We start from the raw sequence: 114,599 nt of genomic DNA on the forward strand, positions 1-114,599 counted from the left end.
TTCACACTGAGGGCTTGGCGTTCGTTCACCCCAGGGTTCATGGCTGTACATAACCACTACCCCAGCCTAGCTCTTGCCACTACCCCAGCCTAGCTGCTGCCACTACCCCAGCCTAGCTCCTGTCGCTACCCCCACCATTGGTCAGGTTAGGTAAGTATTGAGTCACGTCCTTAAACAAAATTAAGTTTACGCTACAGTTCGTGATCTGTTACTAACTTACTAAAACTGAAAGTCTCGCATAAAAATTAATTATGGCGGCTCGTAGATGTCCAGGACACTTAAACTATCCATCAGTTAGTGCACACACATACATTAAACTAACCTGTGCTGTAATGGGGAGAAGAAAATTTCATGTAACTACACAGATGATACAAGAAAAAAGGGCTGTAAATACAGGTACAGCACTTTCTTCACACAAATACTTACTATAGCGTAATTTAGACATAAGACTGCCTAGAAGTAACTTAAAAAAATATGTCTAAAACCTTAACTTAATGGAAAAGAAATATGATGAAATCCTGCTAAGCCTAGTTGTTAATACGGTATGGTATGGTCACTGTAAACAAACTCGACTCAAAATTAGCGGTTCTAACGCAAGACGATTTAATTCAGCACAGATGGGATTCCGTTCACAGGTGGTTAAGTCTTGTTATGAAATTCTCTTTCACTTTAATGTGCTTGTAGTTAATGAATTCGACCTCGGAAAATCGAGAAAAAATCGAGTGAATTATCGCCTAACTGGTGTTAAGTGAATGTACTGGTTAAAGTGGTTTTAGTAAAAATTTTAGGTTTTTTCTCAAATATAGTTAATCAGTTATGCGTATCCGTACAACATTTACGAGGAATAGTTTTCTTTTAAAGGGTTGTGAATCCACCACAAGAGTTAACGCTGCAGGTGATTTGATACTTGTGGATTGCATGGAGGGGAAACGGGGCGCAGCTGGGGGGGGGGGTGAAGGGTGGGAGGAGCATAAGAGGTGAAGGAGGGGGAAGAATGTGGGTTAAGGGAGGAGGAGGAGGAAGGCTAAGGGTGTGTGGTAGAGAGGGGAGCCAAGTTTGTACCTTTATCAGCTCCACCTAAGTTGTGACTCAGAGACGGAGTTGAAATTGCGCTGGGAACTCTGCCATAACTGGATGGCTCTTGAAGCCCAATTTAGAAGAAAATCAGCCCACGAATCGTTGAGGATTTCACAAACACTAATGGAAGTAATTTCGTTTATTTATCTGCATACAGAAATAAAAGTTGCATATGTTTGACGATGAGAGGAGTAAGTGTTGCCAGCCTGGGCGAGTCACCCCCCTGTATTTACATTTGTGTGGGTTGGGGAGTATTTCCTGGGGTGTGGCTCATCCAATGAGCTGGTAATACAACATATACTGCTATCTTCAGTAAGTCTCTCTCTCTCTCTCTCTCTCTCTCTCTCTCAAGTCAAATCTTTCCGGTAAATGAGGAATCGAAGAAATTACCAAGCTCCGTTGCGTCTATGTGCAATTTCAGCGCCATTATACCCGTGGCAAAGCTTAAGTGAAGGAGTCAGATACGCCACCATCATAGTGGAAGAACGTACAGTACACATTTTTGAGTTTCTTACCCAGGATTTAGATTATCTGAGGCTCCTCCTGATAAATTTTCCTTTTAACTGGAGATGTAGGATTGCACTTAACGGTGTGACCAAAGTTAAAGTCACAAATAACGTCTATCATGACATTTAAGTTCCATTGAGCTTTTTATCATAACTAGGTTTTTTACTTAACTTCAACTGGGAGACAAAAAATACCGAACCTAACCTTTGTGGCTACCGACCGATTGTAGACTTTCACTCACGAAATAACAGCTCAGCGAAACAATGGTACCTCCTCACCCCCTCACCTCCTTAACCCCTCACCTCCTCACCCCCTCACCTCCTTAACCCCTCCTCACCCCCCACCTCCTTAACCTCACCTCCTCCCACCCCTCACCTCCTTAACCCCTCACCTCCTCACCCCCCACCTCCTTAACCCCTCAACCTCCTCACCCCTCACCTCCTTAACCCCTCACCTCCTCACCCTCACCTCCTCACCTCACCTCCTCACCCCTCACCCCTCACCTCCTCACCCCTCCTCCTTAACCTCACCTCCTTAACCCTCACCTCACCCCCTCACCTCCCAACCCTCACCTCCTAACCTCACCTCACCCTCACCTCCCCTCACCTCCCCTCACCCCCCTCCTCACCTCCTTAACCTCACCTCAACACCTCACCTCCTCCTCACCCCTCACCTCTCCCCCCCACCTCCACCTCACCTCCTTCACCCTCACCTCCTAACCCCTCACCTCCTCACCCCCTCACCTCCCTTCTCACCCCTCCACCTCCTCAACCTCACCCCCTCAACCCCTCACCTCCTCACCCCCTCACCTCCTCAACCCCTCACCTCCTCCGCCTCCTTACTCTTCATCATTCCTAGATTGGGAGAGGCAGGTACGCATTGAGTTATTTGGGTAGGTTAGGTTAGTCTAGGCTAAATTAGGTTGTGTTAGCCTAGGGTAGGTTTGATTAGGTTTATTAACTAGGGCTAGCTAGAATAGGATACGTTAGTTGGAAAATTAGGATACAAAGGTTAGATTACAATGGTTAAGTTAGCCTGAGATTGATTAAATTAAGCTAGATTAGGTTTGTGGAGTTAGACTGGATTACATTCGATAAGTTACGGTAGGATAGAAGGATTTGGTTAGGTTAGGGTTATGCTAAGCCATGTTTGAATAGGTTAGAGTAAGATGAAGATAGGTTATGTAATAGTCTGGCTAGAAGCTTCATGTAGAGATGATGTCTTTATGAGCCCAGCGGGAGGGTGTTGACAGTACACACGCACACTCTCTGATATTGAAATTGAAACAGTTTATTTAACCAGAAAACGGACAGAGTCGATAATAATAACAATATTAACATGGCTGAGCCAGTTGAGAGTCTGAGCTCTCTTGAAGGCACCTGATATTTACTGTACATTTATCTCAAGGAATAATTATATAACATTTAGTATCATATGGAATAGTACGCGTAACATGGTGGTAGTATGAACATGTCAGAATGTTACCACGGTTATCACTTAGTTATTTATCTTTCTTTTTTTTACATTATGTTGTAAGTATATGCATATTTTACAGTGGAGTTGATATCGGGGTTGTATTAAGGTGGATCAAGAGGACAGAAGCTGTCAGTATCACGTTTTGTCGGCAAATATAATGATTACAATGGTAATTTCTATCTATCTACATGATAATTTAGGATATAGTGGTTTTGGTGGTACAATAAGAGTAGGCATATAAAATATGTATTACAAAAAAATTAATACTTAGACAATAGATATTTTTTAAGATATGATTTAAAGGAAGGGAGCGTAGTCTTTGCTCGGATGGGTGGGGGTAAGTTGTTCCACACCTTCACACCATGATATTTTATGGCGGTCTGGGACTGTATTGAGAGAAGCGCATAGGAGGTGGTCTTAGTTTTCAATTTAGCAAATCGTGCGATAATTTTTTTCACAGGTAGTTGGTTTCTCCAGCTAAGTTTATCATTAACAACAACCCCAAGGAATTTTGTATTTTGTTCATGTTTGAGGACTGCATTACCAAGGTACATGGGGTCCAAATCTGGGGGTAAGTTTTTCCTTCTGTGAAAGATTGTGTAGTGGGTTTTGTCGAGGTTTAAAGTCAGTTTATTACGTATTACCTAAGTCAACTCTCTCTCTCTCTCTCTCTCTCTCTCTCTCTCTCTCTCTCTCTCTCTCTCATTACTGCTTTTACCACTCTTCCGTCAATCCACGCAAATTCCTCTTATGTATTTCTTAACCATAACCTAACTTAACCTAACCATAATTCGACACACATGTTCACCTGTCGATTGTTAGGTCGAATATGAACCACGTAGGTTGTTGTGTCGATTATTACGTCGGATATTTATATGAGATTCTGGGTACTCATAAGGGATTCTGGGTACTCATAGGAGATTTTAGGTACTCATAGGAGATTCTGGGTACTCAGGAGATTCTGGGTACTCATAGGAGATTCTGGGTATTCATAGGAGATTCTGGGTACCCAGGAGAATCTGGATACTCATAGGAGATTCTGGATACTCATTGGAGAATTTGGATGCCCATAGGAAATTCTGGGTACTCATAGGAGAATTTGGGTACTCATAGGAGATTCTGGGTATTCATAGGAGATTCTGGGTACCCAGGAGAATCTGGATACTCATAGGAGATTCTAGGTACTTATAGGAAATTCTAGGTACGGATAAAAGGTTCAAAGTACTTACCTTTGGCGGGAAGGTTCTTGTGTCTGGCCACTAGACCGGAGAAGTGCTTCCAGGCGAAGGTGTATATGTCGTAGGGCTCCGTGCACTGTGTCTTGATGACCTCCTTGGCGAGGCCCTCCACCACCTCCTCCAGCCCGTCAGGGAGTGTCAGCCGGGTAAACAAGGACGTTGACATACTGACACAGTATTCCAGCAAGGTACAGGACCTGGGGAAGATACAGGTAATGTCAGCCGAGTGAATAAGGGCGCTGACATTCTGACACAGCAACCCAACACGCCATAGGACCTGGATGGAGATGCTGACACTCTGACACACACGCCATCCAGCCTTCCCGGACACCTGTGGGAGATACAGGGACAATGTGAAGTTTATTACGGAAAAATGTTTGGTGTTATCGTCACGAAATCAAACGATGAGCTCTAATAGAAATAACGGCGATAGTAATAACAACAACACCAGTAGTAGGAAAGTCACGAGAGCGGGTAGTAAAGCTAAATCATCATCATCATCATTAGTTAAGGGTGGAGGGCGGAGGTAAGGGTAGTAAGGCACAAAGTTTGGAATGTTGGTAGTAATCAATGGTTGGAGTATGTGGCCCTCTGACGCACACACACACACGCGCGCACACACACACACACACACACACACACACACACACACACACACACGAAACTGAATACTTAAAAGGAAATTCCTTCCATACTTAAGCAAATCTATACCGAAAATATTTATCTCTCTCTCTGGGTAAAATCATTCCACGAAAATAAGAAAATGGAAAAAAAATGGTGATACGTGTATATATACATTTTAATAGCATCTATCTTCTTTTTCCAGAGAGTGGTGGTCAAGAGGATACAGCGCTTGCCTTCTGCCATAAAGGTCTCTGGTTCGATCCGGGGGAACTCACATTCCATCCAGCAATAATTTTACAATTGAGGAAGTAAAGGCTATCAAGCGCAGTGCCGGCCACGCTGTGACCTTGTGTACTGATAATTTACTATACAGTGTGACGTATCCAGTATCTGAAGGACACTCAGGCGTATGGAACCCGCTTCCATTCTGTGTTTAGTAAGCCAAGATGAATTGATTCGACCACAGTTAGGTTTAAGTTAGGTTAGGTTAGATTAGAGTGAGTAGGGTCATGTTAGGGTAAGCCAGGAGAGTTGATTTGTTCATGCTGTGTTAACTTAGTTCAGGTTAGGTAAGGTTAACTTAATTTAGGTTAGGTTAACTTAATTCAGGTTAGGTTAGTTTATCTAAGTTCAGGTTAGGTAAACTTAGTTCACATCAGGTTAGGTTAATGTAAGTCATGTTAAGTTTGGTAAAGTTAAGCCAGGTCAGGTTAAGGTAATTTAAGTGAGGTAGGAAGCTTTGTGCAACAGAAGAGAGTGACAGTCTATCACCACTCAGCAGGACCAGAGACTCGCCCGTCAGCCAACAGCGTGAGTCAGGTACAGGTTGTGCTGGTGTGTGGTATGTGTGTGTTTCCAGGTACACGGTGTAGCGGGGCGAGACGAGGGGCAGCTCCAACAAGTATTCGCGCCTGTGGTCACCTTAGCTATGTGGTTATTGATTTTTAGAATCCAGTAGAACAACCTTGGTGATATCTTTACACACACACACACACACACACACACACACACACACACACACACACACACACACATACACACACACACACACACACACACACACACACACACATCACACACACACACACACACACACACACACACACACACACACACACACACACACACACACACACACACACACACACACACACACTACCCTGCCAGTGCCACGGAACACCTTCATGGGCAGTTAGTAGGATAGGAATTACGGTCTGTAAACCCAGTTCGACAACAGTCACTGAGATGTTAATCGCCTTGAACAGTTTTCATGCCGGTGAACACTATCACACACACCCACAGTGAACACAGCCAGTGACAGCCACAACTACCACAACACTCCCACCTTTACTAACAACTCTTTCATTATACAACACTGGTGGTTATCTTTTGCCGTGCATATTATTAACTTAGTCTTACTTTATTGTTCTTCAGGGGTGATATCAAAGGATTAGAAATGGCGGCACAACACACACACACACACACACACACACACACACACACGTTATAATAGCAGTAGCGAGTCAACACTGAAACTCTGGTGTGACACTTTAATGAATTTGTAGTGTTTATATTTTTTAAAACTCGGTGTTTATACCTCGAAAAACTATGCGGAAATAACATGAGTCCCGTGTGTGTGTGTGTGTGTGTGTGTGTGTGTGTGTGTGTGTGTGGAGGAAATGATAAATTAAAGAATTCTGAAATCCAGAGTTTTAGAATATCATGATCCGTTTTTCCCCCGTGGCGAGGAAGGAGCCTGGCCCCTTGTGGTTAACTTGTTATTACGGTGTTATAACGTCTCAAGAGAACGCCTGTCATGATACAGCTGACGTCGTTGCCCCCACCCTCAGCGTCACGACTTAGAGAGTGTCGTAAAATAGTGTTCAACTGGCTGGCTTTATCTTCACTGCCGTTGAAAAAAAATTGCTTAGAGATGAGAGATAGATAGAGAGACACGAGAGATTTACTGAGATATAGATTAATTAAAGGATAAACAGTGAATCACGAAATGTATGTGTGAGAGAGTAGGTAATGGTTCTCTCACATCCCACTAAGGGGGAAAATTCACGTAGGAACCTTAAAGAATGTGGCTACTTAATGATCATTATTTTACTGTGCGTTATAAACCTGGTGTGTGTGTGTGTGTGTGTGTCAGCACAAACACACCCTCACACATATACACACACTCTCAGCAGATGTATGCGTCAGCTCATAGTTCGTGTTGAATATAACTTAAAAAGTAACTCTGGGACTAAAGGTCAAAGTAACAAGGGTTAATATTTTACCGAATACTTGGATGATGACAGTAGTTATTCGCTCACACATTCAATTGAATAGTACATGTACTTAGTGTGTCCCCAACAGGAGATTATCAATATGTGAGCGTTCAAAGTACTTATTTTATTACGTCAGTTTATCATTATTTGTTATAGTTTAATTATAAGGAAAATACTTTAGGGTTAGAATTTTGGTTTACAGCTCTGAAACTCACTTAACAAATCATGCCAGCCTTACTATCTTATTGGTGTGTATAAGGAACCGTTTTCCTTGTACTGTAGCTTAACTAAAACCGACAATATGTTGTACGTGTACAAGCGGTGGGATGCTCCTCTCAAGTGCCTGAGACGGAGAACTTTGACCATGAAAGCTGAAAACAATATGGTTGATGAGAGAGCATTGTGATATGTGACTTGGAAATCCACCAAGTTTAGTATTATCTACGGCTCTATGTTATACAGTAAATGACGTAGATCTTTCTATCTCTCTCTCTCTCTCTCTCTCTCTCTCTCTCTCTCTCTCTCTCTCTCTCTCTCTCTCTCTCTCTCTCTCTCTCTCTCTCTCCCGAAAAGATGGCTATCAGTAATAATAATTCTTGCGTGAGGGGTCGAGTCTCACTTCTCAAGGACACAATCGATCCGTTCGAGTCACGTATACCTGGGGATACCTGGCTGTGTTATCTGGTGATACCTGGCTGTGTTACCTGATAATACTTGTCTGTGTTACCTGGTGATACCTGATTATTACCTGGTGATACCTGTGTCACCTAGTAATACCCGGTAATGCCTGACTGTTACCTGGTAATAAAAAGGTCGTGTTATGTTCACTATCCATTAAGCATATAAAGATGGCCTTTACTGTTTTGGCGCCATAATAACGAGTACTGTGAGAGGGCCAAGTTCGGGCTGCCAGTGAGCTGACCTTCATGCCCAGAACCCCAAGCCAATGTACAGTCATGGGGCCTCTATATTGGCGTTGGGTCAACTGTTAGGATGAATAAACTATATAACTTAGGCTATGCACTATAATGAAATTACCTATGGGAGTTGGATCAATGCATCAGGGTCTCTGTACCATTATATCCTTTAAGGTGTTGGATCAATATTTATGGATCCCTGCAGTATTATAACATCTGTAGTGGTGCTGGATCAATATATCTTTGCCTCGTAATGTAAAGGACATTTCCAGATATTAACGACTCTCTTAGGTTACACTTACAGTATACGTTTTCAACCATTATATGACTTATGTATTTTATCTCCCCTCAAAAATAAAAACCGTCCCATTCTTCAAAATTTATTACATATTAAAGCTAAATTTCACCAACCATTTCGTGAGCCACGCGTGACGTCACCAAAGGAAAAGACGTCTGGCATACTGTACCTTAACTTTTCCACTCCTTTAAGATAATTGTTATTACCCAAATTTTGAGCAAATATTTGAATAGTGATTATAAATTATTGAAACTTTATTCATTATTTGTTTTAAACACGTTACTTTTCACTTTCCAGATACAATTTAAAGTCTTTTTGTTCTTAAAAAAACCCCACACGTTTCAGTTCGTGGTCAACATATATATTTGCTTTGATTTCATAAAAAAAACGTACTAGTACACAGGCTGGCTAAAGATATGAGTTCAAAATCGTTAAATTTAAGTAATTGATATTATTTAATGACCATTTCAATTAATTACACCACATTTAGAGTATTTGTAGCGCTATTAACACTCCCTGTAGATTCTAAATCACGTTTCTATACGTTTTACCATGAATAAAGACTGGCTTTACCTTCTAGATAAAGGTCCCTTTGGCCATATATATATATATATATATAATGTGGGTGGGTGGTCAATATTACTTAAACAATGCATCTCCAAGTGAATAACATTTCCCTTTTAGAGACGCAGATTACGTCGAAAGAACTCGAGGGAGTGACATTTATGGAACGGGAATAATTCGTGAATTAATATGTTATGTATTATGATTATATATTATTATGTCATTAGCTATGGTAAAGATGTTGAGTGTATTGCTATATAGTCATTTCTTTTAATTCTCTTATGTCAAAGCCATACCTTAATGTATTTTTAAGTTCATATTCATTTTTAGGCATAGAGATCACCCGAAGATCAGACTCCAGCTTACTTCGCCTGATGATTAAACACCTTTACACTACCTGCGGAGTTAGGTTAGATAGGTTACCGCTGAGATGGTTAAACTTAAAGGTATTATAGTTCTGGGACTAATCTTCACGTGACCCCAGACAAGAACCATCAATGTCCTTAAAGAATGGGAGCTGGAATTGAAGTTCAACTGAATATCAGTATACGGCAGGTGATATCCATTTTATACTAACCAGTGGTAATCAGACTTGGGAACTGAGGAACATGATTGTGTGTTTTCTCCTTTGAGAGAGAGAGAGAGAGAGAGAGAGAGAGAGAGAGAGAGAGAGAGAGAGAGAGAGAGAGATTGACTGGTCACCACCCTCTCTGATTCTATTCTTGGCTCTGGCCGGCAACCTCGTCCTGTTGCAGAGTCCTCCTGCCTTATATAGCTCATTGTATGTTAATAAGCTAGATGAAAACTATATATATATATATATATATATATATATATATATATATATATATATATATATATATATATATATATATATATATATATATATATATATATATATATATATATATATATATATATATATATATATATATATATATATATATATATATATATATATATATATATATATATATATATATATATATATATATATATATATATATATATATATATATATATATATATATATATATATATATATATATATATATATATACATACATACATATATTTCATGTAGATCCACAATGGAAACGTGGATAATATAAATCTTGATAAAATCACACAGGGAAAAGGGAAACAATGGAGAACCTTAGCTTTCGTCTTTATTCAAGACGTCAAGATGCCTGGGGGGGTGGGGGGCGAAAATATAATAATAATAATAATAATAATAATAATAATAATAATAATAATAATAATAATAATAATAATAATAATAATAATAATAATAATAATAACAATAATAATAATAATAATAATAATAATAATAATAATAATAATAATAATAATAATAATAATATTAACACTAAAAATAAAAAAAATAAAAATGATAATAAAAATTATTACCGGTATTCATAATAAATGAAATTTATAATATAATAAAAACAAAATTGAAAATAAAATAATAATAATAATAATAATAATAATAATAATAATAATAATAATAATAATAATAATAATAAAATAATAAAGAAATACAAAAAATCAAAAGTGAGAAACAACATATGCATGTTGTGTTGTCAATAGTAAGAGAAACAATTGAGACCCTCCAATTGTGTGTAAATGAGGCAGAAAATCCTATCAGCAACCTGAGACTTGGTCACAATTTTCGTGATGCCATACGGCAGATAAGACCAGCAGGGAGCCATAATACAATGTTCTAATCACCGAGCTCTTCTCATCGTCTGCGATTTGGTATGGGTAAGACCCATTGCAATGTATTCAAATTATTGTGTGCTCAACTTCAATACACTCGCATTGACAGGCAAGTACCTAAGGGCCTACCACATGTGGTTCGTGAGGATGACTAGATGTGAGGGACTATATATCACTCACACCTTGAGGAGGGGAATAAATCACTCGGTTGTCTCGAAGAATCCAGGTGCAAACTCCTTGCATATGACTGCCTAAGTGCTACTTGACTGCCTCTTGAGATGCAGGAGTGCCAACCAACCACTGGTCATTTACTGTATTAACTAAACGACGTGAGGCAACAGGGCAAAAAGTTAGGCAATATTAAGGTAACACGTTGAGCAACAGATGGGTAAAAAATACGGCAACATGTAACATAACAAGGACCAAAAAACTTAGGGAAAAAATGGTAACAATAAATGTGACAAATGGGATAACAATAAAAGTAACAAGTAAGGCAGACATTGGAATCGTCGAGAATCTAGGTTGGTGAGCATACTTGTGTTGGTCGATAATGTTGTCAATTATGGCCTCCCTCCCTCTCTCACCGTCACATCTCCCAAGTCTTACTAAATTATTGAAAAACAAAACTCTGGTTGTACAGTATTAATAAAAAAATATACTCCATTATTTCTGTACGTTTGACCCCTCCCCCCCCCCAAAAAATGTGCATTGTATATAAATGATTGAAATAATTATATTCGCCGAGATAACCTTCCGAACTTAGAAAAATCTTCATCTTCGCAGTTATCTTGAATGTACAGTATTTTTTTTCTTTACTCCACAGGCAAGAGTTCACACATTTATATACTTGCTATACGTGTATATATGTAGGTATCGTCTTAGGCTTCTGTTTATAATTGTTTCTGTAGTTATGAGTGAGAGTTGGTATGTACGCATCTGTCCATGTTTTGAGGCCAGCCGAAGTCCCCAGCTTCACCTTTAACATTTAACTATGGCGAAACTCTTATTTTCAGAGTTAAATTTAAACTTTACTGCTGAATTACGCAGCAGTAGGATAAATACTGCATTATCTATAAATCCTTACTAAACCTAGCCATAGATATCCGCCTATGTTCTGCATAACCTAGTCTAACCTTTTTAACATGGCCTATTGTCTCAAAAATCTTATTTAACCTGGCCTACATAACGTAGCCTAATCTTTTTTATCTAGCCTATTTTATCTTACCCTAACGTTATTATTCCAAACCTAATCTAACATACTCCAACAGATATAACATGACGATACTCTCCTAGAGTATCGTCATGTTATATCAGGGCAGTGCAGTGCCGGCCAAGCTGCCTCCTTGAGTCTACTGTAGGAGGCAGCGTGGCCGGTACTGCATTGTAGCACCTTCATTTCCCCCAACCGTCAAGTCAGGTACCCATTTCCAACTAGCTGACTAGGGTTGTCTAGGGCGAGAACCAGCTACCCATAAGACAGGAGGCGGGAGATGTATCCACTTAGCCTCCGCACCCCAACAGAGTACAGTATTAGCTAATTTAGAATGTACAGAATGCACATCCCAGGTTGAGTGGCGTGACTGTTATTTTTCACTTTCAGTATCTGCACTCTCAACGTCCCCTTAGCGATAGAGCATCACCGGACACAGGATAAACGGATAATTTTTAATAGAACAATATTTCACCACTCAGTGAAACGGATAACACCTCATCACTTTGGCATCGTGCTTGTTAAGTTAAGGTAGGCTAGTCTAAGCACGGGTATGTACGATAGCGGTTAAGTGAGGTCAGGTTAAGCACATGGTGTGTGAGATAGCGGTTAGTCTAGGCAGACTAATTATTAGTAAGTTACACTAATAGTTGAGCAAGGTAGGTACAGTGCGTCTACAGTAAAGTAAAATAAATAATTTAGGCGAGACAAAAGTAGATAGGGAGGTTAGAACCAGGGTACATAGGTAAGACAAGATAAACTAAAATAGGCTAAGATAGATAGCTAGGTTAGGCTAGACTAGGTAGGAAATACTATTTAAACCCAAGGGTTGTACGAGAACTGACCTTGCCGGGAGTGTCGGGGTGTGTAATGTAGTAGTGGCGGTATACACAGGCTACGCAGGTCAGACTCCACACACAACTGATGATATCCCAGACTGGAATGCACCCCTGGAACCTTGTGCTGGGCCTCACCCCCCCTCACCCTGGGAATCGATCCCGCTCTCCCCCCCTTCCTCCCTCTCTTTTTCTGGATGCCAATCACCCCTAAATCTTTCTTAGATCAATCTTTATCCGGATTACACCACAAGTGACTATCTTTGAATAATTGATTCAGTTATTCAATTGTATGAGTATTTAGAGGTTTGTAAATGTGCGCTATCGTATACTGGGTATATACAGTATAGTGTGTGTGTAAAATAATAATAATAATAATAATAATAATAATAATAATAATAATAATAATAATAATAATAATAATAATAATAATAATAATAATAATAATAAACGGTTAATTAATAGAGTTGCAGCCGGTGGCTGAAAATATACAGACTTACATTTGATTTAGACATAATGATATAATAGGCATTGAATATATTTACAGGGCTGTACAGTACATAAATCAGGAGTTGTTTATTATTTTAACAATAGATGGGATGGTGCTGTTCTTATATCTATTGGTGCGGGCTCTTATGGGCTGAATTTTGATGTAGTGGCGGACTGCGCGAGTTGGGTGGGGGGGGGGGCTGCAGGAGGTGGACGAGGGTGGTGCAGTAGACCACTGCCAAACCTTTCCAGTACTTGGTGGTGGAGATCACTGAGGGATGGCATTTCCAGGGTGGAGAGAGCGTTGGTGTAGCCGGAGTATTCTGCGCCGAGCATGATTCTGCAGGCCCTTTTCTGTACCTTCTCTAGCTGACGTTGCTGGGTGGAGTTGAGAGAAGACGACCAGGCTGGTGACGCATACGTTTAGTTTGTGTGTGTGTGTGTGTGATACGTTTTAAGGATAATTGTGAAATAATAATAATTTCTGAATAGTTCTGATTTTTGTTTTTGGAATATCCAAGCTGATAGATACGACCATGTAAATAATCATAATACCGACTATAGATAAATAACTAATGAAACTAATTTAACGTAATTAGTGATAATTTGGCTATGTTGTCGAAGAAACGAAGTCTTAAATGAAACCAAACTGTATCATATAAGAACTAATTTCTATTAGTTTGAACAATAAAAACACAGTTAACTCTAGCATGAAGAAGGCTATACATTCATTTTCCATTGTTAATAGCTTGATCTTACCAAGAAATAGATCATTGTAGACTATTAAAGTAGCTTCAAAATGTTTCTCTCACATTCTTTGCAGATGAATTTGAAGCATTTTTTATTCTAGATGGTGCTGTGTTATTCCCAACTATATATTTTTTAATTGCATATGACTTTGCGTTCAGACCCTGTGTCAATGATGACATCATGAAAGTGTAGCACACTTTACGGTGTCAACAGCAGTATCTACCTTTTTTTAATAGCTTTATTTAAAATTATCCACTTACTAGTACAAATTCCGAATGCACACTCTTACAACACGCCTGGCATGTGACAAATCTGTAATTGAAACTTATATATTCTTTGTTCAGAGGATTCCTAGGATAGGGTTTCAACAAATATACACAGAGTGGGTAGGCCTCGTCTCCAATCAGAATACATTCTGGTGTACTCGTGAAACTTCCTTGGATCTTGGCCTACCCTCTGGTATATGGGATATCTTTTCTTGGGTACTTCTGCATGTACCACACGTATTGAAAAGCATTATTTTCTTAAAGTATCGGCAAACGTGTGCGCTGCGTCGACGGCATGTTTACGCTGGCAGGTGGGACACAGGTCACTTTGGAAAGTAGGTCACGTATGTATACGCCCTAGTTGCTCGATGCTGACGGAAACTCGCACGTGAGACATAGCCAAAGCTATTTTTTTAAATAAATACGCGAAATGCTGTCAGCATATGACGTGAAAACCAACACTATCACTTTCCCAGTAACTAGTGGAGTTCCGTAGGGCTCAGTACTTGGACCATTAGTATTTATTAAATACATAAACGACATAGGTATCGGCGTAGACAGCAACATAAGTAAATTTGCTGATGACACTAAATTAGGGCGTGTAATTAAATCTGACGAGGACTCCGCAAAACTACAGGAAGATCTAAAAAAAATTTCGAATGGTGTGAAAAATGGCAGATGAAATTCAATGTGGACAAATGTAAAGTACTCAGTATAGGAGATGTAAACAGGGAAACCAGATACCAGATGAACAACGACGTTATTAAGAAATCCGACTGCGAGAGAGATTTAGGAGTAATGATAAGTAGGAATCTTAAGCCATGTAAACAATGTGTATTTGCTCGAAACAAAGCTAATAAAGGACTTGGGTTCATACAAAGGAGTGTTAGTTACAAGACGAGCGAGGTCATCTTAAAACTATATCTTTCCCTTGTGAGACCTCACTTGGATGCGCAGTTCAATTCTGGTCACCGTATTACTGAATGGATATAGAATCCTTGGAAAGAATTCAGAGGAGAATGACAAGACTAATCCCATCCCGGGCATTAGCAACCTTGAGTACAGAGACAGGTTAAAGCATCTTAATTTGCACTCCTTCGAGAGACGTAGAGTGAGGGGCGACATGATCGAGGTGTATAAATGGAAGTCATGGCTAAATAAAGGGGACATTACAAAGGTACTCAAACTATCCAACCAGGAGCGAACTCGTAACAATGGTTTTAAATTAGACAAATTTAGATTTTGGCGCGAGATAGGTAAACATTGGTTTGGAAATACTGTATAGTGGACGACTGGAACAAGTTACCCAATATCATCATTAACTCGAATACGCTGGATAGCTTCAAACATAGGTTGGATGGATTTATGAGCAATAGGGGCTGGGTGTAAATGGGACTGCCCAGTAGGCGCCAATAGGCCCGCTGCAGGTTCCTCCATTCTAATGTTCTTTCTAATGTTCTTATGTAAGAGGGTCAGGGTCCCAAACTGATATTTTTTTGTAGGATTGGCAAAAACAGCCCAAAAACGTTTATAGGAATTTAATTCACCATTTATCAGCTTAATAGCTGTTCAGGCGGTTGGTCCTTTTTGTTTATTACTTTGTCATGAACTTCATTATCCAGTGATAATACTGGAGGAAACCTGTAATTGGTAATGTCACAGTGGATAACACCTCCCCACGTGTGTCTAGTACTGGGACTCGAACCCAGGAGTGTTTTGAGAGATGCACACTTTATTACTGATCGGTGATCACCATTTATACCACTAACACCCATTTACATTTCTAACATGGATATATAACATATGACTAGTTTAAATATATTTGAGGCTATCAGAAGTAATTTATTAAAATATAAAAGCTATTAGCTTAATATATTAACATTAACAAGTCTACTGTTTAAGCAGCGCCTGTCGTCAGTCAGTGTCAGAGTGACGTCAGACCCAAATATTTGTCAACAATATCTCTTCATAATTATGGACAATTGGCACGTTATTTGTGATTAGAAAATAGCAGGTATGTCTGTTTATTATAATATATATATATATATATATATATATATATATATATATATATATATATATATATATATATATATATTTAGTAAAGGTGTAGATAACGGCTACCACCAGAAGTTGTTTGTTGATTTTCTTTATTTTTTGTTGAAATTATTGTTTAGATGATTTTAAGTATATTAAAAGAAATTACAACATTCGATTATGATTTTAAGTATTTTTATTTTATTTTTTATTTACTCTATCCCGCTTCACCTTTCTCCCGGCGCCATTTTTGTTGTTTACCTCGCTGTTCAAGAGACGTTTCCTGTAAGTGACGGTGAACGCTTCCACGAATTCCTTCTCGCCATTGCTGATATATATCAACCTCAGTATTAAGGTAAGTTGTTTAACTCATAAATTAACACGTTAATGCATAGAACTGACCTAATCTATGCATTGTCGTTTCAATTTCTGTGTTTAATATGATATTAAGTGTGTAGAAAAAAATTGTGAAGCGGGGTAGAGTAAATAAAAAAGTACTTAAAATCATAATAGAAAGTTGTCGTTTCTTGTATTATACTTAAAATCACCAAAACAATAAGTACAGCAAAAATTAAGAAAATCTACATCAACTTCTGGTGGTAGCCGTTATCTACACCTTTACAATAAGAACATTTATTGTGGAAATTGTTAGTTTCATAGATAATTAGGTGCCTAGCCTCGCACTTGGGTACATTTTTACTTAAGTACATGAGTCTCTTGGGGTTGACCAATATGTTTTTCCAGTGTATTTTGGGTGTGTTTTAAACGAATCTGACCTTCATTTTTGGCGAAAATGAATCGGTTTTTACACCCCCCTTTCCCCAACCCCCCATCGATAATGGGGGAGAGCCTGGGAAATCGTGGTTTTGGGTTGGGGAAAACACGAAAACGAGTCGTCTAAACTAACCAAACCTAACCTAACCCTTAGCCTGGGGCTCTGCCCCTGGACCCCTGTTAGGCTTAGCTTAAACTAACCCAACCTATCCCATTTTTCCAACTAATATAAATGGGGTTCAAAAGACTCAAAATAATGAGATCTAAATGTTCATTAGTTTTAAAGGTAAATTTGCATTGTCACACCGTTCTCTGTTAGAAAGTCAAAAATATATTTTTCTAGTGTATTTGTGTGTGTTTAGACCGAATATGACCTTCATTTCTGGGGGAAATTAGCAAGGTTTTTTTTCGAATTTTTTTCGTTCGACGTTTTCCGAAAAAAAATCATGACAAAATACACCAAAAAACACTAGAAAACCAAAAACCAAACCTAACCTAACCTAACCTAACTGACTCACCATATGATGGAATCACCTATTTCTTACCTTATTGGCCTGGTTCTTGTTCACCGTTGCATTCTGAGATTCTTACACAACACCACATATGTTGGTCTTTGCAATATTTACATTCAGTCTTGCTCTTAGTACACTTCACTGAGGTTGGAAGAACACTATGCGATCGAAAAAATGCTATAGTTTCTTCGTCTTTTTCCCAAAAACTCGCGATCAGCTCCATATACCTTAAGTGACACCCATCGCAGACTGCCATGGTCGGAACTGAAGTTACTGAACTTGAATTTCGAAATATGAGAAACCCAAAGTAAAACACGGATTTGATTGGGCCAAATATACCACGATGTAAACCCCAAGTCATTTTAATTGGTTTAAAAAACAAAAACGCTTTTGATTGGCCGCGTGACTTGTACAGGAACGCATGCGCGTGATGATTTATGAAGGAGACGCAGGAGACACGCAGTGTTGGAGGAGAGGCAGACGATAATGGCGGAAGATAAATGGAAGAAAATAGAGAAAATTTTGGTTAAGCTATCTCCGTTATTATACATTTCCCCCGGTAATGTAATAGATGAAATTTATCTTATAATTAGACGTCTTATTCGAATATGATAATAGATTAGTGGTAGGAATGAATGGTGTGTAAACGCAATAATACTGTTTTAAACTTTGGGGCGCCCCTTGTCTGAAAGTACAATACAGTACCTTAGAAGTGGAAGTACCAGGGATAGGTTCAGGATCAACCTCTGATGCTTGTTCTTTCTAAATTTACAAGGCAGTTTGCAGTGCGGGCACTCAACAGACGTCGGGAGAACACCTTGAATACGTAGGAATTGGATAGCTTGATCGTTTTTCTCGTAAACTTTAAATAATCGTAGGAGCATGATTCACACCTAACCTCTACCACGGCTATTGTCACACTGGTCATTGAAATTGAAATCCTTCAAATCCGTACCTTGGCTCCTCCCTTTGAAAAAATTAAATTTTGATTGATAAAAAAAAAATCGCGTGGTGAGATCGAGTCACAACTGGAAGATTTCACGCATGTGTGATGTAAACACGCTCATAATTAGCTCACTTTCACGACGATAACATCTTGCATTTAGACGAAGACTGAAAAATACATAAAATCAATATTAGGATTGCTTCACTATTGTTCTGATAAACTCGCTGAATAACAGCTAGATAAGGGAGAGAACACTTCGCACACCATCACAGGCCTTCAAAATGGCTGCTTCAAAATGATTGGCCATCCAAGTCACATGACACGATACTTGAAGATCATTGGTTGTCATGTCCCAAAGAGGAGGAGGAGAGGACGAGAAAAGTGACTCTGGCAACATGGTGTGTACAGAAATTTATGCCTAGAAATTTGTGAGATACTCAGTTAATATTGATTTGCACCAGAAATGATATGAAGTTGTATGGACAAACATTAACCAAAGCAACTTTTACTAGAACCTAATAGAGCCCAACCAAAAAAACCTAATTTTCAAGTCGGGGGCTCTGCCCCCTGGCCCCCCCCCCTTGTAAGATGCTAACTTTTGATGTTTGGCTGTTTACTTTTACTTTTATCCTCTTCGCCACTGATCGGCTTGTTAGCCGCTTGGGCAGTTGGTCACGTCTCTGATATGCACTGTTGGCAAGTACTGGGCATGTCCTGGCTCCTGAATATATTGGAACCTGCTCCAGTGTTGGTCAAGTCTGGCTTTGAATGAGCTCACACTCGGTGCCGTCATAATGCTCTCTGGCATATTTTCCAAGAGTTCACAATTCTCACTCCGAAAAAATTTGCCCTCACATCTTTCTGGACTTTTGGCTTTCTTCACCCTTTATGTGACCCCTTGTGTGGCGGGATTCCCCCTGCTCTAGGTATGTACAGTCGGCCAAAGATCCAGCGACCCTACCCTGGGTCTCGAACTGGCAATTTTACCTGGCAATACTTGGTAAAGTAAGGCTGTATGTAAAGGTAATTGTGATTAGTGGATCTATTTGTGGCTGAATTACTGTCAGGATAAATATTAAACAACCCAAAGGTAGAATTTTTATAATAATAAACTATTCATTGTTATTTAAGATCATGAGAAATTTCCAAGTGTAGATACAGTATTAGGCACCTAAGGCACACACTACTTTGTCTTCTCAGCCATAATGCTGCAATTTTACGTTAAAGTTAGGTTAGGTTAAGGCTGGGTTGGGTTAAAAAAAAACATTTGCACAAACTACAACAGTGTCCTCTTTAAAACACAGTGAAAATGCGGCATTTTTATAATCGTTTACTATTCTAATTTGCCGCCAGGTAAGTCATCAGTAATTACTATTTTTAATTCTATAGTTTTCTTGGTTATATCTTTTATTTTCTTTGATATTACTGTATTGCATTAGTGGGCCCAACTCAGTTTCTTAATTAGAAACACGTTTTTCACATATTTCGGACTATTCTAAGACACTTTTCTTCTGTGGCATTTCCGTCGGAAAGGAACGGTTCCTGAAATATTGCGCGATTTTGGTTGGAATGGGGACTGTCATTTATCTTTTTAAGAATATGTACAAAAGATTCATTATTGTTTATTACTGAATATGTATTTGATTGAATTAATCTTTATAACACTACTATCACTTGCTCTCTTGCTCATGTTGAATAGGGATGCAAAAATGCTGTAAAAAACCTGAGAAAGTTTTTCTCCTTTTCCTGTTCAGATGCGTGAAAACAAAGGGCCCGCCAGCTGCAATTATTTATACTAGTGATGCTGGCGTCACCTATCATGTGGAAGTCTTTGTAACATGGAATGCACAAGGCAACTCCACACTCCTTGCACCGAGTCACCAAACCTTTGCACTCTTGCGCCATAGTTCACAGTGGCTGGCAGGGTGGGAAGGGTCTGTAGGCCTAACACTGCCCTCACTGCCTCAGCAAATTTGACATCATCTGGGCTCTGTTTCCTCCCTATCATTGTCTTCATCACCCAATGCCATTCAAATCAAGCAAAGCAACTCTTGATAAACAACACTATTGTCAAGCAAATTCCTTCGCTTGCACTTGAGTGTGTTGAAGTGAGGTGGGTCATAAAAGAGGTCTAAGGACGTGCATCCCTAACGATATTTGGCGGATAACTGACCATAAGGCACGAGTGTTGAGACAAATGTACACAAGTTGAGTTGCCAATTACACAAATATCCCCTACAAAGTTTTGTCTCACCTGGACATTTAAAACATGCCACAGAAATTAAGAACATTCAGGAATATCACTTGGGGTCACCTAGGCAAACATTCAGTAACATCACCCAGGGTTTAAGGGTTAATTAAAGACATGAATAATGAAAATGTCATTTTACCCTTTAAACATGTTAGTTTTGACTTTACAGAAAGAAAGCTGTATTGTTAAGAAAATGATACCTGACATATCTTGCATTTCTGCATGTTAGGCCAAAACTTACATCTTCGGCAATACATGTACTGTACTGTATTGCATTAATTGGCTACCAAAATTTTGACCTCAAGTGACAAGGGCGTGTAAATGTCAGTGGAAGAACTTGAGTCATATTCAGTCTCTTGTAATTTACTGACTCATGAATGAAAATAACTTCTGTTCATTAACTAGGGTTCCTTTCTGTGTTAGAAGTATTTTATTCTTCCTGTGATGATCACTGGTTCATGGAGTCATGAAGACAAAATATCCTACAGCGTACTGAGGGTAATACGTATTGTTTACTTACTGTAGGAATTTTGCTTGTAATTTGTAATTTATTTTTTGTACTTTCAGGCTAAGGATGAGGATGATTACATGGTAAAAGAAAAGAAAAGAAAAAAAAGGTATGTCCAGGTGTAATTTGTCTTGCCTTGTAGTGTGTATACTTGTATATAATGAAATTGTTGTATTTGTTTAGTTTACTGATTCATTGATGCGAACTAGGGTGAACTGAATTGCATAACATACACAATATTTTTAGTTATATGTTGGCGTTTGTTTACCTCACTGTATTTTACAGATTAATGATGGCTGGCCCTCAGAAAAGTTCTATACTGGGGAATATATATTCTGTATACTGTATATGAATCGCAAATTCATAATTCTGACCACATCGTTGCGGGATATGTTCGATAAGAGTTAATTGATTTCAAGGCAAGTACTATCTAAGGTTAATCAAGGAAATAATGAAAAAAATTAATAATGATGAAAGACTGATCGGGATACCCTGTATATGAAAAAAGTGATTGTTTATGTTTTGGGAATTTGAAGAATAAACAAATATGAATACTATATACTATGTTTTAGCCAGTGTTATTGAAAATTGTCTCTTTCAGATAAACTGGTGTGGTTAACAGTGGTGCTTTGGATGTGTATGTCAGGTATGTACTAAATCACATTAGAGTATTACAGTATTGTATTTGCATATTTGAGGAGGGGTTCTGTATATAGCAAGTTCAGTATAGAGGGGTAATACTGTATACATACACATTATCCATCACAGAGTACATACATCCCCTCCATATACACTACAACATAATACTTTATATGTGTTAGGGATTGCTGCTTTGTTATGGTGATCAATGGTTCACCGAGTCATGAAGACAAAATATTCTACAGCGCACTGTGGCTGTCATTGACGAGTTTATAATATTGTTTGAAATTTAGCGTTTAATGGTGTTATTGTATTTGCAGATGAGGATGCAGAAAGTTCAAGTAAAAAGAGGTATGTCCAGATGTAATTTGTCTTGCCTTGTATCTTTAGTACTGTATGTTGATGATATAGTGCATGTTATTATTATTTCTTTTTTTCTGTAATCTGAAGTATATTTTACAGACATACTATGAAGTGGGTTCTAGGAAAATTACTTTTTAGATAACTTTAGGTAGCTAAATGAATAATGATGAAAAAATTATTGGGACAAATGAAAAGTGATTACAGTATTTCTTTTGGGAATCTCTGAAGTATGAATGGATACGAATTCTGTACTCTGTTGTTTAAGGGAATGTTATTGAGAATATTCCTCTTTCAGATCAGCTGGTATGGTTAACAGTGGATCTCTGGATGTCTTTGCCAGGTATGTTTGTGCTGAAATAGTTTCATTGGTTATTCATTAAATAGAATTAAAACTTGCTAGTCTTTTTAATGGTCTCCTCCAACTCTTGGTATATAGAATTAAAACTTGCTAGTCTTTTTAATGGTCTCCTCCAACTCTTGGTATACTGCCCATTCTGGGGTCACTAATCCTAAGGGGATAACTTACATCTACTCTTAACTTTAAGGTCGCTGCCACCAGACCTCCTGGACAGTATGTAGCTTGAGTAGGTAGCTGGCAGAGCAAGCCAGGCACTGGGTGTGTTTTTGATTGATCAAATCGAGAGTGGAAAGAAGGATGAAACATCATTCATGACTTAACTAATTTATTTCCTAATAAAAAAAATATTGCATTCAGTCACAATACAAAAATAGCTGACCTTTATCAAAATAAATACTATTAGGGTCATTACACTTCACCCCAATACACGACCTTCTCCAAATGAACTAATTAAAATCTTCATTCTTCATAACAAATCTCCTTACCTTGGTCATTATTTCTTACCATATCACCCAAAAACATCAGATAGCACCAACATTTACATAGCACCATACTCTGTATATCAGGTACACTCCACACCTACAAGTATGGAACCCCTTGGTATTATCCAGGTGCACATGATAAGTACCCCGCTCACACTCTACTCTTGCTAGGAAGATGGGATACTTCCCAGGTAATCATACCAGGACTATTCCAGCGTCCGGTATCATGGGGTAAGCTTAAGTGGCAACCGAGAAGCATCTCATATAAGACAATGCTTGTCTTCTGTCCTGGATGTTGATATGTGGGATGTGGGGAGGTTGCGTGGTGGCCAGCAGCGTTCCCCACAGTAACACGTGGGTGCCTCAAGTTAGGTCGGTGATGGCTGGGCCGAGCATTCCTCCAACTTCACTGGGGACTCTACCTACGCTCTCGGCGTACACCTGCTGGAGACAGCGCCAGGACTGATACTATGGCGTGGCGTCTCACCCTCCCTAGGCCTATAGGTGCTCTGCTCCATTGATGATGGAGCAGAGGGGTTTAGCTAGCTCTGGGGAGAACTCCTTGAAGAGTTTAATTTGTAAGTCAATGGGGGTGGTGGAGTGTTTTAACGTTAGTTTGTCCAGACATTTTGCTGCTTCAAATTCTTCTACTAAGTCAGTGCGAAAGGGGGCTGGCAGTAAAGCAGGGAGATTGGTTGTGTCAAGCTGAGGGAGCATCTGGCATATAGTAGCGAAATGGTTATTTGATGGCCAAGGAAGGGGAGGGGTGTGTCTTATTAAACTGTTTAGTCCAGAGTTCTTTAAGCTTACCATACCACGGACTGATTTGGTCTGCTTCAGGTGTTGCAATTTAGTTGGGTAGTGAGACTTCTTTGCAGTGCGTATTTCGCGGATGACTCGATTTGCGAAGGGACCTGTAGCGGTTGTGGTCATTCAGATAAAAGGCTCTGTCTCTCTGTTGCACAAGTCTTTTGATCCGAGGTGTGATACAGAGCAAGTCAGCTGGGCGAGATCTGACAGACTTCTCGGGGAAGAAGTGGTGGTGATGGTATAATTTATCCATTAGGTGTCCATGTCATCCACACTAAGTACTTCAGTCCAGGGATGGTGAACTAGACTGCCCAAAGAGACACACTGCAGAGTCAGTAATCGGCTTGTAGGTCTTGATGTCGGGTCTCTACTCGAGTGGAAGTGGAAGCTGGGGACCAGAGCACTGATAGGTGTATGCTACACCCGGTAGGAGGCATTGGTTGAGGTGGTTGGTACTGGTCCGCTAAGTCGGTGAAGATAGGTCAAGGGTATTTTGACCGTGTGTGGGGAAGTTCACAACTTGTGATAGTGACAGCTGGTCCTGGATATCAGTGGTGTCAATATTATAATCCCCGCATAATACTAACTTGGCACATAGGTACCTAACTCGGGGTGGTTGATATATCACTAAGATTTGTGTTTATCAGATAATATTACTGAGGATTTATTATTAAACTAACTTCACTTTCATAGTTTTATTATAAAAAGTTTACAAGTAAAACAGGATAATGGTTTCATCTGCAACTATAATAAGTATCATGTTTTCCTCTTTATATGCAATGCAACTTTCCCTATCTTAAAAAAAAAAATAAAAAAATATACTACAGTACTTATAAGATCAGATTCCTCATTAATATTATATCTGAAACTGATCAGTCATAAAGACAATCCAAAGCAGTGACACAGCCAAATGTTACACATATACCACTAGTACTTTCAGCAAACAAATTCTTAGTGAGCAAAACAAAAACCCAGTTTATTAGTAACACAAAATATTGCATGTTCCTGCAGGGCCACATATCAAAAAAAGTTGGAGAGGAAAGCTAAAAAAAAATATATATATATATATATATATATATATATATAACATATATATATATATATATATATATATACATACATATATATATACATATATATATATACATATATATATATATATATATATACATATATATATATATGTATAATATATATATAATATATATATATATAATATATATAATAATACATATATATATAATAATAATAATAATAAATAATAATAATATGCGTAGATAATAATATATATATATGTATAATAATAATAATATCATGTAATAATATATATATCATTATTATGTATAATATAATAATATATTAATAATAATAATAATATAATAATACATCATCTATTATATAATAATACGCTCTATACAATAATATTAATGTATATACAATATTAATATTATAATAATAATAATAATAATAATACGTAATATTATTAATAATAATAATAATAATATATGCATTTAATAATAATAATATTATGTATGTATATATAATAATAATATCATGTATAATATATATATAATATATATATATATATTATATATATAATATGTATATATTAATACATATATATATATATTAATAATAATATATATATATGCATACATATAATAATATATATATAATAATAATAATAATAATAATAATAATAATAATAATATATATCTTCCAAATATATATTTATATATTATATATATATAATATATATAATATATATATATATGCATATTATATATATATACATCATACTACATATATATATATATATATATATATATACATACATATATATAATATATACATATATATATATATATATATATATATACATATATATATATATATATACATATATATATATAATATATATATATATATATACATACATATATATATATATATATACATATATATATACATACATATATATATATATATATAATATATATACATATATATATATATATATATATATATATATATATACATATACATAATATATATATATATATATATAATATATATATATATATATATATATATATATGTAATATATATTATATAAATGATATATATGTAATATATAATAATTAATATGTATATTATATAATAATATGTAATATGTATTAAATTATTAATGAATATGTATGTAATATAATAGTAATATGTAATAATAATAATAATAATATAATATGTAATATAATATGTAATATGTAATAAAAAATAATAATAATATTAATAATAATAATATATAATAATATTATTAATATGTAATATATATAATAATAATATATGTATATAATAATAATAATACATTACATAATATATAATATATTAATAATATAATAATATATATATATATATATATATAAATACACACAAACGTATATATATGTATGTATATATATATATATATTAATAATATATACATAAATATATATATATATATATATATATAAATAATATATATATATATATATATATATATATATATATATATATATATATATATATATATATATATATATGGGTTATCAGAAATGAGTAAATTTTCATATGCCCATCAATGTTATGCATGTAATGTATGTTAACAAATCTTACATACTCTTGTATTAAAAGTTACTGAAGTCCACATTTAAACTGTCTTAAGCTTGGATTCCATTTACGCGGTAGTGGAAGCGTTAGCGCCAAAAATACATCATATTGAAATGTACCCAGTGGTTTCCATTGACACGCTTGCATTAGCGTAATGCAATGGCAGTATATTTCAATCGGTCCTTGCAACGATTGAAAATGTAACTGCACGGAAACAGGAGAGACTACCACACTGTGACGTCACTATCCCTGTGTTTGCTCACCTCACTCAGCAAAATGCCTCGAGGAAAAAAAGTTTTGTCAAGGATATTCAATCTCCCTGTATCAGGTTCTCCACACACAAATTCGACAATTTAAACTGTGATATGAGCATAAAGGCAGCAGTGAAATTAAGAGATAATAGCGAGGACTAATAGGTCACACTTTATAGCCTAACAAGTGATAGATGTAGTATTATACACTTTCAGACCTCCCCCTTCACAAGGTTCTCCCATACATCAGACAATGTATTTAGTAATCCAATAATAACCAAACATTATTATTTCTTATCACCAGAGTATTGTAGGCTCCATATATGGTCCGTTTCAGCAGCAATCTGTGATCCCACCATCTACGTTTCCTTTTGATTTACGCATGATATACCGTAATACAAACCCAGGATGTTTAATAGCAAATCGTCTTGTTCATATAATGCTTGTAACTTCAATGAACTAGGAGCCATCTTCCCTGTCTTGTTTCCGCTAACAGAAAGACAACTGCATGCAAATGGAAACAGGTGTCCACATTTCAGGGTAATTTCATGCAAACGCATATATGGAATCATAGCTGTACAGTAAATGTTTATCCACTCTTGCTATAAATAATTTATTCATACACAATACATGCCCACACACACACATCAAAGACCATTTTAATCAAAATGCAGTATATGCATGAGCATGCACTCGCTCATTCCTACACAAACAAAAATGACAGACACAATATACACAGGACGTCAGTGGTCACATATAAGAATCACTGTTGCATTTCATCACAAAGCATATTTATATAACAACTTCAAAAAATGAGTGTAACCACCATCATATTCTCTTTAGTAGTGTAGGTAATAAAGGGTGAGTATAGTAATAAGCTATGGGGGAAAAAATTCTACCTTATTGTATTTTGGATATTCTCTTTTCATACTATAAAAAAATTCATGGCTGAGGTAAATTTCTGGCTGTCTGATCACCCTTCAGCAATCAACAAAGTATGAAGTTGCAGATCAAGAGCTACCATATTTCAGCTATGAGGACTAAGAATATACTTCAAATGACTGGCTGAGAGCAATGTTAAAAACACTGAGATCTTGCTTGGTTTATGTGTTGCAGCAAAAGATGGCACTGACAAATGCCTTGCACGTGCATTGCAATGATTCGTAACTTGACATACCCCAAGCCTGGTAAGCATCAACAGAAAATAAGTATAATATATAGTTCAGATCATAGACAACATATGCTAGTTGATCTTCTTCCCTTGATGATATTAGCTAGCTACCATGTATTTCTAATTACTATTAACAGTAATACCTCTGTTAGGCAGAACTCTTCAAAACCCAGAATTGAAATTTGCCTGAAAATTTTACAGAAAAAATTCTCTAAATTCCGGGTCTATGAACGAGTTTCTTAAGTTGAAAATCAGGCGCATTTTCTTTCTGGAAACTCCTTTTTTTCTGGGTCTGGGAGCAAATTCTGAGGCTGAAAATCAGGTGCATTTTCTGAAATTTCTGGAAACTGATTTTCTTCCCAGTTCTGGGAGCAAATTCAGATGATGAAATACAGTAATGCACAATTTCCGGAAAATTCTGAGAAACTTTCCCAGTACCCAGAAAAACTTTGGGGATGTGGGATTTTTCCTGGTTTGAGTGCTGCCATGTCTGGTCAGTTATTTGGTATAGATATACAGTAGTGCACTAAGGTGGTAAAATTTGTTATTCGTGGTTTTGCCAATTCGCGCCATTTCTTGGTACCTATCCCTCACTAATGGCAAGGGTCTACTGTATTTACATTGCCAGCTTCACAAGTACAGTACTATAATATTATTATTAATGCATTATTATTATGTACTTATACTTCAAGAAAAGATCTGTTGGATTCTGAATACTGTTCTGTGAACAGGTTAGTTTTGTGGTTGCTAAATATCCTGTGCATATATGACCATCTTGTGAGGTATGAAGGCAGCATAAAGGGAGTTTTTTTTTCTTGTGGGAAGTTGGAACTTCGAAGGGTGCTAATATTAACAGAAACCAGATTAACAAGGCAAGTTATTCTGTAAATTTGGGAAATCTTGGAAAGGCAAATTATGTTAAAAAATACGTACACCCAATTTCAGTCTGAAGTAATGACACTCGTATTGGTAGTGTGGTAGATATAATCAAGATTCTCTACAACCAATTTTAATGTTGAGGTTTGTTAAATAAAAGGCACCTGACCACAAAATTCAAAGGCATACTAATATTTATATACTGGTAATGCAATTTATATGCGCCATGTCTGTTCAAAAAGTATTATTTCTGAAGCCTCTGTACTATGGCTGGAAAGCATAATGTATACATCATGCTCCAGAACCCAGGCTGCAATACAAGGCCAAGTTACTCTTATCTTATCAACCCTGCATCTATGCTTTTACGATATTTTACATAATTTTCTTTCCTGTAAAGATATGTCACAAGTAGCACTAATTTTGGTAATGCCTCAGATTATGTGACCACTGGAATGAATCTGTCAGCAATTAGGCACACACATGCACACTCGTTAACATTAACTTACACATACACACTATAATAATAGTAGTAGTAATTAAAATAATAATTTATGAGTCTTGGAGTTTGCTTCAAGCATGATTGCACAGTAAAAATGTTGTGTACGACATGTGAATATCCCTGGTGTTGCTGGTACATGAGAGATAAAACATGGTTTCTGTGCTGAAAATGGCTAACATATATTATAACTTACCCTGTATTAAATTAACATGATTGATGTTGGCCAAAGCTTTTTCAGTTTATAAAGGCCACAAGAAAATTTATATATTGCATTACAAATAATCAGTAGTTGTTGCTACTTACTAATTGCTCGGTTTTAATTTAAATTATTCTGTTGGAAGCCAAAATATGTTTATAGCATATATTTAAGACACTCGGGAAACCCTTCATGGGTGTGCTTAACCTCAATATGATCAATTGCGTGCTTAATGTGGCATATTAAATGCTGCAAACTGTCTTCAATTAAGCTGTTTCAAACTGACTAGCTGACTGTGAACTACAGCAATAAATATCCTAAGTACCTCCTGGGAAACATCTGAGTCACTTAAGTTTTACATTGTTTCAATGTGCATGTCATTTCATATACTGTATCTTCCAAGAGCTTTAAAATTTTACCACTACATTGGCTGTTACCTCCAGGTGATTTACAGTGGTGAAAAATTTGCTTGTAGCAAGTACTTGATGGTATTGCATTTGTCATTCCTTCATAAAGCCAAGCTTGAGATGAATCCAAATTACTGTATTCAGAAATATAAATAGGGAGGGGCACCATTTTTTTTTTCTTTGGAACTTGAGTCCATAGAAACCTGTTTAATACATACTGTACTTGATATTGTTCATTTTGTCAAATATGATTCCACTCATCAGCAACACTTTATAGATATTCCTAGATAAAAAAGATGTTAGATTAAACATACCTTAAATATTTTACTGTCAGTCCCATAATACAACTGCAGCAAATACTGGCATAAACTTTTCTATTATACCAAAAGATCAAACTCCAATTGCAGGATATACAGTACAGTATACTAAAGTGCTGCAACTAACAAGAATCATTTTTAATCAAGGATCTATTAACACTGGTTATGGGAGATACTTAGAGAACACATGGATCAGTGTACTCTTAATTAAAACAAACATTTACTCATAAGCTGAAAGTTTAATACTAGTTAACTTTGCTGTTGTTCCAAGATTCCTGTTGTCACTGATGAAAATCTAATGATTCATCTCTATCTTCTGAGGAGTTTGTAGTATTGAAAGTATAATTTATAATATCTTAACTTTTAAGTGTTCAGTGGATTCTAGTGAGCTCCTCCACAGTTTTAATAAGATCATCTGGAGTAGCTTCAGTCTTCATACCTGAACCATCATTGATCTGTAGAATGACAATATCATAAAAAATACAAAACAAAGCATTTCTAGGAAGGCAGTATGAATACTTATTAAACTTAAACATCCTTAATTGACAGTATTAAAAAGTGCTAAGTGCAGGTTATAATATTCAATAGTTTGTCATAACCAACTTATGTAATTTAAAAAAAATGCAGTAAAACATCACATATATGCAGTAATTATCTTTGTTGAAATTTTTTTTAGATTGTTCATGAATATGCACTTTGATTTTTTGGAAGGTATGTGAGAGTGAGATTCTGTACCTAATGACTTAACAGCATTCACATACTGTATATTCTTTCAAAAGTATGCACTGACTCAATTAATTGAAATAGAGACCGGGCCGACCCCCAAACTCCACTTTTTCAGACACAATACCTACGTTGTAGTAAAAATAACTTCTTAATTTTATGATGGCATGCACACACAATTAATAATTAAGAGAAATATCAATAATATTAGTTTTTTTTAACACTTACATTAGTAGAAAAGATGGCTGGGCACACGGGGATGGGGGGTTGGTTCCGAGGCAGAGGGCAGATTATTGGCCCTCACTTACATCAATTGTATCACTATCCACCACAGAGGCTTGCAAGGCCTCTTTGTCAAACCCCTCAAAGTCCATACAAGTCCATATCCTCACTATCATTATCACTATCACTGACTTGGGCCGGCTGTGGCGGATGAAGAACTAGGTAATGTTTTGATGACTGGGCGACCTTGTGCGCACCCTGCTCGCACCGCTCTCCGCGTAAAAGGGTACACACACCGCGGAAAGTGAGCATTCCGTGTTCGGCAGGGTACCGTAAACGTGGAAACGCGTAAAGTGGGACCGCGTAAAGCGAGGGTTGACTGTATATATATATATACATATATATCTTACAATTTATTGGACCTTATATTTTAAATATTTCATAACTACATGAACAACCTTGAAAACCTGCTTCCATTGGGACTGAGAGCCTATCAAATTTTATTCTTATTTTTTTGCCCCCTAGGCCCCGGTGTGGGGGTGATGACCTGTGACCGGGTGGGCTGTTCCCCATAAAAAAAATAAAAATAATAATTTTGAAATATTTGTTTAACAAAGCTGCACATAATGATACAAACAGGTAAAGAAAATTACATCATGGTGTACAGTACATATGCTATCTGTTATAAATGTTAAAGGTTTGCCTCCACTTACCATCAGTCCCTGGGCCACTTCCTTCATCTTTTCTGGGTTAAGGTCTAAGAAACTCTCAATCAGGTCCCCATCAATGAACCCTTCACACCGGTCAGTTTTACGCTCAGTGCTGTGAAAAACAAATCTTTCAGTAGGTACCGTAGAAAATTTTATTTGTATCCTATTCACATTATACTGTACTGTACTGTGTTTTCCACAACATTTATTTAGGCTTAACCAAATGTTAAAAACAAAAACAGAAAAGCTAACATGCTTTAAGCCTTTTCATGTAGTTTATAACGTGGAAAACCTCTTAGGGAGTTAAGTTTCTTTAGTCCCAGATCCTGATATGAGGAGTAGCTAGCAGAGTATAAACCAGGCCATTGTTACCCACAACCATTTTTGGTCATGAACAGCACAACACCTATTTACCACTAATTGAACCAGCGCTAAAAGGAGTCATTATACCATTATATATACGAAGATATGTTCCTACACTCATTACACTTACCTTACCTAAGAACAGCATATCTGGGTACAAGTAAACACATTATTATACATGTACACCTTTTAAAATATCCCATTCAACCAGGCACCAGCCGGTAAAGTAACACTGTCCTAGACTCCCAGGTAGGTGTTGATGGTAGGGTGGAGGCTACTTGGTAAGAGGTAGAGGAAAGGTTTTGTTACTGAATTCGGTAGCGTGACTGTTTCTCCATTGATAGAGGTAGAAGGGGAAACCTATAATGAGTGAGTTTGTGATAAAGAGTTGAGAGAGATTATGTGCTGGTTGCTCATGGTAATTGCTGCACTGCCAGGTCCGAGTGACCAGCTGATGTCTACAACCTCAATTTATACTTAACTGTATTTTTTTCTTTCAGCATTACTAAATAAATTTTCAGTACATCTACATCATAATAATACTTACTATAAAATGATTAAACAATGACAAATATGTGGCAGTCAGACAGCCTGGCACCAGCCATGCCACCACCTACCTTCATGGCTCACATGCATATACAGTACTGTACTGTACACACATATACTTGTACACAAACTTAGGCCTTCCATCTTCACTATATTTTTTTTTCTTACACCTGCCATAATTAAATGTATCTATAACATTATGGATTCATGTTATTATAAAAATGATAGCATGCTGTAAGAAAGAAATGCATCTGTCACTGGCCACCAGACAGATCACTGCTGACACAGCCCAGCAGACAATGTGTCTCCTTGTGCAGCCATCTCTTGAGATAGGGAAAACTACCGGTACAGTTTCATCAGCTGATTGATTGTCTTCATTAACATTTATTTATTAAAACTTTAAAAACTTATTTACTGAAACATACAGTAATAAAAATATATAAGGCTTTTTAAGAAGTGAAAAATTAGACATATTTCATGTTATTACACCAAAGGTGATGAAGATATGCTCTAATACCACAGGTATATCAGAAAAACAACCAGTGAGGAATCAAATAAAGTTATCAATTTTCAAGACACCACTTTTTCTCACTTCAACACTAATTCTAACATTTCTGAATACTTTAACAAATTATATACTCACTATGCATAAGGTATGCAAAGAAGAGCTGTGCAATGCACATTTTTTTCCATCTTTATATTTCTAGAATATTCTCTCAAGATCGAGATGCTGCCCTTAGACCAACCTTATGAGTACAGTACTTGGAATCACGGATAACAAGGACTTGGTATAGATAATGGCAAATAGATCCCTATCAACCCCTAGCTAAATCCAGAGACTTGACGTGACAAGTAATCATAACTCGGTACTGTATAAAGTACAGTATATCATAGAAAATAAAAATCTCATCTCTGTGTGGTTATTGGACCGAAATTGTAACTTTAGGGTTGTGAATCTATGGTGTTACCAACTGATCTAACTAAATGTATATTCTTTTCATTCAAAACTTTTTCCCCAACACTGCAATAGGAAAAGGTCTGAATGTTGGTGTTATTAGATTTTAATTTACAAAGAAGGTTTATGAGCAGATAAGAGAACTGAACAGTGCATCCTGATCCAAAATCGTGACTTACCTAAAACTTCTGTAGAAATCATGATCAATCTTTCCAACCGATTTGATAATACGAGCAAGTCGCTTCTGCATTTCCAAAAGCTGATTGTACAGTTCTAAATGCAGACTTGTTACCAGTCCTGCAAAAATTAAAAATAATTTTACTTCATTAGTTCACAGTTACAAGATTTTTAAGTTTGTAAATTAAACCCACATTAAAAGATGGGAACAAATATTTCAATAATACAATTTTGATGTTCATTCACATCATCTACAGCTGTAAGATAAAATGAGATGGCAAAGTATAACCTGAGATTATCTTGAATGACAATAATTTTGAGTTTTCTTCTAAACCTTGTATAATTGGATCTGGGTTGCAGGCACCTCGCTAACATTGAAATTTTGATATTTCTGAACCCTTAAATCCTGGGTGATGTTCCTGAACATTCACCTAGGTGACCCTGGGAGACGTTACTGAATGTTATTAATTTTTGTGGCATATTTTGAATGTTCTGGTTGGAGGAAATACTTTTTATGGGATATCTGTCTAATTGGCAACTACAATCGCATGTAATCTTTGTCTTGAGACTAGTGTCCCATGGTCAGTTACCTGCCAGTTATCGTGAGGGATGCTGGCCTTAGACATCTTGTGACCCACTTCACTCCTAAGCTCAAGCGAAGGTGTTCGCTTGACATTATGTACATTCAGGAGATTGGACAGTACCGTATACTCCTACTCTAGGTGTCGCTTACTCTCAGGGAAAACTCCCCAGTGTAGGGTGGAAAAATCCATTGTGACACAGATCCATTCACGAGGCACCTCACACACCCATATCATCTACATTTTGTTTTTTAAATACAGTATGCAACTCAAATTCGCAGATTTTTACTTCATGGATCTCGGTTATTCACGTATGACACCCCGGATGTACCCAAGAATGTCTGTGGGTAGTTTTAAAGTTGCCGGCATTTTTGTGGCTACGACAGGGAGCCATTCATTCTAGAGACAGTAATTTCCTTTACCTGTATTGAATATATGTGTGTGTGTGTACACACACACACATAAATAAGAATTGGAAAATCCTCTCACAAATAATCAGAAACAAATTTATTAAAAATGTAACAGACTACCCTCAAGTCATGCTTTATTACTTTACTAAGAGAGCAGACTTGAGGGTAGACTGTCACATTGTCAATAAATTTGTTTCTGATTATTTGTGAGAGGATTTCCCAATTATTACACACACACACAGACACACAATACTACAGGTAAAAGAAATAATTATCCTAAGGGCAAACATATTGTACTCCCCCCCCACGCACACGCACGCACGCACGCACGCACGCACACACACACACAACTGCCACTGCCGTTGGTAGCCGATCGCGTGACAAGTTTCTCTGACAAGCCTAGCCGTCTGGACTGTGCAGCGGGTCGGCCAACAGTGACGCTTACTTCCGGTGGACTCGTATATAAGCTCACAAGCCCCTCGTCCACGCCTTCGCTTCAGCCTCCCAGACACATACACTTCGCGTTCTTTGCCACTTGGCTTACATCTCAGAGTTCACCAGCCACAACGAGATCGCCGACACCTTCTCTCGTTGTATATCCAGCATTCTTCCCTCACCTCCACCCATGGATTACAGACAGCTCGCCGTAGCTCAAGAGAATGACAAAGACCTTACAGCATATAAGACATCTCCCTCAGGTCTCGCCCTCCAAAAACTTCCCGTTCCCGGCACAAACATCAAGTTGTGGTGCGACATGTCCGGTGGGCAGCCCAGCTCTTTTGTGCCTCACATCCACCGCCGCGCTATCTTCGACCGCATCCATGGTCTCAGCCACCCAGGTGTAGGGGCCTCCCAGCGCCTTCTCACGCAACGTGTCACCTGGCCCAGTATCAAGGCTGATACTTGGAAATGGGCTGCCCAGTGCCTGGCCTGCCAGTCCTCTAAGATACATCGACACACGTGCTCCCTTAGAAACCTTCCAGGTAGTGCAACTCAACATTGTGGGACCTCTTCCTCCATCCTGCGGCAACACCTACATCTTCACCTGCATTGACTGTTTCACCAGGTGGACAGAAGCCATTCCCATGTCTAATGCTACAGCAGTCAGCCATCCGCGCCTTCCTGTCTGGTTGGGTCTCCCGTTTCGGTCCTCCCACAACTGTCATCACTGACCGAGGAGTCCAGTGTGAGTCTCACCTCTGGCATAGTCTCCTGCAGTTCCTCGGCACTTCCAGACACCGCACTACTTCTTACCACCCTCAATCCAACGGCATGGTATAGTGGTTTCATCGTCAGCTGAAGGACGCCATCAAGGCACAGCACGGCCCCTACAGCTGGACGGATGTTCTACCCATAATGCTCCTTGGCATCCGCGTATCACACAAAGAAGACATGGACTGCAGCCCAGCGGATCTCGCCCTAGGCGAACCCCTTCGCCTACCCGAGGACTTCTCACCTACTCCTGACCTCGACCACTTCACTCCTGCTGCCCGTCACTACTTGCTGCAAACACTACAACAAGCAGTTTCTGCATTCAAAGCTCCTGCCCCATGCCAGCCTTCCCATCTCCCTGAACACATCCCTCCTCCACTACTCAACGCCGAGTATGTCTTTGTCAGGTGCGATGCTCACCGCAACCCACTTCAACGCCCCTACATTGGTGACCCCCGGAGTAACGCACTCACACAGGATGGATGACAAGCGGATCACTCTTCCAGTCTTCAGTCACAACATCGAAGACTGGCTAATCCACACAGAAACAAATACATATTCAGTAATAAACAATAATGAATCTTTTGTACATATTCTTAAAATAAATGACTACCGTATGTTTCCTTGAGTGCGCATGTATACATTGGCGTTTCACTATCAGTCTCACTTTTTCTTTAATATCAGTGGTTACTTCTACTGTACATTAAATAACATTAATTAAAACATACATATTTTTTACATTAATTTTACTACAACAACCAGGGTCTTACTTTCTTCAGTTTCAGATGGATAACTGAAATTATGGGTGTAAACACCGACAACAATGCTGTCTCTTATCCTCTTGTGTGTTTTAATATTCTATGTATTATTAATGAATTGTATTGTTCATTTCGATATAAAGATTAATTCAATCAAATACATATTCAGTAAAAACAATAATGAATCTTTTGTACACATTCTTAAAGATAAATGACGCAGTATCCTTAAATGCGCACGTATATGGTGGCGTTCCCAATCCATCTCTTTTTTTTGCCATTAGTGGTTAGCCAGGAATGTTTCCAGATGCTGGCAAAAGTTTTTCCCGAGTCTAAACAACACATCTAACATGGACGGACATAGAGCTGTACTGTATTGTATATTTACGCAAACACCACTGTACTCGTACACATAAAAGATATTGTAAATAAACAAAATATTGTATACCTGTACCACTACTGTACTGCATATACTACTGTACTCACCAGCAGATTGTCATTTATGAGATTGTGATGAAGGATGGCCAATCTTTATCCTGTATCATCTACAGCACTGTAGCAGGTGTTAATAACTGTCACTCTCCTTGCCCTCCATGAAGGAGATTGTACATGCATTTTATATGAATACATACACCTCTACACACTAGCCTACAGTTAGGGCAAACACTGTCCACTCTGCTGAATGTACAATACAGTAAATGTAACTGTAATCATTTTTTACATCTTAACAATGCTTTAACACTGTATTCTTGGCTGACTGTGTACTGTCACAGTAATGTACAGTACTGCACAATACAACTTGTACACAAAAGCAGTAGCAAGCAAGGGATCATCCTTGTACAATGGCAGCAGAATATGAAGTAAGTGCGTGAGCCTATGGCCTAAGTTACCCAAGCAGCTAACCCACCCGGGACCAGGGTAGCCAGATGGCCGTTTCCACGGCCAAATTTCTCTAATTAGGCCGTAAAAAACTTCGCCTGGCCGTGGAAAAAATGGATGGTTCACGGCCAAACTATTTGGCCGAATTTTGTAAAACACGTATTAATTCCTCATCTAGTGGATTTTGAAGAAAAGTCTGGCAGATTTTCAAATTTCACAATGAAAATGCTGGCTCAGTGACCTCACCTCTTCACATGTTTACGTGACCTACTGAGCTGACTGATCTTTCTAGTTACTACCTTAGTTGTTAGTTCTCATATTTGAGTTGTTCAGGCTGAACACATCCAGCATATGGGTTAAGCTTCAGAGCTTACAAAGCCATCTGAGTTACTTTCTGAAATTCCGAGTGCTAGTTTTCAAAATGTCCACTAGTAAATGGAAAGGGTCTTACGACAGTGGTAGAAAATATAACAAACCAGGGGACGATGACGAACTAGACGTTTTTGCTTACGCCAACTAGTGTTATCAAGTTCTCCACCACCATTTCAGATTAAGGTAAATCTTCACTGTAGATTATAGATATTATGTCTATGTAATTCTTGGGCTCTCAATTCTAATTGAAAATTTGGTTTTATTACGACATTTTAAGTGGATATTGTAGGGGATACTTTTATTTTGTGTGGATTGCAAAAATAGCCTTGTGCTTCCCATCCAAAAAGCTTTGGCCGAATTTTGGGCAATTTGGCCGTGAGATGGCGTGGAGTTGGCCGTGAAGCTTGTCGTACATCTGGCAACCCTGCCCGGGACGTGGGGAGATGCTGGAGTATGATGACATCTCTCAGACTGCCCAAAACAGAAAGGTTTGGAGAGATTTTCTCATAAAACGTGTATGATTTCATCTTCAGAAACTCGTTCCCATGCTGGGAATGGCGAGTTTTGCCTGAATTTCCCTGAAGGCTCAAAATCCACTCTGGGTACTGGAAAGTTCCAGGGACAGGGGATTTCAACTAATGGGAAGATTACTTGTATATTTACTTCCAATATATGAGTTTAATTTCAAAAGTTTAGACTGACATATAAGAATTCGAACATCTAGTAAAACAAACACCTTAAAAAGGTTCCTGATATTTGTAACTGAAGTACAGATGTGCAATGGCAACGTGTTTACACAATGGAAGAAAGGAATGGTTTGAGTAAGTTGGTTAGTATGATACAATTCTAGTCAGTATCAAATCCTGAAAAAAATTAAACCCCTTAGCAGATATTTAAAAAACTGACAAACACACTGAGGTCCTAAAAAACAGGTAAGGAGGATGCATGGAAGCCTCTTGTAATAAAGCATTCAAGATCCAGATACCTGTACATATTAAAGAATATGATTGTTTATAAATTGGAGCATTTAACTTTTGTAGTTTTTTCATGGGACATAGTAAGGCCCAGTACCTAGTGCTGGAATGTACATGATGATTTAAAGTCCAGTAATAATCAATTTTCATAAGGATCCTCAAAATTTTTATAGTGCTGGGTTACATGGGTGGATATAATGTACTGTATAACATGAGTTGTGGTATGAATTGCACTGAAAATATGAGAAATACTGACATCAGTTTTATATAAGTAAAGGAATATGGAGGGAAGGAACTTATTTAAATTGGCAAACCAAATTATGATGCAGCAGCAGTACCTGAGTACAAAGCCAGAGATTTTACAGTAAAACATTACTTTAAAAAAAGTGAATAAGTAATGCCAATTTTAGTGGAAATTCTACCTGTGCCATTTAAAAAATTTCTACAGACAAATTATCAATTCATTACCGAGGTGTGATCAAAAGAATCAACTGCTGTACAGGAAAAATTTTACAGCAGAAATTTTATGTGAACCATCTATATATTGAGTAACTAACTCAAGAACTTTCAAGTTTTCACATTGCAAGAAAAATTGACTATCAATGAGATTAAGAGTAGGCAAGCTTGATACTTCCAGTTTCCAGTCTTTATACCTACTAAATATTTTTAACCAGTTTACTTACCAAGAGCACCATGTACTGTGCCATAAAGAACACATCCCTGGGTGACGGTGGATGCCTCGGGAACTCCTTGCATTACTAAAGTGCCGTGACGGAACACATTCACAAAATCTCCCAGGTGGAACCTCCCAACCTCTTGCATCTGCTGCCGTTCTTCATCAGATGTGGCCGCACTAAGGGGAAGGCCAATGTTAATTCAGTAGTAACTCACTCTAACAGAATAACACCATATATTCATATACAGGTATATAACAAAGCTTTGCCACAGGAGTACAGTCCCCATATCCCAGCATGGTATAATTTTGTATAGGGTACTGAACTATGATTTATTCACTTCTAAGATTTTTTTTAGAAAGCAATTTTATATCTGTATTAATAACTGACTGAATAACTTTATTATTTAATTTACATGAAATTAATTCCTGTACTGAGATTAATATCTGTTTCAGGGGTTTAAAGTGTTGCTGTATTTTTGTTCAAAGAAGTTCCAAATATTTATTTGAATATCTAGTTAGAATATGATCACTAGATTGCAGCAAGCTGGAACATTATGATTCTTTAATTAGCGAGAAAAGTTCACCAGTGACGTAGTGAATTTACAAGTAACAGTTTTTAATGTGTTATATGTCAAGTGAAAAGCTATAATCAGACTTATAAGAATTTAATTTGTATTGTACTCTCATATTACTGTACTTTTATATAGTGTCTGGAATTCTTATTTTTGCATGTTACTAATGTGTTCTTTTAAATATTGAATCTGAGTACTGTATGGTATCAATATCCATCATATTCTTTTTAAGGGAATTCTTAATTGGTGATCTTTTTCTTTTGGACTTAGATAAGGTAACAAAGATTGATGACATTGTTCCCAAATTCATAAACTACATCATAATGAAACCAAGTTAAGTGAAGCTACATCAGTTGTGGGATGTCTGTACAGTTTATGTATGAAATGCTTACAGAGGATGTGTTGAATAAAAATCTGTCTGAGAATTCTTACCTGTCTTTGTGACAAACAAAGAGATTATGAGAATGTTCTGCTCCAAGGAAGAGTTCATCATCTAGAATCTCAATTGCTGTCATCCAGTTTGGATCATAATCCCTGGCAATCTGCAATATCATATTTTTGTGTATAAAAGTTTTGAGAGTGAAGGGGAGAATTTTATCTAATTTCTGGATCAACACAATTTTTACTTCACATGGTTCCCTTCACCATTAGTAGTTGTACTCTACATAATCAAACATCCTCACCTCTTCAAAGCTGCCTTCCAATGTCTTATACTGTAGAAGCGTCATAGATCGCATGAGGTCACCCACAAGGATGAAGTCACCTTTTGTCTTTAGGCACAGAGCAGCAACATTGTTGAAGTGTGAACACTCAAGTCGCAATTCTCGTTCATTCGTCCATTCAAACAGTCTTACCTGAAAAGGTTAGTTAAAATTTGTATGTCTAATGCTGAAGGTTCAATTTCCTTTATACTGTACTACCTTTAACTCGACATTATTGTAATATTAAAGGCTATTAAACTTTGAACTTTGACCAAAATATCCTAAAATTAAAAGAAAATGTCCTCTCCGTCAAGGCAAAGTAACTATATATACAATATCAAGTGCTTGAAACTCTAAGTCATGCAACACACAACACAGGTTCAAGTGTCCCCACAGAGCAAGAGGCAATTTAACCCACTAAATATTACTCACAGTACTTGAGATAGAAGCCAGGAGCTTGCCCTGAAACTCGCATAAAGAATAACATGCTCCCTTGATCTCCTTCTCTGCCACCTGAAATGACAAGTATATCTTTAACTTATTATGTTTAACACTTACAATAATATTATGGTATTTACAAAACCCATAAATGCACTGCTATAAACCAGTACATGTGAGCATGTGTGTTTTATCTCACTAAGTTTTTCCTGCATATTGTATAGTGACCAGAAAAGAAGAACAGATACACTCTTTTATTTACCCCCTCATTACTTTTGTTATATTATTATTCTCTCTCCCTACTAGAAAAGATGTATTCGATTATGGTTCACCCCTTCCACAATGAGGGCTCAATCTGGTTTATTCCTCCCCTCACATAAGCCAGGAACACCCATCAGCAGTATGTTCTTTTTCTTTCTTAAAAATCACTCGACACCAAGCTCTCTGGTCATTCACTAACACTACTGCTTCCTGGATGCTGATTACCATACCATCTGGTTCCTTCCTCATCTTATCCTTCTATTTCCTTCACATCATCAAAATCTATAAATAACAACCACTCCACACTGAAATTACTGTACTCCTATATACAACTAGAAATATTTCCTAAACATATGCATAATGCTTAATTCTGAAGTAATTATTCATGTAAATATACATACCTGTTGCAGTTTACCCTCGGCAAATGAGAATAAAATGATCCGTCCTTGTTTCGACTCAGACTCCTCAGGATTGACAAGTGCTGTCCCCACAACATAATACACAGTTGGATCTTCCTTCAGTCGTGTAGAACATATGCTGAGTGCATACTCCCCAGGGTGAAAACTGTGGCAGTGAAGCACTACACACAAATATACAACAATCAATACAGTAGTAATAAAAATAATGATAATAATAATAACAATGCCAAAGCAAAGACTACCGACTGCAGCTGTTTTGAGAGAAATAATAGCACGACATGATTATTTTAATTGGTTTAGGGTTATTAAGATTCCCATCATGCTCATAGAAACACTGGAATATCAAACTTACTGGTAAAGGCATAGACATATGTGACAGTGGGTATGGCAAAGAAAGCAAGAGTAATTGAAAACAACAATAGGTTTTCTCTTGGCTGGCATATTTTCTATACATATTTTGTTTTAACTGGCCAAATTTTTCCCACCAATCCTGTCTTCTCATACACAACCAGTCTTAGTTTTATTTTCATTCATGTTTGATTAGATTTTCTTCACCATTATAATCCTTTTGCCCATTTAAAATCATCATTGCATTGTCTACACACACACAGTAGCTTCCCCATTTTTTTTTAACAACTTAACATTCCTATGCAAGTTTGCTTTCTTTTTTTGACTCTTGCAAGTCTTTTCCTACAATGGTACATGATGGCTAGAATCAAGAACAACATAAACTTAGTCTCATTTGCTGTCATTCATTCTCTTTTAAATGCCTTAATATATATGTTTTACTCCATTATTTCACTTAACAATGACAAGGACCCCAAAAATATCTACTAGGTGTTTAACGGTTATTTAACCCTCTCGCACACGCAATAAGTTTTTAAGTTTCTGTGACCACGACAAAAGTCAGAATGGGATCTGTCATCGCCACTCATGTGCTGTCTGAGCATCTTCGTTCTGTGGCCAATTTATCCCACAAGAATTTTTTATTTTTTTCATAATTTATACATCACTGACTTTGTTATTGTTTTGGCACAGTGGTACAGCAGTAACGTGCATAAATCTAAAAAATATGTCAAGGGTTCGAGCCTCAGCCCGGACATCACAGGTTTCCCAGTCCCTGGTTTCCTCCTGTACTAACACTGGATAGACCGCCCAAACGGTTAGTAAGATGATAAGTGGCGAAAATTATATAGAAAAAAATAATAATAAAATAAATAAAATAAAATACATAAATAAGATGAAAAAAAAAAGGACATTTTTAAACTCCTAATAAACATTAATTTTTTCCCAACATCATATCTCGGATATTTTCTCCCAAACCTCTTAGTACAGTACAGGGGCTCCTCTACTTAGTTCCTGAGGTCTGTTCTTAAGTCCATTTGTTCGTAAGCCCAACATTACTCGTCAATACTGAATACTGTATACAGCATTGTAAAAAAAAAGTTGTACAAACAGCTATACCCCAATAATACTCGACAGTATTTCATACCAGCCTTAAACAGTATTTTAATGTATGAACAGCATGTATAGTAATAATAAATAAACACTCACCATGTTTAGCCTTTTCATTTTCAAAGAGACTTATGGCCTTCCGCTGAATTAAGTTAAGGCTTATAGGCATGCAGTGCTGATGCTGGTCTTCCAGCCACACACTCAAAAGTTTTTCCATCTCTGCGATCACTGAGCCTCTTTTCTTACTAATGATCGTAGAATGCATTGGCACAGAACCTTTCACATGTTGCATAATGCGCTCTTTGTCCTTCAAAATTGTCACAACAGTCGAACGATTCATCCAAAGAGCATTTGCTATGCTTATCATTTTCTCACCTCTTTCACAACGCTTTATAATGTCCACCTTAGTTTTCAACGTAGTAGTGCGAAGCTTCTTACTACCACCATCACCACTGGGGTCAATAATATTCGTCAAAACCACAAATAACCACGAATAACACCGTGAGGCAGCAAAGGATCACAACAACAACAATGGCGCTGGGGATACAGGGTGACGCTGAACAGCCAGCGCCATCTATTGCACGGAGGTTGAACGTACGACCCGGCGCGGTTTTCAAACAGGCAATTGGACATATGGACAGGTTTGTTCGTATCTCTGAAAGTTTGTAACTTGAATGTTTGTAAGTAGGGGAACTCCTGTACATCATATTTATAGAAGCAGAATTTTTTGAGCTATCCAACGGTGGCTTTTAAATCTTTATACATCTAATATTATTAAATTATAGCACATTGTATAGCTTGTAATGTTAGGAAGAAAAGGGTGGTCTTAAATGTCCTGTAGCACTTGTAGTTATCATATAATCAATTTTTTAATTTGGTGGGCTTGCATTTTTCCAAGAGTCATGCTCCTACGTAATGTTGAAGGGATACAACTTTGCTCATTTATACTTACACTTAACACAATCTCCCTCAAAATACTTTAGGTTTTGTGTTTATTCAAGACATCTTCAGGTCATGAGACCCACTAATGACTAATCCCACCCAAAAAAGGGTGACCTGCCATTATATGAGACCACTAATCCTCCACCCTACCTCCATCTGATATTACATCAGGTCAGGTCAGTTACACGAGACCCACTAATCACCCACAGCTCCATTGAAGTGGAAAATATCAGTCTTTGCTGCAACACACAGCTTCATTCACGCCCATATCATATAGATTATTTATTTTTAAATACAATAAGTTCTCGCTCAACGTCGGCCCACTTAACATTGTTTCGGTACTACGATGCTAAACTTTAGAGACTAAAAATTCGTTTAACGGATGACTCGGTACAACGTCGTTTGAGTCGTCGCGGACTACTTTTTACCTTTTTCACAATATGTATTTAGGATGGTGTGTGCATGTAAATGATTAAAACTAAATGAAGAAAGTTACTATATCTACTGAAAAATAAGTTGAAAAAACATGTACAGTACTTAATGTACTTAAGGGACTAAAAAAATTATCTTGTGCAAAATATATACCGGGTAATGTTTATATTTGTATTATTTGCTGTCTTGCAAGGATTCTAGCAATGCAATTTATATTCTGCTAACTTCAGTCTGTGCCATTTTATAAGATAAAAAATTTAAGCCTAAACCACCTTCAATCTTGCCAGCCGTCCAACCAAGGTTACCTAGTGGTATTTAGGTATCTGTCACATAGAGGAGTCTTAAGTTTTCCTCTTATAAATCTCAATGAATGTGACTTTATCTCTTAGGCCCCAGGTGACATTCCAGAACGTCCGACTAGCGCGCCCCGGGTGACGTTCCAGAAAGTCCGCCTATTTTCCCGCCATTTTTTATTATTATTATTATTTTTGGAAAAGTTTATTTTTTTTTCCTCGATTTATCCCCACTGCAGGGAAAGGGGGGGTTGTTACTGCTAGCAGCACCCTAACCCGGGACTTAAGGGTTAAAGTAATGCATACAAGCACCTCACCAGACATCACACAAGGAGTTTTGAATTTATGTATATGCAATGTATTTCATGGGGCAAAGGGAGGCTCAGGAACAAAACTCTCATATTTTATCTATTTCTTATGGGGAACATTGATCAGCTTAACGTTGTTTCGTATAACGTCCCATTTTCAAGAACGTAACCCCGATGTTAAGCGAGGAATTACTGTACATATCTTTATTTAACCAAACATTTAGAGAAACTATTCTGGATTATTATAGTAAAGAAATTGAGTTTCTAACTTAATTAGAACTACATTTACGGACTCCGGTGGTTCAGACTCAAGGAAAACATCCCCAGCACCCAGAAACATTCTGGGGAAGTGGGATAGTGTCTGTCTGTGCAAGATGTCTAGTTTAAACACTCAGAAACTTTCCCCAGTAACCAGAAAAGATTCCGGGGATAAGGAACTCTTCAAGGTTTGAGAAAGTCGTCTGGTTAGCCGAAAATCTCTCATCCCCGAATGTGCTCTGCACTAATTGTTCTGGCTAACGGGAATATCACTGTATATGGTGGAGGCGGTGGCAGCGACAAACTGCTTATCATTCTTCCTCGGTCTTCCTAATTTTGTTTCCTTGCCACCATCACTTTAACTATCTCTTTCTCTATCACTTTCACTATAACTGCTTGATAATCCTTTGAGGTAGAGAGCAGTTCCTTGTCTCCCAGATATTTCCCATGATAATTAACCTTGTGGTGGATGTTCCATTATTGTTTGAATGGATTTATAAAATTTCAAATATTTTCACTGTGAATATAACAAAAAACACATTACAGACACTTGAAATCGCTTGAAAAAGTGTTTCACTATAAAACATCACAGTATTCCTAACTTGTACAGCAGGTGTAGTGGAGACAGAGATGTAACATACCAGCTTGGCTGATGGGAGAAAACTGGCAAACAATTGACCCGCACTTATCTCCACCTGATTTTTTGGAGGGGTGGATTTCTAAGTTTTATGAAGCGATTCGTGTCACCAATGCAGTTAGTGCTACCCAATAATATGACACGATTCGTGTCATGGTGCGCGAGAGGGTTAAAACAACTCAGCATCAAACATCAATTCCCATAGACAACTCAACACCATGCTCTCTAACCTAAACTTGAACACATTTACTAATTCAAAAAGCACCTGGGCTTTTGCTGGAGCCTGCTACTTATTCACCTTCCAAAATTTTTAGCTGTTTTTTAACACTTCAACACTCATCACTATACCTTCAAAAGTATTTTGAGATATGATAAGGAGGCTGTGAGTTTCAACTTCTTGTCCAGGTTCTGGAGGTGGTTGTACTGGTGGCTTTAATAAGCTGGAAGTGGTTGAGGCAGCAGAAGTAGAGTGGGCACCCAAGGAGGCACACGCGCCACCACTACGCAGACTATTATTATCCATCACATCTACACGCATTGTTATCACCCCAAAGGTCTGAAAGCATTAAAAGACATTAATTAGCAAACAAAATTTGTCAACTTCATACAGTAGAATGTCAGCTAATAAAAACATTAATATGCCATGATAAAAACTGAAGGCTTTTGTGAAATGTAAGGGGATATGACAATTTTAACTCATAAGGAAATGTAACAAGTACCTGTATTTTTTGGGGGGTGAGGGAGCATCTGTTAAGTTATTAAATAACTTCAGTGTTTTCCAGCTAGATAAGGAGGATCAGGTGTACAGTATTATATATCAAAACTGACCATAAAAAAAAATCCTATAAGCCTGTGTGATATACAGTGAACCACAATTTCCAATGTTTGAATGTTCTAGTGATGGCTCACTAAATAGTCAAGCACCATTTAGCAATACCTGAAGGACTTAGACCCCTCATGTAATTCCCAGCATAAGGCAACATTGCACATATGCATCTTTCAACTTAAATAGTAAAGTGTGTGTGTGTGTGAATGAGGGTTAAAGTGCTCAGCCAACTAAGACAAGACATTATTTTTTCTGCGCTACTATCTCACCAGATACATGCTGGACAATTTACTTGTACTTTTTAGGTGATACATATACCACAATACCTGACAGCACTGCTCCTTAATAAAAAATATTTCCTTACTGTGTCTTTAAAATATTCACCTCTGTCTCTTCCTGATAAGCAATGCGTCTTGGTGTTTCTCCCAGTGGAACTGTGCGGATGTGTAATTTTTGTATTTCATCGATGGTTCCAATGGTGATGCCCTCACTAGTGGCTAGGGCCAGGCTGAAAAGTATATAACAATAAGTTGCAAGAGTACCGGGGTCATTTGATACTTTGTAAAGATAAATAGTCAACTGTATTACTTTTTTTAGTCAGAAATGGATGAAGAATAAGTCTCAAAATTTAATGAAAACTTCTGTGTTATGTACTATGGCATGAGTAATGTACAACTGACAAATGCAAATGAGTTAAAAGTACTGGTAACTTCATATTAAGTAATATAGTAATATGGGAGCTGCAAAGAAAGTATGAAAGTATGGAAGCTATGAAAAGTACAAAAAAATTAAAAGTGACACAGTAAAAAGGATTAAGAAGAAATATGCTTCTACAATACAGTAAAGCCTCGAACAACAACGTTAATGTGTCCTCCAATACTGAAGTGTAAGGTGAATCGTCTTATCGTGAATCATTAATTACCATTAAAATAAAGCAATAATAATGAGATGCGTTCCCATGTGTGACCTTTTCATATCTTTTCTGTGGCTTCTTACCATCTTTTCCCCCCAAAACAATACAATTAATGAAAATTGCAAACTATATTCTTTAAATAATGTTTCTGAATGCACTTCATACAATATATGTGAATAATAATAATATGGTCACACAAGAGGAGATGGGACACCATTGTTTTCGTTTGTTTACAGCCGGGATTCCGGGACGATAGTTCTACACGAGAAAATGAAGAAAATAAGACCTTGGTTGTAGCTGTAGTAAAAATAATGTAAAAAAAAATGAATATACTATATGTTTTAAGTAACGTTATTTACCGGTTAATGTTAATAAATGGAACAATCGAAGTAGCTAACCACTAATGGCAAAGAAAAAAAAAAGAGATGGACTGGGAACGCCAACATATACGTGCACATTTAAGGATACTGCGTCATATATCTTAAGAATATGTACAAAAGATTCATTATTGTTTATTAATAAATATGTATTTGATTTAATTAATCTTTATATTGTATATGCGAAAATACAATTCATTAATAATACGTAGAATATTAAAACACACAAGAGGATAAGAGACGACATTTTTGTCAGTGTTTACACCCAATGTCAGTTATCCACCTGAAACTGAAGAAAATTAGACCCTGGTTGTTGTTGTAGTCAAATTAATGTAAAAAATATGCATGTTTTAATTAATGTTATTTAATGTACAGTAGAAGTAACCATTGATATTAAAGAAAAGGTGACTGCTAGTGGAACGCCAATGTATACGTGCACACTCAAGGAAACATAGTCATATATCTTAAGAATACGTACAAAAGATTCATTATTGTTTATTACTGAATATGTATTTGATTGAATTAATGTTTATATATGTGAAATGAACAAAGTAATCCATGAATAATACGTAGACTATTAAAACACACAAGAGGAGACAAGACGGCATTGTTTTCGTGAGTGACGATGGTTCTACATAAGAAACTGAAGAAAATAAGACCCTGGTTGTAGCTGCAGTGAACTTAATTTAAAAAAAATTGAATACCTGTATATATGTTTTAAGTAATGCTATTTAATGTTAATAAATGGAACACTAGAAGTAGCTAACCACTAATGGTAAAGAAATAAAGTAAGACGATTTCGAATGCCATCGTATGAACAGTAAATGCGTACATGTGAAAACATATCGTCACTTTTCTACATATGAATATGAAAGCAACACTTATTTACTGTGTTCATTTATGTTTTAAATAATATTTACGAATGTAAAACTAAAATTCTATTCACCAATGGTGGTGAAGTCTAAAACTTTAGGACAGCCAATGAATATTGTGTGAGTTTTTACTGGCTGAAGTTGTAGCTTTCCATAAAGCTGTTGTTGAGACTGTTACTGAACCGGAAGTTGATTTTGAAGCTGCTTTTGGTGCTGAATTTGATGGTGTAGCTGAAGTTGATGGTTTAGGCCTTCGAATAATAAAGCTGTCGAAAGAACCTTGCACAGCTGCTTTCTTTTCTCATTATACATCTTTATGTAGAGGTCATTTACATTTATTTAAATGTTAATGCTTTGTTCTGTTAATGGATCCACTTCAGAAAATATGTTCATTGATTGCTCCATAAGTATAATATCCACAGACCTCTCACCTTTTTTCATATCATTTTAACACATCTAGTTCCTCGGATAAGCTTAGACACTTTCTATTAGCTTTTGAAACAACACTACCATCACTTGCTCTCTTGCTCATGTTGAATAGGGATGCAAAAATGCTGTAAGAAACCTGAGAAAGTTTTTCTCCTGTTCCTGTTCCAGATGCGTGAAAACAAAAGGCCCGCCAAGCTCCGACTGTTGTTTACCACTCATTAGCAAGGCAGCTTCTTTGCGCAAGGCGCTCTTCATTTTTTTTACACTATTTTTTTTATAATGCATATTGGGATTTAGTTATTATTTATATGAAAATGTAATTTGATTTGATTTTTATTATAATTTGGTCGTACTTACGAATGAAATATGGACGTAAATTGAATTGGGTCCTAAATTAACTAGGGTTTTAAATATGAAAAGTTTTTGGTCGATCTGTTATTATCGGAGGCTTTACTGCACAAATAGCTAACAAATTTTCTTACCTACTGGGATATGCTTCTGCATTAAGTGGACACATATGTGTTACTTCCCTCAGGTTGACTTTGGAGAAGACTAGCTTATGGTTAGATGAGTAGATAACAGTGGGTCGATCTGAACAAGCAAAGACATTGGTGGATGAAAGGGAACGGAATCTCCTCAGTGTTGTTGGTTGGGTTCCCAGAACAACCTGCAAAATAATATTTTTTACAATAACATACAAATAACAAAGGGTTAACAAGAAAACTATGTAAAAAAAAAAAGAGTGAGAGTTAGAGAGGGTAAAGATAGAGAAAATGGAATAGACAAGAGAAATGCACAACAAAGGAAAGAGGAATGAATAGGGAACCATGAGAAATAATGAAGAGGGGGAGTTGATGGAGAAAGAAGAATAAGGAAAAAGGAATGACAATTTTATGGACATACAGAAGGACAAAAACATAAGAGAGACAAGGAAGAGAGAGTAGGATTTAACTCAAATGTTCATAAGTTACCTTTTTTTTATCAGAGAGGTAGCCGGTCGCAGGAGCATAACTGAAGTAGAAGAGTTGACCATCACCCATGGCACATAGCAGGTAATGATGGCCTTCAAATGTGGTCATCAATATAGAACGAGGGATGATGTCTGGCAATGGGTTAAGAATTCATAAATTCATGTTGTAAGCATCAGCTGATCGTCTAGTCTGCCAATACAGTAATCGGTTCTAAGTTTACATTCATTTCCAGTGGAGTAAATATCAAGAAGGTTGTGCTCTTTAATATTTTTGCATTTTTTATATTAAAATTATTTGTCATTCTAAAATTTAGTTAACATATTGATAATATAGACAGTACAGGGAACAGTTTTTGTGTGCCCATCAGCTGATTGAATCAACCACCAACGCTTCTCAGTTTAAACTGTTTACAGTGGAGTGAACATCGAGTTTGTTCTCTTGAATATTTTTGCATTTTTACATTAAAATTATTGGTCATTCTGAAATTTAGTTAACATATTGATAATATACAGTGCAGAAATTATTATGAAACACGAAGAAGGCATTAAAACCAATGCACTCTGTAAAGAATAAGGCATGCCATCATCGACTGCCTCTAGAATCAGCTGTTTGATATGTAAACAAAGCTGCCAGGAATACAACACACACCTCAAAGTAAGTTAAAATACAGTATTCTATTGTTTTTTGTTTTTCATTGTACAGTACACAGTACAGTACTGTATTTAGTTTATATTTAATGTTTTGTTAATTCTATTACTGGTATGTATACTTTTTCTGTGAGTTGAAACTAATTACCCAATATCCCATTGAAATAACAGATTCGGTTAACGAACGACCCTGTGGAACGAATTGTGTTCGTTAACCGAGGGACCACTGTATATATATATATATACACAGGCCCTGATCCATATAAGTGTATAAAATACTCAATGACTTAGTTATATACAGTATCTTCCATACAAATGTATTATGTAATGGTTACCATTTTTCATTCAATTTGCAGAAGCTTTTAGGTACTATGTGAATATAACGTACCTATTACGCAAATATATATTCTATAATATCATGAAACTTGGATATGGGATAATGGTCCCCTCTGGTTGGTTTTTTGAAGGGTATCAGTGAGAGGGATAACCTAGTTCAATGAAGAGTACAAGCACTGGTTTATATAAAACAAAATCAAGGTTACACACATTTTTGGTTCATGTATAAAAGTAAAACATGTTTTCTTCTCCCAAAGCAACCATACAACTCCAAGGAATGTATTATAATTATACTATAAGCTTTATTACCTCCTCCAAGGAACTCTTTGGCATTTTCATCCAGTGAGGGAAGGGCAAGAACTCGGGCAGATATGTCTGTCCAAAGACCAACAGCCACCACAGAAGCCATTTCTTCCTCCCAGAGTGGTGAGACATCCAGGCAGGCAACTTCATGCTCCACAGTGGTTGATCTGAAAGACAAAGACTTGATAATTCTTTGATGCTGTCATGGGTTGCATTAGGCTTACCCACACCCCCAACTCCAAAGTTTGTTTTACTAGAGATAAGGCACCCGGCGAGCCATGACTATGACATATCTTTTCCATTAGTGGTATGTTAGCCAGTCTATAGGGGGAGGCCATTGAGACAGTATTGTACTGCTCATCACTTCACGCCCTAAACCACATTTTGAGTAGTATCCCCTAGGCCATGGATTAGTTAAGACGTCGCCCCCACCCTCTCCCTCCTGAAAGGAACGGGACACCACACAGAGTCCTCCACTGCCACCCTGTCCCGTGGACCGTCAGTGACACGAGACTAAGTGTGCTAACCTAGGTTGCTATCCCTGTGGAAAAATCACGTGTGGATGCCTGGTTGCAACAAGAGCAATCCAGGCTGGCCTATCAAACCTACAGTAAATGCTTAATCAAGTCACGCTTACAGAGTTCTCCTGCACGACGCCCGTCTACAGTGACCGTGATCGACACAAGACTAAGTGTGTTAACCTAGGTTTGTATTCCCCGTGGAAAAATCACATGTGGAAGCCTGGTTGCAACAAGAGCAATCCAGCTGACAGTAAATATCACTTGAAGAATTAAGGCTCTGTTAAGTCATACCCATAGTAGAGTAATCACATGTGTCCCCAAGTTGAAAATTCTCTCTTTAGAAGATAAATTTTATTACAGCGTGAATGTGAGTGACTCATATATCCATACAAATTGAAAATCATTGTATGGAAGCTTGCCAAATAAATGTAAGTGCAATTATTTGCCCGTATCTGTGATCCTATCTTATTATTACTAAAAGTAATGACTGATTGGTTATGGCAAAGTATAATCAATAACTTAGATGGATGTTGGAAATTAATGGAACTCATTAAATCATTATTTATCAAGTATAAATCATGGATTGTTGGGTGGTGGAGTGAATAATCTCCTGTAAGAAACCAGTGTGAAGGTATCAAACTCTACGGTAACAAATATAAGAAACACAATATAATATAAACTTTATATAACATCCACACCTAAACTACCAAATCCGTGACAGATGCTCATATCATTACCAAACCTCTTATTTTGGGAAAGTCTCTTCACCTTTTTCTTCTTTGATGTAGGGTGGTCTAACAGGTCCTTACCCAAATTCTTAGCAGTCTACAGGCTAAGGATTACTCCATGCCCTTGGCAAGATAAGAGTCCACCTAAGGATTATTCACCACTGACAAGAACATCCTACAGCATTCCCCGAGTTCATTTTGGTTCAGTGTGTGTGTGTGTGTAAGGTCTTGTGTACAGGGAGGGAAACCAGTCTTTCTCTCTCGCCTTAAATTGAACTCGGAACCCTTCACATCTGAGGTAATTGTTCAACAACTAAGATTTGGAATCTTTCATCCATTTATCCAATAAAGATGTAAATTGTGATAACATGTTACTGGTAAAAATATCTTTGGTATAAGTGATGAGAAGCTTTGGCCAGAGTTAGAAGACTTATTTGCAGAGGTTCCCCAGTACAATGGTCTGTTATGATGTGCAAAATAGAGGATTATGCTGTTCCTGTCAAGTAGGCAGCCTGTCAGGTCAATCGAATCCTCAGGTCAATGCATTCAGGTGACCTGATCTTTCCCAACTACATGAGGATTATATTGACTTGACCTGACCTTACCTAACTTCCAGAGGATTAGGTTGACCTGACCTTTCCTAGCTTCTTACAACACCCCCCCCCCTTTGACCCTTGGTTGGTCAGTTGCCTTCAGGGTGTGAGAGACACAACATGCAGCTCTCTCTGACTTTGTATCTTTATGTGATCTGCTTTCGTAGATGTGTTAAATACACAAGAGCGCTTAAGCAATATTGTTGATTTTATTTTTCCCACATGGTTTACAAATTCACACATGGTTCTCTTGCATCATATTCATAATTTCTTCATATATACCTGTATATAAAACATGACTTGGAGTCGCACTGGATAGGAGGCGGCAGCACTAGATGGACTCTCACTGGAAAGTGCTTGGGAATCCCTGTTCTAGAATCTATAACCTTACCTACATATCTCAACACTATAAATAAAAACATTTAAATTTACTGAAAGTACTCGTACAGTATACCATAAGTATGATAATTTTACTTGACCTAATTTATTATGAGATTAAATAAGCCAATCTATGTTTATGTAATATCCAGGCTGTTGTTTTAAACAATTGTGCCTTCCTGCTGATATGGACATCTGAATAACAATTTCATCTGACTAACGACATCGCTGTGGCTTAATTAGTAAAGTACTCGGGGTTTTTATTGCAAGTAAATTATAAGTTTTAAATGGTTTGGTATCCAAAGTCACTGAGCATTATCATAACTAATTCAATAAAATATCAAGCAACTCACGCTTCAAGTTTCAAAGTAGCAGGTTGGATGGTGAGGTAATAGATGTGTTGTCCTGCAGCTGCCACCACTTGGTTATTGTTGGCTGCCACCACAGAGATGTTGCGACCTTCTGGTGGACGCCACTCACACACTAACTGGCCGTTGTTCTCGCTGACTAGTCGACAGGATGTTCCCGTTACCTTAAAAGTAAATGAGAGTTGACATTTATAATTTATAAGGGACAGCTATTTATTTTTCCTTCTGGAATGTGTACACAATCAGATATAGAATAAGGAAAATTATTTCTTTTAAAACAATATAAGAATATATGATACCACTCAGCTAGTTACTAATTTACAAACTATATTCACTCCACCCCACAAAGTTAAAAAAAAGAAGGGCAGTGCACTGTACTAAAGTGATAAAAAAATTAAAATACAATAAAAATATTATCTATATAATTATGAATTTAGTTATTACCCCTTAGAGAACTTAGTTATCATCGGCAACTGTTAGTAAAAGTTTTAGGAATAGTGTTGGATTTCAATACAATCCAAAGACTTGAAAGACCTGGTACATAACAAGTCTATAAACTCAAAATTCTGACTCATCATTCCTCTGTCAGATTATCATTTAGTGTTGTTATATACATATATTATCTATGAATTTATTTTATATGGGGATATTATACCTGTAGTATTTTTCTATTCATTGAATGGGTTAATTCAGGAAGGTTTACCGAGGGTTTGAATGCCTAAGCTCTGAGGCTTCAAGGTTGTGCCTCACTTGCTCACCACTCTCCTCTCATGGAAGGTAAGCTGCCTCCAGTCATCAGTGATTTTATTCATGTTTTGGTATTCCATATGACGTGTGAGTGATTATAGAAATGCTTGCCTCTGAGTACGTTCTTAGGTAATTTATGTTGTTGTGTTTTGCTTCCTATTAAAATGGAGTTTAATCCCGTTCTGTTTTCGATAATATTTTATTGTATGTACCCTCGTCAGGACTCTACTGGTGTCGAGGGCCAGACTCTGGAGGCATACTAACAATGCTGTGTTCTTATTGTTGGTCACCCTGTCTACGCCTGTGAGGGAACTACCAAGTTATCAAAGGCCATAAGAATGGCCTCTACAATACTTGATCTAAGTAGCCAACATATAACACTGTACTGCCCATGTGTCAACACTGATAGTATTCCTTCACCTAAACTTTTAAGAAAGTTTACACTTCATGCTGTCCCAACATTTGCAAGAAGGTTATTTCATGACTTTACAACTCCAGAGTATTCAAGTGTGGAGTCTTGCAAGCAGGGTTCTCCAAGGTTTGGTCTTTTAATCCTGGCCCCTGCTTCTAGATTTTGCTACCCTCATCTCCAATAGAATCAACAATAATATTCTCAGATAGCTGTCCACTAATACAAGAATCACTTTGATGTTTCTTAAGGGATTTATTAGCTCATTATAGTAATTTCTACTAGCCATTTCAAGTATAAAATAACTCATTACATTTACAACATGTATAGTCAACTTACAAGTTTAGAGCCTGATGTCTTATCTAGAAGCTCACTCACTAACATGAAACTCAGATACAAAATTGAGATACAGGGTATATGAAACCGAGGGGAGGCTAAAGTTATACTGGCATAGCAAAACTATAAGTACATGAGAATAACTTAAACTTAAACAATTTTTGTCCGGGACTAATAATATCATAAACTGGGACATGATTAACTCTCATAAACCCTCACCTGAAGTAACTGGTCGTATTTAACATTAGAGGATAAGAAAGTCTGTTGGTCTGCTACAAACCCTGCAACCTCCGTCTCCTCAACCTCCTCCCCACTTAATGTCAACACTCTGTAAATATATTAATCAAATCATATTAATGAAGATTCAGGATCTTGAGTAAATAAAGATAATAAAGTATCAGGATTCAGCACCTTTAGTTAATAAATATATGAAGTATCACATTGCTTTAACTCTCTCGTGCATCATGGCGCAAATTGTGTCAAATCCTTGGGTAGTACTAAATGCATCATGACTCAAATCGTGTAAAAAAAAATAAAAAAAGTAAATAAAAAAAAGTTTTCAAGACAATCGTGTCAAATTTCCGTGCATCATAGATGACCACATGATCTTACGAAGCAAGCTTCCAGAAAGTACCACTGTGTGGGTGGAGATAAACGCAGGTCCACTATTTTCCAGTCTTCTGTCAACCAAGCTGATAGGTTGCATCTGTCCTTTTAAACTCCTCTCCCACCCCCCACACTACACCTGCTATACACGTTAGGAATACTGTGATGTTTTATAGTGATACAGCTTTTCAAGCAAATAAAAGTGTCTGCAATGTGTTTTTTGTTATATTCACAGAGAATTTTTTTTAAATTTCATATTTATTCAAACAATAACGAGACATGCCTCACAAAGTCGATTATCATGGGAAATATCTGGGAGATGAGGAAACTGCTTCCTACTGTACCTCGAAGGGTTATCAAGCAGTAGTAGTGAAAGTGATGGTGGCAAGGAAACAAAAATAGGAAAACAGAGTGACAATGGCAAGCAGCATGTCACTACCACCGCCTCCACTTTCACGACCAGCACCATTACCACCAAAACTACCACCACTTTTCAGGTGATTCCCTCTACTGCTTCCACCTCATCAGCTCCTGATGTGGGACCCTTGACCTCCTGGGCCCCTGGGTCACATTTTGGGGTTCTACCAAGCCAAGCACATGGTGAGTAGGGCTCCTTATCACCCTCTTTCGCTCATCTCCCACCCCTGCTTTTGTTCATAGTGCCTCCCTGCTGCCTCTCCTCACTCACTCATCATTGACTGCTTCTTTCTCCATCACTAAAGCTCCTGTCTCACCACCACTGTCACTAATATCATCATCATTTATCCCACGTCCATCACTGATGAGGAAAGGGCGACAAGGAACGAGGCAGGATTATGGTGGTCGACCACGCGGTAGCCAAAGGAGGTGGTGGGGTCGAGGAGTAGGTCAAGACCTCCCTGCCACACCAGGCTCTGCTGCTGTAGCAGCCAGGCTATGCAACACATCCGGATCCACATGACATTGGATGAACTTCTCGCGCCTTTGTGCCTAATCATGGGCCCTTTACTGGAACTCCTGGTCTTCACGCCAACACATATCTTCACTTCATTCGTTCTGTAGTTGACTATCATGCTCTCCATCTTGTGACTATTCTGCCTAAACAACTCAACAGCCTTAAGGTGGTGCAAAATGAAGCCATGCGCATCATTCTAGGTTGCCCAAAATCAACCAGAATTGTGAACATGAGGAAAGAGCTTGGACTGCCCTCCCTATCTGAGAGGATAGCTCTACTTAATACCATGTTTTGTGTCAAAGTTTTGAAGAACAATGGTCCCCAAACTACAGCTCAAACTGAGTTGATGTTCTATCTAAGTAATCCCGACCATCTCGCTAACCTTCCACAAAAGACTCTCTTTGAGGCATGGCTTCATAAAAGTGATGCAAATCTCTTGAAACTGAATGTCCCAATCACCCCAGATGAACCCATTAATGCCATTCCTCCTTGGCTGGATATATCAGTTCCTATTAATTACACTCCTGTTGGTAGTAAGCAAATGTTAAACACCGATGTGATTAGATGTGTCACACTAGAAACTATTAACAGACACTTAGAGAGTATTAAATCAAGTGAATGTTATGCTTTTACTGATGGTTCTGTGCAGACAAACACAGGTAGAACAAGCTGTGCAATTATAATATAAAGAAGAGATGATAGTGTCAAACAAGCAAAGGCTGAACAACTGGGCCAGCATAACACAAACTGAACTAACTGGAATCTACTTAGCCACAGACTACCTTAAAGAAAATGGAGGTGGGGTGATATTCTGTGACTCTCAAAGTGCTTTGAAATCAATGAACAGCCCATCAGGCTTTATGTCTAAAGTTGTATGTGATATTAAAAAGAATGTAATAACTGCCAATGAGAACAACTTTCGTATCGAATTTGTGTGGATCCCGTCCCATGTTGGAATCAGGTATTCATGACCGTGCTGATAGACTGGCCAATGAGGCATGTAAGAAAGAAAATGTTGACCGTGACCTTGGCCTGTCCAAAGCTGTACTTAAAAGCAATCAAGTCAGAATCATGAACTCTGATCTAGAAGAAGTGAGAAATGCAGAGAGACCTGGCAGTTGTAGCATTAGTAAATATGACAAATTTTGTGACAAGAGGTACCGGTATGGCCAGCATAAGGACAGAACCAGACAATGTGATGTAGTCGTGGCCAGAATACAGACACATCTGGCAGGTTAGTAACGCTGTACCCATACCGGAACACTCAGCATGTAAACTTTGTGATAAACCTTTAAAGCATACACTTGAACACTATATTATTGAATGTGACACTGTCAAAAACTTCAGGCCACCTGGCTTATTGTATCTTGACCTTTGTAATTACTACATTGAATCAGGGGTGCTTGAGGACATTCTTGCTGTTTATCCCAAATTTGCTAGCCCACACTGATTAGTCTTCAATTAGAATATGACATCCGATGTATGTGAACCACTGACCTATATATACTGCTAATGAATATGATGTATTTCTTTGTGTGCGAACCTCTGTCCTGCATGGCAGTGAACAGTGACATTACCCACATGAATCTGACCTCTATATATATAGCTGTTAATGAATATGTCGTACTGTACTTCTTTGTGTATGAACCACTGTCCTGCATGGCAGTGAGAAGTGATACCACCCTCAGTGTCAAGACCTGACTGAATTACTCAGAATAGGCAAACTGTACTACAAGCTTTGCCAATAAATTTGTTAAACTAATTAAGCACCATCAGCCCCACTTCAGTTCTTCCAACTGTTCTTCACCCGAGAGATACTGTGGTACCTGACAGTGGAGACAATAAAGTATGGCGATTTTCTTGGCACATCAGCTGCTAAGTGGAGTATTTACAGTGAAGAGGAAGTGGCCAAATTCGTAGGGCTGGTCTTTTTTATGCGTGTGTTGAAATTTCTGACAAACAGGCAAACTGGCATGCAAGCCGAATTCATCATTACCCTGTCTCTGTAGAGACCATGAGTGAGAGCCGCTTCCGATCTTGGATCACTTCCATGCATTCAACAATCGTGCGGAGCCCCAAGATAGGTTAATAAGGGTTCACACGGTCAGTGTATAAATTAAGCAAAAAATATATAAATAAAATAATAATAATAGTTCTTGTGGGATAAACTGGCCACAAAACGAAGATGTGCAGTCTTAGAAAACAAAAAACTTTGCGACAGTAGAAGAAAAATCTGCAGAAAAAATAACATCCAGTTTTTTAATCAGATTTTAACATTTCTGGTTTAAATTTAGTAATCCGCACATTACTTCATAATTCAACAACATTTCTGGTTTCAATTTAGTAATTCTACACACTACTTTATTGTTCATTATCATGAGTACTTATAGGCATCTTGAAGAGAAAGGAAGAGAGGATAGCAATCATGAAACTTCATCTGCAAAATATAAATAGTGTGCTGAAAGTTTTTGGAGGAAGATGAGGGATGTAAGGAAAATACAAAACAAATTCCAGTACAATAAACACAGAGGTGACCAATATTAAAAACACTTCCATCAAACAAACTATTTCCTTCAACATTATATGCATATTTATATAACAATCAAATGTTTTATTCACTACACATCAAAGTTTTACTCATAAATAAAATTGTGAGCAATATTTTCAAATAATATTACCTGCTTCCCCACCACCATAATGCCCGCCATAGTTTTCTATGAATTAAAAAAAAAACTCTTAAAAATGTTTGTGGATATAAAACAGAAAGTACAATACTAGCAATAGCATTGACCCTTTAGATGGCAAAGTATCCCGTAGGTATTTTATTCAGGGTTAAAGGCAAAAGGAATAACATAAATCATAAAAAGCAAATGGGCATGGATGACCACCACCTACCTGGTGAGACCAACAAAGGAGAGGACGATGGTATTGTGGTGCTTTGGTGAGTTGACACTGAGTGACCACATGCCTTTGATGCCATCCAGCTCAATGGAGGCTTGTTCATGGATACCAATACCATTCCGGATGATTCGTAGCGAACCTTCCTTAAATGCCCCTGAAATTTGTCCTCTATAAATAGGATATTTGCAAGAGATGATAAAATTCAAAATATTATACTTGAAAACCTTCAATGCAATTTTCTCAGGAACCAGACTGACTATCCAGTATGTACCATACTGTACAGTAATCCCGTGTTTTTCGCGTTTTTATCGCAGTTGTGACCATTCGCGTTTTTTTTTTTTACTAAAAAATTATATACAGTATAGTCTGGGTTTACGCGGATATTTTATACGCGATTTGCCATTTACACGGCACCTCTCCAGATGCAGCAATTATTTACACGGTAAATGCCATTATATACGCAGCAAGCGGCGGGCAAGGTGCTGACGTCAGACTCGTGCCGATGACGTCGTGGACTGTGATTGGGCAACGTATCCTTACCACCCACGCACCCCCTCCGCCGCACGCTGTGATTGGTCTCTTTAACCTTGCTTGCCCTGCCACCAGGGCTGATGACCTTGGCCACGCCAAACCTCACTGTCCCCGCGTATACTCACTAGTGCCCAGGAACCGGTTTCGTTTTTTTTCTTTATACACAATGGCTTCCGCTGGACCCCCACCACCCCTGAGAAGACCTGAACTACCTGGCCCAAGGTGGGAGGCAGAGGCAAGCGGTGGCTGGCGAAGCTCAGTCTGTTGCTGTGGCATTGGAGAATGCAAGAGAGGCTGCACAAAGTGTTAGAGCTGCAGGCTTCTCCGAGACCACCAACGAGGACATCCTGGAGGTAATCAGGCAACCTGAGGTGACTGCGGACGAGATGTTGGAAAATGATTACGTCAGTGAGCAGCAAGGTATTACAGAACGACAAGAGCAGAAACTAACACATGCTGATGCGAAGGATGTCATCGAGTTAGCTGAGAGAATGAAGTTCATCCTTGCCAAAGACAGATAATCATCGCTACGAAGTGTCGAATAACCATCTGTTGAAAACCCTGGAGCCCTATGTTCAGCAGTATCACAACCACATCAATGCTAACCATCAACAAAGCATCACCAAGTTCTTCACCCGCCAACCACCGCAGCCAGCCCAAGTCAGTGATAGTGAGGATGTGGACTTCGAGGGGTGTGACGAGGAGGCCCTGCTAGCCTCTGTGGTGGATAGAGATACAAGTGATACAGGTGAGGGCCAATAATCTGCCCTCTGCCTCGGAACCAACCCCCCATCCCCGTGTCCCCAGCCATCTTTTCTACTAACGTAAGTGTTAAAAAACCTAAAATTATTGATATTTCTCTTAAATATTAATTGTGTGTGCATATCATCATAAAATTAAGATGTTATTTTTACTAATGTGCGTATTGTGTCGGCGATAGCCAATAAAAGGGTAGTCTGGCAGTCGGCCCAGTCTCTATTTCAATTAATCCCATATGTTGTTATTTTATTTACGTGTTTTGCTTTATACGCGGACCTCCATGGGTTTAATTAACCAAACCCAGACTATACTGTATACTGTATATATAATATCCTTAAAAAACAAAAATTTAAGTTTTGCGCGATTTTCGATATTCCCGTGCGGTCCGGCAAACAGACGCCACCCTTTCCCGCCGCAGACACCCACTGCTCCGAGAAGCCTCAGTCCACACGTGCCTACTGTACTGTGAACGCTACTGTGATTACCTCTTCTGTTTGTCCTCCCACGTGTATTCCACATGGCTCCGGGACGTAAGCCAGCCTCTTCAAAGGCAAATATTACTAGCAAAGACTCTAAAAGTGACCAAGAGATCAAGAATAGTGATAACCTTAATGGAAAAACAGTGTTATTGGACAAGCTCAGGGGTGGTATGAGCTATGGCTCGAGATGTGGTGAAGATTGACAATTCATTTGTCTTTTGTTAGAATACAAGTCTTCAAGTGGAGGAATGTGGGTGGAAGAGGACTGGCTGGCTGGCGTGACTGCGTGAGGGTGGGCAGACGTCGGGACAGCAGGGAGAGGCTGGCAATGCGGGTGTTGCCGACCTCAGCAAAATAACAAAAAATTATTTACTTGTAAATAAATTTTTTTTGTATATAACTGTGTTTACATTTTTCCATTATTATACTACAATATGATTAGTTTCAAATAATGATGTTAGTAAATGCCGGTACAGTGCATCAATCAGTGTGACCACTGGGCCGTGAGAGGAGAGCATGGCGTGGTTAAGTGCATGACGTACCTGAGCTGTTTGGTGGCCACAGGTACAGTGATTCCTAAAAGAGTATTAGCGGTTTGGGCTTTTCGCGGGGGTTTCAGGAACGTAATTCCCGCGAAAAACACTGGATTACTGTATGTGGGCAGCTGTCCAAGTTATGTAAAGATAGCTAAAATTAGAAGAATGGGTATTGGATAGACTGAAAAAAATAGAGTAATAAATAATGTGAAATATGGAAAATCAGGTGTAGATGATGATGTGACATATAGAAGAATTAAAATTAAATTGTAGATAAGAGTATATATGACCACATTCCAACATGAAACTGCCGTGCAACTTATTTGTCGGTCATCAATGTAGATACTCGAGGCAAATAACTAAACAAACCTGAGCACGTAACCAGCTGTCCTTGGCCTTGTCGCTCCAAGTCAACCACAACCATGTCAACAATGGGCCCCAGATTGTTGAATGTCTGCATGACTGTGACATACTGGCCTGAGGAGTCTGCTTCCGTGTTCAATTTGATTAACTGTGAGTCTCCAAGACGTGATCCTACAAACACCACGCCATTGTCCAAGTAAGTCAAACACTCGGGGATTGAAGTCTCACCTGTAAAGCAAGCACACACACAGAAAATTTTTTTTGTTGATTATTACAAAAAACTATATCACACACAGTAGGACTTTAAAAATGGTTAACCCCTACGCCCCGGTTGACGTTCTGGAACGTTCATCTTGGGGGTCCCGGTTGACATTCCGGAACGCGAGCCTTTTCGCACCATTGTTTGAATGCCCAGCGTGGGTTATCAGTTCCCAGCATGACTATTTGGTGGTCACACCACACACAGGGTAGCGTGGGTGGGCTCAGTGCGGTTAGTACGCATTAGCCTGTAGCCTTAGAGTGTCATCCCTCAACCTCTGACACTAAAAGTAGTGTACGAACAGTAGTTGTATTGTAGTGTAGTATTAATGGAAAATAATGCTATGATTATGTTATAAATGTATTTATTTGTGAAATTATTATTCCGATAATTATTTATATGCATTACTTGCTCTCCCAACCACAAAGACAGCCAGACAGCCTGGCAACAGACTGCGTGGGTGTCGCTGAGCACTTTTTATGAAAAATAATGGAAATAAAATAAATTCTAAATAAATTATTTATAGGAAATAAGTATTATGATCAGTAAATATATGCATTACTGGCCATCCCAGACACAAAGGCAAGCAGATAATGGTCTCTAAGTGCGTAGTGACCACGAGCACTCCCCGTCAAAACAAGCTGTCCTTTTATCTCCCTCGCCACTGCGGCCCCAGGGAAGTTTCTAGAGGGTCAATATATATTTTTTCTTACTATATTTTTATTGTTTTATCATTTAAAAGGATAAAATTTAAAAAAACAAATTTTGGAAAAGTTGATTTTTCTCGATTTACTCCGCGTGGGGGATACGGCCAGCGGCACCCTAGCCCGGGGTGTAGGGGTTAACAATAAAAATAGTTGGTACTGATCAGATGGTATATCACAGAAATCAGAAGGAACTCGATAGTAGTGGTGCAGCAGCTGAGTACAGTACTGGTACAGTATATACAATCATCCCCCATCCAATTTACCTACGGATTCTGCTCATTAATGCATGCTGATGTTTCCATGATATCTAAATGCCCATTCCCTTCACCTTTAAGTATCCTTCACTCCATCCTTCCATCTTTTTAGTCTTCCCATCTCCCTTATGGTATCTACCTATGAATTCTTCCCTCTTCATAAATCTTTCAATTCCCATTCAACCATTATATCCATACCACCTAATCAAACCCTGATTTGCTCTGTACCCAAAACTTCTTTTACTTTCACATGACCTCTTCATCTCTGTATTTCTTATTCTTTATATCATACCTACCCCACACATGGCCCTCCAGCACATCAGTTCTGTCATTTATAATTTACTTCTTCCTCCTACATTCATAATCCATGCTTCAATCCTCAACAATTTCCCTGTAAACCCCCATCTTTCCTCCCTATAGTTCTCCATACATATTTTAAATAATCATCTAAATAACCCACTCTCAGATATTTGAAATACTCAACTTCTTCCATTATACTGAAATCCCACCAGAGAAAATAAAACACAGAAATGAAAACACTGCATCTTTCAACTGTAACCTACTGTACAGTTCTCTTCAGCTGGTTACGGTCGAAATATACAGAACTTATTTTTTCTGTGTTTTTCCTCCTTCTGTGGGATTTCAGTGTTATTATTTATGAAGTATTGAATAATTTCTTCAAGTTCTTCCAATATATTTCATATCAAGATCACTCTTATTTTTCCCCACTTCCCTTCCTGATAAATTTCATTACAGTATTTTGCATTTTCACATCACGATCATCTGTCTCCTAACACATACTCTGTCAAAGTTATTCACTAACATAAGGAACCTTTTTCCAAATTACCCACTAGAACTGTCACCGACAAACAGCAGCTTACTCACCTACAACTCACATCCTATTATACTGATTGTTCACCAAATTTGCACCTCTCTTACTATCCATATGCCAAGCAAATATTAAATAAATATGGTAAAATTACGCATCACTGACAGAACTATGGAAGATAGCAGTCAACAATATACAGTATAAATATATATATAAAATATGAAAGAAAAAAAAAATCTTACCTAGAAGCTCAACTTTGACAACAGCCTCTGCTCGGTCATCTGATTTATCGAGCAGCAGCATAAATAAGCGACCTGACATGTCTCCCAGAAGGTATCTTGAGCCATTGGCATCTACCTTACCATAACACACAATGGTACTTGTCTGTTGGTAATTTTAAATTCAAACTAATTAATAATAAGGTTTAAAAAATTCAAAACAAACCTTTGTTTAATATAATTTTAAAAAAATAGTAAAAGGATATCTAAAAGTTTCTATATGTTAATAATATTTTTATATATGTACAGTATTATTAAAATATTCTGTAATACCTAATTCAGCACATGATATAAAATGAAAGTACAGTACAGTTAACAAAAGACCAGTTTATTAGTGATTCACGGCCACCTGCACGCACACAGTAATGACAACTACATTTTAGTAAGAAGAATCTCTCTGTACAATTCTTTTTAACAGATTTGCAAAAACAAGAGATAAGAGGTTTTAATTAATGTATTTTTCTGACCATTGTAAGCCTTCTTTACTGCTATGATGCAGTGGCCAAAATCTAGCACACTTGTTCTCCATTATATGCCAAAAAATTCTCTTTACCTCACAAAACATATATTCTGCTATGGTATTCCCCTTGTGATCAAGACATAGATACTAAAGTAAATTTCTGAATGCAATATCATGGTTGAAAGACAGTACAGTACAGTACAGTACAGTACACACACACACACAAAAGAGGGAAGATATGTTGACAGATGAAACAGGCACTATTAAATGCTGGAGACATAGCAAATATAGTGTAGTGCTACTGGCCAAGGTCATTGTTTAGTTGCTATCTTGCCACCAGCCTAGCCATATAATAGGCAATATGTCCAACTGGAGGTGTCAAATGACAAAGGTATGTTACCCATGTCATAAGACACCCCCAGTCTGGTTGGGAGACCTATACAATCAGGCAGTAGGTGGGTGGGAGGGTAGATGTTTTGAGAACTGCATGGTGAGCAGGTGTGTCCATGGTTGGAACCACAACTGTGATTAATTAACATCTCTCTCACAAAGAAAGGGGGGTGGGGAGAGGATTCTACAACAACTTTAATGGTTTGAAAAAAAAAAAAAAAAATCCAATCAGAGAGTAAGGTTGGGTTCCCTCCTTGTTCATCTGCCCTTGAACAATACAGTACTCTAATCTGGCTTACATATAAAGAAAATAAAAAATAAAACTATAAAATAAGGAAAATGAAGAGCATAGGTGTGTATGTGTGAGAGGTGAACATGTGTGTGGAGGCAGAGTGAACTGTACTGCCCGCGTCTCTGCCCTTAATGTGATGTGATGTCACATTCTCACACACACACACACACACACTTCTTAGAGTCAGCTCATTGATTGCCTGGTTGAACTGTGTGACATCACCTAGATGATAATTTGAGTGTGGAAGGAGCTATTTTTTGTACACTCGGTAAAAAAAAGCCTCTTTCAGGGGTAGTCTGATAAATCTGGAACTGAACAATTGTGTTGTCTCACTATGGTAGGGAGGCATGATTGTGAGATGTTTCCTACCTATTGTGGTAGGCCTAATTTGGTTATTCCAATCAATATATAAAATTAGTTCGTTACAATGTGATTGGTAAATATCAAAAGCTTCATTTGTGGTGTCATTTTGGTTCACACAAGAATTGTAAAGATAATGTTTTTACCAAGTGTACATAAAATATGTATTATTGTATTTTATGATATGCTATGTATCAATTTTATTGTTTATCATTGCAATTTTTTTTAACAAGGTAGTTATAGTGCCACTGGTGGTAGACACGTGAATGAATGACTTAAGTTACATTTGGATTGTTGGACTAAATTTGAATCTTTACCGAACAGGACAAAAGGGGACAAAGTTGGGATACCTGCAAGATTCAGCTACTGTAGTTGGAATTCGATAAAAGGATTAACACTGTAAATTAAATATAGTTCTGCATACAGTCACCTGTCATGAATGGGAGAGGTTGTTGGGTGTTACGAGAATCAAATTTTACCACGGATGCTGAATATTAATTCTGGTGTCCTCGATACTCTATGGTGCAATATATAGCACCTTATATCCAAAATATTGGAGTGCTACAGCACCCTCCCTTCCTGCGTCCATGTACAGGTACTCCCCGACTTACGATGGGGTTAGGGACCGACATCCAGGTCATAAGTCAAAATGGTCGTAAGTCGGAAATTCTTAAATAACACTTAGAAAATCGAAAATTTGGGTCTCTTTTTCTTCTCAGCACCACAAAACACTCACTTTTAAGCTTGCCAGCCATTTTAAAGTGAATTACAGATGAAAATTTTGTCTGTGTACTGACTTTGGGACTCAAAAACACATAATTTGACCACATTTTGGTATTACTGAGGCGGTCGTAAGTGCGGGTGGACGTAAGTCGAGTCGGTCGTAAGTCGGGGAGTACCTGTATTGGGTGAAGTGAGAGGGGGAGGATAGTGCCGCATACATGAGAGAACTGACAAACCACAAGTGTTTGCGGGAGATGAGGATCTGCCAATGGTCAGTCAAAAAATTTGTATAAAGGGTTAATAATAATTTTTCGTGAATAAGTGAATTTGCAAATTTGAATTTTGCGAATATGTGGAGATAAGTGTACAGTATACTGTACAGTACCACTAATGTGAGGAATAAAACTAAAATTATACTAATAAATAATAGAAACAAAAAAAAAATATTACATTGCCATTTGGTAATTGTGTCACTACACATGGGACACGAGACAGAGAACAGCTGAGACCTCCCACTCCTCTCCCCCTTACCCTGCTTTGTGTGATAACTCCCGTGCACATAAGAAATGCTTATTGCCTTGTTTTTGACCTTATAATATATTGTGTGTGCATGTAACAGTAAAAAAATAGAAAAGTATGTTTCCCCCTGCTCTGTGTGACAACTCCCGCTCATGTAAGAAATGTTTATTCTCTTTATTTACTTGACAATTTTTTTGCACATTCTTTCATGAAAGATTGTGTATGCACGTAAGAGAGTAAAATAAAAAAAAGGAAAGAAGAAAATTATTATGTACGTGCACATAAGAAATTTATATTTCCTTTATGTTTTTTACCTTATAATAATTACTTTTTTTTTTTTTTTTGCATTTTGTAAGAAAGATTGTGTGCGCATGTAACAAGATTAAAATATAATAATTAAGTATGTCTATCTGAAATTACAAGCTGAAAAATGACCTCTCTGAATGCTAACCTATTTTTCTCAGTGAGTTATTAATATTGATATACGATTGATCACCTTACGATGGCTTTTCAGTGTCCCAAACCCAATCGTATAACAGTCAACACCTGTAATAATAAAACAAGCTAGTATCTCATATCAACACATACTCTTTAAATTGTCAGAGACCGCAGCTAATTACATCTTTTATCTATTGTATGGCAGTGGTTCATTCAATTCTACCAAGGATCAGTATTACATGAAGGTGGTTCTATGTACAATACCTTTATAAGTGCCGGAGCAACAGTCACATGAGAAGTGTCTGTCAGGTAGGTGATTGTTTCCTGACCAATAATAATTGCTCCACCATAGGGTTCAGGAACTGCAATTATTGTTGATGCCTCTGTCTCCACGTTGTCTTGCTTCCATGGCATCTGTTGAAGTTCAGAGTCAAAATAATATTTAAAAAATATCTGAGTATATCACCAAGAGTCCAGAAATCTGATAAAGAAAAAAGAAAGGAAAGAATCTCAATTAAAGCTACATCTTCAACTATTTATGCAAGAACTGTTTAGTAATGGCAGCATAATTTCTACACCTCCTGATAACATGAAAGTCAGGAGAAAATGGAGGACCGATGAATGAAATTCCATGTTAAAGCAAAGGGAAGGAGAGAATGACCTGTGATACACCCATACTAGAACACCCCTGCTTGAGCCTAACATCTGATGGGGGGGGTTGATATGTTCCAGTGGTAGGCTGAACTGCCCACAAGATCAGTGTGGGCTGTACAAAAAACTTTTCATCCACTAAATCAGGGTGAAAACAGAGCTTTGAACACCTCATTTAGATGAAGCTTCAAGAACCTGTCAGGCCTCAGGTTTATCATACCAAACCCTACAAAAATTTACCTCTCTTCCCAAACCAGTTAGCAATAAATATGAGACCAATAGCTTTACTATTCAGATCTCATGCCAACTCAGACCCTTACCTAAGGAACAAGAGCAGTCCAAATCTCATCTCTTCCCCTTGGCTATAAAAAGGAATTTCATGCATCATTCTTTCATTTATAGCCTATGGGTCATTATTGAGTGACCTTCAAGATTCCTCACCAGCAAAGAGCAGTGTCATGGTGTACCTATAAAGCACAGTCTCAGCTATGAAAACCAAGCCACAAGAAACCACAGATGACTACTAGTGTTGCCTTGAGCCACACAATCCAGTTTAGAGTTCATCAAGAACTAATGTCTTAATGAAGCGTCTACAAAAATCAAGCATAATATAAAGTTAGGACAGTATCAATAGTAGATTAATCAGGTTTCAAGAAATTATTAATAAAGATAAATCAAAACAAGGGAAGAACTACTGGGTAATATTGGTCCCTTAAATGTTTGAGCTGAATGAATGGAAAATTAAAAAGCTTAAGGTCATGGTATTTTTCATCCACAAGTATCCAGGTAGCCATAAGTTATACACATGTTGTGTTCCTAGAATAGGCTGTTCAGGCAAACCTTACCCCAGTACAGTATAAACAACACTCATGCAAATCCAATTCTTATGGAGCTGGTACCAGTGTCGACAACCTGTTCAGATTATATTGGAAGTGTAAGTACTGTTCAGGTTATTCTAAAACGTTTGCAACTAAGGTATACATGTGTTGGAAACCTGCTCTCATCACAGAGTTAACACTTAGATACAGACTGTAAGAACACAATTTGCATTGAAAAGGATTAATTTAACCTTGAATGAGCTGAAGGTTTAACATGTGAGAAGATGCAAATACCTGTACTCAACCTTCTAATTTACAGTGAAATTCATCAGCTTTTGGCCTTGGAAATTGATTAAAGCAAAAGTGTACCATTTAAGAAAAGATTGAAGTTTAATTCAAGACCCTGCTATCTTGTAGGATTTAATGTGAATGGCTGTGAATACTGGCAAAGATCTGAGTATGAAAACATTTATGCAGCAAAGATGAGCGAAGAAAATATCTTCTTAGAGGTTACATTCTGAAGAACTACAGTGTTTCCTGGTGCCAAGTAAAAAAAAAAAAAAAGTATAAAAAGTGAGCCATTACAAGTAATCTTTCTATGAGATATATTTCATGACCATTGACCAAACCCTGTCATAATAAGGTTAATGCAAAAGTTTAAGGCATTTGGATAAAGAATTTATGGTTGTGGTAAATGGAAGACATATTCTTTATAATGTGCCAACTGATGAAAGCTCAGAGGGCTATGCCATGTATATGTTTGGTTATAATTCTGGGATTAAGGCAATAAATTCAAGACCTAGATAACAGTATACTGGAGTGTTAATTAGGGACAATTACCTAAGTACTGTACTCTATTTATATCAAAATCGTGGTGAGAGTCTGATTACTCACTCTATAACATGGATCCTTGTCAATCATTGTATTATTAAGGTATAAATATAAAGTTTATTGAAAATACCTGCACAGTAATATCTCTGTTAGCAGGAATCCCTCAAATCTGGAACGCTCCGATAGCCGGAATTGAAGTTTTTTGGGGGAAATCGTTCTCAAAGCAGAAATTTTCCGGCTTTGGGAACGATTTTCCGAGGGACACATTTTCGGGAAAATTCTGAGAAATTTTTCCCAATACTCGAAAAATTCCGGGGATTTTTTTTTTGCGGGTTTGAGAGGTGAAAATCAGGCGCATTTTCTGGAAATTCTGAGAAAAAATCTCCATTACCCAGAAAATTCTGTGGATGAGGGATATTTTTCCGGGTTCGTAAGATGATGTAATGGGCAACTTCTGGAACTTCCGAGAACATTTTTCTGTTACCCGGAAAATTCCGGGGAGGAGGGATTTTTTTTTCCTGCTTTGAGACAGTCGTGTCGTTACCCGGAAATCTCTCATTCCCGGAAGTGCTCTGCACCAATTGTTCCAGCTAATGGGAATATCACTGTATTAACAAACCCACATGATCAAGAAGGTAACTTGTGGACACCTTAAAAGTAGTAACCTAAACCTAAGGAAGTTCTTAATTAGAATCTAGGCAATGTTCAAGTATGTGAGATAAATTTGGTGTCTCGTGGACTCTTAAAGTAACCACTGGATAATGGATTTGATGTATTGTATTCATTCTGGTTCATTGGGTAAGAAATTTGTCAGCAGTTATGTTGATCCAGAAGGAACAAGTCAAGCCCCCATTTAGACAGACGGCTCTGTATATTGATGTTCTAATGTAGATGAATCTTAGCGGTCTCACAATAGGCCATAGGCTATAAAAGCCAAATACAAGTGTAAACTTTCTGAGGGGTTGTCCGAGGAAGAGTTAAGATATCATACTTTGTTATTTGAGCACTAAGATACAACACAGAGGTTTTTAGGAGGAACTATGGAAGGTGAATACTGATGGTAAAGGATGCATCAAGGAGCACCTGCAGTGAATCTTTGAAGTCTATGCAATGTCATTCCTGTAGTAAGAGAGGAATTATTGTACACACACCAAATGTTCAGCAAATTATAGACTGCTGGTTAGTGAACACAGATCAATACAGTTAATATCAAGCATACATTGCTGGATACAGTTAATGTTATGTGTAAACAAGAGCAGTACAGATATTAACATACATTTATAAATATACAGCAGTTAATATAATGTATACAGCGATCACTATGCAGTACAGTAATTACCAATAAATGTACACTGATAGGTACAAACTGTACAGGTAATACCAGTAATAAATATATAGAGATCAGTATAATTAATATAAATTAAATTTACAAGTCTTAAAATCAATATAAACATTACAAAAACCACACTATAAATTAAATACAAGGACTGTAATGTAGCAATATCAAGTCGTACAGTTATTAATAGAGAATACCAATATACTGTACCAAATGTTTCATAATGTAAATGAACATCACAGTAGCCACAATAAGCTGCACGCTAACATCTTCATACAACACAACTGGTTCTACATTAGTTCACATTTCTCAAAAAATTTTGAATTTACTATTTAAAAATGTTAAGTGAATTTTTTAGAATATTTCATGAGCACATTACATTTGTTCAAGCAAGTACTAGAATAAACATACCAATATGTGGCACTTTGGTGGTTGGTCTACTAATTGGTCCTGTGAATCAAAGTTTATAATGTAAATTACAGTATTTTTTGCTCTGGCCGTACTCCAGTATCAAGCATTTTGTAACTCTTTGTATTAATGTAAGATTGCTGCTTTTGAATAATAATGTTTTTATTAAAAATAAATAAATGCAGTATGAAGAACAGTACTGAAAGCTGTGCATCCATGTTTCTGCAGTCGTGCCTTCACTGAGTCTTGCGTTCCATAGAAGTTAATATACTGTGTGTGTGTATATAATAATAATAATAATAATAATAATAATAATAATAATAATAATTAACACTGAATTTGGGTACACATATAACTGAATCTAAGACCAAATGTGTAAAACAATAATAACACAAACTACTGTCAGTTTTACTGTCTATTATGTGTGCTTGCATGAATGCATGTATGTCCCTCTTCTAACATCATTACAGTAGTCTTTTTTCTTTGTTCCACATAATATTTACCAAATTATCCCGAGAACAAAACAGAATATAAAGCAGAAGGCACTTAATGTTATTCTTTCGGGTTATGACTCACTGAGGTTCATCTGCTAAAGGACAATGTTTCAGTTCTGTCTCTGCAAAAGGTAAAATTTGAGAGGTAAATTACCACTGTACTGCCCATGTTTTCTAGTTAATTTCACCTAACATGTCTGTCACTGACTATTTACTCATCATCACAGCCACAGGAAGGATGGGTGCTGAGTACCTCCCCCCCCCTCCCGGCTCTTTTTGTGGGAGACACTTATCAATTCTTGGAGATACCCCTTTTACCTTAACCAGTGCCTCTGTTTGCGGCAATCAAGGCACCGCTGAGAATAATTTAAATTGTATTAATCTCAGGGTCAGACCTTGCACTTGAGATACATGATATTCAGTACTATATTTGTCATGGACACATAAGCCTATCTAGGCAAGGACTATCAAAATAAAGCAACCAGGTCATCAGGTCCCTTTTGGTTGACTGGCAGCCATATTTGTATATACAGTAATCCCTCGAGATAACGGACTAATTGGGAGAAGACCACTGTCGCTAAAGTCGAAAATCCGTTAACACCAATTACCCAATAATTATTTTGAACTAAAGGAGGGAAAAGGGAGTTTGAAATACCAGATATACAGTATATTTAGTACAGTACTTTGAAACATGAGATTTTATTAGTTACTATGGTGTAAATTTTAAATACATTCCTAGAAATGAAATATTTTATATTGTTTTTCCATTAATGCTTAAGGTGTTCTCTTAAAAGTTCTGATTACGTACTGAAAAAAAAAATTAATATGAGGTATTTTCTCCATAAATACACACATTAGCCTCTGTTCAGATCACTATATTCACCCCTAAAAGTAACTTGAACTGCAAATTGTAATATCAAAACTTAAAACCGTAGGCATATAATCAGCAATAACAATAGCATATATATTTTACAATAATGAAAGCATAAAAAGAGTAAAAATAATACAATTCAATGTTTACTGGTCATGTTTTTCAATAATTTTCAACTTTTCTATTTTTTCTTTATTACATACGGTACAGTGATCCCCGGTTAACGAACGCCTCGGTTAACGAATTACCTTCCATAAGAATCTTCAATTCGGTTAACGAAATTCTTACGAAATCATGTCAACATGTTGTCGCTTGCTCACCAGCTGGAATATTAGTCCGCCAATACAGTAATCGGTTCTAGGGCTTAAATTCGTTCCCATTTGAGTAAATATCAAGAAGGTTGTACTATTCAATAATTTTCCAAGTTTTATATTAAAAGTTTTAGTCATTTTAACACGAATTTAACATAATTGCAGTACAGGAAACTAGTTTTTGGTAAACCAATCAGCCACTTGACTCACCCACAAAGGCTTCAGTTTGTATCTCTGGTCAGTGGAGGTAACATCTTGCTTGTGGCTCTCTTGAACATAAACTATTTTTACATTTTTACTGTACAATTATTGGTCATTCTGAAATTTATTTTACATATTGACAATATATAGTGCAGTGGTGTTGATTTAAAGAAAATAATCTTGAATTACACCTAGTGAACTAAAAATTTTATAGGTGAAATGACGGCATGAAGCATGGGGTGATTTCTCTTCCACCCCCACTTCTAATTCCCATCAACATCATCAACCAGAAGCCTTCTACATACACACCTCAAAGTAAGTGTACTTTACCGCATTTATTTTTACTTTGTATGTAATTTTCGGTGAGCTGGAACCAATTACCCAAAATCCCATTGAAACAGTGGTTTCGATTAACGAACGACCTTCTGGAACGAATTGTGTTCGTTAACCGAGAGACCACTGTACATCTAAAAGACAGTATACATATACAGTATATATATATATATATATATATATACATATATACAGTATACATATATATACAGTATACATATATATACAGTACATACATATATATACATATATACGCACTGGACAAATATTTTGGATTCATTTTATACCGAACCCCCCCGATACCAAACTGGCTGCTCACCAATTATTTCGGTATAGAGAGATAATACTGTATAACCATATGTAGATAACCAGCTGTCACTGTATGATGTTGTCTGCTATGAATTACCCAGCTGGGACACTATACTACAACTGAAATATTCCAATGTATGGTGATCACAGTGATACACCCAGCTGTGATTGGGATCCTTCCCTACCAATTCATACACACAGTCAGTCACCCCTCTACAGATATATTAAAAAACTGGAGAATTCATTCTAGCAAACACTTCTTAACTGTAATACAGTATTTCAATTTGAATACAAATATTTAAGATGGATGTGCAGACAGATGGACAGACTCTGCTGGGTGGATGATTAGAACACAAAGAATTAAAGATCTAAACCTTACTCACTACATAATTTCAACTACTGTCTTACCTTGGAGAATTCTTTTTCTTTCAGAGAGATCTCATGCGTTTTGATATGTCTTCCATGAGTGTCTTGGTATATAACAATTATCGTTGGGTTTGAACAACCATATAAAAATTCTATATCTTGGATCTGAAGTTCATCCACTCTGGAAAAAAATTAAAACTTTCAGTAATGTCAATAACATCAAAAGCAATATTGAAGTTAGAAAAGTCAAGTATTCTGTTATACTATACAGTAGGTAAGCTTAAGGGGCATACCTGAGGTTCAAAGTTGGCCTTATCATATGTTTTATTTATAGTTTATCTATAGACCTAAAAATAAACCCTAAATAACCTTTAAAACTTTTTGTACAATAGGTGCTCTACTGCATTACATTCCATAAATTATCTGTCTGTAACTATCAAACATTCCTTCACAATACAACCCAACATACTTACTCCATCATATAATATCTATTCCATACTTTTATATCTATTCCACCTTATTACATATATCTTCATATTATTGTACATCTGTTCTTCCCTGGTCAAATTAGAATAGGATGTGTGTAAAAGACATATAAAATACACAAACTTACCGAATATTATATGCCTTCAGTTCATTGTTGTCCTTGTCAAGTGGGATGACTTTAATAAGGCCCTCGTAGAGACGCAAGACAATGCACCGAGCTTGGGGATCAACAATGGCAATCATTCCCGTCTCGCATGGCTTACCTGTCAAGGGGTCAGATTTGGTATGGTTAAATTTGATTGGGTATTATTAAGTTAGGTGAGCTTAGGTTGACAATGATTAGCATAAGTTAAATCAGGTTAGGATTTATTCAAAGTGGGCTCAATAGTCCTGCCAATTTGAAAGGTGGTGTGGACACAGTACACTGATTGCTAACTTTTCAGTGCACAAGGAAGCACTACATTTAACCATATTCATTTCCTAACTGTAACCATTCACAGCTAAGTGAACTGATGGTACCCTAGGCATACCCCATTGATCAGGTTACAAGCACTGTACCCAATCAGCAGCAACATGCCAGGTTGGTTTAATTAAGTTTGGTTAAGGTTGCACTGAGTAGTAGATCATAGGCAGTTATCAAACAGAGAGTTACTACTGCCTGGAAGATATTGGAAGCATAATGTGTTGTCTAACAGTAGACCCTGCTACCATATGGCATCACCAAATTTTTTACCAATTCCCAGGTTGCTGATCTGACTGACTTTCTGCCTCATTTACACAATTGCAGGGTCTCAATTGTTTCTCTTACTTTTTCCACTTCTGTATTTATTTATGGTTCAATCCCCAGTGTGGATCAGTGACCTGTGACTGGGTGGTAATCCCTGTAAAAAAAAAAAATAAACAAATAAAATAAATAATTAAAAAAGAAAAAAAAAACAGGAGAAAAAAAAGACAAAGGATGAATCAAAATGTTAAAAGTGACACATAACGCAGCTAAATATTGTTTCCTTCATGAACACAAAGAGGAATGAAGTCAACTGCACAGGCCTACTAATAACAACAAGAGGTACAATGATGCGCATCCCTTCATATTCCACTTCTGTTATACGTGTTAATACATTATAATGACTTTGTGGAATATGTTAAGATACTGTACATTCCCAACATGGCTTCACAAGGGAGAATTCATTTCTGACTAATCTATTAATATTCTTTTCAACTGTTTTCGAATCAGTGGATGAGAGGCATGATTATTTTGTGGTATACCTCGAATTCAGCAAAGCCTTCAACAGAGTCCCCCACGAAAGACTAATACGAACAGTGGAAGCTCACGGAATTGGAGGAGATATTCTAAAATGGATTCGGGCATGGTTTCAGGACTGGAAACAGCGAGTAAGCATTAACGGCACTAAATCCGATTGGGGCCGTCACTAGTTGAGTACAGTTGGGTCTTCATTTACGCGGTCAATTGAACCCGCGGAGTACTGCGTAAAACGAGAAACGCATAAATGAAATAACAGAACATATGGGATTAATTGAAATAGAGACTGGGCCGACCCCCAAACTCCACTTTTTCCGACACAATACGTGCTGTACCTTGTTGTCAAAATAACATCTTAATTTTATGATGGTATGCACACAATTAATAATTAAGAGAAATACCAATAATATTAGGTTTTTTAACACTTACATAATAGAAAAGATGGCTGGGCACACGGGGATGGGGGGCTGGTTCCGAGGCAGAGAGCAGATTATTGGCCCTCACCTGTATCACTTGTATCAATTGTATCACTATCCACCACAGAGGCTTGCAGGGCCTCTTTGTCAAACCCCCCAAAGTCCATATAAGTCCATATCCTCACTATCACTGACTTGGGCCGGCTGTGGTGGGTGGCGGGTGAAGAACTCGGTAATGTTTGATGACTGGGCAACCTTGTGCACACCCTGCCTGCGCCGCTTCCCGCGTAAATGACCAAATTTGCGCGTAAATCAAGCATTTCAATTCTGGCAAGGCACCGCGTAAATGACAAAATGCGTAAACCAAAACCGAGTAAATCCAGACTCAACTGCACTCCAAGTCTCAGTACTTGGGACCATTACTATTTATTATATACATAAACGACATAGATATACTGTAGGTGTACACTGCAGCATAAGTACATTTACTGACGACACTAATATAGGGTGTGTAATTAAATCTGACGAGGACTCCGTAAAACTACAGGAAGATCTAAACAAATTTTTTGCATGGTCTGAAAAATGGCAGATGAAATTTAATGTGGACAAACGTAATGTACTTTGTCTAGGAGAGGTAAACAGACAAACCAGATATCAGATGAATAACGTTGTTATAGAGAAATCCGACTGTGAGAAAGATTTAGGTAGTACAGTGCAACATCAAAAATTCAAATTGCATGGGCCCATGAAGTATACGAATTTTAGATGTATGGAAGCACCAGAGCAAATTGTTGTATCAAAACATGCAACAAACATTATTTACATATCTGAAAACTGTCAATAAACAATAGGTATGATAAATTAAAAGTATTACTGTATTTATATTCAACAACATTTATTCTAATATGAAACTTTAAATATGTGACTAAAAGCCTTTAGGTGAATACTACATAAATAGTTTCTATACAAAATATTGTACAGTACTTTTAAATTGTAATTACTATCATATACGTGTGAAAAAAATTAAAAGTCGGTTAAATATACGAGACATCAAGAAATCATAAAATTATTAATGGAATAAACATCAGTAGGCTGGCATCTGTCGTGTCACTACTCTCCTCCCCTACCCTCTGCTACGTACGCAACTCTAAAGATGATGTTGAGTTGCCATGTATGTGAAAACTTTTAGAACATGTTTTAGAAATTATATAGTTAAGCTAAAATAAATTATAAATCAAATTATAATTCGACAAAGGGAAAACATGAATATTAAATAATACTGTAAGGATTGTATATTTACCTTAAATTTCTGAGCTTGAACTGTTTATTGGTCCCGTGAAACATACTTTTTCTTCTTTTCCACACTGCATGCTAAACTATCAAGTGAACGCTTATTTGATGCCATTATAAGGGTGAAAGTTGAATTTTAATAAAGTTAACCACGGAGCACTTGTGAGACAACCACCACGAGACACGGAAGGGTAAACAATGCTTGACCTAGCATATCTTGCAACCCGGATGTGCTTGTTGTGCTCAGCAATATGATCGCATTTGAAAGCTTGAATTATTATGGCAATATTTTCAAATTTGAAACTTAAAATTTTGGCACTTATTTTTAATCAGATTCTATTCGAATTTTAGATGTATCCGAATTTTAGAGGTTTCACTGTAATGATAAGTAAGAATCTCAAACCAAGTCAACAATGTGTATTTGCTCAAAACAAGGCTAACAAAGTATTTGGGTTCATACAAAGGAGTGTTAGTTACAAGACTAGCAACTTCAATAGCAAGGTTATCCTAAAACTATATCTTGCGCTTGTGAGACCTCACTTGGATTACGCGGTTCACTTCTGGTCACCGTACTACAGAATGGATATTGAATCCCTAGAAAGAATTCAGAGGAGAATGACAAGACTAATCCCAGGCATTAGGAACCTTGAGTACAGAGACAGGTTAAAGCATTTAATTTGCACTCCCTCGAGAGACGTAGAATGAGGGGCGATATGATCGAGGTGTATAAATGGAAGTCAGGGCTAAACAAAGGTGATATAACAAAGGTACTCCAACTATCCAACCAGGAGCGAACTTGGAGCAATGGTTTTAAATTATACAAATTTAGATTTAGGTGCAAGATAGGTAAACAATGGTTTGGAAATAGAGTAGTGGATGAGTGGAACAAGTTACCAAACATCATCATTAACTCTCAAATACACTTGATAGCTTTAAACATAGGTTGGATGGATATATGAGCAATAGGGGTTGGGTGTAAATGGGACTGCCCAGTATGGGCCAATAGGCCCTCTGTAGTTTCCTCCATTCTGTTCTTATCTCTCCTTACAAAGTTTCAATTATGTAGAAGCACGCACGCACGAACAATGTTGTCTGAAACTTCATTAGCGAGGGGATACAAATATTAAGAAAAGTATGAAGTCGTAAAATATTAGGTTCAATCTGTAATGACACAAACTCAAACTAACCAATTTTATCTGCCACATTTCCATAAGCACGGGTGAGAATTTCAAGATGTTCTCCGTCGCCAACACATTCTAGGATCATGGCACAATATCTTGTAGTTAAGATGAATAGCAGATCTTTGGTCTCATTCTGAAAAATATCACCAATTTATACAAAAGCATAATCACTTACTCTCATTCTTCTTATCTACAGTTCTGTACATTTTAAGTAGGAAGCTAGAAACACATGCTATAAGGTAGAGGTGTACTAATGGAGGGCCCAGCAGGGATACTGTGGGCACAAACATTATGAATACTACTGTAGTTCTGTTAAACTGGGATTTTGCTATTCTATTACTCCAGGATAACACTACATATTAATTATAGAAACAAGTACCGTACAAGCTGTAGTAACACTTTTTAATTATTATTTCAAACCAATGGAAAAATATATGACTCCAACTGAGAGGTGTACAGCAATGTAGCAAAGGGTTGCTTATAAATATAAAGGCTGAATATGAAAAATACAATACAATACTGTACAGTACAGTATTGCATGATTAAAGAGGGTCTTCATATTATCTATTTCTTATCTGCTAATATGTTTTTTAGAATAGACCAAAGAATTAATTCTTCCTGAGTAGCAGCTTCTATGAGCATAGTAATCTTTTCAAACTTCCTCCAACCATCCGCTAACACATTTCTCAATGATCTGTATTTAAGCCCTCTTCCCTTAAAAGAAAATATATACATGTATATAAATAAAAAAAAAATAAATAAATAAATAAAAATGCAAGTAATCACGGGAGATTCTTAAAACAATTTCTGGTGCCACATTTGTAGCATGGTTTACAAACTTTTAAGAATCTGAACCCTGATCATGAAATATATAATCTACAGACTCATCTCTCTCACTCACTCACCTAATTATTGGTTAAGCTTACTTCCACTTTACCCTCAGTGACCCTTTGTCCCTCCCTCATTCACTATCAAACCTAGGAAGGTGAGTAAGCTAGCTCTATGAATGCCAATCCTGACCACCAGAATGATAACTTAAGAAATTATAAAACTTTTTGATAAGCTTGTACTGATACAGTTTATGACTGGCGTTTGGTAAGTTATCAAAGCATTAATTTACCTAACAATACCAAGTCAGAGATATGAGATGTAGGGTCACAGTGCAGGCTTGGAGAATCACAGTGGTGTACTGCAACTTGTAAATAAAATATAACACAATTTATGAAACATGAACTGAGGTAAAAGGAACTGGAGTGTTGAAACGGTAACTTGCTTTGAGGTGAGGAAAAGTAAAACAGTACATCAGGGAAAGACCAGAATATGGCATGAGACAAGTGAATCAAGATGGGAGGATTCATATAGGAAGGTTGGCTGGAGGGTTTTCTGTTGTAGTCATCCCCTTTAAGAGGAATTTTCAATGGGGTACACACTGTCAAATATAGTACAAGAGATAAGCTAACTACTATAAATGGCCTTAAAATTGACTATAAAATACTTCTTACCATTGGGGTGAAGAGATGCATACATGCAATCTTGCCATATATAGGGAGTTCCTTGAGGGGCCTTAGTCCCTCCGGTGTTACCAGATGAAGCTCGACCCTGTTGTTGCGGGCCACCACTAGATTTAGGTCAGTGGCTGATGTCAGGTGCCCTGCCAACAGAAAATCCTTGTGACATATATGACTTTATACTTATCTTCAGTACAGTACAGCACTGTATTGTAAACTGTATAACAAACGTGTTTCCGAGCATTTATAAAAGAATGGTATGTGATGAATGTGTGAATGGGGGAGGATGTGTGGAGGATAGCATATGGAAGAGGGTGCATAGAGGATCATGTAGTAGGTAGGTAGTAGGCAGCTACCAAACAGGGAGGTACTACCGCCTGGGAAGATATTGGAAGCATAATGTGTTGTCTAATGGTAGACCCTGCTGCTGTATGGCATCACAAAAATTGTGACCAAGTCCCAAGTTGCTGATTTGACTTTCTGCCTCATTTACACACAATTGCAGGGTCTCAATTGTTTCTCATACTTGGACAACACAACATACATATATTGTTTCTCACTCTTGATTTATTTTTTTCGTTTTTGTATTTATTTATGGTTATTATTTTTATTATTTTATTTTTATCTTTATTAATTTGCTATTACAGTACTGTAATTTTATTAATTGTTGTAATAATAATACTGTAGATATTAGTATCATTATTATAATTATTATATTTTATAATAGTTTTGCCCCCCCCAGGCCCTGATGTGGGTCATTACCTGTGCCCAGGTGGGCTAATCCCAGTTAAAAAAAAAAAAAAAAATATGTATGGAGGGCAATAAATGAATGGAGGATGGTACGGGTGTGGATAATAGTCATAAGGTCATAAAAGATACACAGTAAGTCCTCGTATAACGTCGCCCCTCCTTACGTTATTTCAGTACACCTGTATTATGTCACTACTCTTTAGATACCAATAATTCGTTTAACGTCCCGACGACTCAATTTAACGTCGTTTCTGCGTCGTCACGGACTACTTTTATGGTGCATCACCCTCTCTCGTCTGGCCATGCTATGCTCTCTCAGCTCGGCGTGCTACCTCTCACTAGCGGAACGTCACAGCGTCCCCAAGAGACACCAGGCCAGTCTCTGTTGCGCTTCCACATCATTCGTGTGTGCTTATGTGTTTTTGCTCTAAATACTGTACTATAACCATTCAAAATGGCTTCCAAGCACCCATCAAGTGCTACTGATGCTAGTGTTGCGAAGAAGCAACATAAGACCATTAGCCTTGCTACGAAAATGGAGGGAAATTATTTGCCTGAGCAAATATTTAATGTGGCCTAAACTGGCTTATTATGGAAGCGCATGTCAGAACAGACATACATCCACAGAGAGGCGAAAACAATGCCAGGATTCAAGGCATTCAAGGACCGAATCACACTTCTGTTGGGGGAATGTAGCTGGTTTCAACATAAAGCCCTTCATGATATATCATTCAGAGAACCCAAGAGCTTTTAAACATGTCAGCAAGCACACACTGCAAATGTTTTATCGCAGTAATAAGAAAGTATGAATGACCCTAGTACTGTTTGAGGATTGGTTCCTGGCTTGTTTCATTCCACGAGCCTGCAACAAGGGATTGCATTCAAGATTTTTTTAATTTTGGATAATGCTCTGGGACACCCACCACACCTGGACGACATGCACCCTGATGTTAAGGTAGTGTACATTCCACCTAACACTACCTCTATCATCCAACCCATGGATCAAGGTGCTATTGCTGCTTTTAAAGCGAATTATTTACGTACGACCTTTACTAAGGCTGTTGCTGCTACTGAAGGTGAGAAAACGCTCTGAGAGTTTTGGAAGGAGTACAACATTTTGAAATGTACAACTCCTCCCCGACTTACGACGGGGTTAGGGACCCAAATCCAGGTCATAAGTCGAAATGGTCATAAGTCGGAAATGCTTAAATAATACATAGAAAATCTAAACTGGGTCTCTTTTTCTTCTCAGCACCACAAAACACTCACTTTTAAGCTTGCCAGCCATTTTAAAGTGAATTACAAACGAAAATTTTGTCTGTGTACTGACTTTGGGACTCGAAAATACGTAATTTGACCAAATTTTGGTACGACTGAGGTAGGTCATAAGTGCGGGTGGTCGTAAGTCGAGTAGGTCGTAAGTCGGGGAGGAGCTGTATAAAGAACATAGCTGGAGCATGGGATGAGGTTACAGGTCAGTGCATGAATGGAATATGGAAGAAAGTCCTGAAAAGATATGTGAACAGTTTCAGAGGATTTAATGAAGATGAAGTAATTTCTGCAATTAGTAACAAGATAGTGGAGTTGGGTAAACACCTTGAGTTAGACATCGATAATGACGATGTTGAGCAGTTGGTTGAAAGTGTAGCAGAAGAGCTCAGTAATGAGGATCTTATTGAACTGGAAGCACAGAAAATTGCAGAGGAAGAAGAGTCAAAATGTAGAAGAACCTGCACCCCCAAAAAATTTTCAGTGAAACAAATGGCAAAGGCATTTGCTACAATTAATAAGGGGATGCAAATGTTTGACGGAATGGATCAAAATGTTGAGTGTTTTGCAAAAGTTGACAGAATGATCCAAGATGCACTTGCTTGCTACAGGGAGATTTACAATGAAAAGAAAAAGCAAACTGTGCAGTCTAAATTGGACATATATTTTAAGAAGTCCCCCATTGCTGTCTCCTCACGCCCCACCAGTGCTGCCTCTTCACCCCCTTAAGATGATCCAATACCTTCAACAAGCAAGTTTCCCCTGTATGTTAACCTGTCTGAAGAAAGTGACATTGATGACCCACCCAGCCCTGTCTCCTCCTCAGTTTCATCCAGTTAATGTAGTCTCCATGTATAATTAAAATATTACGGGGGCCCCGTGTGCATTCAGCTGACTACATTAAAGGTAAGAGTACAGTAACACTATTCATTCTTCATTATTGATTACTGTATTTCATTTTAGATTTTCTAAGTATTATTTTTTGCATTTTCGACTTCCGACCAATTCAACTTACGACCTGGATTTGGGTCCCTAACCCCGTTGTAAGTCGGGGAGGAGCTGTATTTGGTTTCTTTATATATACGTATAAAATTTTCTATAAAAATGGCATTGAATTTCTGTATATGTAATGTATTTCATGGGGCAAAGGGAGGCTCAGGAACGTAGCTCCCGTATTTTATCTATTTCTTTTGGGGAAAATTGAACCGCTTAACGTTGTTTCGTATAACGTAGTGTTTTCAGGAACCTAACCTTGATGTTAAGCGAGGACTTACTGTACAGTAAATATCAAATTATGAGAGAAATTAAGGTACCCAGGTTGACGATCCCTTATCCAAAATCCTTGGGGCCAGAGGCATTTTGGATTTTGGAATTTTTCGGTTTTCAGAATGGTTAGTTTTTTTAACGTGCATTAGCCCACCCGGGCACAAGCATAATCTGTACATCCACATATACAGCACAATACTGTCCAGTGTCAATGCATGCAAACCTAACCCTGGTATAAATCAATGCAAACAAATACCCCTGTACTTGATTATGAACCTCTTTGCTGGATACTTGACTTGTTTTTTCTTCAACTCCTCTCTTAAGTTTTTCCTCCATTCTTTGCTTAAAGGTGAGATCTGGCCTGATATACACATTTTCTGCAGTATCATTATGGGTCTCTTAATATCTCTCTTTTCATTAAGACATCTTTCCTCTCTTTTGCTTCACGAAAGCACACCTTAATTGGTTAATTTTCATCTTTTCTTCCTAAATCTGTGGTTTAATACCTGTAACACTGACTCCAAGTTAACTAAGGATTAGTCTTTTAAACTTCTAAGTATCCACTGAAGAATCCTCTGTTGTCCTCTCATCAAGTTAGTATTCAATTTATCCTCTTAGATTCTGCGGCAGCTCTCTCCTGAATCTCTTGCCTGGCAGTAGTGGAGACATTACAATTTAAAAACTTTTTACCTTCATCCTCTGTGATGCCTGTGAAAGATTTATTAGCCACTACTATCTTGTAATTCACCATGGCTATGTCATTCTTGATGTCATTATACCTCTCATCCATTTTAAATTCTGTTGCAACTAACCTTGCCTCCATCTCCTGTTTCTTCTCAATCTTAGTGACATGACTCAACACTTTCCCTGCCAAAATATTACACCTTCCACAATACAGTGCCAATGAAATAATGGCTCATTATTTTAATGTTCTTATTGATATTATTACAGGAAATGTGGGTAAACATGGAGAACATAGTTAGCAGTAAAGTTATGGAATTGAACCAAAATTTCTAGATACAGTACTAATTGCATGAAACCATACACAAATATGGAAATGACAATGCACAGAACCTAACAGAACCTGACCTAACCAACCAAACCTACCTAACTTCCTAACGGGGGCTTTGCCCCCAGCATAATAAGCAGAAAGAACTTTGATATCTGATACCAATGAAAGCAACTTTCTTGAAGTGGCATTGTGTAAGTTTACATTTATCGGTTGTTGCACTGAAACACACATTTCCTCTTCACTGTCAGTTCTCTGCCGTAATTTGATCACTGCACGTCCCGCCAACTATTACATGTTAACAGATAAACTCTTGGAAACAGTCTTCTTCCTCCACAAGCACACATAGCTTGCGAAACAATAAAGAACAACCCGCCTTAAATACTGTATGTAGTTAAATTCAAGATGGCGAGCTTGTCTCTGAGTCTGACCCCTTGAGGAAGAACAATAAGTATAGTATAGGAACATATAGTCACTTAGAAAGCAATTATATTTCAAAGAAATCTGAAGTGTATCCAAGCTTATAATATGGGATTCGAATCCAAGTAAGTGATTCTCATCATTTATACACAGAATAGGTTTAAGCACCTATTGCACCAAAAGAAAAAGAAAAAAAAGATTTACGCCAACAATACAGGAAAGAATCAAGAAAGTGAAGCCTAAAACATGAAACACAAAAGACAATCAAGCCAATATTTATGATAATAAAACCTCCGATGTGACACTCCATCGCTTAAAGATAACCAAGACCAGATTCAAAATTTATTAGCTTAAGAGTAAATAACAAAACATGGCACCACGAGAGAAATTTTGCCAAAATGTTTACGGTAAATAATTAATCAATGTAATCCTGGGGCACATGGCTAACACCAGAATGCGTTATTCAATTTCTATTACTGTATTTTTTCCACACATGTTCTTTGGATGAAAGTAAAAAAAAAATAAAAAAAATATGACACTACACAGACCATAATAGAACCTGTAATATGACCCGACCTAAGGAGATTGCTATCACCAGAATCTGTTGTTCGATTTCATTAATTTTTTTGCAAATGTTCTGTGGATGATAAAAAGTAATAAACGCAATATGAAAATCCAGAGAATGTGAAGAAATTAATCATTTACCGTAAATATACAAAAAATAAATCTGCCATGTCGGCGCATGTTGTCATGTTTCAGAGCAACAAAAATTTAAAAATTACACCATGCCATTTCAAGAAAGTTGCTTTCATTGGTACCAGAAGTTAGGTAGTTTTCTTTGGTTGGTTAAGTTAGGTTCTTTTAGGTTCTATGTATTGTTGTGTTTTTTTTGTTTTTTTGTTTTACTTACTATCACCCAAAAAACATCTGTGGAAAAAATGAACGGAATCTGCTCCAAGATTTTCTTAATTACTGCCGTATAATGTTTTGTGCCAATTTTTCCACAGCATTCCTCATCTTTTATAACCAGCACACTAAAGATGATTTACGATTGCAGATAAGAGAAAAAATAATTAAATAAACAAATACTTAAAACAGTACCTGGAAAATATGAGTGAATTATATAAACACCGTCGGGTGCTAACCGTCTCCTCCACTTTTACCAAAATGTGATACCAGAATTCACCAAGGTTGGATAAATCATTAAGATGAAGCATTATTGTATATAATACTTCATCTTTATGATTTATCCAATTCATTGCAAGTACCACAGCTATTTGACATATCCGAGGCATTGTAGTCATGTTTACCTCAAGCCAGCTGGTCTAACCTGGCCGCTCGCTTAATATCACCGTAAGTTAATACAAATTGTTGTAATTCTACTCACACCTTATTATTACTATTCTTACAATGCCCTCTACATGAAGCTTCCCAAGTCAAATTCAGCTCCGGTTATAACCGTTTTCCAATGTTTTCAATCGATCTTGATCACAACACACCAGCTGGTAATTCCAAACATTACTCAGGTTATGTGAGCCTAAAAGACACTTCTCACTGTGGACACTTTTGTATTACCAAAGATACATACAGTATCTGGTTTTAAATCAGAGATTGTAAACCAAAATTCTGAAAGTGATCCCCTTTAAAATAAGTCATTACAGGTATTCAACTTTTTTCTATGCAGTGGATATTTTGCCACGACCGGCTAAGTTCCTATTAGCACTATTTTACCGTGAGTGCGTTCTGATTGGCTAAGTAGTTTCTGTTTAATATACCGGGGAATCCGGGAAGGCGGAGCCCCCTCGCCAGAAGTTAGGTATGATTAGGTAAGTTTGTTTGGTTAGGTTGGTGAGGTCTTCTAACAATGTTTCTGCTGCTTGTTTTTCGTATCAATTAAGGTTAGGTTATGATTAATTTAGAAATAACCACTTTTAAACACATTTGCATAAACAACGACACTCCACTGTAAAACATAGTGAAATTGCGGCATTTTTATAATCAATTTCTATGAAAAATCGGCCGCGGGTCAGTCATCAATAATTACCGGCTCCACTTCCTCAACAGGGTAGTCCAGGTGTTAGGATGAAACTTGACAAGGAATGTGGAGGACCCAGCCAGAGGAAGCTCACAACAGCCATCTCTTGCAAGTTAATTTAAGATTTATCGGTTACCTCTACAGTTACACGGAGTGTGTATTTTTCTTCACACCACAAAATGCATAAGTAGATTGTGGTTGTATAGTTATAATATAGTTACAACAGAAATAAACAAGGCATGGTGGAGGTCACAAGACTGTTAACACCTGCCCAATTATCCGAGGAACACAGGCGTTGTTGGGCAGGACAGTGGTTCACATACTGACCTGTGGCACAAGCTGTGACTGCTGTAGGTTTGTGGGCGGTAACGACATAGTTATAAGCTGCTGTGGCCATCATCAATATGTGGTGTTTAGAGCGTTACATTACTACGCTCTCGTGCGGCAACAACCTACACTTAAGCCCCAACTTTATCCGGCTCACATTCCAGTACAGTCTCCTAATATATACATTCTCCTCTCCACATTTATGATATTTATCCCAATTAATTATTATTAAAAGTAAAATTATCATTAATAGAATACAAATTTTATACTACTTATTGTCCTGTGAGTTTTTATATGTAAGATATAAATCAATAATATAAATAGTTTTTAAGAACTCGCCTTAATTATGGCGCGAGTCAAAACAAGTATGGCAACACACGCCTGGGTACCGTCCTGTGGCAGTCAAGGATGGCAACACACGCCTGGGTACCGTCCTGTGGCAGTCAAGGATGGCAACACACGCCTGGATACCGTCCTGTGGCAGTGGGTATGGCAACACACGCCTGGGTACCGTCCTGTACCGTCCTGGGTGTGGCAGTTTGCAGGATGGCAACACACGCCTGGGTACCGTCCTGTGGCAGTCAGGATGGCAACACACGCCTGGGTATCGTCCTGTGGCAGTCAAGTATGGCAACACACGCCTGGGTACCGTCCTGTGGCAGTCAATATGGCAACACACGCCTGGGTACCGTCCTGTGGCAGTCAGGCATGGCAACACACGCCTGGGTACCGTCCTGTGGCAGTTGGCGATGCATTGGGTACCGTCCTGTGGCAGTCAAGGATGGCAACACACGCCTGGGTACCGTCCTGTGGCAGCATGGCAACATTCGGGTACCGTCCGTGGCAGGTATGGCAACACACGCCTGGGTACCGTCCTGTGGCAGTCATATGGCACACACGCCTGGGTACCCGTCCTGCGGCAGCCGGGCGATGGCAACACACGCTCGGGTACCGTCCTGTGGCAGCCGCGCATGGCAACACACGCCTGGGTACCGTCCTGTGGCAGTCGGGATGGCAACACACGCCTGGGTACCGTCCTGTGGCAGTCAAGGATGGCAACACACGCCTGGGTACCGTCCTGTGGCAGTCAAGGATGGCAACACACGCCTGGGTACCGTCCTGTGGCAGTCAAGGGATACTTAGCGGTTGGTATACACTGTAATACACCAGACATGGGCAACCTTACCTCAGTCATGAGCCGCATTACGATTTAGGTATGTTTCTGCGGGCCATCCCACCAAAATTTATATCCTACCTAACCCAAAAATATTGTTAATATCGCATTAGCACGGACAGTGAAACAGTGTATCGTCATGTCAGGGGCGTATACGCCCCTGACATGACGATACACTGTTTCACTGTCCGTGCTAATGCGATATTAACAATATTTTTGGGTTAGGTAGGATATAAATTTTGGTGGGATGGCCCGCAGAAAAATACCTAGTCCAAGAAGTTGTGGGTGAGAGAACATGAGCCCAACGAACCCACCCAGCTGGTTTTTTTTTTGGGGGGGGGAGGCTGTAACCTCACCCTGATTTTTGTTTAATTCTGACCAAATTTATGGGCATTTTGAGGCCATGTAAAACTTGATATTAGGAGATATTCTGAGGTCAATGGTAATTACTTTTTATAATACAAAAATGCCTGTGTACAATAGTGCTTTATTGATATTGAAATAGTTTATTTTGCCAGAAAACACAGATACAGAGTGGATAATAATAACAATATTAACATGGCTGAGCCAGTTGAGACCCTGAGCTCTCTTGAGGCACCTGATAAATAATGTACATTTATCTCAAGGAAGTATATACTGTAACATTTTGTATCATCTACAGTAGAATGGGAAACGTAACTTGGTGGTATTGTTACCACAGTTATCACTTAATCACTTATTTATTTTTTTACATTCATAAGTATATACATATTTTACAGTGGTATTGATATGCATAAATATGACAAGGGAGGGAAGCAGTTCAACATGGGTTGTATTTAAGTGAAAAAAGAGGACGGAGTTTCAGTATCACGTCTAGTCGGCAAACATAATTATTGCAATGGTAATTTTCTGATGAAAAGGGGGGTCTGGATCCTTCTGGAACCGCCCCCTGCACGTCCACCTTACGAAAGTTTCAGTGAACTATTTATGAAACAAATTCATCATTATAATTTTTTAAGTAAATGTTAATGTTTCTTGGCATTTAACAGAGGATGGGTGAAGTAGCCTGTGAATACGTTGTTTTTTCCTGCAGTTACGGAATTTTTCATACTTATGAGACACACCGACCAGAATAATGCCATGGTGCATGAGGAACTACAATGAAATAACGTACAGGGGAGATATGATAGAGGTGTTCAAGTGGGTAAGTGGGATTAACAAGGGTAAAATGGAAGATGTTCTGAAGCTCAGTAATAACGAAATAACTAGAACAAATGGCTTTAAATTAGATAACTTCCGATTCAGAAAGGATATAGGCAAGCACTGGTTTGGTAATAGAGTTGTGGATATGTGGAATAGGCTACCGAGTGCTATAGTAGGATCGGGGACGCTAGGGAGCTTCAAGACGAAGTTGGATAGGCACATGGAAGTGCTGGGATGGGTGTGAAAGGGATCTGCCCTGTATGGGCCAGTCGGCCTCCTGCAGTATCCCACTTTCTTATGTTCTTATGTAAACCTAAACTTATCCAACTTGAATCCGTTGCTCCGAGTCCTATCCTGCTCGGATATTATAAGAACTTTATCTATATCCCCTTTATTGATTCCTTTCACCCACTTAAATACTTCTATCATATCTCCCCGCACTCTTCGTCTTACTAGGGAATGCAAGTTAAGTTTCTTTAACCTATCCTGATATGGAAGGTTTCTAAGTCCCGGAATCATTTTTGTCATTCTTCGCTGCACCGACTCTAGTGAATTTATATCCATTCTATAATACGGGCACCAGAACTGAACAGCATAATCGAGGTGCGGCCTGACTAGCGCAAGATATAGTTGCAATAAGACCTCTGCACTCTTGTTACTTACACTTCTAGATATAAAACCCAATACTCTGTTTGCCTTATTTCGATTAACGCACTGTTTTCTAGGCCGTAGGTCCGGGCTTACAAGTACCCCTAGGTCTCTTTCACAAGTCGACTTCTCTAGGTTGATGTTGTTAAGGCTGTATACATTATCAGTATTTGTTCTTCCAATATTAAGTACACTGCACTTGCTGGTGTTGAATTTCATTTGCCATGTACATTACAATGGATCACGTCCATCGTCAGATTTTTTCATGTTTGCCTCCCCCCCTCAATGGGGCTAGTTTACTGAGCACCCCCCTTGTATTTTATTTAGGTTGGCAAGTACTCTAGGCGTTTGTATATCAATATTAGAAACAGCAGAACATAAGAATGGAGGAAACTACAGAGGGCCTATTGGCCCATACTGGGCAGTCCCATTTACACCCAACCCCTATTGCTCATATAAGCATCCAACCTATGTTTGAAGCCATCCAGCGTATTCGAGTTAATGATGATATTTGGTAACTTGTTCCATTCATCCACTACTCTGGTTTCCAAACCAATGTTTACCTATCTCGCGCCTAAATCTAAATTCGTCTAATTTAAAACCATTGTTACGAGTTCACTCCCGGTTGGATAGTTTGAGTACCTTTGTAATGTCCCCTTTGTTTAGCCCCGACTTCCATTTATGCACCTCTATCATGTCGCCCCACTCTGCGTCTCTCGAGGGAGTGCAAATTAAGATGCTTTAACCTGTCTCTGTACTCAAGGTTCCTAATGCCCGGGATTAGTCTAGTCATTCTCCTCTGGATTCTTTCCAAGGATTCTATATCCATTCTGTAATAGGGTGACCAGAACTGAACTGCGTAATCCAGGTGAGGTTGTAGTGGATACCTCCCCTACAAACGCTGTTTGTCGCTGAGTAGCCCACCCTGCGAATTCCCGTGTATACCTCGTGGTCTAGGTCAACCAGCGCGCCGCCTTACATGACGGAGGTCAACTATTAAGCCACGCCTACCTCCGCCATATAAGACCTGCCCTCGTGGTGACCAATCTTCTACCTACACCAACACCTCCCACCAGCTGGTCCTCCTCTGAGCACCCTCACCAACCAGCTCTCTACATCACGCTTGTAACCATGCTGCCTTCCCAGCACCAAGCTGCACTGTACATCCAATACAACATGTATACATGAGAGCACATTGTGAGTTTCCTTTCTCCATCCCATCCCGAGTGTGAACCCAAACAGCACGTACCCGACAAATGGTGACCCCCGGAGGTTCGCACTTACACAGGATGGAGGAAACATCACGTACCCAACAAGGTCTAGATATAATTTTAAGATGACCTTGCAACTAACACTCCTTTGTATGAAACAAAGTACTTTATTAGCCTTGTTACGAGCAAAAACACATTGTTTACTTGGCTTAGGATTCCTACTTATCATTACTCCTAAATCTCTTGCAGTCGGATTTCAATGGCATCGTTGTTTATCTGGTATCCTTGTTTACATCAATACCGAGTACTTTACATTTGTCCACATTGAATTTCATCTGCCATTTTTCAGACCATTGGAAAAACTTTAGATGTTCCTGTAGTGTCCTCATCAGATTTAATTACACGTCCTATTTTAGTGTCATCAGCAAATTTACTTATGTTGCGGTCTATGCCGATATCTCGTTTATGTATACATAAATAATAATGGTCCAAGCACCGAGCCTTGGGGAACTCCACTAGTGACGTTGCTTCAATGGGATTTAGTGCCGTTAATGCTCACTCGCCGTTTCCTGTCCTGTAACCACGCCCTAATCCATTTAAGGATATTACCTTTAATGTGGATGGACATTGTCCACTATTTGTAAGGAAAAAAGTATGAAAATTGGAACTCCTGTATATTTTATTTATGCAATATTGTCTAGATACGAAATTATTAAATATATTAGTAGCAACGTTAAAAGTGAGGGGTTTCCCGTCTGGTCAAAAAATCCGGACTTTTGGAAAACCATTTTTTTAGCGGGCTTTTGTGTATGTGCGCATGCGTGAGCGCCACAGCTGCACAGCGACAAGCGACCACGTGGTCTCCACTTTAAAACGAGCAATCAAACTGACAACATACAGTATACTCATCTATAAACCCCCCCTCGTTTATCTGTCGACCCTTATTTTTTGACCAAGAAATCGTTAATTTATGATATTCCTCGTTTATAGTTCGACCCACGTTTTTGAGGGTAAGAGAACAACAAAACCTTCAGTAAAAACACTCTACGTCCTATAAACTGAAACACGAGTGCCGAAGGCAAATTTTTTACCATTTATTATTACAACACTTTACACTGAAACGCGGGTAGTTTCAACAAAAATGTTGTATATTTCCATTCAAGTAACTTGATTGAAAACGTCCAGAGATCTACCAGACAGGTGCCTGCACTACAACTGCCTAGTGGGTTTTTTCATAGCAGAAGAGATGCCCCTCCCCCCCAGTTACAGCTGATTGGCGGTTGCAAATCTGTCGATTTCGTCCTGAAGTATTTCTAAACTTGTTTATTCATTATCGTTGGGATAACCATTTCTGACGAGAAAGATTTTTAGCTGAATTATATAAATTAAAATTTTCATTAGTTCCAACATGAGCACGTAACAAGTTAATCAGAAATCTTATACTGTACATGAATTAACTGTTAATCTTATAGCAAATTCACTTTCAGAAGATGCTTTTAATATACCGATTTGTATCCACACTAGGGTATACCAAGACAAATTACACATCGGTAATACATGATGCAAAAACTAACATTTTAAAAGATCAGAATTACATTGAAATATTACACAGGTCACCAGACGGGAAATACGACTGCTAACTTCGTATTTCCCACCTCTGCCGATGGTTTGAGCTCGCCAGTCGTTCACTCATCCACCAAATAAATGGGGCTGTGTAATATTTCAGTGATCACTCTTTGAAAATGTCACTTATATTTACCTGTCCTAATGCCGACTGACGGCTTATTTTGTTTGCCATGCCAGGTGGTGGTCTTGCAATAAGGCATTGCATAATAAATACGGAACAATTAGGATCTAGTCTAGCTGCAAGCTAGCCTGTCAAACTTGAAGTTGACATACGAGATTTTAGACACGTTTTTGGTCGAACCCTCTTGCCATCAGGCACTTACTTGGTGTCAATTCATACTAGTATTACTAAATGTTATTCAAGTGCTATGCTCCTTTTATTTTCCACAATTCCTGTTGTTGAATTTTACTCCTTTTTAAAGAGATATAACATGTACCGATAGTATTTCGAACATAATCAGGCACGTACCAAGGATACTTTAACGGGAGGCCATCAAACTAATATAGGACGATAGAAAAATTAAGTCAGGTTACATTTTTACTAAATATCTGTACATTAGTTAATGTAAATTAAGGACAAGAAATAATCACTTCATGAAATAAATGACAAGACAAAACTGCATTAGTACAGTAGGACAGTTTTGCTACTTGCTAGTCCTGAAATGTACTTTACAATTACTGTACAAAGGATAAATGAAGCCAAACGGAGATAATAGCAAATTCGTAAATTGAAAGTATACAGCCTATGAACTTTATGAGCACCAGAGAGGAATCTGGAGTTTGCCCGGACATGTAAATTATGTACAGTATTTAAATAGAATCTCCATTTCAAGTTTGTTCTAGTATTTGCTGTATTAATTTTATTTCATATAAATATTACCCTCTTGCACATCTTTTGTTACTGTACATAAAACTGATGTGTCCTGGAAGGCATTGAAACCCCCATTTTAAGTTATGTCAGTTTGACAATACTAGGATTATTGTGTAGTAACAAGGCACTACTAGTTTCGGTAAACCAAGCCTGGCTGCCCGTAGTGTATACATATTACCCACACGTATATCCTTACTTCAGCTATCACAAAATGTCTGCTTTCCATATCCATTCATCTTGTTCCTCATTTTCCATTTGGTTGTATACAAAACTAACAAAATGCAACATACCCAGAAATAAAACATTTCATAGATATGGAAAACATTATGACTACATAACTAACAGTACAGTAATGCCCAATATATGGTACACAAACCCATTTGGACAACACTTTCCACATCACAATGTAGTTTATGTCGTAAGTTCTCCCTGCAATTTGTAACAAATGAAAACACTAATGATACTAACATTGTCTAAACATTTACAAAAATGAATTTATGTGAATTTAGTTTAACAAGCTTACCAATTATATTATAATCATACTTAAACCAACTACATAGGGTAGGAGAAGAGGGCCAATCACCAGCATACTGAACTGTGTCTATTCTTGGTCTTCCAGGTGCCATGAAGATCAAGCATTTCCTGACCCCCCAAAAAACAAAAACATTAGATTTGGCTAAACATTAATAAGTATAATTTATCATTCAAATTCTCAGCGAGGGCAAGTTTATAATCAGAATATCATTGCGTAATGCTCTAATGAGCGTCATCATGTTGATCAAGTTCTCATGTGCATTAGTAAACACTATTACCTTTGTGCTGGGACCCAATAACTGCCCTGAAGTAACATCAAATGCCCAGTCTCTTTCTGAGTAAGAGAAAAACTAGTTAGAAACAAACTTGACCCAAAAATCAATACAAGATAATGAATAGTACATGTCAGGTGTCAAGTGGATAATCAGTGTTGTTCATATCCCAATGCTCTCTAAAATTTCATCATTGCTAAGTGGATATTGTACAGTACAGTATTTAAAAAATCACGTAATTACCTATACTGTAATTGTGCCGATAACCAAGAGTTCCTGCCACACCACATCACATTTCTGTGAAAGAAAATAGTAGTTAAAAATGGAATTGCCAAAATATTAAGATTAACAATGGTACTACAATCAGGTGTCAAGTGGATAATCAGTTGTGTTCATATCCCAATGCTCTATACAAGTTTCATCATTGTAGTGCTTGGTAATCCTAAAATAAAACAAAAAATATCTGCCTAATACTTAGTACAGTATTTGTTACATTTCACGAATCTACAATATTGGCCTACAAATGCCCCCATTCATCAATATCTTGTACATTGCATATTTGTCTCATTGATGGTCTCCCTAATAAACCTAAAACTTCTGCAATCTAAACCCTTCCCTCTTCCTCATGTGGCAACCCAGAATTGGCATGACCCTGACAAAAAATATCTAAATATATACAAGGTATTGAAATTGCCATCTGCACCAACATCGTATAACCATTTTATTACTAAAGCAATTGCCAAATCCAATTAATGTTACTCACCTGCACACCCATGTCCAACATGTAACCGAGAGCCTTCACCTTGACAACCTAAAATAAAGGAACAAAATGAATTTGAGAAGAAATTGCTTACTCTGGACCAGTTCTTCGTTTTTATCAGCGAGGGCAAGTTTATAATCAAATATTCATACACATTATCTCATCATAAAAAGGAACAAATACACTGCATACAGCAAGAAATTATTACCTCTGGCCATTATTCAATAGGCTCAGTGCCACTAAGTAGCACAAAGAAAAGTAGATTATGTACAGTATCTTCAAATAAAATTAATATAATTGAAACCAAGTATTTGTAAAATAATATACATCTTATAAATAAACAGAATACATGCATTATAACCCTATTACAGTATACATACATTCACTTTGAACAGTAACATCCTCCAAATTCAGTACAATAGTTGAGGTAAGCGTCTGCTGCTCAGTTGAAAGAAACCTCCATACCTGTAAAATTCAACCCATTATCAACAAACATGAACAGCATGCATAATATAACCATTTATATAAATGATTCAGAGAGCTGGGTGATGATTTCAATAAGTTTCATATAAAAAATTTTCCATCGTATTATAAATTACCAATTTCCTAAAGAATTTACCCTTCAACCCTTATGCCCCAGGTTAGGGTGCTGCTGGCAGTAACCCCAACCACGGAGATAAATCGAGAAAAATCTAACTAAAAAAAAATAAAAAGTGGCGGGAATAGGCGGACGTTCTGGAACGTCACACAGGACATAAGGGTTAAATGCGGTCATTAAGAACTGGGGTAAATTCAAGTAAAATTTTGAAATACTCCATAAAAAAGTTTATATAGCCACTCACTGGTAGAAATCCAAGCCACAACTACCCAGATGAGTTCTTGATGCAGCATCCATCACTCCAAAGTACTCCAGGTTGGAGGCCTGTCCGTCAGCAGAAAATTATGCATTAGTACACTAGAACCAACAAGGATTAATATATACAGTATTTACATGAAGTACCTCAGACCTCTTGAAGTTGAATCAGTTTATCATAAACACGGACCAAGAGGATTACTCGTCATTTACTTCCCACAAAACTGAAAATCTTTACCATGCTCACCAAAAACATTGTAGTGTTGTAGTTGCTTGTATAATACTGTTAATTTTCAGTTTGTTAATCCTGGGTTAAAAAGTGTGGACATCTACAGTTGGAGCACACCCACATCTGTAAAATTTATTACATTACCAACAAGCATAATATATCACAACATTATATACACTGTAGTTGTTTCAGAGAGCTGGGTGTTGATCTCACATCTAGTCGTACAACATTTTTCCATCATAAACTATACAACATTTTCCTGCAAAATTTTATATTTAAAATACTGTACAACCCAAAAGACTTATCGTTAACCCACCCAAGAAATTGAAGCATAGCAGCTTGTAGAATAGATAAGTACTACCAGTATTAATTTTCAGTTATAAATTACCACATCCCTAAAAAAATTTCCCATTAAATGCCATCACTAAGAGCTAGGGTTGATAGACGTAAAAAAAAATAAACTACAGTAGTACAATGGAAATTTATATAAAGCCACTCACTGGTAGAAATCCAAGCCACAACTACCCAGATGTGTTCTTGATGCAGCATCCATCACTCCAAAGTACTTCAGGTTGGAGGCCTGTCCGTCAGCAGAAAATTATGCATTAGTACACTAGAACCAACAAGGATTAATATATACAGTATTTACATGAAGTACCTCAGACCTCTTGAAGTTGAATCAATTTATCATAAACACGGACCAAGAGGATTACTCGTCATTTACTTCCCACAAAACTGAAAATCTTTACCATGCTCACCAAAAACATTGTAGTGTTGTAGTTGCTTGTATAATACTGTTAATTTTCAGTTCGTTAATCCTGGGTTAAAAAGTGTGGGGACATCTATAGTTGGAGCACACCCACATCTGTAAAATTTATTACATTACCAACAAGCATAATATATAACAACATTATATACACTGTAGTTGTTTCAGAGAGCTGGGTGTTGATCTCACATCTAGTCGTACAACATTTTTCCATCATAAACTATACAACATTTTCCTGCAAAATTTTATATTTAAAATACTGTACAACCCAAGACTTATCGTTAACCCACCCAAGAAATTGAAGCATAGCAGCTTGTAGAATAGATAAGTACTACCAGTATTAATTTTCAGTTATAAATTACCACATCCCTAAAAAAATTTCCCATTAAATGCCATCACTAAGAGCTAGGGTTGATAGACGTAAAAAAATATAAACTACAGTAGTACAATGGAAATTTATATAAAGCCACTCACTGGTAGAAATCCAAGCCACAACTACCCAGATGTGTTCTTGATGCAGCATCCATCACTCCAAAGTACTTCAGGTTGGAGGCCTGTCCGTCAGCAGAAAATTATGCATTAGTACACTAGAACCAACAAGGATTAATATATACAGTATTTACATGAAGTACCTCAGACCTCTTGAAGTTGAATCAGTTTATCATAAACACGGACCAAGAGGATTACTCATCATTTACTTCCCACAAAACTGAAAATCTTTACCATGCTCACCAAAAACATTGTAGTGTTGTAGTTGCTTGTATAATACTGTTAATTTTCAGTTTGTTAATCCTGGGTTAAAAAGTGTGGGGACATCTACAGTTGGAGCACACCCACATCTGTAAAATTTATTACATTACCAAAAAGCATAATATATAACAACATTATATACACTGTAGTTGTTTCAGAGAGCTGGGTGTTGATCTCACATCTAGTCGTACAACATTTTTCCATCATAAACTATACAACATTTTCCTGCAAAATTTTATATTTAAAATACTGTACAACCCAAAAGACTTATCGTTAACCCACCCAAGAAATTGAAGCATAGCAGCTTGTAGAATAGATAAGTACTACCAGTATTAATTTTCAGTTATAAATTACCACATCCCTAAAAAAATTTCCCATTAAATGCCATCACTAAGAGCTAGGGTTGATAGACGTAAAAAAATATAAACTACAGTAGTACAATGGAAATTTATATAAAGCCACTCACTGGTAGAAATCCAAGCCACAACTACCCAGATGTTCTTGATGCAGCATCCATCACTCCAAAGTACTTCAGGTTGGAGGCCTGTCCGTCAGCAGAAAATTATGCATTAGTACACTAGAACCAACAAGGATTAATATATACAGTATTTACATGAAGTACCTCAGACCTCTTGAAGTTGAATCAGTTTATCATAAACACGGACCAAGAGGATTACTCGTCATTTACTTCCCACAAAACTGAAAATCTTTACCATGCTCACCAAAAACATTGTAGTGTTGTAGTTGCTTGTATAATACTGTTAATTTTCAGTTTGTTAATCCTGGGTTAAAAAGTGTGGACATCTACAGTTGGAGCACACCCACATCTGTAAAATTTATTACATTACCAACAAGCATAATATATAACAACATTATATACACTGTAGTTGTTTCAGAGAGCTGGGTGTTGATCTCACATCTAGTCGTACAACATTTTTCCATCATAAACTATACAACATTTTCCTGCAAAATTTTATATTTAAAATACTGTACAACCCAAAAGACTTATCGTTAACCCACCCAAGAAATTGAAGCATAGCAGCTTGTAGAATAGATAAGTACTACCAGTATTAATTTTCAGTTATAAATTACCACATCCCTAAAAAAATTTCCCATTAAATGCCATCACTAAGAGCTAGGGTTGATAGACGTAAAAAAATATAAACTACAGTAGTACAATGGAAATTTATATAAAGCCACTCACTGGTAGAAATCCAAGCCACAACTACCCAGATGTGTTCTTGATGCAGCAACCATCACTCCAAAGTACTTCAGGTTGGAGGCCTGTCCGTCAGCAGAAAATTATGCATTAGTACACTAGAACCAACAAGGATTAATATATACAGTATTTACATGAAGTACCTCAGACCTCTTGAAGTTGAATCAGTTTATCATAAACACGGACCAAGAGGATTACTCATCATTTACTTCCCACAAAACTGAAAATCTTTACCATGCTCACCAAAAACATTGTCGTGTAGTTACTTGTATAATACACTTTATTTTTCAGTTTGTTAATCCTGGGTTAAAAAGTGTGGGGACATCTACAGTTGGAGCACACCCACATCTGTAAAATTTAATACATTACCAACAAGCATAATATATAACAACATTATATACACTGTAGTTGTTTCAGAGAGCTGGGTGTTGATCTCATATCTAGTCGTACAACATTTTTCCATCATAAAATATACAATAATTTCCTGCAAAATTTTATATTTAAAAAACTGTAAAATCCAAAAGACTTCGTTCACCCACCTACGAAATTGTAGCATAGCTGTTTGTAGAAAAAAGTACTACCACTATTCATTTTCAGTATAGTATATTAAACTCAAGACTTGAAAAGCAGGTACCTTCAGTTGAAACATCCCACACCAGTACAACTTATGCAGAGGCCTGTCCCTGTCAGGAGGAACACACATCAGTACATCACAAACAATTCAATTAGTACCAAATATACATACAAGTACCTCAGACCTCTTGAAGCTGAATCAGTCTATCATAAACACGGACCAAGAGGATTACTCATCATTTAAAAAGCAAAATATGCAAAAGAATCTGAAGTTTAAACTCACCCAAAACAATTGTATATCCACTAGTAGTTAAAGATGTAAGTATCCAGTTGAAGTATACATCCCCATACCTGTGTATACAAAAAATTATATTCAGAGAGCTGGGTGATGATTTCATTAACTATCATCAAAAATTTTTCCATCAGTTTAAATTACCGTTTTCCTGGAAGATTGCATGCAGCCAAAAAAGTTTACTTACTCAAACTAGTATAATTGCTTGTAGAGCACACACAAAATTCAGATTTCAGTCTGCAAGTCTAAAGTCGGTATTCTCAGTTGAAGGTTGTCACTCCACACCTGTAAAATTCACCACAATAAAGCTAAAACCAAAAGAACCAATTAAAAGATGGTGTTAATACATACATAAATTCCTGAAATCTTTACATATTAAGTGCTAAGCAATATCAGTTCCTGAACAATGAATGAGTATGAACCGTCAGTACAAAATAACCTTCCCATGATTTACTGCAAATAATGAAATCCTAAATTAAGCAGAATTTCTTTCACGATCAAATTAAAACAGAATTGTCATAAAATAAGGAAAAAGCACCTTCACTACATTCAGGCCAACATTAAAAACTTACCCAGTACAGTAGAAGAAATCAACACTCATATGAACTGTCGATTCCCCAGACATTGGGCATCTGAAATTAGACAAGTCACCTAGACATAATTGTGAAATGTCAAATATATTTCAAATGTCTACAGTTCAGTAATTTTCAACATTAAACAGTGCAATTGCTAATGTGCAAACATTTAGGATACAAATATCATGTAACTTACCATTGAGGAATTATACATTTTGCAAACAACCACTATCAGCTTTGCTTTTCCTGTATCAAACATCCACTCAAACTACATAACTTTTCACTCCAATTGTAGCCATTGATAGCACTAGAGTACCTCTTAACATCAACTATCTTGTCCTGAAGTCCAGCACAGAAATGTTAGCAATTTATTCTGGCCATTTAGATTCCACACAATTTTACACTGGAGCAGTTCCTAGCAACAAGCAATTTCTTCTCTCGTAAGCCCTCTCCTGTTATTGTACTAGCTGACATATAGAACACCCAAAATTGCAATCCTAGAGAATACAGGTTTTCAGTAACCCCAAAATTCTGACTAGATTCTGAATACTGCACAGTACAGTACAGTATACACAAACGAAAATGGTTTCATACTATGGATTATAAATCTTAACCACTCAAACCATTTCATTATAACGCATACAAATAAAGTAAACCCTTCCATCTTTCAAAGCTTAATTTGTCGTGGTGTAGCGAGGCAAATGATACTACAAATTTAATTTAACTTTATTAAGGTAACTGCAGAGAAGTCATGCCTCCAGCTTCAGTGCATGTCTACTTTTTGCCCTGAAAAAAGAAACCCCTTTCAATAAAAAGTTCAAAAAGGCAGTCTCTATTCATCAAATTTATGAAACTCACAATCACCAAAACCAAGAGTTAACTAACTCACCTCTGCCTTTTTAGCTTCAGGCGCAGCCTTTGCCGCAATGCGTTGCTTTTGCCGAATGGTGGCAGTCTTCTTTTCAACCCTTGCAAATGGATTGAGATGTAGAAGAGCGTGGCGATTTGTTAATGGGTTCTGCTTGATCTTACGGCGGACCACAGTTTTACTGTGAAAAGAGAAAAGTAATACCGAATAAACATTTAAATTTCACAGTAAATTTATCAGTCTTGGAAACTTTACAATTAAAGGCATATTGGCAGTTCAAAAGATCAATCTCAAATCCATTCCCGACAACAGCCAGCCAAAAGTCAGCGATAAAAAATCTACAAGGGGTTCTCTAAAACACCACTACTCGCATCCAGTCCTCTGCAATTACCATATCAACATTTCCTGTTAACTTCTATTATCCTTTCAGTAATGCAATACATTAACAAGCAACTTACTTTGGAGCTCTGATAACAGCCTGAATTTCATCAGACTTGAGAATACGAGCTAAATCTGTGTTTGTCATCTTAGGCATGGGAAGGTTATAATTCTTCTTCCTCCTTGATTCCTTACGCCATGTTCCATATAGTGAATCCAACTTGCGGAAAGCTGAAATGCAAAGAGTAACTACAGAAAATGTACAAAACCAGTTATAATTTTTTAAATACTTTGGTGAGCAACTGCTGTATAAATACCAACTGGAAACTTAATTCACTCATGATAGGACCAAACATGAAATGATTCCTTGAGAAAAATGTGTACAATATAAAAAAAAATCTGCCAGGATGGGTCCAATGACTCAATATGATACATGCAACTCATGTCCCTGATGGTTGGTACATGTGCCTCAGTGGCATACTTATCCTTCTACATTTGATAACTGAACATTAATAACCCCAAAATAAGTACACTGCATAACTTGTTAAATTATAAACCAACGTAAATGCATGTCCCAATATATATCCCATGGTCTCAATGTTTCAGTGGAAGGATCCTTTTTTGAGATATTGTACCTTGTCTAAATGGATGCCTGCTTACCTGATTCTGTCCAAATGCAGAATCTGCCAACATGGCCACCAGGTGCAAGCTTCAAGAGATTGAGCTTTTCCACACAGATGGTGTCGACACCAGGAATGTTACGGAAGGCTCGGGTCAATCCCTGATCCTTATTGTAAATGACGAGTGGGCCAGTTCGCTGAATACGGCGACGGTTGCGCATCTTACCCTTACCGGCACGGAACCTCTTGCTCTTGTACACCTGTAGACATGACCAATGTCAAGGTTAAACCAACACATTTAATCTTTATAATATACCTAACAATCACATTATTCAGAAACAGACCAAGATGTTTAATCAAATAAGAAAAGCTTAAATAATTACAGTAGTAGTAAGAATGAGAAGTTCAATTGAAAAAATTTCTATGAAATTCAGTTTTAAAGGGATTCAAATATTTCTTAAGTACCTTGAGGATATCAGTCCATGCACGGTGCTTTTTGAGCATCAGTACAGCTTCCTTCGTCTTGGTCATCTCCTGAACCTTGTCTGACACCACCAAGGGCATTTCGGGCACCTCCTGGATCATGTGACCTAAACCAAGACAATTTTCAAGTAATCCTCTTTACGAACATATTGCTGACAATTTTATTCTCAATATATATGTAGAAGTCAGTTGTGCAGTAGCTTACCTTTAGACATTACAAGGGCAGGGCTGGAGCTGGCAGCAATGGCAGAGCACATGGCATACCGCTTCTGGTTCACTCCAATCCTGCGGTGCCAACGCCTCCAGATCTTTGTTGGAGCAAACATGCGCCCTCCACGGCACATGTTGCCAAAGGCACCCTGACCAGAGCGATGAGTACCGCCACCACGTACACGAGGGATACGAGCAACAGCACGACCTGTTCCCCATGATTCTGCTGATGTTTGATGACCTGCAACACAAAATTGATAATTTAAATAGTGTAAACTGGCTGATCACAGTTCATGATTTAATTTGACATTCCAGATTATCAAATGTAATTTTTTTATAAGTCCATTTCTTAATTTTTAGTTAACACTCATTACGTCTAAGATGTTATATAAGTAGCGCCAAAAAATTACATTTATCACACAGTATAGTGCGACCTCTATACACAGGAATTTTAAATAGGCTTGGGGTTGTTGCTGCATTCACCAGGTATATTTATCGATTCAATATTATATTCTCAAATGATCAGCCTCTAATGGTGTATGATTCATCATAATTAATATAACCTTCAATAATAGAAAATACAATACATAATTTGACTTAAAAATAAAATGATACGCTGTACCGGAAGGTATTCACCCGAGAGAGGGCTTTCAGCAAATACCACAGCTTACAACATGAACACTATAAAATACCCTCACTGTCTTAGTAGTGTATTTGATATATAAGCACTGTACTTTTACCTTAATGCCATTTATCATCTTTCAGTGATATGCGGCTCAATTTGGCTAATTATACACTTAAGGGACCATTAAATGAATAACCCAGGTAATATACTACTGTAATGCATAATACAGTACAATATTTTTAAGTGCTGATAAATACATCACAATATTATTTTTTAAGCGATCTATTGTGATAATCATTATAAATGGAGGGTGTCTAGGACATTCAGCTGTTTGCATTTTGTAAACATAGGACCTGGAATTTAATATGACAAACTCATCTGGGGGTAGAGTGGAATTCTTATTCTGGAAAACGGATTATTTTACGCAGCCCCAAACAATCCTAAATATGAAGTTAAGGCAAAAACTGCATAAAGATTAAGATTATGTTTAAAGGAGCCATGGGGAGTGAGCTACACCCACACTACCTTCCACCTGCTGCTCCTAGATACACATCTCCCAGTTTTTTTTTTCTTTGGGCACAACAATGTGGAAACAATTGACAACCAGCCTTGTTAAATTTCTTTAAGCAGTCCAGTGAAGCAGGGTTAATTACATCCATAGATTTGCTTTTTTCGGACTGGGGTCTGCCCCAATTCAGTGTATCAAGAAACTATATTTACAAACAACAACAATAAATTATAAAAATACAGAAAAAAGTACAGTGCAAATAGTTTACACGTTACGATGCAAAGACATTGGTAATAAACTCCCAAATTAATTGGGTACAGGTTTAGGAGTGAAGCTTCATGGTCTACAAAATTTTTTTTACAAGTTCAAAATATTCTATGCCACTTCTTTCTGTGCACAACCCACAAAGGGTAACACACCTATCATAAGTGGGCATTGCTCTCTGCAGTATAATAAAAATGGAGTACAGATGAGACCAAACCCCATTTCCTTCCTGCATTACTTGCTATAAAAATCCCACAGTAATTAATTTCAAAGGCAGCAGTACAGGGTATGAAATTTTTAAGACTAGTACTGTACTGGCATTAGACTTGACATCCTATCCACAAAATTTTTACTCTTGATTTTTTTCCCCACCTTGCATTTAGTCATAAAAAGCCTAGGGGAGGGCAGACAGACAAATACCAGTTTCTAAGACATGTTATCACTAGTTTCAAAGTTGTGGTAAATCTGTAGCAATTACCATATTTTACAGCAGATAAGATGCACTTTTTTGTGGGAGAAATAAAACCATGTCCTCTATGTGAAGTTGCAGTCTCCCATAGGCTAATAAACCCCAATTGCAGTCTCCAGCAGGCAAAATTCTACCTAGCCCAACTTATTTATGGGGTGGGGTGGGGGGTTCACTGCCTGCAGCACACTAGCCCGGGGCTTAGAACAATATGGGAGGCTGACAACCTTTCTAATGGCACAGCATGGGAGTATCACAATGCTAACTGGCACATGGGAGATCTGTTAATATACTGTATTACAATATGGGTACATGACATTGCTAACTAGAATCAAAGTAATTGTACAGCACTGAAGAATGACAACAGACTGGACCCATAGGAAAAAAATATACAACATAGGAGGAAGACCAAGCTAATGAGAACAATTTGTTCAGCCACAAATCCTCATTTAATGGATATACAATCTTAAAACATTAAAGAGAAACTAACCAGCATCCTTATTGACAGCATATGGCTGACGTGTGTTCTTTGCCATCTGGTCATGTACAAAGTTTACCACATCTGGTCTGATGGGGGCACGAAATACAGCTGGCAGGGAAACACTCACACCGGATACAACTCCATCTGCGTGGACACCCACCAGGGGGCGTGCACAAGTAGTTGCCTGCAAAATAATTTAATTTCAAACATTAAAAACAGGAATACACCTGTAGTAAGGTTAACAAGCAAGCAGAATTGTTCTTTTAAACGATTAATCATAGTACCGATTAGGATGATCTAGATCAGTACATTCGGTCCTTTGCAAACATGTTAAAGTTAGGTTGTTTGCAGTGACCAAATCAAATGATTTAGGTTTAAACAAATGCCAAGACATATCTGGAAGTCCAGAACTACCACCAGCTTCAGTGGTTATTTGTCCAGGACAAATAGCGAAGTAAATAAAGGTATGTATGTGACCAGACAAATAACCATTGCCAAAATTATTTTAAAAATTAATCACTTGGACATTACTCAGCAAAGCAATTTTACAGTGGACCAGAAGGGGTAACAAAACCTAATATCATTGATATTTCTCTTAAATATTAATTGTGCACATACCATCATAAAATTAAGATGTTATTTTTACTACAACATACGCATTGTGTCGGAAAAAGGGTAGTCTGGGGGTCGGCCCAGTCTATTTCAATTAATCCCATGTGTTCTGTTATTTCGTTAACGCATTTCTCGTTTTACGCGGACCTCCACGGGTTTAATTGACCGCGTAAACCGAGACTATACGGTAATGTGTGTGTGTGTGTGTGTGTATATATATATATATATATATATATATATATATATATATATATATATATGCACAGGGCTTCCATACACAACAAAGTCTGTATAGTAGGCGACTTTAACCTTGGCCAAATAGATAGGACTGACCTTACAGGTAACTCAGAATCGGAGGATTTTCTCGAGACGATCCAGACTGTTTTATAAGTCAACATATAACCGAACACAGCCGGGGTAATAATGTACTCGATTTAGTTCTGTCCTAGATGAATAAATCGGACTGCCAATCACTTCTCGACTAGTATTTGGTGTCAGAAAGTCACAAAAAATTGGAAAACTCACTTTAATCTGAGTTAATAGATCGCATGCATGTACCGACGGAGCGAGGAATTACCCAAATGTACCGTAGCCGGAATGAAGTCAAATAATGGTCCTAGATGAATAAATCGGACTGCTAATCACTTCTCGACTAGTATTTGGTGTCACAGTCACAAAAAATTGGTAAACTTAATTTAATCTGAGTTAATAGATCAAGTGCATGTACCTAATCTAACTTCTCGACTAGTATTTGGTGTCACAAAGTCACAAAAAATTGGTAAACTTAATTTAATCTGAGTTAATAGATCAAGTGCATGTACCTAATCTAATCTAACCTAACCCAACAACTCAGATTAAATTAAGTTTACCAATTTTTTTTACTTTGACACCAAATAATAATCGAGAAGTGATTCACAGCCCGAATTACGCTTGTACGACCATCATTTGAATTCATTGCGGCTACATTTGGGTAATTCCTCGCTCCGTCAGTACATGCACACGATCTATTAACTCAGATTAAATTAAGTTTACCAATTTTTTGTGACTTTGACACCAAATACTAGTCGAGAAGTGATTAGCAGTCCGATTTATTCATATAGGACCATTATTTGACTTCATTCCGACTATATTTGGCTACATTTGGGTAATTAGTCGGACCGGCTGTAAACCGCAAATTTTTCGGAGGAGTATTTACAGTAAATAAATCATTTCTTCATGTAGACATTTTAGTGTCATACAATCACTTTTTCACAATTTCCTGCATCCCCTACCTACTACAGGTGATTTATGGGTGAAAATTCTCAACAATTTCAACTTCCATATCACTGTTGAAACCTAACCAAATGCAAAAATCTTGCCACAACCATTAAACTAATATTAATCCCAATTTGTTCCTAATTTCTCTTATTTTGATCTATACAAAAAAGTATATTACACCTAATAAACTGCACGGGAGGACAAATTTGAAATTTACTTCTCTATTACAGCATAAAAACCCATCACTTACAGTCACTGTTATTAGTGACAAATTGTATGTTATTATTTTACACTACTAGAAATTACACGTGCATACAGATGACTCTTAGAAGTATTGCTTTATTAATATACATGAATAATTATTTAATAAAGAAAACGATTCAATATTGGTAAATAATCCAAATACAGAACAAATGAAGAATTAGTTATTATACATGAATATTAATTGTTTAATAAAGAAAAAGATTCAGAATTGGTAAATAAACAAAATACAGTACAGAACAAATGAAGGTGATTTGGCACCAGGGCATAAATCACCGAGCAGAGAGATTGCAAGAGTATTAACATGATAGCAGGCGCATTATCAATGTTTTTATTTTATATTTTCGTATTTAATAAATTGTTAAGTGTTTTTTGGTTATTTTATATCCCAAGCAACAGTTATTTTCGTGAATATATTGATGGGAATGAACGGGGTGACGAAAGGGGTAAAGCTGTGGTTACGAAAGTGAAAAATAGTGAAGCTGGATATGGACGATATGGCCAGACCTCCTTCAAATATAGGTTGGGCAGATGTACGAGCGACATGGGTGGAGTGTAAACGGGGCTGCCTACGTTAGCATGGGCCAATAGGTCCGAACACGTGTGGCAAGGTGGTGCCCTTTTAGTGCTAACCGGCCAAAAGCACTAAAATATAGAAACATGGACACAAAGGTATACTGTTCCTTATATTGTCCATGAGACCTTTATATGAGTAAGCCGTTTATCTCTGGTAGCAACTGCCATGATGTATTTGGGCGACACAGCGTAACCTACCAGTATAAGTACACCACGTGGGTGCTTCCACACAAATATATTATACTTGAGAATATCTCACGAGACATTTCTCGCTATCTCCTATGATTCCTACTCTTCTTCACACCCGTACAATGGATAATACGCAATGACGGATGTAACTATCAGCACAGCATATGCTTTCCTTTCGCCAACTTCCATATTACTTTCGAGTAAATATCACTTGACCGATGTTGTAACCCTTATGTAGCTTCAATTAGTGCTTAGTTATGATGTACATCATTGAGTGACACTTAAATATAATAAAACTAACCAATACTCACCATTGTAGCGTAAAGTTGGTCCGCTGACCCAGCCTACGTGTTGCCCGCACGAAGTTTCAACTGTAAAGACTGGTTCCATGTAATGGCCGGCGGAAGGACGGGGACAATGAATGTTAAAATGTTCCACGAACATAAATTCAGATTAATTTACTTTGATTTTGGCAACATTATTAAACAAATATGTAACATTATCTTTAGAAAATATTCCATAAATCCACATAAATAAACTTAAAAATGGTACAGTTAAGTTACAATAAGTGGTATATATACATGTACATATGTAGGTTCGAAAATCAGATTTATTAAGGTTAGGTTTGTATTTTCAACTTAAAGAAATAAAAAAATATCTTAAATGTAGTTGTCAGATTTGTTAAAGATTAAGTTTGGGTCTTCTACTCCCCTAAAATATTTGTATGTCTGTTCGTGGTTTTATTTTAACAGTAATCTTCTTGCACTGCAGACGCTGATACCACAACACACACGAAATCCTCATTCACTATAAAATGCTACAAAATATTTATCATAATATAGAAAGAATTTTATAGAATTAAATGCAAAAATTATTTTTGAATAAAATTCTAAAAAAACACTTATAATTCAGAAACAAATATCAATAACATTCATGTCTTAATGTGTCCCAAGCTCGAATCTGTTTTAGAAGGGTCTCCCATTACTGAACGTATCTCCGGGTATTCTGTATTTCTCCAGAATGAACACAGGATCTATAAAGGCTCTCTAGTATCTATGACACCAAGACTTTTTAAAACAATAAAAAACATTATTATAATGCTCTAAAACGGGGTTCTTAATATATATTTTATACAGTATTGTAGTAACCAACGACTTCATACTTATTATAGCCTCAACATAGTCATGTTAGGAACATATGATAAAAATCACAAATACATATGGTTTCACTTTGACGAGAAAAGCGAACCGGCCGGCCCTGGCAAAGTTGGTGCCCTAGGCAAGATTTTAGCTGGAGGCCCACCCCACCACCACACATACACACGCTAGGCCTCCACTCCAACCTGGAGCAACACACAGACTTATGCCTACCCACCCATTATCCTGAGCATATAATTACACAAACACTCATATCTGTACATATAAAATAAGTAAAATAATCTTAATTCAGTCCCCATAGAAAGATACTGGTCATTGCACTGAATGCTCCTTCCATGTTACCATATGTGCAGTGTGTTCCGAGCTATTTTCATGTGTCTTGAACAAGTGACTGGCATTTTTTCAATACCTGAATCCTTCTTTATTGAATTTGAAATCCTTGTGAGAAAACATTTTACAACAGAAGCAGTAATGACGATCCTTTTTCTTTGAATACATCAGCCAACTTCTTTTGATTTTTTCCTCCATTGACTAAGACTCTTAAAATACTCGTGATGACATCTTCTATTTTTTGTTTTTGTTTTGGAAAAGTGAAACTTTGCTTCATCTTATATGGCCTCTCTGAACAAACTCTGTTTTTTCCTTGTTAGACAGGAGAGATGACCAGTCCACAGGGTCTACAGGTGCAGCCTTGATGCACTCACCAGACTGTAGAAGGGACAGGGGAGCTTGAAACTGTGTTACTGGGCTGTATAGAGATGGAAGGGAAAGGGGAGTTGGCATCGTGTCACTGGGCTGTGCAGAAGTGGAGAAGGTGTTTGCAGGTGGCTCAAGATTTCCAGGGGGAGGGTCCAAAATATTTCAGAAGTGCATCTGAAACAACAAACAATAGGGCTGTGCGACCATTATGCATTACATGATAACAAAGCAGCTGACACTTGACAGTTAAACCCAGCAATACTAGCCTATACCATGACATACAGTATAGTCTGTAACAACATAATGCAAAATGACAGTTCAGCCCAGTAATAATAGCTCACTGCCTATACCAACAGTCCATGATACATTGCCTGTAAAATGACAAACTCAGCAATAAAAAATCAAAGCCCAGTAATAATAGCCAATGCCATGGCATATAGCCTGTGCCATAAAAAAATAAAATCACAGAAAATTTTAAAGACATCTAATTTTAAAGGAATATAGTTACCCAACTAACAGTAAATAATTATCAATATATATATATATATATATATTATATATATATATATATATATATATATATATATATATATATATATATATATATATATATATATATATATTATTATTTTTGGGGGACGAGAACTCGATTAGGCGTCTCTTATGATAAATAAGAACATAAGAACATAAGAAGTCTGTACGGGCCGGGTTGGCCTGCATGGCAGCTCCTGTTTTGTTTCTTTTTTTCTTTTTTATCTTCTTCTACCACTGATCGGCTCGTTACCCGCTTGGGCGATCGGTCACGTTCGTTATGCACTGTTGGCAAGTACTGGGCATGCACAGGCTCCTGAATGTACCTGAACCTGCTCCGTGTTGGTCACAAGTCTTGTCTTGAAAGAGCTCACACTCGGTGCCGTCACAAATTTCTGGTAGATTTCAAGAGTTCACAACTCACTGTAAAAGTTTGTCTTCACAGTTTTCTGGACTTTAGTGGCTTTCTTCCAATCTTGAGCTGTGACCTCTTTAGGGCTAGAGCGTCCGCCAGCTCCAAGTATGGGCGTTTGACCGAGAAAAGTTCTTGGAGATGCTTATACACCTTATCTAGGGGTCACTCCTGCCTGTCTGTAGTATAAGCCAGGCAAGTTCAGGCGCCCAATCTCTCAGGATAAGTTGAGGTACAAAGGGCAGGCACCAGTCTGGTGGCCTCCTTTGAACATTTTTAATTAACTGATAGTCCCTAGTATATTCGGGACCAGACGGGGTGACAGTACTAGAGGGGAAGCACTTCACTCCTGAAGATGTCAGCCATGAGGGACGGTCTAGATATCTGAACGACCGTCTTATAAGACCCACACTTTTTGCCTGATTTACCTTTCTTTCTCGCAATGTCTACAGAGAACTTCAGCCTTACGGTCAACATACACACCAAAGCCTTCATATTCAGTCTTAAATAACTCATGAAAGATAAATTATTAATTTAACCGTTAAACATTTTCTGTGAATGTTTCCAAGAGAAAATGGGTTTATGGAGAACCCATTTGATTTTCCACGCAACGCATCCAGCACTTTAAAGCACTATTCTGTTCCTAAGAACAAATATATGAACCTCAGGCATATTCATTGCAGTGATTCCACTGATCCCTAATTAATTTTCTTTTTAAATTATTAAAAGATTTTATTTCCATTTTATAAGCATTATTATGAATTTATTGTAGCAGGCACAGTATAGCACTATAATTTGGACGATAGTCTTTCTTTACGATTTAAAATTTTGAATTATATCAATTTGTTTCGTTGAAAACTGCACAGAGGCTCTCAGCTAAAAACAATTAGCTACAACCTGTTTTTGGTGAGATTAAGGCAAATTTAATTTAATAACTTAATCATGTAAGGTTTATCCATTTTCCTTAATAAGGTATTCATTTTTTAATGTACATAAATATATAACTTTACTTTAAAAGGAATTGTAGATCATCATTTAGATCCACATCAGATTATGAGCTAAAACAAAATTCATATATGCTGAGATCGAACTTTTTAGATATACATGTAAAATGGTGCTTTCAGTTAATATTCTGAATTTTTAATAATAAATTTATTTTTCTTGATTGAAAACTTTGAAAGTCGTAAGCCTATCATCTTTTGGCAGTTCTAAATATCGTCCAGATCATTAATAAAGCTGTAGCAGTATAGCCACGGTGTTTTTACTTTACCTATGGTGTTAGCAACATACAAATTACAATTAGGATGGTAAAGTTGAAGTTGTTACAAATAGGCCAAGGAGTCGGGAGTCGGAAGACAGAAAATTTGGCAGAGTCGGAGTCGAAGGT

General features: G+C 37.4%; 3 protein-coding genes and 3 long non-coding RNA genes across 7 annotated transcripts in view; 2 read left to right on the top strand and 4 right to left on the bottom strand.

The window, feature by feature from the left end:
• The window catches only part of LOC121861500 (suprabasin-like), a 40,355-nt gene extending 27,480 nt beyond the window's left edge, over window positions 1–12,875 (bottom strand). Inside the window, exons 1-2 of the mRNA XM_042359298.1 lie at window positions 12,752–12,875; window positions 4,290–4,495 (exon numbers count right to left, since the gene is read on the bottom strand). Coding sequence (XP_042215232.1) covers window positions 4,290–4,464 — 175 coding nt within the window. The 5' untranslated portion in view covers window positions 4,465–4,495; window positions 12,752–12,875. The remainder of the gene's footprint in view (window positions 1–4,289; window positions 4,496–12,751) is intronic.
• A 3,636-nt stretch (window positions 12,876–16,511) lies between these two features.
• Window positions 16,512–21,693, top strand: LOC121861502. Its single transcript, XR_006088035.1, has 3 exons — window positions 16,512–16,639; window positions 21,335–21,384; window positions 21,561–21,693. It is a non-coding gene; the product is annotated as an uncharacterized LOC121861502 (long non-coding RNA).
• Window positions 21,694–21,870: 177 nt separating this feature from the next.
• LOC121861503 lies at window positions 21,871–22,672 on the top strand. The gene is made up of 3 exons (XR_006088036.1): window positions 21,871–21,921; window positions 22,235–22,265; window positions 22,573–22,672. It is a non-coding gene; the product is annotated as an uncharacterized LOC121861503 (long non-coding RNA).
• Window positions 22,673–27,421: 4,749 nt separating this feature from the next.
• Window positions 27,422–89,205, bottom strand: LOC121861501 (DNA damage-binding protein 1-like). The gene is made up of 24 exons (XM_042359299.1): window positions 89,081–89,205; window positions 81,999–82,147; window positions 80,503–80,629; window positions 76,476–76,611; window positions 75,905–76,043; window positions 69,198–69,347; window positions 65,716–65,857; window positions 63,431–63,652; window positions 60,751–60,910; window positions 56,535–56,643; window positions 54,809–54,987; window positions 52,242–52,402; window positions 50,950–51,080; window positions 50,461–50,645; window positions 47,772–47,895; window positions 46,910–47,117; window positions 42,219–42,397; window positions 41,551–41,631; window positions 41,101–41,271; window positions 40,850–40,959; window positions 39,853–40,022; window positions 33,989–34,106; window positions 31,949–32,057; window positions 27,422–30,745 (listed from the first exon to the last, which is right to left on the bottom strand). Exons 1-24 carry the CDS (start codon window positions 89,151–89,153, stop codon window positions 30,662–30,664), a joined length of 3,417 nt encoding a protein of 1,138 aa, XP_042215233.1. The 5' UTR covers window positions 89,154–89,205; the 3' UTR covers window positions 27,422–30,661.
• A 6,241-nt stretch (window positions 89,206–95,446) lies between these two features.
• LOC121861505 lies at window positions 95,447–101,999 on the bottom strand. Of its 2 annotated transcripts, XR_006088037.1 has the most exons (16): window positions 101,715–101,999; window positions 101,419–101,523; window positions 101,161–101,240; window positions 100,679–100,783; window positions 100,423–100,500; window positions 99,939–100,045; window positions 99,681–99,760; window positions 99,199–99,305; window positions 98,941–99,020; window positions 98,459–98,563; window positions 98,201–98,280; window positions 97,739–97,823; window positions 97,362–97,409; window positions 96,842–96,895; window positions 96,605–96,660; window positions 95,447–96,434 (listed from the first exon to the last, which is right to left on the bottom strand). It is a non-coding gene; the product is annotated as an uncharacterized LOC121861505 (long non-coding RNA). The 2 variants fall into 2 exon arrangements; XR_006088038.1 differs by lacking the exons at window positions 100,423–100,500; window positions 100,679–100,783; window positions 101,419–101,523; window positions 101,715–101,999 and having other exon boundaries at window positions 101,161–101,398.
• A 1,330-nt stretch (window positions 102,000–103,329) lies between these two features.
• Window positions 103,330–110,842, bottom strand: LOC121861504 (60S ribosomal protein L4-A-like). Its single transcript, XM_042359301.1, has 8 exons — window positions 110,725–110,842; window positions 107,528–107,702; window positions 105,170–105,415; window positions 104,947–105,071; window positions 104,522–104,741; window positions 103,942–104,092; window positions 103,505–103,664; window positions 103,330–103,401 (listed from the first exon to the last, which is right to left on the bottom strand). Exons 1-8 carry the CDS (start codon window positions 110,725–110,727, stop codon window positions 103,390–103,392), a joined length of 1,092 nt encoding a protein of 363 aa, XP_042215235.1. The 5' UTR covers window positions 110,728–110,842; the 3' UTR covers window positions 103,330–103,389.
• Between the last annotated feature and the right edge of the window lie 3,757 nt (window positions 110,843–114,599).

This window comes from Homarus americanus, unplaced genomic scaffold (genome assembly GCF_018991925.1).
Source record: "Homarus americanus isolate GMGI-L3 unplaced genomic scaffold, GMGI_Hamer_2.0 scaffold24260, whole genome shotgun sequence".
In the NCBI taxonomy this organism is placed as follows: Eukaryota; Metazoa; Arthropoda; class Malacostraca; order Decapoda; family Nephropidae; genus Homarus; species Homarus americanus.

Excerpts from the sequence above, each read along its gene's own strand:
- LOC121861501 (XM_042359299.1), bottom strand. The coding sequence starts at position 89,153 with ATGATGGCCACAGCAGCTTATAACTATGTCGTTACCGCCCACAAACCT. Across the intron at positions 56,644-60,750 it reads TCCTTTGTTGGTCTCACCAG|AGTGTTGACATTAAGTGGGG; the intron begins GTAGGTGGTGGT and ends ATATATTTACAG. Across the intron at positions 50,646-50,949 it reads ACCTCTCTGATAAAAAAAAG|GTTGTTCTGGGAACCCAACC; the intron begins GTAACTTATGAA and ends ATTATTTTGCAG.
- LOC121861504 (XM_042359301.1), bottom strand. Across the intron at positions 104,742-104,946 it reads CATGGACTGATATCCTCAAG|GTGTACAAGAGCAAGAGGTT; the intron begins GTACTTAAGAAA and ends TCATGTCTACAG. Across the intron at positions 103,665-103,941 it reads GCTGTTATCAGAGCTCCAAA|TAAAACTGTGGTCCGCCGTA; the intron begins GTAAGTTGCTTG and ends CTCTTTTCACAG.